The 103,942-nt window shown below is 51.7% G+C and overlaps 5 protein-coding genes and 1 long non-coding RNA gene across 22 annotated transcripts; 4 read left to right on the top strand and 2 right to left on the bottom strand.

Annotated features, from left to right (window-relative positions):
- The first annotated feature begins 3,740 nt into the window (after positions 1-3,740).
- On the top strand, positions 3,741-12,067 carry CDC42EP2 (CDC42 effector protein 2). Its single transcript, XM_041722957.1, has 2 exons — positions 3,741-3,879; positions 8,686-12,067. Exon 2 carries the CDS (start codon positions 9,045-9,047, stop codon positions 9,687-9,689), a length of 645 nt encoding a protein of 214 aa, XP_041578891.1. The 5' UTR covers positions 3,741-3,879; positions 8,686-9,044; the 3' UTR covers positions 9,690-12,067.
- A 7,709-nt stretch (positions 12,068-19,776) lies between these two features.
- Positions 19,777-34,366, top strand: DPF2 (double PHD fingers 2). Of its 2 annotated transcripts, XM_041722770.1 has the most exons (12): positions 19,777-19,904; positions 24,485-24,645; positions 25,083-25,190; positions 25,546-25,709; positions 27,119-27,211; positions 27,375-27,453; positions 27,951-27,992; positions 29,061-29,198; positions 29,312-29,440; positions 29,531-29,643; positions 31,080-31,161; positions 33,092-34,366. In XM_041722770.1, the coding sequence occupies exons 1-12, from the start codon at positions 19,873-19,875 to the stop codon at positions 33,166-33,168; spliced, it is 1,218 nt and encodes a 405-aa protein (XP_041578704.1). In that variant the 5' UTR covers positions 19,777-19,872; the 3' UTR covers positions 33,169-34,366. The 2 variants fall into 2 exon arrangements, with proteins under 2 accessions (XP_041578704.1, XP_041578705.1); XM_041722771.1 differs by lacking the exon at positions 27,951-27,992.
- Positions 34,367-36,658: 2,292 nt separating this feature from the next.
- On the top strand, positions 36,659-39,999 carry TIGD3 (tigger transposable element derived 3). Its single transcript, XM_041722974.1, has 2 exons — positions 36,659-37,306; positions 38,211-39,999. The coding sequence occupies exon 2, from the start codon at positions 38,227-38,229 to the stop codon at positions 39,643-39,645; it is 1,419 nt and encodes a 472-aa protein (XP_041578908.1). The 5' UTR covers positions 36,659-37,306; positions 38,211-38,226; the 3' UTR covers positions 39,646-39,999.
- Positions 40,000-48,318: 8,319 nt separating this feature from the next.
- On the bottom strand, positions 48,319-56,660 carry SLC25A45 (solute carrier family 25 member 45). 6 transcript variants are annotated; one of them, XM_041722976.1, is made up of 6 exons: positions 56,538-56,660; positions 55,485-55,528; positions 55,176-55,247; positions 54,686-54,871; positions 52,022-52,280; positions 48,319-51,863 (listed from the first exon to the last, which is right to left on the bottom strand). In XM_041722976.1, exons 1-6 carry the CDS (start codon positions 56,572-56,574, stop codon positions 51,595-51,597), a joined length of 867 nt encoding a protein of 288 aa, XP_041578910.1. In that variant the 5' UTR covers positions 56,575-56,660; the 3' UTR covers positions 48,319-51,594. The 6 variants fall into 6 exon arrangements, with proteins under 6 accessions (XP_041578910.1, XP_041578909.1, XP_041578911.1 ...); XM_041722975.1 differs by having other exon boundaries at positions 55,485-55,572; positions 56,538-56,614; XM_041722977.1 differs by lacking the exon at positions 56,538-56,660 and adding an exon at positions 56,049-56,195.
- Positions 56,661-60,316: 3,656 nt separating this feature from the next.
- FRMD8 (FERM domain containing 8) lies at positions 60,317-85,123 on the top strand. 4 transcript variants are annotated; one of them, XM_041722635.1, is made up of 11 exons: positions 60,317-60,478; positions 60,774-60,858; positions 62,333-62,497; positions 66,756-66,857; positions 67,252-67,310; positions 67,442-67,608; positions 69,819-70,037; positions 72,175-72,298; positions 73,185-73,328; positions 79,974-80,178; positions 83,298-85,123. In XM_041722635.1, the coding sequence occupies exons 2-11, from the start codon at positions 60,774-60,776 to the stop codon at positions 83,414-83,416; spliced, it is 1,389 nt and encodes a 462-aa protein (XP_041578569.1). In that variant the 5' UTR covers positions 60,317-60,478; the 3' UTR covers positions 83,417-85,123. The 4 variants fall into 4 exon arrangements, with proteins under 4 accessions (XP_041578569.1, XP_041578567.1, XP_041578568.1 ...); XM_041722633.1 differs by having other exon boundaries at positions 62,330-62,497; XM_041722634.1 differs by lacking the exon at positions 60,317-60,478 and adding an exon at positions 60,485-60,625 and having other exon boundaries at positions 62,330-62,497.
- Positions 85,124-88,750: 3,627 nt separating this feature from the next.
- LOC121472056 lies at positions 88,751-97,743 on the bottom strand. 8 transcript variants are annotated; one of them, XR_005982765.1, is made up of 5 exons: positions 97,384-97,743; positions 96,010-96,188; positions 94,740-94,821; positions 90,402-90,545; positions 88,751-89,277 (listed from the first exon to the last, which is right to left on the bottom strand). It is a non-coding gene; the product is annotated as an uncharacterized LOC121472056 (long non-coding RNA). The 8 variants fall into 8 exon arrangements; XR_005982763.1 differs by having other exon boundaries at positions 96,010-96,184; XR_005982766.1 differs by lacking the exon at positions 96,010-96,188.
- Between the last annotated feature and the right edge of the window lie 6,199 nt (positions 97,744-103,942).

The raw sequence follows: 103,942 nt of genomic DNA, 5'->3' as shown, positions 1-103,942 counted from the left end.
ACGGGTGCCTAGGGAACAGAGGTGAGAAGGAGATTTTGCCTTGAGGATGGGGTTTGTCACACTGGAGGCTCTGGAAAATTGAGTGATGGTCACCAAAATAAGAGGGATGGATGCTGGGCCAGGAAAACAGAGCTCACCCACTATCCTCTTGGACTCTCCCCCTCTCCTATGCCATGGTCTAACTGGATAACTCTTGTTTTGTGATCACACCTCGCATCTACCTGTACTCCTCCTGACCCTTGCCTTTGCCTCTGCCTGCTTCCCCTGGAAAAGCCTTCCCTTTCCTTCCCTGGTGAACTCCTACTTATCTGTTAATACCTGCTCATATATCACCTCCGCCTTGAAGTTTTCTTAGCACTCCCATCTGCTTCTTCACCTCTAGCAAAACAAATCCTTCTCATTTCTATTCTTTTGAGTTCTTTCAGTCCACAGACACTGACGGAGCTTCATCCATGCTGGCCTGGGATAGATAGAAGTGAATCAAAGCCAGCCTCTACTCTGGATGACCTCCTTTATGGCACAGAATGTGCAATTTTAGAATTGGTTATTTGTTTTATTTGAGGTTATCTGTTCCCTGCTGGCTGGGGACCAGCCTTGGCCACCTACGTCTTCTCTAGTCCAGCCCAACCATAGGCAAGTAGAATCAAATATGAATTTTCTTTTTTTTTCAAATATGAATTTTCAAAATCAACAGTGATAAGGTGTCTGGAGGAGGTGGGGAGTGTCGAAGACTGCCTCTGCTGACTCTGTGTTCCCCAGGCCAAAGGACAGCAATGTAGCTTGGATGCTCCCAGAAGCCTCTGGGGAAAATGCCTGGGCTGGTCCCTCCTAGGACAGAGCTGTCACCACTCTGGAAACTGCCATGGCCCTAGGCCTGGGGCCAAAATCCTGACCCAAAGGAAAGTTCCCCCACAAGGTCCTGACACCCAACTCCCCAGGAGGGGTTCAAGACAGAGGCAGAAACTGGGGGGCAGCTCCAAGGGGACTCTCATCTGGAATCCCAGCCCCTGGTAGATCAGAGTTTGCTAAAGGAGGGTGAAGAGCGACAAGGGCAGGGATGTAGTTGGCAGGAGCCCAGGGGAGGAAGGAAACAAGAAACAATCAAGGAAAAATCCAACCCAGGCCTGGGGTTGGCTGAGGCCATGGGCCAGCGGCTGAGCTCAGGCTGGGGTGGAGGAGGCTCCTGCCCAGCTCCCTGCTGCCCCGTGGCCCTGCATGGTGGGGGTGCTAAAGCCTCTTCCAGATACTTTATCTCTTTTTACTGGCCCCTGGAAGTCCCCCCAAGATTCTTACTACACTTCCTTTGTGACCCTCTGCTCCTAGACCTGCCCCTAGACTCCTGGTCACTATGGTCCCACCTGCCTCCCAGGGCCCTACATTGCCAGGTAAGTGAGGCTGCAGAGAGCTTGTGTCATCCTGGGGTCCTTCCCTGCCGGCTGTCCATCCTCCCCAGCCAACCTTGGAGGAGGGGGCTTCTGACTCTCTCCATGACTGCTGGGGATGCTGACGTGAATGATTTCCAGGAAGAAGGGGCTGGGAGGGAAGGAAGGGCTGAGTCAGTCACTGTGTGGTGATTACAGAGCTCTGTTGGTGGGGGCGGGGGGTGGGGGACGGTGTGGGAGAAGCCAGCGAGACCCATCCCAGGGCCAGGGAGAGCTCCCAGCGGAAAAGAAAGTTGAATAGCCCATTCCAGGCATTTCTCCATCCTAGCCTTCCCTGCAGCTAATCCCTCCCAAACGCCCTTCAGGGTCCTGCCCCCACAATCACCAGGGTGTCCAGGAGCCCTTCCAGTGAGAACAGTCCAGGCTGTGGCTGAGGTATCAGACCCTGAACATGGGGTGCATGCAGGAGGGGCCGGGGGCAGGACACTTGTCCAGAATATCTGTTGCATCAGAAATGCAGGACACCCTGGTTATTCCCTGGCCCAGGATCCCATCCTCCCTACCCACACTCAGGCCCTTACACACAGCCAGAGAAGTTGTGTAAAAAAGTCAATTTTAGCAAATGAAATCCTGTTTCATAAATGTGCATTAATTGCAGGGCTTCCACAGCAGCTGGGTGTGTATGCAAAAATCCTGCCTATTCAGCAAAACCTTGAGGAGAGGAGCTGTCAGCAGGCTCCTTAGGGATTCCTCCAGCCACAGCCTAGTGACATAAACTCGTCTGCGCATGGAGAGAATGAACTGCTCACCTGAGTGCTTGTAAAGCACAGAACCCACCACCAGGCCCAAATCATGCCTTGGATGTAGGCTTCGTGCGGGTGGGCCCTGAGCTCTGGCTGATGGCAGGAGTATACTGAGCACCATGGGGAGATAGCACTTAGGTGGAAGCTTGTCATGTCCAGGCAGATTTAAACAGTCCCCAGAGCACAGACGGTGATTCCTATGCTCTGAACCTTGGTTAGGAGTCCTGGCCTGGCAGCCATGCTAGAGAGGTTTCTAACTAGTCCCTGAAGGAGGTAGCAGGGGTAGGGCCAGGCTGAGGGAGCCAAATCGGCTGTTCTCTGCTAATCCCCCAGTGCTCCCCATTGCCCACCCCCTCAGCCTCTCCAAAGAGTTCTGGAACTGGTTCCCAGTTTCATGTGGCCCACCTGCTGTCCCCCAAAGAGACTGTTAGCATGTATGCATGAAAGTGCCATCTGTGGGGCCTGTGTTCCCATCCACAAAACACACACTTTCTTATCTTGTTTGGGATTCATATAACTCTCTTTTTACAGGCAGAGAGGCTCAGACAGAGACTGTCCTTTGCCTGTGGCCACAGAGTAAGAGGACAGCAGAGCCAGCCCAGAACCCACGTCCATGGCGCAGAGGCAGTCCTCAAGGCTTGGCACAGAGCTGTAGTCTCCTCCCAGGGCTGTGCAAAAGAAGGCAGGGCAGCACAGAGGGGACAGTGGCTGGGTGAGAAGCCTGAAACAGGAGGAAGGCCCAAAGACCACAGATCTTGAACTTTCAGGCCAAGCAGATCACCATCAGGGCCCTGAGCTTCAGTTGTCCATCTTTCCTAGGGCGCTGAATCCCCAGCGACAAGAATAGCACCTGTCACCTAATAGATGTGCAAGTCTCTGTTGAATCACTGAATGGAGGAAGGGCAGTTTCCTTCCACCTGTCTCCAGCGCCCTGCAAAGGGCCTGCTCTTCAATAAATATTTATAGTACTGAGTGAGTGAGTGAGTGAGTGAGTGAGTGAATGAATGAATGAAACAGTTGGAAGGAGTCTAAGTATGGATTCCACCCTCGCCCCGGAAGCCACGTAGACTGATGGCACACCGGCGTACCCAGGTCACTGCCCACACACCCTCCGTGCCCTCTCTTCAAAAGGGCAGTAAACTCCTTAAAGCTCTCACCAAGTGTGTAATATTTTAACCCGGGGGCCTCCAAGGCCTCATTCATTCCCTTAGCCCCCACTGAATACACTTGCGCCGGCCCCTCCCCGGGCCCAGCCCCCAGGAAGGGAAGCGTCCAGAGGCACTCGGTGAATCCTGAAGACCTGTAATTCGGTCTTCCGGCTGCCGCCCCCTTAGCCCTCCGAACCTCGAGAGTTTGGGCCCCCGGCAGGCGCAGCGGGAGTCCGCGGAGTCAGCCCCGGCCCCCACACCTCCCGGCCCGCAGCCGCCGAGCCCGCGCTGGAACCCGCGCTCCCGAGCGCCTGCTGCTCGCCGGCGCCGCGCCACGGGCGGGGGAGCACGGGCGGGGCCCGCAGAGGGCGGGGTGTGGGCGGGGCCCGGCTGGGGCGGCCCGGGCATTGGCTCCGCGGGCCGGGGGCGGGGCTTCGGGGGCCAGGGACCTCTCCGTGAGTTCACAGCCGGGATCGTGTCCCAGAGCCGCTCCGTCCAGCTCTCGGGCTGTCGTAGCCCGCGGGTTCACCGCCTGCGCGCCTCAAGGTAAGGTCGGCCCGGGACTCTGCAGCCCGTCTGCGACTCCCAGGGGCCCCCCGAGAGGCTACCCCCGTGGGGTCCCTGCTCCTGTGTCACTACCGCACAGGTCCTTTCCCCGGAGCCTCGGGCTACACGGTGTTTCCCGCCCGCGCCTCGGTCCAGGCGGCCACGCCCGCGCCTCCTCCGCCTGCGAGGCGCTGCTCCTCCCGCACCCGAACTCGTGGGCCCGCCCTTCACTCTGCGCCTTCGCCCCCTCCCCACACCCCGGACGCGGGAGCGCCCTCCCGCCGCCCTGCGTCCCCGCCCGGGCTGGGGTCGTATTTTTAGTCTATGATGAGGTGTCCTCCTATCTTTAGCCGGGGCCGCGAGTGTCCTGAAACGGATCCGGGCTGGGCGCTCGGGCAGAGGGCGGGGAGGGGTCGGCGCGGGAACCCGAGCTGCGGCTGGGGAACCGGACCCGCGGGAGCCAGGGGTGGGGGCCTGCACGCCCGAGCTCTGGCCCTGCGCCGAGCGGACACTCGGACATCGCCCAGGCCGGAAAGCACGGGGGAGGCTCCTCCCAGAGCTTGGAGACCCTGGCAAGGTCCCCAGCATCCCCTCTCCCCCCTACTGTCTGGTTGTGAGACCAGAACGCTCCGAGACAAGAAGATCCCTCGGACAATCAGTCTCTGGTACGTGAACGTGCGGCCCCTTGGAGGGCCCCTGTCTGGAACCCCAAGCGCGCTGGAGACCCTAATGCGCGCCGGGACTTCTCTGAGAAGCGGGGCGACAGAGCGCGCGCCACCTAGCGGCCGCGGAGCGGAGCGCCGCCCCGCGCAGGGACCCCGGGAGACTCCGCGGCCAGCAGGCGAGCCTGCGCCCTCCGCCCCCAGCGCAGGCAGGCAGAAGGCGGTCGCGTGGAGGATGGGGGCATTCGTTTTTGGTCTTGTTCAGAGCACTGTCCTTGGATAATCAAAATGCTCGAGGAAGGCCCTACGGCTATTTGCGGAATGAATTGACAGGACTGACAGTGACCCTGTCTGTTGTACATCTGCTCTCACTTGCACTGTGGCGGCAGCGTCTTCCAGTAGCCCTCTGTTGATGGCTTTGTCAGCCCATTTTATAGATGGGGAAAGTGAGGACCAGAAAGCTGAGGGTCACAGAGGGAGTCCCAGATGGACATGGATTCAAGGTCCGGCTGCTGATTTCAACATCAGAGGGCTGCTCTTTGAACATCATTAGTGGAGAGTGGCCTAGTACTCCTCAGGCGACAGAAGGGGCTGTGCCTCCCGGAAGTCATTTTCTCTGAAGGAGGCCCAGGGCTCCTGCCCAGAGCAAGCTCCCGTCTGCTCCTCCCACTGCTGGGGGAAGCTGCACCTCTGAGGCCCCCCACAGCCTTGTCCTGGTGGAGAGCTCATTCTCATATCTCTGGATCCTTGCAAGTTGGGGACCAAGTGACCCCAGCCTAGCTGGGAACCTGTCCTGCTCCTGTTTTCAGAAGTTGGGTCCGAGCCACAGGGACCTGGTGCATGCTGATACTCACTTGTCCTCTTACCAGCTGGGTGACCTCATCAACATTCAGGTCTGTGAGGTTCAGCTTCTGCCTCTGTAAAAGGCAGTGGTGACACCCACCGTGCTGTGCCTGGGAGCTTTAAAATGGGAACTATGCAAGGGCAGCTGGAGCCTGGGGTCTCACACTTGCCAAATCAGAATACTTGGGGCTTGATGATTGCAATTCCCAGCTCTCCCCTGGGTGGCTGACGCTGACCCAACCCTCCCCCCGCCAGCGCCAGTTCTCCCCACATCTGGAATTGGGCGGGTACATCTGGCTCAGAGTGAGACAGCTGTCAGGGACGCCTGATTTATTGTGGAAACACTCAGGCTGTCTTGGCGCCCTGTATGATTGGAGGGGGGACGACAAATCCCACCAGTCTGCCCCACTCCTTATGAGTGGAAAGGAAGGAAAAGCTGCCCCAGGACTGCTCGCCTACCAAGGAGACAGGTAGGATGTGTATGGGCATGCCCCCTGGTCTGGCATGGTAGGCACAGGTAAATGTCTGTTCAGTGAGTGAGGGATAGGATCCCAGGACCTCGAGGTACCCACTGCCTCCCCCACTCTCCCTCCAGATCCTTTCAAGCTTAGCTGGAATTCTGCCATTGGAGACTCATTCCTTTGTTTCCTGTTAAGCGGCAGGTGCTCAGGGAGGGGCAAGATGTCCGGTCTCTGTGGCTCAGTGTGGCTGACCTGGGGTGTCCGGTCCTGGGGTGGGGTTTCCTGAGTGAGGGCCTGGGCTGGGAGTTGGGACTCTGCCTCTCCTGCATCCTCCTTCCTGCTCCCTCCTACCAGCCCCCTCATTCTCCCTTCTCCTTGCCCAGGGTAGAGAATTGGACCGGCCAGGCCTCCCAGCTGTTTCTCCGCCCCTCTCTGGCCTATTTCCCACCTGCTCAGCTCCTGGCCGCCTGGGGAGGGGGCCGTGGAGGAGGGGTGCTCATCTGGCTACCCTCTGGATGACCTTGGACACGTTTCTTTCTTTGCTTTTTGTGCTCTGATTCTCCATCTGGGTTCTCTCAGATCCATGTACAGGGGCCAATCCCCCACCGTGGGAACGCCAACAAGGGCTTGCAACCCTTCCTTTTTCTATTAAGCCACTATGACACCTCACTAGAGTGCTCTTATTTTCTCCACAATAAAAATAGCTTTATTCTTTCTGATTACATAAATACTATGTGCACCTAAATAATACATGCTTATTATTAAGAACTGAGCTTATAAAAGTATGAAGAAGAAAGGCAAAGTCATCTGAAATCTGCCACCTGAAAGATGAAAGACCCATCACCAACATTTTGGCAACCATCTTTTCACAGTTACATATATCATTTTAGAATAACAGTACTGAATATCACAGGGAATTTTTTTTTCCAAGAGAAATGTTTTACTTTATAATGTATCCTTTGGTTACCTCAGCTTGCTTTCCCAGCAAATATCACAGATAATTTTTATCGAGGACACTTTTCCTCCCTTGGCACTGACCCCACCCCTCCTTCCCTGCCCCCCACCCCAGTCTACACAGCCCATATAACACAGTGCTGGTCTTCCAGATTCTTCTCTCTCTTCCCTAAAGATAGATTATTTATTTATTTATTTGTTTGTTTGTTTGTTTATGAGAGACACAGAGAAGCAGAGAATTAGGCAGAGGGAGAAGCAGGCTCCCTGTGGGGAGCCCAATGTGGGACTCTATTTCAGGACCCTGGGATCACAACCTGAGCCAAAGGCAGATGTTCAATCACTGAGCCACCCAGGTGCCCCCTCTTCTCTTTTTATATAGGATATTATCCTATTTGTACCTGTATCTGTAGGTACACGTGCATTCACAGAAAGGGACAGAGAGGAGGGGAGTTGGTCACTGCTATCAGAAATGGAATCTTTGGGCAATCTGGGTGGCTTAGCGGTTTAGCGCCACCTTTGGTCCAGGGCGTGATCCTGGAGACCCAGGATCAAGTCTCACGTCAGGCTCTCTGCATGGAGCCTGCTTCTCCCAATCTCTCTCTCTCTCTTTCTCTGTATCTCTATGAATAAATAAATAAAATCTTTTTTAAAAAAAGAAATGGAATCTTTTTTTAAGATTTTATTTATTTATTTATTTAAAGGATTTTATTCATTTATTCATGACACACAGAGAGAGAAAGAGACAGAGACACAGGCAGAGGGAGAAGCAGGCTCCATGCAGGGAGCCTGATGTGGGACCTGATCCCGGGACTCTAGGATTCTGCCCTGGGCTGAAGGCAGGTGCCAAACCACCGAACCACCCAGGGATCCCCTATTTATTTTATTTTAGAGAATGCGAGTGCTCAAGTAGGGTAGAGGCAGAGGGAGAGAGAGAATCTCAAGCAGACTTGCCACTGAGTGCAGAACCTGTTTTGGGGCTAAATCCATTGACCCCGAGATTGTGACCTGAGCCAAAACCAAGAGTCGGATGCTTAACCAACTGAGCCACCCAGGCACCCCAGAAATGGCATCTTCCATACTACTCTTTTGCATTTTGCTCTATCCCTCAGCAATGCCTTGTGCAAATCCCTCCAAAATGTTTTCTGGCTCCAATTTTTAAATGGGGATGAGAGGAGGGTGGTTGCAATGATGAAATGAGATGCGTTTGCAAAGAACTCAGCAAAATACCAGGCACAGAGCAGAGTCCCCCAAAATATGTGTACCCTCCACTCCATCTTCCCCTCAGGTGCAGGGCAGGGCAGAGGGATGGTAACTATGATTAGACTCAGTCCCAGAGCAAGGAACTGCAAACCTGGATGATAAAAGAGGAGCTGTGAGGTGACCTCACTTCCAGATGGGACTGAGATTGGGATCTGTCATTCAGTCCTGTTGGCTGAACACATACCATGTGTCCAGGCCTGGCACAGACAGGTAGGAGAGACAGAGGTTACGAGATCTCTCTCCTTGGTCAAGCCGGGGATTGGGATAAGTCTGTGAGAACCCCACAAACTTGGCACTTGCTATGTCTTGGGGCACAGTCAATGTGCAGTAGGTGGTGAGTACCCAGACAATGGTGATGAGCAGAGCCGGAAGCCCCAGAGCAAGAGACTCAGGCTCCCAGAACTCAGGTTCGCCACTGGTCAGGAGAGGGGCTCGGTTCTAGCAATCAGGCTGTAACGTGCAGGGAGCCTGTAAGCAAACACCTGCTTCCTCCAGCATGGCTCATCGAGGGAGAGTGACCCCACTTGGACTCCCCTGGGGCGGCTGATGCAGGGGGCCCGGAGATGACACGGATGCTTCTGCCTTTTGTCCTTCTGTCTCTGACTTTAATACCTTTGGTGTTTCAGCTCTTCAGCCCCCAGGAAGACACCTACGAGAACAAGACCTGAGAGCATCACTGTATACGAGAGCTCCACTTTTCTGCTGCTGACTTTCCAGATCCATTTCAACCCTTTTGGGAGAAAGTGATTTTTGTTGTCTCAACCTTCTGACTTCATTGACTATTAATCTTTCTTTTTCTCATTCCTTGGGCCAACTTCGATCACATTCCACACCATAGTCTTAGTCCTTTGGTAGGTTTCTGTGTCAGGAAACCACGCTCAGGGTGTCTCTGGCTGAGGTGGTAAGAGGAGGCAGCAGGAGGCTTCTGTCCCCACGGGTGCACTGTCCCCAGCCCCAGCAGCCAGGCCGGGGCACCAAGGTCACCATGTCCACCAAGGTGCCCATCTATCTGAAGCGCGGCAGCCGCAAGGGCAAGAAGGAGAAGCTGCGGGACCTGCTGTCTTCAGACATGATCAGCCCGCCGCTGGGGGACTTCCGACACACCATTCACATTGGCAGTGGCGGTGGCAGTGACATGTTCGGCGACATCTCCTTCCTGCAGGGCAAGTTCCACCTCCTGCCGGGGACGGTGGTCGAGGGACCTGAGGAGGATGGCTCCTTGGACCTCCCCTTCCAGTTCACCCGCACTGGCACGCTGTGTGGGCGTGAGCTGCCCGACGGGCCGTCCCCTCTGCTCAAGAATGCCATCTCCCTCCCTGTCATTGGAGGGCCCCAGGCCCTCACCCTGCCCACCACCCAGGCCCCACCCAAACCCCCGCGCCTGCACCTGGAGATCCCACAACCTTCCCCGCAGCCTTCCCCACAGGAGGCAGGGAGTGTGGACATCTGGAGGATTCCAGAGGCTGGCTCTGTGCACAATGGGCTGACCCCTGAGTTGGGGGCCGATGAGCCCTTCCTGTCCCATGCCAGCTCCCTGCTCTCCCTGCACGTGGATCTGGGGCCTTCTATCCTGGACGACGTCCTCCAGATCATGGACCAGGACCTGGGCCACATGCAGATCCCCACGTAGGACCAAGGCTGGCCAGGCCAGGACATCAGGATGGAGTGAATGTTAGAAGGCAGAGGGTGGCTGCAGCCCTGACCTAGATGTTGGGATCCCGAAGTCCCACTGTGTGGTCTCTGGCCAGTGATTTCTTTCTTTGAGCCTTTGTTTCCCTGCCTCCCAGCCTCTCCCCAGGGGCCGTGTGCCTTACTGCTTTCCCCTAAAACCCCCCAAGGACACCTGCGGAAGTCAGCCCAAAGTGCTCTGAGCATCTTGGGCCAGCTGGACCCCCAATGCCAACTGCTCCTCCTCCTGCCCTCACATCCCTTGGATGAAGGTGCTGTCAAGGTGGACTCCTCTTCCTACCTGACTTCTGCCTCAGCCCCATGGGAGTTTGGAGGCAGGGGAAGCAGGGCACAGCCAGCCAGACCTTTGGCTCCTTGTTCTGGACTAGGAACATGGCATCAGTGACCGAATGTCCCTCTGCCCCACCCTCTCACATGTCAGGAATTCTGGTGGCAATAAAACTTGCTGCTGCTGCTGGTAGCACACCCCACACCCTTAACCTAGGTTTCCTCCTGAAAACAGACCCATCTCTATGACCTGGGCTCACCCTGGGAAAGACCCCAACCTCAGAAGTCTTCGTGCCCTTTGAAATCTTCTACCTGATTCCAAGCCCATAGTGAAAATGGAGCAGGAACAACCCAAATGGCAACTGGGGCAATTACAACATTGCTTCTGGTTTACAAGAGGTGGCTGAGAGCTGGTGTAAGTCAGGTGCCGTCCCCAGGCTGCTGGGGTCTATTGGGGGAGACCCGAGCATGAAAGAATAACCCCAAGGCCTAGTGCAAGGGACCAGCAGCTTCTCCAGCTTCAGAGGACTAAGGGAGCACACAGGAGGGAGGACCCCAGCCCGGGGCTGAGAGGGATCCAACAGCTCTCATCAGCACTACTTAGTGAGCATTTACAGGGCACTCAAGGATGTTCCAGGTGCTGGGGATATCAGGCAGACTCAATCCCTGCTCTCCTGTAGTTTATATTCTAGTAGGAAAAGATGTTCAATTTGTAAGCAAGTAAGATGATTTCCAATTTTGTTGAACACCATAAAGATAATGAGATCAGGAGTTCCTGGGGTGGAGGTGTAGCTGGTATCAGGGCCCATTAAGATGGTCAGGTGTGACTCAGAGCCAAGCCTGAAGGCTAAGATATGCTTGTGCATAAGCAAAGACCCTGAGGCACCAGAATGAATGACAGAGGAGCCTCCATGTGGTGAAAAGAGCATAGATCTCGGAGTGATCTAATCTGTATGAAACTCCGTTTTTCCATCTCTAAAACAGAGTCAATGGTACCTACCTTGCAGGGTTGTGGGAAAAATTAGGGACAACGTTTACGAATTGCCACGTGGAAGGTATTCAAAAGTGGCTGTGGACATGAAGGGCTTGGGAAAGGCAGGAGTGTGAAGCTGGAAAAGCAGGTTGGCGTCTGGTGGGAATAGCTTTGCTTGCAAAGCTAAGGAGAAAATGGGGAGCTAGAAGGATTTTAGCAGGAGAAGCATGTGGTCAGATCCAGGTTTTAGAAGGATCACCACCCAGGCCAATGGATGATGGACCATAGGTCAGAAAGGAGGAAGCCATTGCAGGATGTGGAGGCCTGGACGGGACAGGGACAGAGGACGAGACAGTGTTAAGGTGGGGGTTGTGTCTGATTGGTACAGACCACGGAGGGGGGCCAGAGGCAAGTTCAAGTCTTGGTCTCCCCTTCTTCCATTCTCTGCTAATTCTTCTCCATCCTTCTGACCCTGCGAATCCAAGCCTCCCACCTTGCCCCCAGTCTTTCCTGCCTCCAGCCTCTGTGTCGGATGTCATAGTGGGGAATTTGAATTTGACCAGGAGGCATTTTCTTGGCCACGGAGCTATGAATGTGTGTGTTAAAATATATATAATATGAAATTTATCATTTTAACCATGTTTTAAGTGTATGATTCAGTGCCATAAAGTACATATTTTGAACCATCACCACCAACCATTCCAGAACTTTTTTTATCTTCCCAAAGTGAAACTCCATACCCATGAAACACTAATTTCACCTTTCCTTCCCCCCAGCCCCTGGCAACCACCATCTACCTCCTGTCTCTATGAACCCGACTACTCTGGAGACCTGATATAAGTGGAGTCACATAGTATTTGTCCTTTGGTGACTGGCTTATTTCATTTAGCCTGACGTCTTCAAGGTTCATCCACCCTGCAATGTGTGTTGGAATTTCCTTCTTTTAAAGGCTGAATAATATTCTATTATCTACCTTTACCACCTTCTGTTTATCTACTCATCCATCAATAGACACCTGGTTGCTTCTACCTTCAGGCTATTGTGAACAACGCTGCTATGAACATGAGTGTACAAATATCTGTCTGAGTCCTTGCTTTTAATTCTTTTGAATATATACGCAGAAGTGGAATTGCTGGATCATACTATGGTATGACATACTGTGTCATTCTATATTTAATTTCTTGAGGAACCACCATACCATTTTCCATAGAAGCTTCATCATGTTATATCCCCACCAAACTTTGTCTTTTTAATCTGAAAATTTTGCCATCACTTAGATATTAGTGGTTTCACTATCAGTAGTGGGATTTTATTTTATTTTTTTAAAGATTTTATTTATCTATGAGAGACACACAGAGAGAGGCAGAGACATAGACAGAGGGAAAAGCAGGCTCCTCACAGGGAGTCCCATGCAAGACTCGATCCCTGACTCCATCCCTGGACCCGGGATCACACCCTGAGCTGAAGGCAGACGCTCAACTGCTGAGCTACCCAGGTGTCCCAGTAGTGGGATTTTAACCCAGGCCTGTGCCTCTACCTGACTGCAACCCCCTCCTCCAACAGGGGTTCCAACCTTAGCCCCTGGGAAAGTGTGAGGGCAAAGCAAGAGGAGCCAAAGCCCAGCAGCTCCTTGCCTACAGGCTCCCTCTCTGTGCTTAAAAGGCTTGTCCCTTCTGCCTTGGAAAGGGGAGACAAGAAAAAAGGAAACCCTCCTTAGAGCTCTACCCAGCTGGAAGACCACACCTTCACCCTGGACCTGAGCTGAGGTCAGGGTAGCCATGCCTGTCTTGGTTCCCCTGGAACCGTTCCTCACCCACCCTGCATCAGGGACCCAAGGGCCCTGGGAAACCACTCAGGGCTGCTGTGTCAAGCTGGAAAAAGGGGCCTAGTCAGGGAACCTGAAGCGTCAGATGAACTAAATTAGGAATACTTGTGAGACACCTGGGTGGCTCAGTGGTTGAGCATCTGCCTTTGGCTCAGGTTGTGATCCCAGGGTCCTGGGGTGGAGTTCTGCATCAGGCGACCTGCAGGGAGCCTGCTTCTCCCTCTGCCTATGTATCTGCCTCTCTCTGTGTTTCTCATGAATAAACAAATAAAATCTTTTTTTAAATTAAAAAACTAGGAATACTTGCTTGCACCAAAGTAGCCATGGATGAACAGAAGGATCTTTCCCCTTCAGTTTGTACAGTACTACCCGGGCACCATGCCCTACAAACACCACCCACAAAAAGGAATTCCCAAAAATAGGAACAGAAGCTGTGGGGTGGCCAAAAAAATGACTGATGCCCCTATAGTTTACTGTTTTAAATGCCCAACATCCATGCAGTACTTACTATAAACATAAGATAATATAAGCCTCCCTAGTATAATGCATCTACTCTTTCTGTCAAAAATATATTCACACACATATATGTATATATTCACTCTTCTTCCAAAGGAAGACAACTCAAAATCTTGTCAACGATCATATCCACTTACAAGTCCAGGATTCCCAGGTGTTTTGTTTGTTTGGGGGTTTTTTTTGAATTTTTTTTTTTTTTTTTTACCAACCCATCACAATGTTTTGCAAACTATGAACCATGCTGTAAAGTTAGTTACCTCCAATACATCCTATATTTGAAAGTGGAAAGGAGAGAAGAATGGGAAAATTAAAATATGTAAAAATATACTTGACACAGCAAGAAGAGAAGTATCTGTAGAAGCTACAAACTTTGGGACGCCTGGGTGGCTCAGTGGTTGAACGTCTGCCTTCGGCTCAGGGTGTGATCCTAGAGTCCCGGGACAGAGTCCCCACATCGGGGTCCCTGCATGGAGCCTGCTTCTCTCTCTGCCTGTGTCTCTGCCTCTCTCTCTCTCTCTGTCTCTCATGAATAAATAAATAAAATCTTAAAAAAAAAAAAAAGCTACAGACTTTTTCTACAATGGAACTGTAGCTGGTATGAATAACTTCCCTTCCTTCACTATCCAGTTTGTATTCCCTTTGCCTTCAAAGATTTTCTTTTACTTTTTTTTTTTTTTTTTTTTTTTTTAGGGATTTTTTAAAAAAGATTTTATTTGACAGAGAGAGAGTACAAGCAGAGAGAACAACAGGCAGAAGGAGAGGGAGAAGCAGTTTCCCTGCTGAGCAGGGAGCCCAATGTGGGGCTCTATCCCAGGAAATGCAGGGCTCAATCCCAGAACCCTGGGATCATGACCTGAGCCAAAGGCAGACACTTAACCGACTGAGCCACCCAGGCATCCCTATTAAAAAAAAATTTTTAAAGTAACTCTACCCCCAACATAGGGATTGAATCCATAACCCTGAGATCAAGAGTTAGACTTCTATTTTTAAAGAACCCGAGTCCTCGGTGGATCTCTCTGTATAGAATTGACTTTTTCCCCAAAACACTTACTTTGAAACATGTCAAACCTACAGAAATACTGAAAGACTAGCACAATGTACATCCACATACCTTCATCTAGATTTGCTCATTTTTACCATTTGGCCTCGTTTGCCTTATCTCTTTGCCTAAAAAACTTTTTTCCTAACCTTTTGAAAATAAGTTGTGGACACTGTTACCCTTCATCCCAAATACTCTAGCCTTTATTCCCATGAAGTCTTTATTTAGCTTGCTTTAGTTTTATTTGGCTTCTTCAATCTATAGATTCACATCTTTCACATTTTTGGAAAATTATCATTTTCTTTTTCAACGTTGCTCCTGCTCCTTTCTCTCTCCTTACCCTCTGACATTCCAATTACAATTACCCTCTGGCATTCCAATTACAATTAATGTGTTTTAGGGGGCACCTGAGTGGCTTAGTTGGTTAAGCATCTGGCTGTTAGTTTCAACTCGGGTCTTGATCTCAGGGTCATGAATTCAAGACCTGTGTTGGGCTCCACACTGGGTATGGAGCCTACTTAATAAAATAAAAAATTTTAAATGTACAGTAGATCTCCCAATATATCTGTTTCTGCTCTACTTCTGTATTTTTTGTTCTTTTGTTTTTCTATGCAGTATTAAGGACAATTTCTGCCTACCTAGCTTCTAGTTTCTATGTTCCTTCTTCAGCTATGAGTAATCTGCTTAAAGGATTCATTCACTGTGTTCTTAATTTTGGTTATCTTATTGTTCAGTTTGAGAAGTTCCATGTTGTTCTTTTAAAATTCTTTTGTGGCACTTCTTAATAAGTACTTGTCCCCAAAAGATGTTTTTCTGCTCATTTTTAACTCCTCTAAACATAGTAAGCAATGTTATTTTATGGTCAATATAAGATAATTCCAGTATGTTCAATCTTTGGGTCAATTTCTGTCTTATATTTTTTGTATTGTTTCTTGTGCCAGGTTTATCCTCTCTGTTTGCCTGGGTATCTTTGATTACAGGCTGGATGTCATATCTGAAAAAGCTAAAAAAATAATTTGAGGACCAGGATAAACAGTGCATTCCTTCATAAAACCTATTACTCCATACCAATATGCATGTTTCTTCGAGGTGACCTGCGGCAGGATAAGGATGGGTCTATTTTAATCCAAATTCAAGGCTTAAGCTTCTCTGAACCACCCAGATATAATTCTGGGCTGCAAGTCCATACAAGTTGGGATCCCATCTTAAAGTTGTCCGTCTGTGGAGGGGTGTCCATCTTCCTCCCTTCGGCAGGCTTTGGATTTTGATTTTTAACCCTCCCCACCAAAAACCACCAACCAATACCTCAGTTTCACCTCAGTTATATCCTCCAGATTAGTAAATGTCCCCAGGACAAAAATTGCTTTGAATTCTGAGCTCACCTCTTTGGGTTTTAGTTTCCTAAATATCAGTCCAGTTATTCTTCACATCATTAGCTTTTCAATACCTTTAAAAGTTCTTTTTTTTTTTTTTTCATTTCCTGTTTTATAGTTTGTTCAGTTGATAAGATTGGAATTAAATACCTAACTAGGAGCTTGTCTCTCATTAACTACCCAAATGTAATTTTAGGGAGATGCCGAGTTTCATTTATATTTCTCCGTGCCCCCACTGGTTAGTAAAAATCCTATTTCACCTTGACAATAAGAATCAATCACCCCAGCCAATAGTAGTACTTCCTTTTTACTTCTTTGCTCAGTGGCAAGCTGAACAAAAAAATAGCCAATTGGCAGTCTTAGTTCCTAATTCAAAGGAATCATTGTTGTGCCCCCTGGTGGAAGCATTCCTCCCTTGGCTCAGGCTGAACCCAGAGGCGCAGGAATAGGAAACATTTTGCAAGTCATTAGTTGAGACTGGGAGAGACTGCATCCCACTTCCATTCCTTTGTTCCTCCCTGTAAGAGAAACACTGTATATGCAGGTCACTGGTTCAGAGCATCTGTTGTTCAGTGATGTGGCATGTCTTAAAAGAATACTAAAAGAACTGAAAGACATTGGTTCTGGGCCCTTAAACTCCCTTTCTGGTTATACGGAAATGGCCTACATATTATTTCTAATGTTTTTCATTTTAAATTTATTTTTTTTTATTTTTATTTTTTTTATTTTTTATTTTTTAAAGATTTATTTGTTTATTCATTCAGAGAGAGCGAGAGAGAGGCAGAGACACAGGCAGAGGGAGAAGCAGGCTCCATGCAGGAAGCCGGATTCCCGGTCTCCAGGATCACACCCTGGGCTGCAGGCGGCGCCAAACCACTGCGCCACCAGGGCTGCCCTCATTTTAAATTTCTTATTGAAATATACATGCTGTGAAGTGCCCAGATTTTGTGTGGTTCAATAAAATTTTACAAAGTGAACAAATCTATTGTACCCACTACCAGATGAAAAAGAGCATAACTAGCACCTTTCATTTTTTTAAATAATAAATTTATTTTTTATTGGTGTTCAATTTGCCAACATACAGAATAACACCCAGTGCTCATCCCATCAAGTGCCCCCCTCACTGCCCGTCACCCATTCACCCCCACCTCCCGCCCTCCTCCCCAACTAGCACCTTTCAGTAGCCACCTCATGGCGCTTCTTGTCACTATCCTCTGAAGAGAAGTACTCTTGAGTTTTCACCCCAGAGATTAGAGTGTCTGTGTAAGTTTTTATAAGCGGAATCATACGCCATGTTTTCTTTTGAAACTGGCTTCTTTCACTCAATATTAAGTTTTTGAGATTCGCTCATGTTGTTGTAGAAAAATAATTTGTTCTTTCCATCTTGTTTATTTCATTCTACTGTTATGGGCATTGTTGTTTTTTTTTTCTTTCAGGCTTCAAGCTACTACAATTAATACTGTGGTGTACATACTTGCACATGCTTTTTGGTGTATATATCCACAAGTGAAGTTGCTGGGTCATAGTATCTCTGTGTGTTCAGCGTTAGTGATAAAACTGTCTTAGTCAGCTTGGGCTACTATAACAAAATATTATAGACTGGGTGGCTTAAACAACAGACATTTATTTCTCACCATTCTGGAGGCTGGGAAATCCAAGATCAAGGTGCCAGCAGATTTGGTGGCCGGTGAGAACCCGATTCCTGGCTTGTAGACATCTGACTTCTTGCTGTGACGTTACGTGGCCTTTAACAGGGAGAGAGATCTCTGTCTTCCTCTTCTTATAAGGGCACTAATTGCATCATGAGGTCCCCACCTTCATGACTTCATCTAAACCTGATCACTTCCGGGGATCCCTGGGTGGCACAGCGGTTTGGCGCCTGCCTTTGGCCCAGGGCGCGATCCTGGAGACCCTGGATCGAATCCCACATCGGGCTCCCGGTGCATGGAGCCTGCTTCTCCCTCTGCCTCTGTCTCTGCCTCTCTCTCTCTCTCTCTCTCTCTCTCTCTGTGACTATCATAAATAAATAATAATTAAAAAAAAAAAAAACCTGATCACTTTCAAACAGCTCACCTCCCAAATACCATCATGTTGGGGGTTAGCACTTCAACATATGAAGAAGGGGAGCACAAACATTCAAGCCACAACATATACTGTACTTTTCACTCCTGCTTTGGAGTCACCTCTGATACTCTTTGTTCCCACAATCATTTAGTTCCTAGGGGTAAAAGAGTGGACCAGTATTGTTTCTGTTTTTTTTTTCCCAAGCTGCTGGCACCTATTCTGCAAGTTGAGTGCAGGGTAGGCAGTGACAAACACCCTGCAACTCTCATCTGCCAAAAATTATTTTAAGGCACAGTGATGGTAAGATGTCACCTGGTTCTGAAATATTAAAATAGGGGATGGGGGCAAGAAATATACGCATCTCGGAATTTATGGAATGAGGTATATGGCAAAGACGGAAGACCATGGCCTGAGGACTGTGACATTTACAAGTGGAACAAAGCACAGACTTAACAAAAGAGGTAAAGGAACTTCAGTGTGCTTAGAGCACATCTAGGAGAATGCTGGTCTCAGAGACCCTGAAAAGAGCTTGAAAAAGGAGGGAATGTGGGGGGAATGAGGGTTGAATGCTGGACTCTTGATTTTGGCTTAGGTCATGATCTCAGAGTCATGGGATCAAGCACCCCCACCCCCATCGGGCTTCTTGCTCAGCTATCCCTCTCCCTCTTCTTCTCACCCCCTCCTTGCACAGGCTCTCTTTCTTAAATAAATAAATCTTTAAAAAGGAAAAAGGAGGGAATGGTCAGTGGTGTCATGGTGTCTGTGTTTCAACGAACCAGTAGGAACAAAATCACCATTAAACTGGGCAGAAGGGGCCTTGGAAATAAGTCAGCAGAGATACGGAGTATAAACAGAAACTTTGCCTTGAAAGGATGGAAAAAAATGGGACGATAATCCAAGGTCACCATGGGCTGCAGGAAGGGCTCTGATTTTTATTTTTTAAATTTTTAGTTTTTGTTGTATTATTTATTTATTCATGAGAGACACACACAGAGAGAGGGAGGGAGAGAGAGGCAGAGACACAGGCAGGAGAAGCAGGCTCCATGCAGGGTGCATCAACCCTGGGTCTCCAGGATCAGGCCCTGGGCTGAAGGCAGCGCTAAACCACTGAGCCACCTAAACCGCTGAGCCACCGGGGCTGCCCAGGGCTCTGATTTTTAAAGATGTTAAGCCGGGATCCCTGGGTGGCGCAGCGGTTTAGCGCTTGCCTTTGGCCCAGGGCGCGATCAAGTCCCACGTCGGGCTCTCGGTGCATGGAGCCTGCTTCTCCTTCTGCCTCTCTCTCTCTCTCTCTCTCTGTGTGACTATCATAAAAAAAAAAAAAAAAAAAAAAATTAAAGATGTTAAGCCATGTTTGTACACGAATTTGCGATTCAACGGTGAAGGAGAAATGAATGGTACAGGGATAATTGCAGGAGGGAAGTTCTTGGAGCCTAATCGGAGGGACAGAAGTAGGAAGCAAGGGAGGTGGGTATCACTGAAGTTGGTGGCAGGGTTTTGTGGAAGGAAGGGGAGGTAATTTTTGCCAAGAAGAACTGCTCAGTTCGGGACGTTAATTTTCCTCTCCCTGAACGGGCACACGACTGGAGCGGATGGTGCACCACTCGTCTTCTGCTATCCACCAACACCCCCTCCCCGCGCCCGTGAGTGAGGACAAAGGGTTAACCACAAGGTTAAAGGTCGGTGAGGCAGCAGTACGCATATGCTCCATCTAGCCTAACTCTGGGCCTCCAGTTTTCACCAGCTTCATGTCATCATTTCATCAATCCTCTCCTTTCTGTACCACCCCAGACGCTCCCTCCCCGGCCCCGTCCTCACGGTGGAAGACCCCGGGCTCCGGCAAGAGCCTCAGGGCGCGCGCGCTCCCCGCCCCCGTTCCCGTCGCGCCTGCGCATTGGGCTCCCTCGGCTCCCCCGCCCCTGTGGACAGTCACGAAGCTGCTCTCGGGCGCGCGTGCTCGGGCGGCGCCTGCGCAGAGGAACGAGGAAACCGGTTCCCCGGTGCGGTCCCGGCGCCTGCGCGCTGAGGGCTCCGGGCCTCCCGGCCTGAGGGAGAGGAACAGGGAAGATGGCGGCTGTGGTAGAAAATGTAGTGAAGCTGTGAGTAGTGGTTTCTTTCTCTCCTAGGCCAGGAGGTCTTGTAATGGGCCTGGGAGTAGGGTGCGGTGCGGCAGGGGACTAGGCGGAGGGAAGGACGTGCCCGAGAAAGCCTTGTTGCGACTCCTAGTCGGGAGGGCAACAGGAGACTCACAAGAAGACGTTGCGCTTCTTTGGAAACTTGTGGAGGCCCTGAGGGGGGCACACGGGAGCCCCTTACGGGCAGCCTCCCTGCGGGGCTGTGCGGGCTGAGCGGTCCTTCGGGCTCGCGGTGTCCTGCGTATGGCGCCCACGTTGCATACGAGAAACACGGTCTGAGTGCGCTCCCGAGACCAGACGCCTCGGTACCGAGGGGCCGGGCCGAGGGCGGACCCGGGACCCACCCGCGTCCCCGCGAAGCCCGGCGCTCACCCTTCCCGGCCCGCTGCCCGCAGCAGTTCCTGGAGCAACAGGCTCAGCAGCCCTTGCGTGGTTAAGCATGGCGGGGCTGTTTTAACAGCCCTGTGACGTTCGGGGGTGGGGGGTGGGGGTCTTGGGTATCTGATACCCGAGACCAAAAACATCATTGGGAAGAATTTGTTGAGGTGCGGATGCAGCAAGGAAAGAACTTGAGGGCCTTTGCGCCGGCCAGTCCTGCCACCGAAAAACGGGAAGTGGACGGAAGCGGTCCAGGACGCCACTGCAGCCTAGAGGGGCATCTAGGTCGGCGTGCTGCGCGCTGTGCAGTCCCCTGGTGCTGGGCAGGTTTCGAGCAAAGTTAAAGTTAATGGTTGTTGGGAAAATGGAGTGTGGTCTGTTGGCCGTGAGTTAAAAATGCTTTGGGACTTGATTTAACCCAGCCTCCTCCCTGAAGAAGATTGAAATGGGTTCATACCTGGTGGACGAATAGAGCAAACTCTTTTTAATGGGTAAATTGGGCTTGGTGCAGAGGTAGGAAAATTGAGAGGTGACTAGTTGTCCAGGCAGGGCTTGTGGATTTTGACTGGATGACAAGGTAAAGATTTGGAACTATTCTGAGGGACTCACAGCTTCTCAGCTGCCTTTGTGGTGGGCTGAGCCCTCACTCTTCCCAAGAGTCTTTATAAAGAGTACCGTTGCTTTGCCCACATCCCCCCACCCCCACCCCTCCCCGCCTGGAGCCTTTTCTTTGAGAATGCATTCCCACTTCCATTAAGCTAAGTGCCTTCTTCTCTTGTGGGTTTTTTTTTTTTTTTAACTTGCTTTCAGCTCCATCCTGCGGCCTCTTTTCAGCTACCCCTCCTCCCAACACTATTATCTTTCTCTCTGATCTGCCCACTCCAGTTTCCCCCAGCTCTTTCTTCAGGCTGACATTTCCCTCAATTTAGAAATGTCGCTGTTGATCTACCATTTATATAGTTATCCTTCCTGACTCCTGTTCTTTGTTTCCCTCCGTTTCTCTTTGTTGATTACCCTCCACCCCAATCCCATTGTAAAGGGAGGTTTTACACAGGTTTCATGCTTCCCAGAAAAGAATCAGAGCTCCTACCTTGGAAATTTACTGTACTGGGGGAATGTAAGACTTGCCTAGGTTTTGAGAGTTCATGGGTAATGGGACTTTATGTTGAAAGACTTTCTTCAGGGGAATAGAGTTGTCAACCCTTTCATGTAGTACTAGAAGGGAGGAGTTGCCCATTTCAATAGAGCATGACTTATTTCTATTAAAGGAACTACAGAGATTGTGAGGGGCACCAGCCACTAGTTCCTGAGTACTAGTAACGAGAAACCAACTTTCTCCTCAGTTCTAGCTGCAGAGGACTAGGGACTGCAATTAATACATTTCCTTACAAAACTTGCCCTTTGAGAAGGGGTTTCCAGTCTTCCTGTACTATTCTCACCCAGGAGAGAGATACTTTTCTGGAGCTTCTCTTGATCGTGGTGTGCTTGTTTTTTGAACAGCTGAGGTTATACATTGAGGTCAGCACTACTAGCTCATCTTCTGTGGCCTGCATCTTGTTCTGAGAGAATTTTCTTATTTATAAATTCTCTCACTCTCTCTTAGTTTCTCCTCATCAGATTCTCTCTTCCCCCCAACTTAGGCGTTTCATTCCCAGTTCTCGTACTCACAAGACAGTTTGCACCACCTTCTGAAATCCCACTTAACTCACAAGTGCTTTGATAGAACATCTCTCATTGTTCCCCAAAAAAAACAATTCTGGCCTCTGTGCTGTGACTTTGCAGCCCTCAGCCTGTCTCTCCGTCCTTCCATTTGACTTCCAGTGTCAGTATCCATTCCCATCAGCAGAAACAAAGGAGCTGCTGCACTCGGCCTGTTTATCCAATTTTCCTCTGTGTGGTGAGGACATGGCTGCCTCCTAAAGGCCAGCTAATGTGAGCCTGTTCCCTTCTCTTCACTCTCCAACACAAAATTCATGCTTACCTCAAATTATAGGCATTACTGCTCATTGAATCAAGCCAGGCCATCTTGTGTTGTCATCGCCTTGTGTGTGATGTGTGTCTTTTTCAGTTGCTTGGGAACATATTAAGCTGTGCCTAAGTACTATATTGTGACTGCTCTGGGAAGCCCCCCTCGGATTCCAGAGCATGGTTTGTCGGTGTATCTTGAATTACGGACATAAGCAACAGAGACTCACTCTGCCCAGCTTCTCATGCTAGGGGTCTCCCTCATGTAGAATATGTTGGAGCTTATCTAGTCTAGCAGAGGAACTTGAGCTGCATGTGGGCTGACTAAATGTCCACGTTTGTGTGACTTGCGGCCATGCAAGGTCTTTTTACTCCCAAGTCAAGATGTCCCAGACACCTTCATGGGTGCTGGGGAAACTATGGGTAAGAAACCACTTCTGCCCTCAGTTTATTTAAGATTGATTGTATATGTAAATACGAATCACTGTAGTTAAAGTTCCAATATTAACATGCTTGTTAAACCCTGAGGATGAGATTGCTTCTATATACATGCTTTGTAGAACCAGGTTAACTCCTGACACTGTGTAGTTTTCCAGCTTTTTGAAGCACTTAAAGGTTTGCCCTTGATTTAGATTTCAAACTGAGTCTTTTGAGTATAAGAAGGTTCTTTCCTATATAATTTGATGGTGTGAGGGGCGCTTGGGTGGCTCAGTTGGTTAAGCATCTGCCTTTAGCCCAGATCATGATCCCAGGGTCCTGGGTTGGAGCCCTGAGTCGGGCTCCCTGCTCCCTGCCACTCGCCCTGCTTGTGTTCTCTTGTGGGTGTGTGTGGGTGTGTCAAATAAATAAATAAAAATCTTAAAAAATAATAATAATTTGATAGTGTGAGAATGGAAAAGGGCCTAGGATGGGCCTCTCTGAGCAAACAAGGTTTACATCACTCTGATAGTACTCAGTGAAAAAGTAGGCTTCAAGGAAGTTCAGGTATTTTCAGATGTTTTCCATTGACTTTAAAATTAACATATAGAAAAAATTTTTTTTAATTTAGCATATAGAATTAATTAGTTGGCTAAATACAAGTTTCCCCCCACTTCCAAACAAGTAGTGTTCATATGAAACTGTTTATAAGCCAACATGGCATAAAGCAAAGAAACAATTACCGCTTCTTAAAAGTGACAATCGGGCAGCCCCAGTGGCTCAGGTGTTTAGCACCACCTTCAGCCCAGGGCATGATCCTGGAGACCCGGGATCAAGTCCAGCATCAGGCTCCCTGCGTGGAGCCTGCTTCTCCCTCTGCCTGTGTCTCTGCCTCTCTCTCTCCCTCTGTTTCTCATGAATAAATAAATAAAAACCTTTAAAAAAAATAAAAGTGAAAATCCTCTCTGGATCTTTTTGGTTAGTGAAAACAGATACTAATGTAGGTCTTTTGTAAAAGCGAAGTGACATAAAGTAAATATGTCAGGTAAGTAAATATGTCAGATAGTGGGAGAAACCTGTACCTAGTTTAAAATTCAAAAGACATAAAATAGCATATAGGAAAAATTCCCCCCAGTCGCCCCGTTTTCCTTTCTAGAGGCCTACAGTTTCTTTTCGCCTCTTGTTACATAAATGGTAGCATCCTAATACACTTCTCAGCCTTGTACCTTCCTTTTTTTCCCCTAGTCACCTTGGAAATTGTTTTATGTCTGCACATGAAGAGCTTCCTTCTTTTTTTAATGGCTAAACAATTTCATTGTGTAAAGATGTGCTATAGTTTGTTAAGTATATTTTAGAAAGCCCCCCCATCCCCACCCCCAGAACTTGAACTCTTACTTATTATTTGTGATAAAACTAACCTCTGCTTAGAGTCATGAGGGTTAAGAGAAACAGCATCTTGACTAGCACAGGGCTGGACTCAAGAGGCACAGAATGAACATTAGTTTCTCTCTCCCTCTTTGTGGGTTAGGCTTAAGTTTGAGTAGACACATGAGAGATCATGTTCCTGAAGGTAATTTATTTATAAAGTTCCTTTTCTCATAATGACTTAGTAAAGGAGCACAGTGTCCCATGAGGCAGAAATGGAGGCAAATAAGACCAAAGCCACAGTCTCCCGGTCCCTTGAGCCTTCTAAAGAAGCAGATGGCAAGGGAAAGGGGTAGCTCAGCACCCTGTGCTCCACCCTGCCCCAACATACACACACCTGATGTTTGTCTCTCCTGCAGCCTTGGGGAGCAGTACTACAAAGATGCCATGGAGCAGTGCCACAATTATAATGCCCGCCTCTGTGCTGAGCGCAGTGTGCGCCTTCCTTTCTTGGACTCACAGACTGGAGTAGCCCAGAGCAACTGTTATATCTGGATGGAAAAGCGGCACCGGGGTCCAGGTGAGGGTTCAGGCTCAGGAGCACAAGGAAGGAAGAAGCTTCTTTATCTTAAGTGATTAGTCAGCTGAGACGGTTTTCCTTACTGCATTCCACTCATGGGTGAATACGGTCTTACCTTGATTACAATCCCAGGGAGGATGAAGCAGACAGGTTCATAACAGCATCTTTGTTTTCTGCAGGGCTGCCCTACTAAAGCTGTCATTGGGCTTCTGGGGAGCTATGTGTTAACCAAGGCCCTTGAGCTTACATCTGTTTTTCTTTTCCATAAACTGTTCCTCCTACCCTCAGGCCTTCACTGACCATATTCCTCCCTCACTCTAGAACATGGTGGGCAGGAGGGGATGGGGAGAGAGTGCTACTCCCTTAGAAAGTGTTTGATATCATTACCTAGGACTGGGTTAGAGCTTGACTTTTCTCTCTTTTCTGTTTTTCCACAGGATTGGCCTCTGGGCAGCTATACTCCTACCCTGCTCGGCGCTGGCGGAAAAAGCGGCGAGCCCACCCTCCTGAGGATCCAAGACTTTCTTTCCCGTCTATTAAACCAGGTAAAGCACGCCCCCTCCTTGAGCAGGGGTAGGACCTGCTGCATGTAAGAGGCCTGTTATTCACCTGTTCTGTACCAGGCCCAATGCTAGATGCCGAAGATGCTAAAATGAATGAGATGTCATTCCTTCCTTTAAAGAACTCAGTCTAAAAAAAAAAAAAAAAAGAACTCAGTCTAATAGAGGAGACAGGTAAACAGGTAAGTTACAATGCCAAATGTATTGGGGTGTCTTTGTTCCTGGGCAGTCAGAGACCAAAAGACAGTTACTGACCCATGGCTGGCCTAGCACTGTGTAGACCCAGAGCGGTCTACTTTCAGCCCTTCTGAGTCTCACCTCATCCTGATCTTGCCTACAGACACAGACCAGACCCTGAAGAAAGAGGGGCTGATCTCTCAAGACGGCAGTAGTTTAGAAGCTCTATTGCGCACCGACCCCCTGGAGAAGCGAGGTGCCCCAGATCCCCGAGTGGATGATGACAGCCTGGGCGAGTTTCCTGTGACCAACAGTCGAGCACGGAAGGTACAAGATGAATGCTGTGGCTAAGAGAGCTTTGATGGAAATCAGCCTCCTCTTCATCAGAGGCCACCCAGTAATCAGAATGGATGCAAAAGCTTTGGGCCAGGTGGCAGGCCCCTGGGGTTCTGTTCCTGCTCAATTTCTAATTAGCACTGGATACTGACTGGCTTCACAATTAGCATCCAGTTTTTCCTATTCCTTTCCTTTTAAGTGGAGGCCTCATTCATCTTCTTTTGTCACAGATGTTTTTTGGTGCCTGGGATTACATGGGTGAAGCAGACCGGTCCCTACCAACAGGGAAGATAAAACTATACACAGAAATAACAAGAGCTAAAAATATGATAGGCACTGCACTAAGTGCTTTTCCATCATATTCTCTAGTCTCTACAACCTTGTCCTTGTGAAGTAGGTATTATGGCCCCTGTTTCACATACAGGGAAACTAAATCAAAACAGTTAAAAAAGGGGGGGGGGGAGGACCCTGGGTGGCTCAGCGGTTTAGCGCCTGCCTTTGGCCCAGGGCATGATTCTGGAGTCCTAGGATCGAGTACCACATCGGGCTCCCTGCATGGAGCCTGCTTCTCCCTCTGCCTGTGTCTCTGCCTCTCTCTCTCTCTGTGTCTTTCATGAGTAAATAAATAAATAAAATCTAAAAAAAAAAAAAAAAAAAAGACCTCCTATAACACCACACAAAAAAGCAACAGAGCTCTAATTTATTTTATTTTATTAAATTATTTATTTATTCATGAGAAACACAGAGGCAGAGACACAGATAGAGGGAGAAGCAGGCTTCCTGCAAGGAGCCTGATGTGGGACTCGATCCTGGACCCCGGGATCACGCTCTGAGCGGAAGGCAGACGCTCAACCACTGAGCCACCCAGGCATCCTCAGAGCTCTAATTTAAATCTGAGAAGTAAGGGCACCTGGCTGGCTCAGTCAGTGGAGCACACAACTCTTGATCTCAGGGTCATGAGTTTAAGTCCCACATTGGGTATAGAGATTGCTAAAAATAAATAAACTTTAAAAATTAATCTAAGAAGTGAGATGTCAGAAGGAAACCACTGGGAGTGTGCTCCTAGGACAGCAGATCAGAGGCAGGAGAGGGCATGACTACTTGGGGTGCCAGGGAAGACTTTATGAAAACATGGCATTTGATTCGGCCTCTTGGAGATGGTGGGGAAGGCATCCCAGGGGAACAGCAGGAAGAGAGGCACAAAGGAAGGAAAGCCCAAAGCATTGAAGGGAGAAGAAATGGGAGTCTAGGGAGTTTAAGGACAGTGGTAAGGAACAAGGCCAGAGTGGAGGGGCCAGCTCACGGAAGAGGTTCTAGGTGAGCTGGCCAGGCCCCGCGGTGGGGGTGCTTTTGGATGTACTACATTGCATCTGCCCATCCTAATGCTCCTGTCTGCTCAGCGGATCCTAGAACCAGATGACTTCCTGGACGACCTGGATGACGAGGATTATGAAGAAGACACTCCCAAGCGTCGGGGCAAAGGGAAGTCCAAGGTGAGGAGTCAAGGTGCTGCCTATAAGGGAGCCTGCAGAGCCCCTGTGCTCTTGCTTATTGCCATTTTTCCTCTTGAGTGAAATTAGCAGCCACTTCTGGGAGAATTTAACTTCTTGGGCCTAGATGACTTTATAAGGGCATCTTTGTGTTTTCTTTTCACAGGGTAAAGGTGTGGGCAGTGCCCGTAAGAAGCTGGATGCTTCCATCCTGGAGGATCGAGACAAGCCTTATGCCTGTGACAGTGAGTGCCTCATGAGTGGGTGGGTAGCCCCTGCCTTGGACCCAGCCCCTGCTCAGGATATGAGAGGAGGGAGGGTTGTATTCTTGCTCAGAGTGGTTGCAAAAAGCCTGAATGCTTTCTCCTGCCTGCTGACCAGTTCCCTCTGAGACCCTTGGGAGGCCCCAGCCTCTGCTACCCAACGGGTGGGACCTGCATGCTCTGGGAGAGGTTTCTGCTTTCCCCCCTGGGGTGGGGTACTGGGGCCAGGGGCACACACAGCAGGCAGAATTGGCCCCTTGGTAGACCGCGTACAGGTCTGCTGGCCCCAGTCAAGCCAGGGCTCCCAGAGTCCAGCACCGAGTTTTTCAATGTCTGCTCTCCCCCTTTTCTCTGACTCCACCCTTGGGAGTGCCATCGCCGCTGGTTTCTCTCTCGTTTGCTCCGCTTTCCTGCTGCTGCCGCTCCTGTCTCAAGTGTATCAAGGCCTTCTTCTCATGACTTTTCTTTCTGTCTTTCAGATAGTTTCAAACAAAAGCATACCTCGAAAGCGCCCCAGAGAGGTAGCTCTCTCAACTTTTCAGACTTTTGGTTTTCCTATCCCTTTTCCCTCCTCCCTTGATTCTCCCACCTTTCTCATCTCCTGTGATGCTAGTATAAAAATCTCTGGAATGGCATGGGGATAGGAGCGATGGGCTTTCTGTTGTACTCCACTCCTCATGGTCCTGGAAGCTGCCTTTACCACTGCTTGTCTCCCACAGACTTGCTCCTAGGGCTGCTTGGCCCCGCTGCATGGGGTGGCTTCAAAAGCATTCTAAGGGCCCTGCTACAAACAGATCCCTCTGCTTCCCCTCCTAGAACAGACACTTGGTGATCAGCTCATGTTTTTCACCATCCCTTCACCTCCTCCTATCCTCTCCCCATTCCTTCCTGCTGGTCCCTTGCTCTTCTTGATACCACTGCTTAAGAGTACAAGATGCCTCGTGGGGTTCTGCTTTCCTTGCTGGTTGAAGGGGTTGCGGGTGGGTTGGGCCAGGCGCTGATGTGGGAGTGTCTTTGAATTGCCTTGAGGGCCAGATACCCTAGCCACTTATTGACACCCCCCCCCCCCCTCAGTGATCCACTCCCTACTCCTTTATCCTCAGTGGGCAGAGATGAGCTCTGTGGGATACAATGAGTAGCTTGAGCTTCCCATGTTTATTGAGAGGTAAAAAAAAAAAAAAAAAAAAAAAGTTTGGAGTCTCTTATCTTTTTTCCTTCCTGCCATATTGCAAGATTATAGAAATTCCCTTCCCTTCCTGACCCAGAGCTCCCCAGGCTATTCTTAGGGGAAATGGTATCAGGGCCAGGGTTCAGCCTCCCAGACAGCCAGTGTGGAAGAGCAGAGGGGACCATGGGCTGGGGTGTAACAGAGAAGAGCCATGGCAACTGGAGAGCCCCAGGGCCTGATGTTCCTACCCAAGGACAGGTGGCTGTCACTGAAGGCCTGTCGCAGACAGAGCCAAGGGGGGCAGGGTGGTTGCCTCTGCCTCAGGTGGAGCCCCACAGCTTGCGGCTTGGGGTGGGGGGGTGGCGGGGACATGGCACTCTTGGATCCTGACACCTTTCTCTGTCATCTTCTCCCTACTCAGTTTGTGGAAAACGTTACAAGAACCGGCCAGGCCTCAGTTACCACTATGCCCACTCCCACTTGGCTGAGGAGGAGGGTGAGGACAAGGAAGACTCGCAGCCACCCACCCCAGTTTCCCAGAGGTCGGAGGAGCAGAAATGTAAGCTGACAAGTCAAGCAGGAATCATCTGCTCCTGAAAAGCCTTTCCTGTAGGGCCACTGGGTGCCTAGAGGTCCCCGTGAGCCTCGTCAGAACTTTCTTCCTCTCTGTAGCCAAGAAGGGTCCTGATGGACTGGCCCTGCCCAACAACTACTGTGACTTCTGCCTTGGGGACTCCAAGATCAATAAGAAGACGGGGCAGCCTGAGGAGCTGGTGTCCTGCTCCGACTGCGGCCGCTCAGGTACCTCCAGCCTGGGGCCCAGGGCCTGCCCAGGAGCCCTCTGCGTGCCCCAGCTGCCTGTGTGACATCCCCTCTCCCTCCCGCCCCTAGGGCACCCTTCTTGCTTGCAGTTCACCCCAGTGATGATGGCGGCCGTGAAGACCTACCGCTGGCAGTGCATCGAGTGCAAGTGCTGCAACATCTGTGGCACCTCCGAGAACGATGTGCGTGTCCCCTCGCCATCCCCCTCCCCTTTCTCCCCTCCGTGCTGTCCCCCACACCCCAGGGAGGACTTGCTTGGCCAGTGCCTCTTGTGTGCCATCTTGGCTTCAGATGCCGTTCCAGGTGCTCATCGTGCTAAACAAGACCAACAAAGTCCCTGCCTACATGGAATTTACCTCCTTGTGGGGAACAAGCAGTGGGTGAGGAAAGGAGCGACGGTTTTGTGGCATGCAGTGAAGAGAAGGACAGCAGCAGTGGGGCAGTCATCTGGTACCTGAGGTAGATAGTCAGGACTGGCTTTTCCAAGGAGGTGGTCTTGGTGTTGAGATTTGGATGAAACAGAGGAGCCAGTCCAAGTTGATTTGTGGCCACAGCATGCCCAGCATGCCCAGGAGACAAGCAACCAGGATGGGGCCCTCAAGGCAGACGGGCCAAGTCTACGAAGGCTTTTTGGCTGTCTGGGGCTTCCTTGCAGCAGGAGCACACTAGGAGAAGGGATTGGAAGGCAGCCATCACCAGGTCTGAGGGTTTCATCGAGAGTGATGTGCTGTCTTAACTTTTTTTTTTTTTTAAAGATTTTATTCATGAGAGACACAAGAGAGGCAGAGACACAGGCAGAGGGAGAAGCAGGCTTCGTGCAGGGAGCCTGATGTGGGGCTCAATTCTAGGACTCCAGGATCACTTAGCCACCTGGGCCAAAGGCGGCGCTAAACCACTGAGTCACCCGGGCTGCCCTGTCTTAACATTATTTTTTTTTTTAAGACTTTATTTATTTATTAGAGACAGAGAGAGAGAGGCAGAGACATAGGTAGAGAGAGAAGCAGGCTCCAGTCAGGGAGCCTGATGTGGGACTCGATCCTAGGTCTCCAGGGTCACGCCCTGGGCCGAAGGCGATGCTAAACTGCCAAGCCACCAGGGCTGCCCATGTCTTAACATTTTTTTTTTAATTTTTTTAATTTATTTATGATAGTCACAGAGAGAGAGAGAGAGAGGCAGAGACACAGGCAGAGGGAGAAGCAGGCTCCACGCACCGGGAGCCCGACGTGGGATTCGATCCCGGGGTCTCCAGGATCACGCCCTGGGCCAAAGGCAGGCGCCAAACCGCTGCGCCACCCAGGGATCCCTGTCTTAACCTTTTTAAAAGATAACTTCACTCTGTGAAAAATAGAATGTAAAGGATGAGTGGAGGCCATGAGCTGAGTTCGGATGCTGGTACAGTTCAGGTGGAATGACAGCGACTCATTCTGGATGGAGAAGGACAGCAGCCTGAATTTCCTATCCAGAAATTCCTGAATCTGCTCTTCCCTGCCATCTGCCCCCCCCCCCCCCCAAAGCAGCAGTGTCTGCGGAAGCCTCCATCTCTGCCCACCCCTGGTGGGCCACCTGAAGCCCACCAGTCACTCACCTGCCTCTTCCTCTTCCATCTGGCCTTTTCTAGGACCAGCTGCTTTTCTGTGATGACTGTGACCGTGGCTACCATATGTACTGTCTCACCCCGTCCATGTCTGAGCCTCCTGAAGGTAGGTTGCCCTAATCTCTTATCAGAACAAGTATCTTATCAGTAACAGGAAAGGAGTTCTCTTACTAGTAATCTGTTCTTTCAAAATTGGGAATAGATGCTTTGCCTTCATTCAGAATGCTTTCCTAGTATTTTGACTTCCAGGGTCTAATGTTTGCACATTATCACCAGATGCATTTAGAAATGCAGAAAATCAGCAGCCCTTGAGACAACTGGTGTTGAGTGGAAAACATTTACCAGAAGGAGCGGTTTAACTTCCTTCAACCAGTCCAGGAAACTCAGTTTGTAGTTACATGAGGCTTTGGTAGCAGCTCTTTGAACGTGACAGGTTTGAGTGTCCCATTTCTTCCTATTTCCCTTGCCCACCCTGGAAAGGTGTTGAACCTAGAGCCTGAATGGATCACTCTGCCCTTCCAGCAATTTGCTTAGTACTCCAAGTTTGTGGAAGCTCTTTAGCCACACCAGTGGTGGCACCAGAAAGTGGTGGTCTCTCTGCAGGTCCCCCTCCAGCCAGATCTCTGTGCCCCAACCCCTCCTTTATAGAAATTCAGGAGCTTACTCAGGAGGATGTGAATGCCCAGTGGCTTTTACTGTGCACAAAGGATGTGGGCCAGCATTACAGACCAGAGAAAGTGGCTCACTGTGTGGTTAAGCTGACTTGTAATATAGGTCAAACTGCTGTCAACCCCCTAGGGAAGGAGGCATGAACAAAGTCTGAGAGTCCTTTGGCAGCTGCAGGGGAGCACACAGCTATTGTCATCTGTCATGCCCAGTTTATAAATCTACTTTGGGGAGAAGTAGTGTGTTCTTTTATTTTTTTTTAACCATAAAATACCAATTTACAGACAAAATTCTCCATGAACTGTAGAAGGGCTTTCCTATTGAAGTACTGTCAGAGGCCAGTGAAGAGCTACAGGCGGCTGAGGGAGAGCCCTCTAGAAGCCACGAGATTCTTAAGTCAGGGTGTCAGCAAACTATAGCCTGCAGCTAGTGTGTATAGCTATAAGCTAAGAATGGTTTTTACATTTTTAAAGGAGATTTAAAAAAAGAACATGGAAGCAAGACTATATGTGGCTCACAAAGCCTAAAATATTTAACACTCTGGCTGGCTGTTTACAGAGAAGCCTGCCAGCCCCTGTGGTATTGACCTTTGGGTTAGAAAGGACCTCCTTACATTTTGAGAGCCCTGTATCTCTGAAGAGCTTATAAAAGTGTGGATTCTTGCCCCCATATGCATCCACATAAAGATATGTATAGTTGCACTTAAAATTTTGAGGCATTAAGAGCTAGCTTTGTTTCTTTAAAAAACACGGGAGAATGCACCCATAAGCAAATTATGAAATGCTTATTTTTCTGGCCAGGGACATTTTTCCCAGTTTTCCTGGGGCAGACCGTAACACACTGGGTCGTCAGAGTTCATCCGTCCCCTTTTCCTGTCACTGGTCCTCGGCCTCTTCTCAAGCACCTGGTGATGGTGGAGGGGCCCCTCTCATCTTTCCATGATTTTCCCAGAAAACTATCTTATGTGGAGTCAAAACTGGTTTCTCTAAAACCACTATTTGTAATCTTTCTGACCTTGGGGGCCATGAGAACAAAGTTGTTCTTCTGTAATCACAAGTCCAAAGCTGAGATGCTTTTAAAAATTCCATCTGTCCAGGCCCTCATAGAGATTCTGATTCAAGAGGGCCTAGGAGTGTATTTGGAAGTAGTCCTCCAGATGATTATTTCCCTCATCCCTACTGAAAATTATTTTTCATAATCTTTGAAGCCCTAGAGGTTTCTTCTGGCTCAGGATAACCATGAAACTGTGCTGCTGCAGAACATCTCCCACCCTTCTGTAGCTGATCCTGCTGGAAGTGAGGTGGGGAGTAGAAGGGCAGCACATTAGGGTTGTGTGGGACCCATCCTGACCCCTTTGTGCTTCTCTGCAGGGAGTTGGAGCTGCCACTTGTGTCTGGACCTGTTGAAGGAGAAAGCTTCCATCTATCAGAACCAGAACTCCTCTTGATGTGCCCACCCCCACCCCCTGCTCCCCCCATACATCTAGGGCTGTTTCTCTCTTCCTCTCTTGTTTTTCATACCCACCTTTCCCCTCCCCCTCTTTCACAAGTCCAGAGAACCTCGGGTGGTCGTGCCAATCTGCCTTTGGCAGCAGTAAGCTGAGGTGGCAGCTTTGACCGCCTCTGGCCCTAGGCCCTCAGGGAGAACGGAGCAGCACACTGCCCCAAGGTATCCCGTGGCCCAGCTTCTCACTGCTCTCCATGAAGTGCATTCACTCTGCCTGCCTTGGGCCCCTGGCCTTGGTAATCACAGGGTTCAAACAGTGTCCTCCAAGAAGGAGTGGGAGAGCAGCTCACTTTCCTCTCAGCTCCGCCTCCACGCTGGTCCCCAGGGCTTTTCCTTCCCCTGGAGGTAAGCCAGACCAGGGCCTCTCTGCTAGAAGCATCTGGGAGTGAGCAACTGAGCAAGCTGAGGCAGCACTTGCAAGGAGCCTCCCAGGCCTCTGTGCTGCTTCTGCCTCCTTCCCCCAGAGTGGCTCTCTACAGTCCTTTTCCTGCTACCCAGAATCCTTTGAGCCAGGATGCTCTTGGTCACTCTCCTTGCTCTGCCCTGACCCACTGTGCCCCACCCCACAGGGAGTCACAGCTTCACCCGATTCTTGTGCTCACCTGGCTCGCTCACAGGCGGTTTCTTAATGACCGAAGCATTCCCCGCCCTTGGAATTTCTGCCTCCTCCTTATTCCCTTTGGTTTTGTGGGGAGAGGGGAAGGGTCAAGGGGCCAGGCCAGCAGCTTGGGGGCCACAGGGAAACGTTGGATAATGTGCCTGTTTTTTAACTCGATGAAAAAGCCTACCTCCGAAATCCCCTTTTTGTTCTTCCTGGACCTGGACGTTCAGCTCCTGTCCTTGATTGAATTGGGAGCCACTGGCTCCTGGGTCATAGGGAAGCCACATAGACATCCCTTTCTTCCCTTGCACGCTCGCTAGCAGCTGCTAAGGTCTTCACACTCTGATTCCTCAGTTTTTTGCCTGGTGACACTGACATGAAGTAGTGGGGGAGATAGTCCATGCCAGGACCCCCTGGAGTGGCCTTCTCCTTGGGTGTGGGCAGGCCCTAGTTCACTGTCGCTTTGGAGTTGAGGTGTCTTTCTTTCTTTAGTTCCTGTATTCTAAACATTAGTACAAATAAACATTTTTACACAGAACTCCCTACTGGATGGTTTATCTCCCGACTCCGTTTTCCTGCTTGAGAAAGTCATTTCATCCGAAAACTTTCTTCCTTAGGACAGTGGTTTTTAAGTGGTTTGAAATAGAGCTTTTAATCCCATATTGAAATTTTTGCTAAAGCCCAATATGTAAAGCAGATATAAAATTGAGTACTTTGTTGTAATTTCCTGGTTTTAAGATTTTATTTATTTGAGAGGGAGAGCGAGCACGAATGGGAGGAGGAGGAGAGGGAGAGGGTGGGGGGAAAGAATCTCAAGCAGACTCCACACCCAGCACGGAATCGGAGACAGCTCAATCCCATGACCCTGAGATCATGACCTGAGCCAAAATCAAGAGTCTGACGCTCAACCAACTAAGCCGCCAAGGTGCCCCTGTTCTAATTTCTTAATGTAAATTTATGTTCTAACAACCCTTGTTATAAAGGATAGGTTGTTTTAATGTAAACCTTGGGTTAAAATCAATTCTAGCAACCTGCGTTTTTTTTTATATATTTTGGTTGGTTTGAAGGTAATTCTGCTAGACATATGCAAGTGGTGACAGTTCTATAGTAGTTGATCTTAGGATTTCAGATACTTAAAATAGGTTCAGAAGCTTAGTTTTACATAAATAGAAAAGAATGACAAGACAACGTCACGGGGAGACTTGTAAAAGCTTTGTGCACAAGGAGCATGGAGACCCCTCCACCTTGCTTGCCTGGCATTCCTTCCTTTACATGTGTGTGTATGAACTCAGCCCACCCTGCCACCTGCCTCCAGGCATGTTTATATGTACAAAAATGAGCTTCCTCTCCTTGCAGCCAACATTTTTTTTTTTACAGCTTCCATAATGGATCTGTATCTCACTTGAAAGTGTGTTTTGTAGTTCTTAAACTTTTTTTTTTTAAATTTTTTTTTTAAATTTTTTATTTATTTATGATAGTCACAGAGAGAGAGAGAGAGGCAGAGACACAGGCGGAGGGAGAAGCAGGCTCCATGCACCGGGAGCCTGATGTGGGATTCGATCCCGGGTCTCCAGGATCGCGCCCTGGGCCAAAGGCAGGCGCCAAACCGCTGCGCCACCCAGGGATCCCTAGTTCTTAAACTTTTTAAGACTTGGATCAATTGATTGTGAAGCCCCTGAGGTGTCCTCAGGGTTATTTGAAACATTCTGAAAACCACTGCACCCATTGTGGTCTAGGCCATTGCAATAAGTAAGCAGGGTGCTCTGAGCTGAGAATTTTGTTAGTAACAGCACATCCCCTGTCCTTAGGCTTTTACATGGAAGTAGGCCAGAAGCAGAGGGAGCAAAGCAATGATCCTTGGTGGCTCAGTCAGTAGTCTAGAAGTCAGGAAAGAAATGAAGAAAACTGTAAAACAAAGATACTGTGGCAGGCATAAGAAATTTGAGAAAGGTTTGCAGGAGGCCGGATTTAGGAGGGGACATGGAAGGATGGAAGAAGGATCAAACATAGATTGGTTTGGGGAGGGAAGCCTAAGAGTAAGGCAGAGAGATGGGGACCTACCTATCTGTGGCCCTGGGCTTCTCATCAGAGCTGGGAATCAGGAAGTGGAAAGCAGGCTGAAGTTGAGAGTGGGGAGCACTTGACCGCAGGTTAAGATCCCTACATTAAATTCCTAAGAACAGGCAGGACTGAAGGTTACTAAGGAAGGGACTGGTATTAGATCTTGAGTTTAGAAACTTGAATCTTGGGATCCCTGGGTGGCGCAGCGGTTTGGCGCCTGCCTTTGGCCCAGGGCGCGATCCTGGAGACACGGGATCGAATCCCACGTCAGGCTCCCAGTGCATGGAGCCTGCTTCTCCCTCTGCCTGTGTCTCTGCCTCTCTCTCTCTCTCTTTCTGTGACTATCATAAATAAATAAAAATTTAAAAAAAAATTAAAAAAAAAAAAAGAAACTTGAATCTTGGGGCACCTGGGTGGTTCTGTCTGTTAAGCACCCGACTCTTGATTTCAATTCAGGTCATGATCTCAGGGTTGTGAGATGGAGCCCCTTGTTGATCCCCAAATGGGCTCTGCACTGGGCATGGAGTCTGCTTAAGATTCTCTCTCTGCCACTGCCCCAACTCTCTCCCTCTCAAAAACAAACTTGAATCTTGCTAACAGGTACCCAAACTAATAAATATTCGTCCTTATTCACCCTACATCAGGGGGAATCAGGGCCGTGGGGCAGGTGGCTGTCTCAGTCTCTAGAGCATGGGACTTGATCTTGAGGTTGTAAGTTGGAGTCCCACCTTGGGCATGGAGCCTACTTTTAAAAACTGGCTCCAGTTTTAACCGGATAACTACAGGCGCCAGGCAAGTAGTTATCCCTAGCTGGACAGATCAACCCTCGGCCAGCGCTGTCCATGGTAACGGCTTTCGTGTGGCTTAAAGCTTTCATCCATTTTCCTCACAAACACTCCGTGAAGGGTCTTAGCCCTGTTTGGTAGATGAGAAAGCTGCGACTGCATAGGTCAGGGCCATGAAGGCCTTGAGACGCCCCGTGTGCTCTCGGCCCGGAGCCTCGGAGCCTCGGGGACTCCCGCGGGGTCTCGGCCCCGCCTCACCGCCCCTCGCTCCGGAGGCCCCGCCCCCAGGAGGGCCCCGCCGCTTCCCCGACGTCCAATGAGGCTCGGCCGGGGGGCGGGACGGGACGTCATTGAGGGCCAATCCGGCGGGGCCGGGGCGGGGCTGCGGCGGGTGGGAGCCGGGCGGCCGCAGCGCGGTCTCCCCAGCCGGGAGAGAGCCCGGCGCGGGCGGCGCGCTCGGGGTCCTGCTGTGCGCGCGCCCGCCGCCCGCCGCCCGCCGCCCGCCGCCCGCGCAGCCCCTCGGCCCACTCCGGGCCGTGGCGCCCGTCCCTCCCCTGCTCTCCCCGCCTGGACAGGGGCTCCGAGCCAGGCCAAGCCGGGGCGGGGCGGGAGCCGCGGGACGAGCGCCTGAGGTGGGTGCGGGCCGGGAGGCCGGGAGGCGGGGAGGCCGGCGGGTCGGGCGCCCGGGTACGCCCAGCCAACGGACCCCGCGTCGAGGTGGGGAGAGGCCGTCCAGGTTGCGGAGCGCGGCCCCAGGCGCTCGTGCCCGCGTCCTAGTGTCCTTCCCAGGCCACCACCCTCCCCTCCGGGGACAGCCGTCCCTCTCGCTGCCCGCGGCCTCCTCACCCCTCTTGCTGTTTGTCGCCCGTGCACCTGCCGCCTCGGCCCTGTGCTACCACTCCCTCTCCCTCTCCAGGTCGGACCCCCGCCCAGTCTTACCTCCTCAGGACCCGGGACCAAATAAGCCTCCGTCCTTCTGCCCCATCTGTCCCTCTTTGTCGTCTGTACACTTGTCACTTCAACTCTGCTCACCCACTCGTCACCCCGCCCCCAACATCTTCATTTAAATACCCCCCAGGCTGTCATCCCCATCCCCCTCCCAGGGACTCCTCCCTCCACCCCCCATTATCCCCTATACCTGCCCCACTCAGCCTCAGTCCCCGGTCCTCCCCCATCCATACTCCTTTGTTGTCTCTGCAGCTGTCCCCATGGCTTTATTCATTCTTCTCCCGCAAACCCCAGCCCTCTCTCTGACCAGTGAGCCACCCCCTCCCCAGCTCTGTACTGGCATTCCTCCTGGCCGGAGCCCTGCCCACTGCTCCCGCAGCCTAGCCATCCCCTTCCTTCCAGCCCAGCCCTCTGAACACATACCCAATGTACCCTCTCACCCTCTCCCAGCTGGCCTGGTCTTACCTGTCTCTCGCACACACCAGCCTACTTCCCTGTCCTCAGATATTTTATTTTCCTGCCTGCGCTCCTTTCCCCTTCGCCTGGCCTCGGCCGTCTGTACCCCGCTCACCATTTCCTCCCGGACAGGTGCTGCGGAGAAGCCATGGAGCTGAGCAGCAAGAAGAAGCTTCATGCCCTGTCCTTGGCCGAGAAGATCCAGGTGCTGGAACTCCTGGATGAGTCCAAGATGTCCCAGTCGGAGGTGGCCCGGCGCTTCCAGGTCTCCCAGCCTCAGATCTCACGCATCTGCAAGAATAAGGAGAAGCTGCTGGCAGATTGGTGCAGTGGCACAGCCAACCGGGAGCGCAAGCGCAAGCGGGAGTCCAAGTACAGCGGGATTGACGAGGCTCTGCTCTGCTGGTACCACATTGCCCGGGCCAAGGCCTGGGACGTGACGGGTCCCATGCTGCTCCACAAAGCCAAGGAACTGGCTGACATCATGGGCCAGGATTTTGTACCCAGCATTGGCTGGCTGGTCCGCTGGAAACGCCGGAACAATGTAGGCTTTGGGGCCCGCCACGTACTGGCGCCTCCATTCCCCCCTGAGCCACCTCCCCCGGGCCCCACGTCCCAGGCCCAACCTCCTCTTTCTCTTAAAGACTTTTCCCCAGAGGACATTTTTGGCTGTGCCGAAGTGCCCCTGCTGTATCGGGCAGTACCTGGCAGAGGGAGCAGCACATGTGATCGGGTACAGGTGCTGCTGTGTGCCAACAGCAGAGGAACAGAGAAGCGCCGGCTGTTGGTCAGTGGGCTCCAGGCTGCGCCAAGGTGCCTCTTTGGAGTCAGCAGTGAGGCTCTGCCTGCTTTCTACCACCCTGACCTGGGCATCCCCTGGTCAGAATGGCTGGCACAGTTTGACAGGGACATGGGACAGCAGGGCCGACAGGTGACCCTGCTGCTGGCTGCCCGAGTGCTGGAGGAGTTGGCAGGCCTGCCTGGACTCAGCCACGTGAGGCTTCTGCCTCTGTCGGCCGAAGGTGGCGCACCTTCCCTGCCCAGCTCTGTGGTCCGGGCCTTTAAGACCCATTACCGGCACCGTCTCCTGAGCAAGCTGGCCGCCGTGCAGAGCAGGAGGGCGGGCATCTCACTGGCCGAGGCTGGGGCGGGCATCACGGTGCTGGATGCGCTGCACATGGCGGCGGCGGCCTGGGCCAAGGTGCCCCCCCAGCTCATTGTAAGCAGCTTCATTCAGGAAGGGCTGGCTCCCCGCAAGATGGCCCCGTCCCCGGAGAAAGCCTCTGAGATGCCGCCAGTCCCCAGTGGGCTGAGCCTCCAGGAGTTTGCCCGCTTTGTGGACCTGGAGGGTGAGGAGCCTGTGGCTGGAGTGTGCAAAGAGGAGACAGGCACTGAGGATGAGCAGGGGGCCGGAGAGGACAACTTCCAGCCCCTGCCCACCAAAGCCGACGCCCTCCAGGCCCTGGGCACGCTGAGGAGGTGGCTTGAGTGCAACAGCACCTCCCCTGAGCTATTTGAAAAATTCTACGCCTGTGAGGAGGAGGTGGAGCAGCTCTGCTGCTTGTGAAGGGCCCCTTGCTGCTCGCAGAGCCTCTCCTGTTTCCCATGGAAACGCCCTCTCTAGGAAGGCACACTGGAGGCTGGTCTCTTTCCTGTGGAAATGGAGCTCTTGTGAAAGTTGTAGAAGGGAGACAAGTGGGGAGACCAAGTCTAAGCTCTGAGAGAAAGTTGTCCAAGCCTTGAGAAAGGGGTCTAAAGGTGGGGCTCCAGGCGAGGGTGAAGCTAGCGTATAGTTTCTGGACCTCTAGGGAGGCTGGGACTTGGGAAGGTGGAATTGGGGCTTTACAGACAGGCTGATCCCCTTGAACTCTGTGTTTGAAACAGTTCTGCTTCTGGAAATAAAATTTTTAATCAGAAAAAAGGTCAGGGTGTTAATTTCCTGGGAGGAGGGTGAAAACTTTCAACTCAGATTCTTTAAATCAACCACTGAGGCTTGCCACAACGCAGCTGTCTGGGCTGTCTGCTGTGTCTGGCAGATGACCAGCAGACTACCCCTGTTCCAGAATTCCAGCAGGAAGGCTTCCCAGGGGAATGGGGACTCCTTACCCACTGACAGATCCCGAGTATGGCCCCAGCACAGTCTCAGATCCCGGCTGGGCCATGGTGTCAAGAAGAAGGGGGACAGGCTAGGGAAACCGAAAGGAGCCAGAACTTGGAATAGTCATTTATCCATCTGATCATTTCACAGCATCTCCAGCAGGCCTCCTGTGTGTGAGGTTATGAAAATGGAGTCTCTACTGGGCAGGACCTTGCACACAGTGACAATACAGCATGATTAAAGCCTGTCACGGGTGTGTGCAATGTGCTGTGGCCCTGCAGAGCCTGGGGAGACTCCTAGAAGGGTTACACTTTGAGCTGCAGCTTGAAGGACAGATGGAAGAGCAGGAAGGACAGTTCAGGCCCAGGGGTGGTAGGTGTGAGGGCCAACTAGGAGGGAAGGCCCACAGTGTGGTGGACAAAGGCTAACAGTCCCTCCAGAGCACATGGGGAGGCCTGGAGAGTGGTGGGGCTGGTTAGCTCACCAAACTTGGTTGGGGGGCACCCCAAAGTGTCCCCATCAGGGTGGGGACAGGTCATTCATAGAGGTTTTAGAATAACAGACGTGGGGGGTGGATCAAAAATGTGAAAGTTACAGGCAGAGAGAGTCCAAGTGGTCCAGGTGAGAGATGGGCAGCATGAGCCAGATCGGGGAGCAGGAATTGAAGAGGATGGATTTGCCTGGAAAGGCCATGGGCTGTAGACACAGACCCCGGCACAGTGAAGAGTCGAGCTTGGGCCAACATCCTGCTGTGGACTAAGGAGCCAGTGTGGTGCAGGTTTCTAGGGGGCATTGTGGTCCAGGACTCAGCTCCCTGACTCTTAGGCGTCTCCTCACTAAGGGCATTGAGTGGCACTTTCTCCACTTCCAGAAGTACCTTTCACCCCAGCTCTTCTCTCTCTCCCTTCTGTGGTCCTTAAAGAGGCAGGAGCCTTTTATTTGGGGTTCCCGACAGATCACCCATATGCCCTGCACATTATCCGACCCTCACCCAGCACTGTCTAGTTGGGGAAGATAGAAGACTGGGAATGGTGCCTCTTTTTGCGCTATCATCATCTTCAGTATGGCTCATTGTCCTAACTGACCACCTGAACACCTGGCAGCTCAGTGATTGACTATTTGCTTTTCTTAAAAGATTTACTTATTAATTTTAGAAAAAGCGCACAGCAGGGGATGGGGGTAGAGGGAAAGAGAGTCTTAAGCAGACACCCTGCTGAGCATGGAGCCTGACATGGTGCTTGATCGATCCCACAGATCCCAGGAATCCCAGGATCGATCCCACGACCCTGAGATCATGACCTGAGTCCAAATCAAGAGGCGGACAGGACACTTAATTGGCTGAGCCACCCAAGTGCGCCCCTGACAACTCACTTTTAAACAATTCTGAGGCCAACTGCTGATGTTCCAAATCCCAGATCATGTAGAATTTCCTCACAGATTCTAGTTTTCCTATCTGTGTTAATTTAAATTGTCCCTTTTCTTGTTTATCTCATTAAACTTTTGTGTTTTTTTTTTAATTTTACTTATTTATTCATGAGAGACACAGAGACAGGGAGAGACACAGGCAGAGGGAGAAGCAGGCTCTCTGTGGGGAGCCCGATGTGGAACTTGATCCAGGACCCCGGAATCATGAACTGAATCAAAGGCAGATGCTCAACCAGAGCCACCCAGGTGCCCCTAAACTTTTGTTTTAATGGATCTCAAAATTCTGTGACAGATTTTTGGTCAGGTTGTTTCCATTAAAAAGTACTGATTTTTAAAACTAATAAAACTGCACCCCCCCCAACTCCAAATGGTCCACAAAACATTCTCCTTTCATTCTGAAGGTTTAACAATGCATTGACTTTTTTTGTTTAAGATTTTATTTATTTATTCACGAGAGACAGAGAGAGAGAGAGAGAGGCAGAGACACAGGCAGAGGGAGAAGCAGGCTCCACGCAGGGAGCCCAATGGGGAACTCAATCCTGGGACTCCAGGATCACACCCTGGGCTGAAGGTGGCGCTAAACTGCTGAGCCACCCGGGCTGCCCTAAAATAATCTTCTAAAAAAATAAACTGGGGCACCTGGTGGCTCAGTGGTTGAGCGTCTGACTTTGGCTCAGGTCGTGATCCTGGGGTCCTGGGATTGAGTCCCACATAGGGTTCCCTACATGGGGCCTGCTTCTCCCTCTGCCTATGTCTCTGCTTCTCTCTGTGTGTCTCTCATGAATGAATGAATGAATGAATGAATGAATAAACTTAAATGGTCAATTGACACAAACAGTTCTGAGACCATTCTTCCACAACTGATTAAGACTGGGGTGGCAGGTATTGGGGATAATATTCATTTAGCCTTTTGAGCTTTCTGGGCAGACTTGGTGACTTTGGCAGCTCCAGGTGCCTTCTTGTCCACTGCTTTGATGACACCCACATAAACCGTCTGTCTCATGTCACGAACAGCAAACTGCCCAGAGGAGGATAGTCAGAGAAGCTCTTAACACACATAGGCTTCCCAGGAGCCATATCAACAATGGAAGCATCCCCAGATTCCAAGAACTTGGGACCATCTTCCAGCCCTTTTCCAGTACAATCTATCTTCTCCTTCAGCTCAGCAAACTTGCAAGCAATGTGAGCTGTGTGACAATCCAGTGCAGGTGCCTAGCCAGCACTGATTTGGCCTGGATAATCACCTGAGCTGTGAAGCCAGCTGCTGCCAGTAGTGGGTCATTTTTGCTGTCACCAGCCACATTGTCATGGCAAACAACTCTGACAGATATGTACTTGACATGGAAGCCCACATTGTCCCAGGAAGAGCCTCACTCAAAGCTTCGTGGTGCATTTCAACAGACTTTACTTCAGTTGTAACATTAACCAGAGCAAAGGTGACCACAAGCCAGGCTTAAGAACAGCAGTCTCCACTTGACTCACTGGGACAGGACCAATACCACCAATTTTGTGGACGTCCTGGAGAGGCAGGCATAAGGGCTTATCAGTTGGATGAGTTGGTGGCAGAACGCAATCCAGAGCTCGAAGCAGTGTGGTTCCACTGGTGTTCCCATCTTTACGGGTGACTTTCTGTCCCTTGAACCAAGGCATGTTAGCACTTGGCTCCAGCATGTTGTCACCATTCCAACCAGAAATTGGCACAAATGCTACTATGTCAAGGGTATAGCCAATTTAATGTAGATGCTGACTTTTTTTTTTAAGATTTTATTTATTTATTTATTCATGAGAGACATACACAGAGAGAGAGACAGAGACACAGGCAGAGGAAGAAGCAGGCCCCATGCGGGGAGCCCGACACGGGACTCAATCCTGGGTCTCCAGGATCATGCCCTGGGCCAAAGGCAGGCACTAAACCACTGAGCCACCCGGGCTGCCCCAATTTTCTTAATTGTAGATGCTGACTTTCTTAACAATTTCCTCATATCTCTCCTGGCTGTAGGGTGGCTCAGTGGAATCCATTTTGTGAACACCAACAATTAGTTGTTTTATACTCAGTGTGTAAGCCAGAAGGGCATGCTCAAGGGTCTGCCCATTCTTGGAGATACCTGCTTCAAATTCACCAACACCAGCACAATCAGGACAGCACAGTCATCCTGAGATGTACCTGGAATCATGTTTTTGATAAAGTCTCTGTGTCCTGGGCCATCAGTGAGGGTCACCTAATACTTGCTGGTCTCGAATTTCCACAGGGAGCTATCAATGGTGGAACCACGTTCACATTCACCTTTCAGTTTATCCAAGACCCAGGCATACTTGAAGGAGCCCTTTCCCATCTCAGCAGCCTCCTTCTCAAATTTTTCGATAGTTCTTTCGTCAATCCCACCACGCTTGTAGATCAGACGGCCAATAGTGGTAGGCTTGCCCGAATCTACGTGTCCAATGACGACGATGTTGATGTGAGTCTTTTCCTTTCCCATTTTGGTTTAGGTTTAACGGTAGATTTCACACCTGCATTCTGGCAGCCAACCCATTGCGGAAAAAGCTAAATTGTCCCTTTTCGAAAAGGTGGCCCTATTACCAGCTTCCTCCCAGAGCTTTTCTTTTAAAGCCACAAGGGGCCCCTTCCTTTCGTGCATCGCTGTCCTACGTCATGCTTTGCCTGTCTGCGGGAGACTTTATTGGCTCCTTCAAGCAGTATTTATTGACCTTTTTGCTTGTGGGTCAGGCAGGCCCCGTTCTGGGACCCTGCAGCTCATACAGAACAAGACGGAAGGATCCCTCCTCTCCAAGCCCTCACTTTCTGGTAGAGAGAGATCAAGAAGAGACAAGTAGGGATCCCTGGGTGGTGCAGCGGTTTAGCTCCTGCCTTTGGCCCAGGGCGCAATCCTGGAGACCCGGGATCGAATCCCACATCGGGCTCCCGGTGCATGGAGCCTGCTTCTCCCTCTGCCTGTGTCTCTGCCCCCCTCTCTCTCTCTCTGTGTGACTATCATAAATAAATAAAAATTAAAAAAAAAGAAGAGACAAGTAAACAAACTAAGATGGTCATTTTATTTATTTTTTAAAAAGAGTATTTATTTGTTCATGAGACACACACTCACAGAAGCAGAGACACAGGCAGAGGGAAAAGTAGGCTCCCTGCCAGGAGCCGATGTGGGACTCGATTCCCTGACCCGGGGATCACGCCCTGGGCCGAAGGCAGACTCTCAACTGACTGAGCCACTCAGGCACCCCACAAATGAACATTTATAAGATGTTTACTGCTGGGGCACCTGGGTGGTGCAGTCCATTAAAGCGCTGACTCCTGGTTTCGGTCGGGTGGTGATCTCTGGGGTTGTGAGATCGAGCCCCAGATCCGGCTCCATGCTCAGTGGGGAGTCTTGGAAATCTCTCTTCCTCTCTCTCGATCCCTCCCCATCTCTCAAATAAATAAATAAATATTTAAAAATTACAAAAAAAAAAGCAAAACTTTCACTGCTTAGTCATCACCCTGGGTCCTGAGAAGATGATAAACTGGGTGCAGGAAGCCCACAAGCCCACAGACAGGCTCCCTGACATGTGTCTCTGCCCTGCACGCTGAGTAACTTCTTCCCACCTAAGCTTCCAGCTCTCTTTAGCCACGATTTTTTTTTTTCAAATATAAATAATCAGGACAGCCCCGGTGGCTCAGCAGTTTGGCGCAGCCTTCCGCGTGGGGCTTTATCCTGGAGACCCGGGATCGAGTCCCTTGTCAGGCTCCCTGCATGGAGCCTGCTCATCCCTCTGCCTCTCTCTCTCCCATTAATAAATAAATAAAACCTTAGGAAAAAAATATATGTATATAAATAATCACATTTATACTCTCTTGCTTCTTCTAATGTTTTTATATATTCAAAAATTTCATGAATGATTATTCTGACATGCTGTATCTGAGAAATCTAGTATCTGAAATCCTTGGTGGGGGGCTAAATCTGTTGCTTTTTGTTTCTTTTGATGCTTTAACTCACGGTGGCTTTTTTTTTTTCATTGTGTGTTTGTTAATTTCTGGTTGTGGGAGTAATTTTTAAAAATATTTCGTCAGGAGATGCCTGGGTGGCTCAGCGGTTGAGCGTCTCCCTTCGGTTCAGGGCATGATCCTGGGGTCTCGGGATCGAGTTCCGCATCGGGCTCCCCGCATGGAGCTGGCTTCTCCCTCTGCCTGTGTCTCTGCCTTTCTCTCTGTGTGTCTCTCATGAATAAATGAATAAATAGCATCTTTTAAAAATATTTTTTATCAGTTTATTTTTTATTTTTCATCTCTGGAAAACCTAAAGGTTTGATTTAGGAAATGCTCCTTCAAAAAAATCTGTAGTTACTCCTAACAAGCACGAGAGGGAGCTACTACCATAATCAGTTAAGTTCTCGGAGAAAAATGTCCCAGACCTGAAGAACCGCAAGTAGGTGTATGGTTCCTGGTTCACAGAGACTATCTTATTCTTAATTTCTTCTTCTTTTTTTTAAGATTATTTATTTATTTATTCATGAGAGACATGGGGAGAGAGGCAGAGACAGGCAGAGGGAGAAGCAGGCTCCATGCAGGGAGCCCGACAGGGGACTCGATCCCGGGACTCCAGGATCGCGCCCTGGGCCAAAGGCAGGCGCGAAACTGCTGAGCCACCCAGGGATCCCCTCCATGAAGTTTTTTAACCTCCAAGGTCTCAGCATTCATGTGAGCCGGAAAGGTAGCTCTAATTTATCACCCTGATTTACACTTACTTCCTTGATTTGAAGGGCCCTTGGAAAGAAAAAAAAAAAAAAAAATGAAGGGCCCTTGGGAAGTTCCCTTACTTCTTGAAAAGTTAGCAATGGTTTTAAGATCATATGTAATAATGGATCTGTAATCTAGTTGCCTTGTAGTAGGAGGGCTCGGTTAAAGCCTAGAGCACCAGCCTGCCAGAGGGGAAGTTGGGAAGACCAGTTTTCTTTCTTTCATTTACTCATTCATTCATCTGTTCAAAGCTCATTACTGAGCAACTCTGTGTGCCAGCTAACATTTTGATGATGAACAAAAGCAGACAAGGTCTCTGCTTGACGGGGCTCATAGCTTAGAGGAAAGACAATTATAATAAAAGAATCACACACACAAAAGTGTGTGCTTACAGATGAAGAGGGGATTACACGAAAGTGCAAGCTACTGGTTCTCAAGCTGTGGCTCACACCGGCTGCTTCAGTAGGAACTTAGTGAAGCACAAATTCTTCTCAAACCTACTGAATCAGAAATCCCAGGATGAGACCCAGCAATCTGTATTTTAATAAGCCCCCCAGGTGATTCTAAACCACTGGCATAAGCCAAAGGAACTTGACCTAGACAGAGGGGCTGAGGAAAGTTTCTCTAAGGAAGTGGTGATGACAGCAGAAGGAGGAGTGGGAGGCACACAGGCAGTGAGAACAGTGAGAACGCAGATGTCCTGTGGTGCGGGGGAATGTGGTTGTTTAAGGAACCAAGAGAAGGTGAATGTCTGAAGGCCTTGAAGGTTGTAGAAGGAGCTTGCTCTGATTCCTCAGAGTGATGGAAAGCCATTGAGGGGGACAAGGAAAGTAGGAAAAACTTATTTGTTCAGATTCAGGGCAGGACCAGGCTGTGGTTTGAGGACAAAGAAAGAGGGAGTGATTCCTAGAAAACTTTAAGAGCAGGGTTTAGCAGGAACTGGGGACTCCTTTGATTTGGAGGAGGGGAGCTGCTCCGAGACATCTGGCCTGACGACATAGCTGTGCCACAGAGCACTGCAGCAGGAGCAGGCTGGGAGGACACCTGAGGCACTTCTGGGATGCTCAAGCATGTGTGACCAGGGACAGCCAGCAGTGTGCACCTGGAGCTCAGGACAGTGGTTGGGCTGGAAACACCAAAGCAGGCACATTTGCAAAGTGAATCCGCATGGCTCAGCTGTTTAGTGAGTCTGGAAGCAGTGATCTCAGCCAGAATCGTCCCAAGGTGTGTCCTTTCCCCCGACCCTGCACGTGGAGTCCTCGTGTCACTATCCATGTAAGTTAGTCACCTGTAATTTCTCCTACTGTGATCACTGTTATGAAAATAAGTGTCATGTTTAACAGCACGAAACCAGTGATATGTTATTTACATTTGCCCAAGTCACAGGCTCCTTACACACAAGCCTCAGACACTACCCCCACTGGCAAGCTCAAAGCAGGTACATTTGCTCTTTGGTTCTCAGGGATTTATGTTCTTTACTCCTATCCTACTAATCCTTCCATCTCAGTGAGCTCTCAAAAAGAATGATGACCTCTAACAACACGTTAATTATTTGAGGAATTTAACATGAGTATTATGAGACCCTGCTGATGCAAAAACATGTGGCTTTTAAAAATATCCTTGGCCACAGGGGCACCTGTGTGGCTCAGTCGGTTAAGCATCTGACTCTTGATCTGAACTCAGGTCTTTTTTTTTTTCTCCCTTTTTTCCTTTTTTTTTTTTTTTTTTAAAGATTTTATTTATTTATTCATGAGAGACACACACACACACACACACAGAGGCAGAGACACAGGCAGAGCGATAAGCAGGCTCCACGCAGGGAGCCCGATGTGGGACTCGATCCTGGGTCTTCAGGATCATACCCTGGGCCAAAGGCAGGTGCCAAACCTCTGAGCCACCCAGGGATTGCCCTCAGCTCAGGTCTTGATCTCAGAGTTGTGAGTTCAAATCTCGTGTTGGGCTCCATGCTTAGAGTGGAGCCTACTGAAAGAAGAAAGAAAGAAAGAAAGAAAGAAAGAAAGAAAGAAAGAAAGAAAGAAAGAAAGAAAGAAAGAAAGAAAGAAAGAAAGAAAGAAAGAAAGAAAAAAAAGAAACCCTTGGCCACTTCCTGCCTGATCTTTGTCTTTCCACCCTCTTTCCCAAGCTGTTGTGACCTTTTCCTGGGCCCCTGAAAATGAAATGAGTTGTTTTCTCACTAATCACGTCACACTTAACCCTAGCCTCACTTCAGCTCTGTGGCAGCAGCCCGTGAGCCCAGCTAGCAGCGCTGGTCAGGGGAGTGGAAGGAGTGGGCCTGGAACTGAATGGCCGGCCCCATGGGAGGCCTACATTCCCTCTGGTTGAAAGTGAGGAGCTAGAGGGGAAGAGCTCCAGCCCCCAGAGACACCCCTGGAAAGAACCCAATAGGGAAAGCTGACAGTACAAAGGCAGGCTTATGGTTGTAATTACTACCCCCAAAAGAAGATTTAACTAAAACCGGATCATGAAAGAATTTTTAGGGGCGCCTGGGTGGCTCAGTGACTGAGTGTCTGCCTTGGGCTCTGGTCATGGTCCTGAGGTCCTGGGACCTAGTCCTACATCAGGCTCCCTGCATGGAGCCTGCTTCTCCCTCTGCCTGTGTCTGCCTCTCTCTGTGTCTCTCATGAATAAATAAATAAAATCTTTTTTTTTTTTTAAAGGATTTTTCAGTTTTATTCTCTTGCTGACTGGTAATGTGACTAAGGGAAAACTGCAGAGACCACTCTGACCTCTGGCTCCCTTCTTGCCTATTTGTATGTGCCACTTCCTCTTTCACATGCACACCCCCCCCCCCCTCCAATGACTCTATGACTGTGGTACCATCACTGCTTGTATCCAGCCCCAAACCTCTGGCACTGCAGCGATGCTGGAGAGCCACTGGGCTCACAAACTGACCAGACATCAGAAGAAATTGAGGCACAGAAAGGGCAGTGAGTGGCCAAGACAGACCCTGCTTTTCCATGCCGGGAACACAGGCTTCCTGAGTCTGAGCCGGAGGAGAGGCCACCGGAGTTAGGAGTTCATAACTTCTACTGGATTCACAGCTCCCTTAGCTCAAAGGAGCAGCACATTTCTGCTAGGAAGAGCTCCTGAACACCATTTCTTAAACTTTAGCGTGTATAAAAGGCACCAAAGAGCTCTGCACAACATGGATTCCTAGGCCCTAATCTCAGAGATTCTGATTCGGTCCATCCCCCAGGGGGACTCAGGATTCTGCATTTCCAGCCAAATGCCCCTGCTCCACAGACCACACTGGATTCATCCCTGACCTGGAAACCGGCAGACCCCTACCTACTGTGTCAGTAAGGGCAAGGCGAAACTAGCAGAACAAGCAGGTGCCAGAGTGCAGGGGCCTGGGTGGTCAGATGGGCTGTGCTCCCCTCACCCAGGATCCCGGCCAGGGAAGTGTCTCCCACATCCTCACCAGAGCCAGTGAGGAATCTCCTCAAGGACAAGAGAGGGCAATCGCACACATTACACATTTCTCGAGCAAGAGTCCACATATGTGGGCACATTGAGTTGCAAGGGAGGTTAGGGAGCAGAGCCTGGCTCCCCATCCACAGCCCCTGCGGCCACACTGTGACAGTAGAAGAAGAGGGGACTGATTTGGGGGCCACCCATAGTTGGTAGCCCATGATCCAGTGAAAGAGGGCTCTGACAAGCACACGTGGGGGCCAATGCCATCAGGCCTAGGCTGGGGGAGTCTGAACTTTGATGAGAGACTGTCACAGGCCCCAAGTAGAGCAGAGGAGCAGAGTAAGGGCTCTGGAGCTGGAGGCTCAGATGTGTCCAGGTGAGATGTGTGACCCTGGACAGGTTACACACTGTCTCTGAACTGAGGCTGTGATCATAGCTATAACCTTATAAATGATGATAACAGTGTGGTTTTTTTTTTAAGATTTCATTTTAGTTTTTTTAAGTGTGCCCAATGTGGGACTTGAACTTACAACCCGAGATTCAGAGTCTCATGCTCCACCACCTAAGCCATCTAGGTACCCCTATTGTCACGGTTTTTATAGGGAGCCCCCAGCAAATGGCAGGAATTCCGGGCATTCAGGTCATCATAAAATGGGCCAAGGTTGATCTCAAACCAGATCGGGACATTGGTGGGTACAAACTCTGCTCATCTTTATTGCCAATTAAGTAAACCTTCTTGGCCAGCTTTTAATTGCCACTTAGCAGTTGAAGTGGGTAAAGCAAACAAGCACCATCAATGAGAGTGGGCCAGGCAGACACCCTGGAAAAGCGGCCCCGACTCCTGGCACCACGCCACCAGAGATGACTCCGAGAGGGGCCAGGCAGGCAAAACCTCTCAGTGGAAAGGTGGGGCGGAGACAGGACCCAGGGAACAGGTGTGGTGGTTGGAGTAGGGGATCCCATTGTAAGTCTGACGCCTGACCTCAAGGAGCTCTCGGTATAACGGGGTTAGGTTGAGAATCAAATCAACAGCCCAACAACCACGGCAAAGCACAGGGAGGGCTGTGATCTTGGCCTGTGGGAGATGTGGGAGGGATCAGGGGCCCGGTGGAGGTGGTATGAAAACCCACAGCCAGTGGGGGCAAGGGAGCCTCCTGTGCTTGCCAGGAAGGACTCCAGGAGAGGTGCTCAGCCTGGGCCCAGGAGCAGGTTCAGCCAAGGAGTGATGGAGTCACCGTGTGGGCGCTGCCCCCTGCCGGCCAGGAGGGAATAAGCCTTCCAGGCCAAGGCCAAGGATAGTCCAGTTTGCAATCCCTGTGCAGGGCTGGGCTGCCAAACCCCCCAGGGAGAAAAGGGGGAATAGGCAGGGAGGGCCCAGGGGGTGGGGGAGGTGGGGCTTGTCCCCAGAGGCCAAGGGAGCCGCTGAAGGATTCTGGACCAGAGGAGACTGAAGGCTGCTCTCCAGTGGGGGTGAGGTGGAGCAGTTAGAAAGGAGGTGAGGTGAGGGGCAGGGGAGGATGGAGTGCAGGCTCTGAGAGCTCTCTGAGGGTGAAGTCTCTGGGATGTCACCAGCACCACTGGCCAATGAGTGTGCTTCACGGGCTCTCCGGGAACGTGGGAATCCAGGCAAGTGCAGCTGGGTGGCTGAAGCCAGCCTTGCCTTCCCGGAGTCCAGGGCCCTGGGCCTCCTGCTGCTCCCCGCCACTGCCTACCCTTAAGGAAAGGCCAGGCCCCTCGAATTGGAATTGCAAGGTGGTGCTTTCACCTTGGCCTCCAATCTGGGCGGCTGGGCAGTGGTCTGGCGGGGAGCTACAGGCCTCACCTGGCCACGCTCATCCCCATGAGCTGAGGAGGTACTCGTAGGTGAGGAAGGTGACAGCGTTCACAGGAAAGGCGCGGGCACTGTTGATTGTAAGCCCCCGGAAGAAGACCCCCAGTCCTTCCTGCTGGGCACTGCTTACCATGCAGTCCAGCACCCCCCGGTACACCCTGTGCTTCAGCCCGCCCATCTGCATCCGGGACTTGATCACGTCCAAGGGGGTGGCTACGGCCCAGGAGGCAATGCCTGCAAAGCCCCCTGCCACCAGGACTGTGGCTGCGCCTGGGGTAGAGGAAGCCCAGGCAGGTGTCAGACTGAGGAGCAACAGCATCCTCCCATCCCATCCCATCCCCAGCATCCCTCTGCATCCTCCATGGCCTGGGCCAGCTCCCCGCCCCCACTCCTCTCTGTCCCCCACCCTCTCATGCCACTCCACTCACCGGGGTTCTGGCGATCTGTTGTAGACTGGCGGCAGAGCCACTCATAGGTGACAAAATAGATCCCCAGTGTGGGGGTGTCCCTCAGCGTCAGGGCCCAGGCTCCCCGGAAGAGCCCCCAGGGCCCATCCTCCTGGCAGATAGAGACTGCACAGTGCACAGGACCCCGGTACCGGGGTGGGGGGCTGCCCGGCCGAGCCCTTGGCTCCGTCTGGTTTTGTAGCCGGACTTTGATGAGGTCAAAAGGGGCCAAGCAGTAGGCCTAAGGGAGGAAGCACAAAGACCTGGGTAGGGCTCTGGGTGAGAACAGCGGCCCATTGTAACAAGAGGAAGGGAGTGGGCAGAGAGGGTTGCATCTTCCCAAGGGGCCTCGCCACCCCCGTGGCACCCAGGGTGGGCCATGGGCTAGACCGCTTCCCTTAGTATCAGACCCCTGATGGCGGGTGGCACAGCCCACCCCCTGGATGGCACCGAACCTGCCTGGCACCTACACGGTGCTTGGAGACAATCCTGGATTATTTCTCCAAGAGTAGGTAGGTTTCTAGCCTCCCAAAAGCCAGAAGTGAGAACCCCCCTGCAGTGATTGGGGATTCAGTCCTCAACCATGAGATAGCTCTGACACCTCCCCAGAGTGAAGGAGGTCACCTCAGTACTGTTGGGGACTCAACTTCATAGATTCTCACTCTCCAGCTTCCTGTAGGACACCTCTCAGAGGCACCTGAGGGGGTCAGGTGCTGGGCCAGCCTTTCCTGCATCCCGCAAATCCCCAACCACTAGTGTCCCAACAGAAGACAGGTGGGTGGGGTCTGTGGGTCCTAGGACTCATCACCTGGCTAAGGCAGATGGGACAAACATTTTGGGTAGTATCAGGACTGAGGGTGGTTCTGGGTGGATGCAGAGGGAAATGGAGCCAGGGGCTAATGTGAAGGTCAGGGATGCACTAGGTCAAGGTCAGCTGTTAAAGTTCAGATGAGAAATCAGGCTGAGGCTAACATGTCATGAGGGGTTTCTGTGGATTTTGTTTCTTTTGTGGAAAGTACACAAGCTTAGCTCTATAGTCCCGGAGATGGCTGATGGCAGAGGCAGCTGGAAGCTGGCTCTGGCTGTGATGTTCAGAGGTGGCAGGCCAACTTTGCTTACTTCCTCCCCTCCGGGAAGGGCAGTGGGCTGGGCTCTCTCTTTCTGAGGCAGGATCCAATGTCATCCTGCAGAGCCCATGGGCAGCACCAAGCTCAGGGCTTCTCCAGGGGACATGCCCTTGAGTCCAGGGCTCCTGACTGAGGAAATGGCTGAGCTAGAGGTAGGGTGGCTAGCAGGGACAGGTTAGGGCCCCTCCCCTCCCCATCCCGGGTCCATGGCAGAGTGGGGATGGCAGACGCTGCCACGGTGTTTGCCAGGGTCAGCTTTTGCTGAGCCAAAAGCAACTTTCGCACATCACAGGTTGTCGTTCCCTGCCCTGGACTGGCCAGAGTCACACCCTGCCTCTTCCTCCCCGTCTCCACACTAAAACACAATTTCTGCCCCAAGACCTTGTTAAGCTGAATCCATGGGCTTGATGGCAAACTGGGTTCCAGTTGCCTTGAACCTGGTCCCCATCAGTGACCCTACAGTCCCCAGTGGCGCTATCTGTTCTGCTTTGCAAAGAGCTGGAGGGGAGGGTGACTTAGGACCTGGGCCTGGCTGGGCCAGCCATTAGCTTAGAGTCTCAGTTCTCTTCCCTGTTTTCGTGGGATGCAGGTCTCAGGGACTGAGAAAAATGCAGGCATGTGCCCTGCACAAGAAGGGGCAGAAGAAAAGCCAGAACCTTTTGGGGTCTCATGAATCACTAATTCACTTGCGTGATCCCTCTGAGTCTGTCTTTTGCCCTTGCTCTCCACCCCAGGAAGTGTGTCAGGGGCATCAGGGCAGGTGCCAAACATAGTGTGACACGCCCCCCCCGCCCCCCCCCGCCCCCCCCCCCTTGCACCTGACTGGGGTGCGGGGTGGAGCCAAGCACCAGTCCCTCGGCCTCTATGCTCACTCTTCCCCCATCAGCTAGGGTTCCCCCTGCTGCCTGAGGCCCCTCTTTCCTCCACCCCACCAATCAAAAGCTGGATACTTAAGTGCTCAGAACAAAGACCAAAACAAATGATGGGATCTATTTAATGATTAATACCCTGAGCCCCTCCCAGTGAGATCTGTGGACTGGGGCCTGATGAGGCTCGGGGATCTCAGCCAGCTGCATGCTGTGGGCCAGGAGAGGCTGGGCTCAGGGGTCTGGGAGGGCAAAAGGTCACCTTAGAGGCAGCACTGAGGCTGGCAGACCCCTCCGGAGGTGGGCGAGCCCTGTCAGCCTCAGCATGGGGCATCAACTCTGCTCCATGGTGTCCTCTTGGCACCATCTCCCCCCATCTGACCCCCAGCTCTCTCAGCCTCCTGCCCCCTCTGCTCTCTGTGACACTCCCCTCCAGACCTGCAGCCCAGAAGGCCACAGCTCAGCCAGGCCAGGTCACTGGGAGCAGCCAGGAGCTGGCCATTTCCCCACAGCTCCTCATGTACTCTTAGGAAGGCCTGGAGTCTACAGGGTGCCCCTGTGTGCATGTGTGTGCATGTGTATGTGTGCATACTCACAGCTGTTTGTGTGCTTGACAGCACCTGTGTACACATGCCTCTGTGCCTGCCTCTCACCTGCACGAACCCTCCAGTGCAGCCAGCTATGAAGACATGCGTGTAGCTGAGTGGCTGGGCCCACCGCTCCTGGTGGGAGGTTGTTGTGAGAGCCAGCAGCGTGTTGCTGTAGACTCCAAACAGGACAGAGTTGACCACAGCTATGCTCGCAATGGGGAAGCTCATTCCCTTGAAAAAACCCAGAAGCTGTAGGAAGACATGGTGGCTATAAGGCAAAGGAGCCTCCTCTTTGCCCTTTCCAGCTCTGGCAGGGTCTCCTCTGTCTGGAAACCACTCCTGAGCCCTGACACAGGGAGATTGAGGCAGGCTTAGGCTGGGGACAGCCTCAGCTCCATCATCGGGGTTACTAAGCTATACCACCCAGCCCCGGGTAGCCCCAGACTCTGGGCTTCTCTCTTCCAGGGGCAGCACCCTGCCAGGGGAGAAGAAAGCTGCTTCTGACTACCCAGATGCCTCCCATACCAAAGCCCCAAAGAAGCAAGACACCCACCGACTCATGGCGGTAAGTCTTAACCATGCAGTCGATGATGCCCTGGTATGTGGTCTGGGTCTGTAGCCGCACCTGGATGAGGAGGACAGGGCAGGCAGCCCAGCAGGGAAGAGCAGGGATGGGCAGGGATGAACAGGGTGGCTCCATCCCAGCTCCTCCCCCAGCCCAGCAGGATGCCATCAGGGCAGGATTGATGAGATAGATCCCCCATCAAAGCTGGGCCCTGCTCTCAAGGCATCCTGCCCTACACATCCTGACATCTAGCTCAGGTAACATCCTTCATGCTTTGGGAGCCTCCCCTTGACTCACCTTTACAGTGTCAAAAGGGTGTCCCAGAACCAAGCCCAGAGCTCCTGTGTGATAAGAAGATGCTATGAGCAAGGCCCCTTGCATCTGGCTGAGGAAAGAGGGATTTGGGCAGGAGAAAATGGGCCAAGGCATTACAACCAGACTCCAAAGAAACTCCAGCTGGCCCCTATGCATCCTCCTCCACACCAAGCACTGGGCTGGGAAGGTGTGGGGACAAGGGGAGAGCCCTGGCCCTGTCAGGAGGACATGTAGGCAGAAGGGAGGAGCCAGCCACAGACACAGTGTCCTCACAGTGTCCAACCCTGACTGTCCTGCTTGCTTATCTAACTCTGGGGCTATGGAACAGATTCTCTGGTGCTCCTGCCTCCCTGCCAGCCTGGCCTCTTCCTTCCTTCACCTCACCACTGCTGTTGAGTACGGAGCCTTGATCCAGACCAGGTCCTGCTCTCCCAGCACTCTATCCCATCAGCCAGCAGTATGGGGCTGGAGGCCCCGAGGGGAGTCTTGCTGGCCACAGTGGAAAAGAGTCAGCCCCCAGGCCACCTCCCCACCTCTGGATCTTGCCTTCCATAGCAGACGCTGGTCCTGGAGCCTGGAGTGGAGGTCATAGCCCCAGGAGGCAGGTTCAGAATGTCCCCCTCTTTCTTCTGAGAGAAATATCACCCAGGAGCTGGGGTGGATCTATGACGCACCAGGCCTCAGTGCCAGAGCATGCAGGCCACCACCAGGTAGGGCAGAGGCCCAAAGGGGAACACAGTCCAGCTGCTGGGGTCAAAGGGGAAATTCCCTCATGAGCCCCACAGGGCAGGCCTAGAGAGTGGGGTTCTCAGTGGAGGTCTACAGGTGTGTCTGGGAGAGTGCTCACCTCAGCTCCAGAGGTGAGGGCAGATGGCTCAGGGACCTGCTCCCTACTTAGGCAACTGCCAGGAGGCTCTGGAAAGCTGGCTCTGAGTGCTCCAGGGCCACCAGGACTTTGGTCTCTGCTCCTTCTATGTCCCCAGGAAGTGACCTACCACTAGGGGTGATATGATGGAAGGAAGAAAAATGTCTCACCAGAGATCCAGCCGGCCACAAACTCCTCCACAGGCATTGTCTGGCAGGGGCGGGAGCTGGTGGCTCCAGCAGAGGAGACGCTGGAGAGGGAAGGTCCCTGATCTCCCTCCCCCAGCCTGCCTGATAACCTTCCACTAATGTTTAACTCTGCCTGCAGGGTGAGCAGTGGCCTGGTGCCCAGACCTCAGCACCAGGAGAGGGGAGGGAGACAACTTGGGTGGCCCTGACCTTGGAGGAGGTGTGCAGCGTGTGAAATCTCAGGACAGGGATGACGCACCCTCCCTCTCAGGAGGCCTACCCGCCCCTGCCAGCCAACGATGGCCTTGCAACCTTGCTTCCTGACCAAGCATCATGGCAGCCAGGCCCCAGCCTGTAGGGCTGCCTTACCCAGCATGACTTTAAGGGGGACCAGGCCCTGCCCACCCAGCCTGGCCAGCCCAAACCCCCTGCATCCCCACAGCACCACAAACCAGGCTGTCACCCACCCCGGACGGGCCAGCAGAGATGGAGTGTGGCTGCCAGGGGACAGGGCCAGTGAGGTCCCCATATCCCTGGAACCCCAGAGCCTATAGGGTGGGAACAACTCAGAGAGGAATGATTCCCAGGGCCTAAAGCCCTGCCTTCCCCCAGGGTAGTTTGCAGCTCCCCCAGCTCCCTCGCGTGAGTCATAAACAGCCTCTCTCGCTCAGCCTTCTCTTCCCTGGGCCTCCTTCCCAGGGGGAAAAGCTGCGGATATGAGTGTATAAAGGGCTGCGTGTGTCCCAGCTCTGGGGTGACAACTGCTCATTTTTCTGGACAACAACCCAAATGGACAAGGCAGGCACCTGCATCCCTTTCTTTTCCTCTCTGCTTCCTACAACCCACCTTCTCTGTTGCCAATAGTTTTTTTTTTAATAATTTTATTTATTTATTCATGAGAGAGGCAGAGACATAGGTAGAGGGAGAAGCAGACTCCCTGAGGGGAGCCTGATGTGGGACTCTGATCCAGGACCACGGGATCACAACCTGAGCCAAAGGTAGACGCTCAACCGCTGAGCCACCCAGGCATCCCTGTCGCCAGTAGGTTAAATGAGTTACAGCCTGAATCATTAACTCCACTCACCCATTGGCTCCTTACGAGCCCAATATAGTTAAATACCCTCACTCTTCAATGTTGACTTGAGGGTGATATTTTACATCATTTTAAAATTTGTGGCATCTTTTAACAAACCAGATGACTGCTCACGCCCTGTGTTTCTCACAACTGTCTGGTACTTTTATTTTTCCTGCTTCCATCTTCTCTGTCACCTGAGAGGGGGCCGTGTACATCACAGAGGCAGTGGGGACTTTGGTGTTGTCCACACTGGGGTTCCAATGTCAGCTCTGCCCCCACCAGCCGAGGGATCTGTGGCAAGGCATGTGCTTCCTGAGGCTCTTTTCTCCTGTGTCTTTTGGGAGGCTCTGGAGTTCATCTGAGGGGGTTCCTTGAAGGGGGGACTGGTATCCCATTCAGGATCACATATCCATTATACTTCATGATTCTGACGCAGTAGGGCACAGGAGCACAGTGGCGGTCCCGTATACTTTGAGCAGGACTCGGATGCACATGTGCAGCCAGGACGCCGGGCAGGGCATCAGAGCAGACCTGTGGATGCGGGCAGGCCAAGAGCTGAGTTTGCTGCAGATGACAAGCATCCAACGTTAAAAGAGTGTCTGGGGTGGGACGCATATGTGGCTCGGTGGTTGAGCCTTTGGTTCAGGGTGTGATCCTGGAGTCCCAGGATTGAGTCCCGCATCGGGCTTCCTGCAGGGAGCCTGCTTCTCCCTCTGCCTGTTGTGTGTGTCTTTCATGAATAAATAAACAAAATCTTAAAAAAGAGAGAGAGAGTGTGTGTCTGGGGTGCTGATGTAACGTCTTGTTTGCATCAACGGCCACAAGATCTGTCAGATTCTATTCTTAGGTATGCTGGGAAGTGGGACAGGGGTGGGGTCCTCTTTCCAGGGCACAGAGACTGGAAGAGGGCAGGGGCGGAGACAGGGAGGCCAGGCAGGAATCTGAATGGAGGCGATGGTGGCATTAGGCCAGGGCGGTAGCAGTGGAGGAGTGTAGTGTTAAAAAAACATTTTATTTATTTGACAGAGAGAGAAAGGGCACAAGCACTGGGGAGGGGCAGAGGCAGAGGGAGAAACACACACCCCACTGAGCAGGGAGCTCGATGCAGGGCTCGATCACAAGACCCCGGGATCATAACCTGAGCCAAAGGCAGATGCTTAACCGACTGAGCCACTCAGATGTCCCCATCTTATGTAGTTTTAAATATGCATTTCTTTCTCCCGGGCTTCTTTCTTCCTCTTCTCTACCTCCACTCCCTTATTGAACCATAAGATAAGCTACCTCAGGGTAGGGCAGTGTCTCACGTGGGTCTCCATCCCCTGCCCCAGCCCAGATCCTGCACCGAGTAAGCACTCAACCACACTGGACTATGTTCCTGCTTTGATCCAGCTAGTTAAGGGAGGCCACCAAGCCATTGTGTCCTGGTCTGAGGGTCCCAGAACTTAGAACCTGGAAGAAGAGGCATCTGCGTGGCTCAGTAGTTGAGCATCTGCCTTTGGCGTAGGTCATGATCCCGGGGTCCTGGGATCAAGTCCCACATAAGGCTCCCCATAGGGAACCTGCTTCTCCCTCTGCCTGTGTCTCTGCCTCTCTCTATGTGTCTCTCATGAATAAATAAAATCTTAAAAAAAAAAAGAACCTGGAGATGCTTGTTTTATAGCACACTTTTGTCTCCAGCTCCCATCTGAGCTTCCTTGAGTCTTTAGTTCACACGAAGAAGACATGTTGTAATGGGCTCAAGTGTGGGGTAGCGTAGATCCTGGAGGGCTGGTAAAGAGCTGTTCCTACTGAGGAAACTTGGCCTGGGTTAGGAGATGGGCCTGCCGTCCAAAGCCAGGAATGAGGGCAGGGTGAGCCCACTCCTTCTCTTGCACCCCCTACCCCCATCCTTGATCACCTAGACCATTGTCGTGGCTAGAACAACTTCTGGTTCTTCTGGCTCAGGAAGGTGCCCCATGGACCTGTTTTTCTCCCTGAGATCTACACCTCAGGCATACACAGGCTGGCGTTGCCAGGACATGTTGGTGACGTGACCCTGGGAGAGGTGGTTTCACACCTGTCTCTTCCAGGCCCCAATGCCTCTTTCCAGGCTGTGTGTCTAAGATAGAGAGGGCTCATGTGACTGCTCCTTGGAAAAATCAAGTGTGCCTAGCTTGGGTTTCCAGCATATAATTGGGGAGACGCTGGAGATCATTGAGTTCAACCTCTTCACTTTACAGATGGGAAACTGGGGCCCGCTGGAACAGGGGCTTGTCCAGGCTAAGTCTCGACAGGGACCCAGTCTTCTGACCGCAGCGAAGAGTCCGCATCACCCATCATGGCCCAGGGGCGCTACATTACATGCTGCTGCCTGAGTCACCTGTACCCAGCACCCAGAACGGTGTGCATCCCTGATGTGTCCCAGGAAGCATCTCCCTTTTACGGGTGACGGGACCAGCCGCAAACCACACGCGAGTGCCCAGAGCTAGGCCACCACTCCCGACTTCTTGAACCTTCGCTACAGCTTGTCACAGGCCGGCGGGCAGTCCTGCGGGGGGCGGCGGGGGCCACCCGCTGACCACGAGCGAGAGCAAACGCGCAGAACCACCGTACGGGGCGTCCCAGGCGTGCGCGGGCCCCGGGCAGGGCGCGTGCGCAGCAGCCCCGAGCTCCCATTGGCTCCCGCGGACCGGGAGGCGGGGCCGTGCGCGTCGCGCTTCCTCCGCCCCAGCTTCCGCGTCGCGGCTGGGGCAGCTGGACCCCCGGTCGGTGGCGGAGTCCTGGCTCACTTTGGGGCGGGAGGCGGAGCTGGAGGTCGGAGTCAGACCGGGAGCCTGGGCTCAAGCGGCGGGCGCTGACTCCCTCCGAAGTGAGAGCGCGGCGACGCCCTGCGCGGGTTCCCGCCCCGGACGGGAGGGCGGCGCGCCCTCCCGGGGCATCCCGGCCAGCCCCAGCCTCGACCCCCTCCCGACTGTCGGCGCCCTGACCCCTCCCACCGGCCTCGACCTCGAGTTGGGTGAAGACCCGCTAGCCTGCCTCCAGCTAACGCTGTTCACCTTTGCAGATGAGCGGGGACTCCGCCTTTCCCTGAGAACTTGAGGGCTCCCCAACCCCGCCATCCCTGGATCCCCCCAGTAACCAGTTCTTTCTCTTTCCCTCTGCAGATGGACGGGACAGAAGGCAGTGCTGGGCAACCGGGCCCCGCTGAGCGGTCCCATCGAAGCAGCGTGTCCTCCGTGGGAGCCCGAGGTGGGTCCCTGTCCCCGCCACCTACTTCTCTATACCCAGCTGGGGCCCTAGCCCTGGGGAAGTGGCCGTGGCTTGTCATCTCTTTCATTAGAGAGAATGTTATATGTTAACAGGCAAGGTCTGTGAAGGTGTAGAAAAAAAGACAGCACCTGGCCTCTGTCACTAGGCTGTCAGCCAAGGTGGGTACTGTTCTTTAATTTCCCTTTTCTCATTTGTAAAAGGAGTATGCCTTGCAGAGCTGTGAAATTCAAATGAAATCTTATGAATGAAGAGTGACACATTCACGTTCTCTGATTTCTTTCTCACAAACAATGGTTTGGAAGCAGGGATCATTATCTTCATTTTATAAGGAGGGAAATTGGGCCCTAGAGAGGTTAAGTCACTGGGTACTGGAGCCTGCAGTGCCTCTCAGTTGCCCCTACCTGAAAAGTGAGTGTGAATCACAGGCTCCTGGAGATGATTTTATGGTCCGTCAAGAAAATAGCAGTTACAGAACAGACTGGAAATCCAAAATGCCCTTTCACTTGTGTTAGTGATAAACTATGCCTTTGCCTTTCATTGGCTTCACTCCATTTGATCCACAGCCACACTTTGAGAGAGGTGTGTTCTCCCTGCTTTAAGATGAGGCAACTGACATTCACACTTGCTGAAGAAATCAGCGTGTTAGCGGGGGCCCATGCTAGGATTGGAACCCAAGTATATTGGCCTCCAGGCTCGGTGCTCCCCTATGGTTCCTGCAGCTCCAGGGATGGGGATTTGAATCTGGCTACTCTTCCAAGGGTCTTCCTTCAGCACCAGACTCCAGATAAGATCATACGGGCTATCACAAGTAACCACTCAACGTTTTAGGTTGTATTTCTCCTGGCCTGTTTAGACAGTCCTGAAAGCCCATAGAATTGGGTCCTGAGGCTTGAAGAATCCCGTGGGAGCTGAACCCTGGAAATTGCTTTACCTTGGGGCTGCTTTGGGAATCCTCTATTCCATCTTAGCCCGGGCCAGAGAGAGACAGCTACTTGCCTAAGGATAACAGTGAGTTTGGCAGCTTTCCTGCCTCACAGGCTGATATACTCCTATAATCTCAGGACAGATTCAGCCTGTTTCTGCCTCAGTACCCACCTGTGGAATGTTCTCTGTCAAGGAAGAAGCTGAGCAGAGTTGTTGGGGCTGCCAGGAGAGTGTGTGGGGGTGCAGCGACCAGTCTTAATTTGAACCTTTGGGAGTTAGGGTGGGGCTGGTCCCTGGGCCAGAATTGCTGGATTTCTGGGTAGTTTGAAGGTCTCAAGTAAGTCTTAACAGCACCCTACACAGGATCCTTTGGGGATGCTGGGGCTCTGTATCTGCAGGGTAACCTTGGTCACCCCAGGGGGTGTAGAGTGGGAACTCCAGCCCCAGTGGAAGGTAGTGAGTTCCTTGTCAGCATATGTATGCTTAGGTAGCAGGCTCAGCTGACCCTGCCCTGCCTCCATTGCAGCAGCTGACGTCCTGGTGTACCTGGCGGATGACACAGTGGTGCCCCTGGCTGTGGAGAACCTGCCCTCACTTAGCGCCCACGAGCTGCACCGAGCTGTCCGTGAGGTCCTGCAGCTCCCGGACATCGCCCTAGATGCCTTCGCACTCTGGCTTGTGTCCCCTCTGCTGGGTAAGCCTTGGCAGTGAGAAGCCCATGCTGGAGGGTCGGGAGGGCAATGAACCAGTGGGAAGGGAAGGGGCAGCTTCCAGAACTTATGCCCGTTCTCCATAAGAAGAAGGTGGGACCTCTGTATGTCCTGGAGCTATCCCCCACTTTGAGGCCCTAGAGCCCTAAGAGAACACCTGGCTCTTCTGCCCCCACCTTCTTTCTCTCCTAGTGGCAGAGGAAGGGTCAAGTCTGACCCTCAACCTGGATGCTGGAGTCTGGGGCACAAGGTGTAGCAGGGAGGAAAGGGATCCACATTCAGTGAGCATGTAGTCGGTGCCACAACCTGAGCTGGCATTTCTTTCTTTCTTTTTTATTTTTTTTTTAAAGATTTTCTTCATTTATTCATGAGAGACACAGAGAGAGAGAGACGCAGGGACACAGGAAGAGGGAGAAGCAGGCTCCATGCAAGGAGCCCAGCCTGGGACTCGATCCCAGGACTCCAGGATCACACCCTGGGCCAAAGGCAGGTGCCAAACCGCTGAGCCACCCAAGGATCCCCTTGAGCTGGCATTTCTTGAGCATGATTTCTCCTTACCCTCACGGCCTAGCCCGGTGTTGCAGATAAGGCCATTGAGGTTTGGAGTGGCAGGTTCACTGAGTAGTAGGACTGAGGCCAGAGTGGAACCTGGGGGTACCCTCAGCCAGCCTCTTTGAACTGCATTCTGCTCCTTGGGGGAGGGAGAAGGTGGACCTGGCCTAGGGGAGTGGCTACTCCTGAAGGCAGGGAGGGTGGAACAAGTGGGAGCCCCACTTTTCTGCAGCCCTGCAGGAAGGGAGTCAAAGGAGAGGATGCCTTGCGAGGTGCCAGGGCCAGGCATATCTGCCAAGCTTAAATATTCTCCTTTCTTGTAGAAGAACAGAGGCTAGAAGAGGGGTGACTGGTTCCTCGGAGGCCCCTAGCAATTACCTCTTTCTTGAGACCAGTAGAATTTATGCCTCTACCATAGAGGGAGGATCTCTGCCAGCCTGGTGGGAAAGGGAGTGCCCTTCCCATATGTCCCTGTCCTGTCCTTGTCTGTCCTCCCATGTCCCTTCCCATATGTCCCTGTCCTCCCTCCCATTGGAGCTTCCTGTCCAGCTGCTACTCTCGCCTACCCTCTTCCTGCTGACATGTCTCCTCCGCCTGCTTCCCACCCAGGTCAGCTGCCCTGTCGTCCCCCCCACACCTTGGGTGTTGGTCAAAACTGTCGGTACCTTGGTTTGTGTCTTTGGGAAGCTGGGGGTGGCTGGCCTCTGCCCTGCCTCAGGCTCCCTGTTCCTGCAGCTGGGCGGCTGTTTCTTCCTCCTCCTTCCTCCGCCCCCACTTCCTCCTCATCACATTCCTCTTCCCCTGTGGCAAGAACATGAATGGGCCGCCTGTGTGGCCAGCAGGGTCATCCTGGGGCACCACCCTATCCAGGACGAGGGTGGCTAGAGGCCCCAGCACAAAGTCAGCGCCCACTTGGTTCCCAGGCTGGGTTCAGGAAGGCTGAAAGGCTGTTTCAGCTTTGACTCGGTCCCTCAGAACTCTTGGCTGCTCTCCATCCCCCAGAGTGGGTTAAGCGGGGAGCAGGTGGCCCAGGGCTAGGCGGCCGGGGCAGGGTGCTGTCTGCTAGAGCCACCCTTCAAGCTGGATGTGTGGGGAGTTTTGTCCTTCACAGTGCCCTTGTCACTGCACGGAATAAGCTCCGGGGCACACGAGTCTCACTTGGGTGAAAGCCTCCAGACAGGAAGGGCCCATCTGATAGTGTGTGGGACCACAGGATCAGTGCTCTGCTCTGATCGTGGGAGTCCTCGGAGCTGCTGGGGCACAGGGTTGGGATGGGCTGTAGGCAGAGGGAAGGGCACCGTTGCCCAGGGTCCCCTCTCCTCCTCTGTGTCCAGGGACCAGCTCATCAGGTACCTTGTTCATCTCACGAGTATATGTAGAGCCACCTCCTCCACCCCGTTTTGGCTGGTAATCTCGATGCTTGGGGACGCAGTATCCTCGCTCTCAGGGACCTCACTGTCTAAAGTGTGCTACGGGAGCTCTGGTCCTGGTTTAGCCACTAACACTTGGTGGCCTTAGGCAGGCACTGTCCCTCTTTGGGCTTCAGTTTTCCACCTGGCCAGTGGGTGGCCTCATGCACTCCAGCGCTGACATCCTGTGAATGTCCAGGCAGAGAGCAGGTGGAGGCCCTGCTGAGTGGCCTGGCCAGTGGGGTTGCAGAGGGAGCCTTTCCTGGAGAGGAGAGGACACTGTCACTGGGAGCTTGTGGCCAGTCCCCCTCCTGGGGAGTGGTGAGGCAGGGCTGGCAACAGATGGGTGCGGCAAGCACCTAGGTAGGAAATGAGGGCTGAGGAGAGGTCAGAAATCTGATTCTGAAAAACGTTGGCAGAGAAAGGGATGTGAAGAAGCTGGATGCAGGATTGGATGGGAGAGGCTGCAGGCAGGAGGGAGGCCAGTTTGGGGGCTGTGACTACTGTTTTGGGTTAAGATCAGGAACCAGGGGATCCCTGGGTGGTTCAGCACCTGCCTTTGGCCCAGGGCATGATCCTGAAGACCCGGGATCAAGTCCCGCATCGGGCTCCATGCATGGAGCCTGCTTCTCCCTCTGCCTGTGTCTCTGCCTCTCTCTCTCTCTCTCTCTTTCTTTCTCTTTTTCTCTATCATGAATAAATAAATAAATCTTAAAAAAAAAAAAAAAAAGATCAGGGACCAAATGGAAGCCTGAAGAACAGAGATGAGGACCCTTGACTTCAAGCTGGGAGGATAAGGCTCTGGGGCTCACAGTGGGAGATTAAGCAGGGAGAGAGGGGTCCAGAGAGGGGTCAGACAGCAGGGGAGGTTAGTTGATGGGATAGATGTTGTCATTCCCATTCCTCTACTTCCGCCAGCCACCCTTGTTTATCACCTGTGGCTTAGAAATGGCGTCTGACTTCTCAGAGGCTGTGGTTGCTGGCACATGAGATGAGAGCACTTTCTCATTACTGGCCCAGGTTGTCGAGTCCGGGGTCCCGCTGGCTGCCCAGAATCAAGAGACGGGCATGAGTGGTGCACTTAGCCATTCTGCCGACCTTTGTGAGGACCTATGGCCGGCCAGGGGTACAGCAGTGAATGGGACAGAGCCACTCATGCTGGAGTAACCTGAGGGCTCACCAGCTCGTGGGGCATAGACCAGGAGATGACATCAGATAGTGGTAGACAGTGTCAAGACAACCAAATGAGGGTGTAGTTGGTGTGGTGGAGGGTGACGGAGTGGGGGTGCTGCCTCAGTGGATGGTCTGGGGAAAGAGACACTTGAACCAAGACCCAAGCCAGTCAGCCATGTGAAGATCTAGTGGAGAGAGAGCCCGAGGCAGGAGGAACAGCAAGTGCAAAGGCCCTAAGGCACTGACAAGCTGGGAAGGTTCAAGGGATTGAAGAAGGCCAGTATGGCAGGAGCAGAGTGGGAAGGGAATGAGGTGGGAGAGCTGGATGGCATGGAATGAAGGTCAGCTGGAGCCCCTGGGGGAGATGCTGGAGGTGGGGCCTGGCGAGGGAGAGGTCCAGCCTCTGCCGGGGGCAGGGGAGGGCAGCCCCTTGGGCCTCTAGGCTTCAGTTACCAACTTTGAGCTCTGCTTCCTAATGGCCGTGCTGCAGGGTTCATCTGTACCACCATCCCTGGCACCTTCCATCAGCCACAGCCTCTCCACTCCGGGCCACCCCCATGCTTCAGGGAGTCTGAGGCTGGCACTGTCTAGAGCCTCATCCTCTCTCACTGTGTGACTTCGGACAAGAAACTTAACCTCTCTGAGCCTCATTTCTCCCAATGAGTGAAATGAGGATAGTGTTTTCATGGGGCAGATGTACATAATCCACTTGAAGTGCTTCTGACCGCTGATACCTGCTCAGTTAACACTGGCTGTAACTGGGGTGCCTAGTGGCTCAGTTGGTTGAGTGACACTCTTAGTTTCTGTTCAGGTTGTGATCTCAAGGTCACGAGATTGAGCCCCACATCGGGCTCCACACTTAGCAGGGGTTCTGCTTGAGTTTCACTCTCTCTCCCTCCCCCTCTGCACCTCCCCTCCCACCCTGCCCCAGGCATATGTGTACGCTCTCTCTGTCTGTCTGTCTGTCTCTCTCAAATAATAGATAAATAAATCTTAGAAAAAAAAAATTCCTGGCCATGACTTGCCATCGTCGTTGCTGTGTTAGTGGGCGGCAGTCATATCACTCAGAGGCCGCGTACACAGGCCGCTTCCTCTCTTCGTCCTGCAGAGGTGCAGCTGAAGCCCAAGCACCAGCCCTACAAGCTGGGCCGCCAGTGGCCAGAACTGCTCCTGCGCTTCACTGATGCTCCTGACGATGACGTGGCCATGGGTTAGTGCTGCTGCCAGTGTGCCCCTGTCTCAGGCCCACCTAGGCCTCCCCTGGCAGGTGGGGCTGCCCTTGCTGAGGGGTGGGACCAGCATCTCCCCCTGGGCACCATCAGCTCAGGATGCTGGAGGTGGGGCCTGGTGACAGGGAGGCCCAGCTCTGCCAGGGCCAGGGGAGGGCAGCCCCACAGGCCTCTGGGCCTATTACCAGCCTTTACAGGTTCCTCGAGGGGAACCCAGGAGAGGGTGGCCTGGGGGACAGCTATGCATCCCCCTCTCTGGACAGTCCTGAGGTTTTGTCAGTTATGGTGGGTGAGGGAGCACTGGGCCTGTCAGGGGAGATGGTGAGGCTGGGCCAAGCCAGGGGGCCAGGCAGTGACCCCAGCCTCTCTCCTCAGATGAGCCTTCCCTGCAGTTCCGAAGGAACGTGTTTTTCCCAAAGCGGCGGGAGCTCCAGGTGAGGCCGTGAACCCCAAGTGGGACCACCCATCTCTGGTGCCCTGTGTCCCTCCTCCCCTTGTCCCTAGACCCCTGAACACTGGTCGTCGAACCAGCTGAGCAGCCCCTCCCTACCACACCGGCCCGTAGATCCATGATGAGGAGGTCCTGCGGCTGCTCTATGAGGAGGCCAAAGGCAACGTGCTGGCCGCACGGTACCCATGCGACGTGGAGGACTGTGAGACCCTGGGCGCCCTGGTGTGCCGCGTGCAACTCGGGCCCTACCAGCCTGGCCAGCCCACTGCCTGTGCCCTGAGGTGAGGGCCAGTGGGACCTGAGGCAGGGGCATGGGGTGGGGAGGGTTGCCCTGGAATCCTACTTCCAGGAGGAAGTCAGGAGGCCTAGGCCCTAGGGCTGGCCCTGACACTGTGTGACCTTTGACAAGTCACCCTACCTTTCTCAACCCCTTTCCCTCATCTGCACTGGACCTGAGAATTAGGAGATTTGAGTGAAGTGACATCTGTGAGAAGAGCCCCAGGTGTGCATGAGGGTGGAACCCAGCCTCCACCTAAGGTCAGAAGGGAGTTGAGCTTGTTCTTCTGGGGTCACAGCCCAGGACTGACCAGATACTGACCCCCACTTACCAGGAACAGTCCAGCTTTGTCCCAAACTCCAGGGACGAGGCCCTATTCCTCAGACACCACAGGATGCTGGCTCTGTGTCTTCCATCTCAGGAAGCCATGCTCCTTGCTCCGTGAATTGAATCTGCCGTGGAAGTAGACCAGGCTATTCTCTGACCTCCTTGAACAATGATCCTGAGGCTCAGAGATAATCCCAATGAGGATGAAATTTCAGCACAGCCTGCTCCTAGACCCTGGGCCCATCCCCACCCCAACACTGCAGTGGACAGTGTGTTGGAGGAGAGGATGTGCAGAGACAGGGCCCTGTGCCAGGTGACTTAACAGCTGGGACTCCGCAGGGACCACCCAGCTTAGCTGAGCCTAAGGGCTCCCACCGAGCCGGCTAAGGCTGGTGGCCATAGGAATCCTGGCTCTGGGGCGTTTCTATTCTTTTTTTTTTTTTTTTTTAAGGAAATTTCTTTTTTTTTTTTTTTTTAAACATTTTTTTAAATCTTTATTTATTTATGATAGTCACAGAGAGAGAGAGAGAGGCAGAGACACAGGGAGAGGGAGAAGCAGGTCCATGCACCGGGAGCCCGACGTGGGATTCGATCCCGGGTCTCCAGGATCGCGCCCTGGGCCAAAGGCAGGCTCCAAACCGCTGCGCCACCCAGGGATCCCTGGGGCGTTTCTATTCTTGCTGTGGCTGATGGCAAACGCAACCCAGACTGTTTATACTTGAGGGAATTTGTCAGCCAGAATCATGGACAGGTCCAGAGGTGGTCGAGATGCAGAGGTTCTCAGATCTGCAGACACTTGTCCTCTCTCTCCTGGGCCAACCCTGTGTCCTCTGGGCCGGCTTACACTCAGACAGGCCAAATGGCCCAACAGTTGTGTGTTGGCAGGGAGAGGCCTCTCCCCTTACACACCAGTCCTCAGACTCACTCTGACACCTCCTTCCCCTGGCTGAGCCTCAGATCCACCCAAAGGAGACCCAGTGGCCAGGGCATGGATCGGCTTGCCTTGAACCTACACAGACCCCGTGCATAGGAGAGTGGGGAAGGCCAGATTTCCAGATGACAAGCGAGAGTTGTTGCTGGAAAAAGGGATGTGGGGGCACAAGCAGTGGAAATGCCCACAGCAGCCCCGAGAAGGATGGTTGGGCCTCCAGGTCAGCATGGGTTCTTTCCTCCCCTCAGCCCTCCGGAAGCTCCAGCAAAGCCCCCTTCCCTCTGGTGAGAATGGCATCCTCAGCACTAAGTGTTTGGTGCCAGGCCCATGCTGGTGCCCTTCCATGCAAGTAGCTGTCTGTGCCCTTGTTTCCTCTGTGGAGAAACTGGGCCTCTGAGAAGGTGCTCCCCACTCCCAGACAGAGCTCTGGCTGCAGGCCCCCCAGTGGCCCCGGAAGCAGCGCTGTTACCTCGAGATACTTACTGTAGGGTTGCCTGTTACTGGAAATCTTTCCTTCTTGAACCTGTGCTGGTGGATTGTGGGTTGCTGTTTTGTTTTTGTTTTTGTTTTTCATATCCTTGTTTGGCAGAAAATTCATGAAGAGCTGTAGGTCACTTGCCACACCATTTTTGCATTGTAAAAGTTCCACTAGCTCAGAAATCCAGACCTTCCTGACTCAATGACAGGTGCTATGCTGGAAGCCTCCAGCCACAGGCTGGCTGTGAGGCAGGTCTGCTTTCAGCCTGCCTGCTGGTCCCCTGGCCTGCCCTTCGGGCCTCTCACCAGCCAGGCTTGCTATTGGGCTCACAGCCGTGGGCTCTCTGGTGGTTCCCATTCAGGACCTTACCTGCCTTTGCTGTGATCGAGCTGCACCCTGAGGACCTCAGCACCTCCAGCCCGGCCCCCAGCCCCAGAGCCCCTCCTCATGCTGGGCACCCACCTTCCTTCCTTTGCAGGGAGAAGCTGGATTCCTTCCTCCCTGCCCACCTCTGCAAGCGGGGCCATGGGCTCTTTGCGGCACTCCGGGGCCGAGGGGCCAAGGCGGGGACAGGTGAACAGGGCCTGCTGAATGCTTACTGCAAAGTGAAGGAAGCTGGCGACGGTGAGCACAGGGCCTCCCTGAGCACCCACTACCGTGCCTACCTCCTCAAGAGCCACGAGCTGCCCTTTTACGGGTGAGTGATTCCCTGGTGTTGTCGCCATGGGCGGCCACAGCCCTGGGGTCTCTGCTGTCCCTTTCCCCTGACATCCCAGCCATCGGTCTTGGCCTTTGCTAGCACGGCCTGCCAGGGCATCAGTCTCTGCTCCAGCCAGGCTCTGTCTTCACATGAGCCAGCACTGCAGGCCCCACGGGTACTGAGCTAGACGCCTGTTCTTGCCTCATTCCTGTCACAGGCCAGACCACCAGACAGCTCTTCCTCTTCCACCTGCCAGTCACTTGGTCGGTAGGCCTGCTGACCTCCCATTGAGCCCACTCTCCCTCTCATGCCTGTTCACGTCTGCTTGGTAGCTCTTGGGCACCTGCTGCATGCCAGCGTTCTAGGCGCCAGTAGGACCTCAGTGAGCAAAGGGACCTGGTCTGTGCCTGATGGGGCTAACGATCCAGAGGGAAGAGAGACAGCAGCAGAGGTTGAGAACAGACTGCAGGTGGGCAGAGGCACCAGCCAGGTGACCAGTGAGGACAGTCACCAAAGGGGACAATACTCTGAAGGGGAGCAACGGCTCAGGCCAGGCGGTGATGATGCCAGAGGTGAGACATGGTCAAGTGTCGGAGATGTTGAGGTGTAGAGTCAACAGAATTTGCTAGACAGGTAGTGGAACAGATGAAGGAGAGGAGACGGAGCTCCCAAGGTCTGGTCAGAGGCAACTGGAGGATGACGTTGTCATCAAATGAAGTGGGACCGTGCCATGGAGCAGATTGGGGAAGGTTGGGGGTTTGGTTTTGGATGTGTTGATCTTAGATGCTTGCTGGATATCCAGGTGGCATTTCTGAGTGAGCATTAAAGTTTCTGAGTCTAGAGGCAGGTAATAATTGGTGGGCATCAGCATTTGGGTGGTTTGAAACCTGGAGCTCCAAGACATGGCCAAGGAGGTGAGTGTGGACTAGACGCAAGGAGACCCTGGGCCAGCAAGGCAGGTAGGTGGGTCTCTACAGGCCAGGTAAAGGGGCCTTCCAGGGCAGGAGAGAGTGATTGAGCCTCCCATGCTGCTACTTCCAGGTCAAGTTCAACCTGTCCTGTGCGGCTGGTGGTTGACCTCCAGCATCAGGGTGGCAGCGGGTGAAGGAGAGTGAGAAAAGACTGGAGACAGCGAGTGTGACCAGCTCCTTCAGGGGTCAGTGCTGTGAAGTGGAGTCGAAAGATGCAGCATTTGTGGGTGGGGTCGGGGCAGAAGATCATTAATTTTCCTGATGGAGGAAATGTGTGGGTACAGACAGGGATGATCCTCTAGAGGAGGGGGTAGATGAGGCTAGGCAAGTGGCTGCTCCCGGTTGCTTCAGTGACTCAGTGAAGTAGGAGTCCCAGCCATTCGCTGGGCTCATAGAAGTTCTTCCAGGAGTAGGGACAAGAGTGAGGCTGCTTGCGGGAATCAGAGGGAGCACATGCTGGCCTCCAGGCCAGGTCTGGGGTGAGGGTACAGCAGCGCGGAATTCGGCAAGGGCTCTGGCTTCGCCTGCTGCCAGGGGGCAACAGGCCAGACTGCCAGAGGAGGAGGAAGGACACAACAGGTAGGGGAGAGGGCGGCAATTCAGTGGGTCGGCGTGCCAGGGCCACATCCTTCCCCGGTATCAAGCCCCAAAGCCTCCTTCATGGACCTTGAGCAAGTGTAGCTTGACCCCACTGCTGCTGAGGGGCCTTGGCCTGACAGACAGCAGGCCGAGGGGCTCTCCCAACCCTGACGTGGCCTGGCCACCTCCACCTCTGCCCCAGCCCCTGCAGCCCGAGTCCTTGGGCTCCTGGTAGTTCCCTGAGCACCGCTTGCTCCATCCCACACCCACATTCACGCTCTTCCTCTGTCTTCAGTGGCCGCCCTCCTCTGTGCCACTCACTTCCTCCTCCCGCCTGTTCAGACCTTCCTGTCTGGTGAGACCAGCACAGATGCCGCCACCTCCAGGAAGTCTCCCTCCTCTTCCCTCACGATTTCTCCCTCCCCAGGGTCAGGTTTCATTGAAACTTCAGGTCATCAAAATGGCTTAAACTTCTCATGTGCCTGGGGCAGGCCGGGCCAGAGCATTGTGGTGGTGGAACCCAGACCCTGGACTATCGGTTCTTAGTGCCAGAGGCGACAAATTAATAGCAGTTCTCTCCCCAGGTGTGCCTTCTTCCATGGCGAGGTGGACAAACCGGCCCAGGGCTTTTTACACCGGGGTGGGCGAAAGCCAGTGGCCGTGGCCATCAGCTTGGAGGGCGTGCATGTCATTGACAGCAGGGAGAAGGTACCTCCAGCTCCTCCAGGGCGGGACCTGGGTTGGGGGTGGAGGGCCTCACTGGAGAGGGAGTGGGGCCCTTACCCACGCCTTCTGGTTCTCTTGGGCCAGTGGTTGGCCTGGAGGCAGACTGGATGGCTTGCTGACCTCCCTCCCTCAGATGTCCCCACGGCCTCCAGTGCCACCCCGGGGGCTTCCTTGGGGTCTGTTCTACATCAGCTTTTCTGCCTAGCGTGTGAGGTAGGAGCGTGGCTAGGGCAGGGGGAGGTGCAGCTGGGGTGAAAGCCTCTGAGTGGAGGGAATCTGGCATGGCCTGGCTCCTCTGTTGGACCAATGGCTGAAGACTAGTTATTGGTTTTCCAGAAAAGCCTCATGACTAGAAGCCTTCCTTGGCTGCCTGAGTCCTGCTTCTCCCACTCCTGCCCTGTGGGGCGATTTCTCGACACTTGGGCAGGAGTCTCTCCTAAGCTAGCAGGAAAGTTTTAGATGACTGCTGCTTGTCCCCAGAGTGGCACCCCAGCCCTTCCTTGTGCCCAAATATGCCGGGCCCAGAGCCCAGCTCAGCTTCTTGCTGAGTTGCTACCTAGTTGATTTCCAGGAAAAGGTTGTCCTTCCCACCTGCCTCTTGCCTCAGGTGACTGTCTCAGCTGTCAGGGGCCTGGCTGGCTAGTGAGAAGTGCTGTGGGTTAGGAGTTGTCAGCCTCCCCAGACCACAGCCTCCTCTGAGGGTCTGATGAAAGCTGCCACTCCTCAGAGAAATTCACACAGGAATTTAGCCTCAGCCTTACAGGTATATAGCCTGGTAAGGTGTCCCCTCCTGGTGGCACCTGAGCAGGATGGGGTAGGGGAGTGGACTGCTCAACCGAATCCAAACTCTGCATCTCCCTCTGGCCAGCATGTCCTGCTGGGCCTGCGCTTCCAGGAACTGTCGTGGGACCACACCTCCCCCGAGGAGGAGGAGTCTGTCCTGTGGCTAGAGTTTGATGGGGACAACGAGGGCACACCGGTCAACAAGCTCCTTAAGATCTACTCCAAGCAGGTAGTGGGCGTTGCCTACACTGGGGGTGGGGATGGGGTGAAGTGTGGTAACCCTGAGCTTACGGTGCCCCAGGCTATGGGAGGCTCCAGGCTGGCTGACAAGGAGGTGAGAGGGCTGCTGAGGGCCTGGGGACCAGGGAAGCTGACATCAGCTTATCTTTGGCCACCCTTGTGAGTCAGAAGGCCTAGTTTGATGCCACCCTGGGCTTCCTAGTTCTGTGTGACTCTAGGAGTTGGGTGCTTTCAGAGCAGGAGCAGGCGTGGCAGGGTGAAGGCCCCACGTGCCTTGGTTTCGCTCTGTTCAGCCAGCCCCCACTCCTGCCCCTCCTGCTCCTGCCCTGGTCATGGCACAGGCCTTCCTCCCACACTTCCTCCTTTCTTCTCAGCAGACACTGGTCAGAACCCCTGTCCTTGAAAGCACACCTCCACCCCTGCTGCCATCTGGGGTCCCTGGACCCTCCATAGGTGCTCTCCTTACTCTGGCCTCCCCTCCCACTTGGCCACACGTCTGGCCACAGCCAGCCTCTGCTTTGCCACACATCTGTCCTCCATCCCCACTCAGCTTGACCTGGGGCTCCTGGACACTCCACCCCTGTCCCCTGTGGTGGCTGCCCTGACCTCCTGCCCTGAGCATCCACAAGCTCTTCCCTCTCACAGCTTTGAATACTCAGCTGGCCCCGCCTTTTTGCTGATGATTCCATAATTTTTGCATTACCAGGCTAGACCCCTTTTTAAAGTAAATGTTTTATTGAATTATAGAGAAAAGCGCCCAAATCCCAAGTGTAGAGCTCAACGGGTTTTCCCAGAATAACCCACGTAATACCTTTCAGGTTGCAAAATAGAACCAGGACCCCAGGAGACCCCTCGAGCCCCCTCCCCCACCTCCCCCCGACCACCACCAAAGAGACCCCCATTGTGACTTGTTTCAGCCATGAGTCGTTCTGCCTGTTTTTGAACCTTCTGGTGGCAGGTCTGCACCGTGTGTTCTGTCCCGTCTGATTTGTTCTGCTCTGCGGTGTGTTTGTGAACTTCATCCTCACTGTAGGTAGCAGTGACTGGATGTTTTGGGGTGCTCTCTGATGTTCCAGCATCAAATTCACCGGTCTTGACTTTCCATTCCATTGCTGAGGGACGCTTGGGTTTCCGGTTTATTATGACTATCGCCAGTGACACTCGTGATCGCTGCCATGCGTGTCCTTTGTGCACATATGTGGGTGTACACCCGGGAGTGGAACAGCTGGGCCAGCAGGTCAGTGCATGCACCCTCGAACAGACACTGCCCATTGTCCACGAGAGCTTGCTGCTTTGCATCCTCTCCCTCGGCCCGTTGTAGCCGCTCTGGAGGGACAATCGTGCTATCTCCTTATGGTTTTTTCCTATGTTTTTTAGTCTATTTTATTGAGGTATAATTTACAGTAAGCACCTATTTTAAGAGTAAGTTTTGATGCATTAACGTGCCTGTGTAACCACCACAGTCAGGCAGCAGAGCAGCTTATTTGCTGAGTTTTTGTCTTTCTAGATGTTAAATGTCTGTTCACACCTTTTGTCCATTTTTTATTGGAGTACTTGTATCACCCCCAAATCTCCACCTGGCTATTGTTGGCCTCTCCCCGCTGCCTAATGAGATTGGCAACTTTTTTTTTTTTTTTTAAGATTTTATTTATTTATTCATGAGAGACACACACACAGAGAGAGGCAGAGATACAGGCAGAGGGAGAAGCAGGCTCCATGCAGGAAGCCCGATGTGAGTCTCAATCCCAGGACTCCAGGATCAGGCCTTGGGCTGAAGGCAGCGCTAAACCACTGAGCCACCCGGGCTGCCCCAGGTTGGCAGCTTTTATGTATTTATTTGCCATCTGGGTGTCCTCTGTTTGTTGAAATTTTTGCCAATTTTTCTTTGGGGTTGCCTTTTTTTTTAATTCATCCTTTAGTACCTTTCTTGTCTGCTTTTAGAGTCATCTCCCACCTGCTACTTGATGCTTCCCACAAGCTCTCCCTAGAGTTTCGCTTTCTCCAGAGCTCGCTATAAATGCACTCCGCTACACGTGTACATGCACATAACCCTACATATTTACCCAAGCAAAATAAAGACATATGTCTACAATGATACTTGTACTCAGGTGTTCATGGCAGTTCCATTTATAATAATTGAAGCATCAGAAACAGCACACATGTCCATCAGCTGGTGAATAGGGAAACAAATTGTGGTATACACACACTATACGTAACATGTGCAGCCTTTGCAACTGGCATCTTTCCCTAACTTTATGTTTTTGAGACCCATCCATTGTATGATGTGTCAGTTGGTCTTTACGTTGTCAAATTGTACTCCACATTGTGCGTGAACCTCAGGTCAGCTCTTCATCCACTGAAAGATACTTGAGTTGTTTCCAGTTTAGGGGCTTTTGTGAATAAAGCTGCTGTAAACATTTGTGTGGGCATATGCCTTCATTTCTCTCGTGTAAGTCCCCAGGAGTGGGATTGCCAGATTGTGTGATAAACCTCATATCGTCCCTATCAGAAACCAAACTGCTAAAAAAAGAAAAAGAAAAAGAAAAAAGAAAGAAAGAAAGAAAGAAAGAAGAAAGAAAGAAAGAAGAAAGAAAGAAAGAAAGAAAGAAAGAAAGAAAGAAAGAAAGAAAGAAACCAAACTGCTTTCCAAAGTGACCGCACTATTTTGCATTCCCACCAGCACCATCTGAGAGTTCCAGGTGCTCCAGTCTGCCCAGCACTTGGTCTCTGCCAGTCTTGTCTGCCATTCTCATAAATGCAGTGGCTTCCATTTGCCTTTTCCTAAATTTCATGATGTTGATCATCTTTCCAAGTGCTTATTCTCCATGCACATATTGTCTCTGACAGAGGGTCTGTTCAGATCATTGGTCCATGTTTTCATTAGTTTCTTTTTCTTTTTCTTTTTTTAAGATTTTATTTATTTATTTATTCATGAGAGACACAGAGAGAGAGGCAGAGACAAAGGCAGAGGGAGAAGCAGGCTCCCTGTAGGGAGCCCGATGTAGGACTCAATCCGGAACTCCAGGATCACACCCTGGCGGAAGGCAGGCGCTCAACCCCTGAGCCACTCTGGTGTCCCAGTTTCTTTTTCTTTTAAAGATTTTTATTTATTTATTTGAGAAAGAGAGAGCACAAGGGGGTGGGCAGAGGGAGAGGTAAAAGCAGACTCCCCACTCCCCAGGAGCTGGGATCATGACCTGAGCCAAAGGCAGAAGCCACCTAGATGCTCCCTCATTGGGTTATTTTCCTATTGAGTTGTGAGTGTTCATTCTATAGTCTGTATCCTTTATCAGATATGTTTTGCAAATCTTGCAATCTGTGATTTGACTTTTTACTTTCTTAATTTTTTGAAGAGATGTTTTTAATTTTGATAGAGTCCATTTCATCAGGTTTTTTCTCCTTATGGTTCCTAAGAAATTATTGCCTTAAAAAAAAAAAAAAGAGGGGATCCCTGGGTGGCTCAGCAATGTGGCGCCTGCCTTTGGCCCAGGGTGTGATCCTGGGGTCCCTGGATCAAGTCCCACATCGGGCTCCCTGAGGTGAGTCTGCTTCTCCCTCTGCCTGTGTCTCTGCCTCTCTCTCTCTCTCTCTCTCTCTGTCTGTCATGAATAAATAAATAAAACCTTTTTTAAAAATTAAAAAAAAGAAAAGTAATTATTGCCTAACCCCAGGTCACAAAGATATTCTGTATTTTTTCCTAGAAGTTTTATAATTCTTAGTAAAATTTCAGAAACTAGACGTTTTATAATTTTGGGTCTGTGATCCATTTCAAGTTGCTTTTATACATGAGGTGTGATATATAGATCAAGATTCTCTCTCTCTTTTGGTTTGGTTTGGTTTGGTTTGGTTTCAGTGTTATTTGTTGAAAAGACTGTGCTTCCATCATTGAATTGCCCTGTGTCTCTGTCGCAATTCAATTGGCCAAGTGTGTGTGGGTTTATTTCTTGATTATCTGTTCTATGCCCTTGATCTATGTGTTTGTCTTTCACTAATAATCATACTCTATTGGTTACTGAAACTTTATAGTAAGTCTTGAAATCAGATAGGATGATTTCCAGAACTTTGTATTTTCCAAAATTGTTTTTGACTATTCCAGTTCCTGTGCATTTCCATATAAATTTTAAGATAAGCTTGTCGAAAAAAAAAAAAAAAAGCTTGTCGATTTCTACCCTTTCTTCCCCAGAAAAGCTTCTGGGGTTTAGACCAAGATTGTGTTGAATCTGTAGATTAATTTGGAGAGAATTGACATCCTAAGTCTTCCAGGCCATTTATTTTTATGTCTCCATTTATTTGTCTTTGATTTTTTTCACTAACATTTTATTGTTGTCAGCATACAGATGCTTTTATCATATTTTTCTCTAAGTATTGCTTTGCTTTGCTTTCTCTTCTTGGTACTAGCCTAGGTGGTACTTTTTAATTTATTTTTATTTACTAGTTTTATAGTGACATAAAAGTTTATTGCTCTCTGAATAACATTATAGGTAGGCAGTCTAGTCTAGATCTGTTATTGTGGACTCACCTTATTGCTCCAGCATGTATATTCCCTACTCTTATTTTTTTTTTTAGGATTTTAATTATTTTTTAAATTAAAACTTTTATTTATTTATTAATGAGAGACAGAGAGAGAAAGCAGCAGAGGGAAAAGCAGACTCCATGCAAGGAGCCCGACGTGGGACTCCATCCTGGGTCTCCAAGATCAGGCTCTGGGCTGAAGGCGGCGCTAAACTGCCGAGCCACCCAGGCTGCCCAAGGTTTTAATTATTTATTCACGAGAGACACACAGAGAAGCAGAGACCTTGGGAGAGGGAGGAGAAGCAGGCTTCCTGCAGGGAGCCCAATATGGGTGGGACTCAATACTGGGACTCTGGGATCACACCCTGTGCTGAAGGCGGACGCTCAACCACTGAGCCATCCAGGCATCCCTATTCTCTACTCTTAAATTCACCTCATGGTCCAGGATAGCTGCTTCAACTCCAGCCATCACATCTACATGCTAGACAACAGGAAGAAGAAAAAGGAAAGGACAGGCAATCCCCCCTTTTAATTTCAATTTTTAGTTGTTCATTGTGGTATGTAAAAATACAGTTGATTTTGTTATCTACATATTCATATGTCCTGCAACTCTGTTAAACTCACTCACTGGTTCTCATAGTTCTGTTGCAGAGTCTTTGGGGTTTTCTCTGTAGACAGTTGTGTCATCTGTGAACAGGGATAGTCATGTTCTGGCTTTCCAGTCTGCATGCCTCTATTTACTTGGCCTGATTGCAATCCCTTGGACCTCCAGTACAGTGTTGAGTGCGTGTGAGCAGACATCGCAACTTGCTGCTAACCTTAAGGGGGACATATATCCAGTCTTGCTCTCAATAAGTATGGTATCAGCTACAGGTCTTTGAAAGACACCCTCACTGCATTGAGGAAGTTCCCTTCTATTCCTGGTTTGCCAAGCTTTATTTTGAATGGATATTAATTTTGTCAAATGTGGTATAGTTTTAATGGCAGGCAGCATCACACCATGATTGGGGTTTTGTTCCAAGGAACTTAGAGGGCTCCCCTGTTGTGCTTTCAGCCCAGGGGCCTCTGTTCCCACTGGCCCTCCTGTTTACCAGCCTAGTGCCTGCCAGCTCTGCTTGGTGGAGTCACTCAGTGAGAAAAGGAGGCAGGGGTGGAGAGTAGATGCTGGCTTCTACTCCTGGGCCTGGGCTGGGTCTCCTGCCCTGCCCGCCCCCCCCACCCCCTAGGATGGGTTGTGTTACTTCAGAGAGGCCTTGGAATGCACTGGATGGGGGCAGGTACCAGGCCACTTGCCACTTGTCTGTCACTTGGGGGTCATTCCCTTGGCCTCTAACCCTGCTCTTCCTATGAGTGCTTTTTGAAGCACAGGTGGACATTGATCCACCTCCGTCCCTGCTGCATCCCACTGCCTATAGCAGCACCTGCCACAGGGTAGGTACTCAGTAAATGTGTAACCTGACTAAAGGATGCCACGTGCTGACGGCATCCACCAGACTCCCGGCGTCCCTGTCATACGGTGTCCAGACCATGCTCACTGACATCCGGTCACTTCTCCTTTTTTGTCAACATGTGTTATATTTAAAATTTGTTGAGAAGGTAGCACTTTGGAAGAATGTGCTCAGAGGGAACCCGTCAGCCTGTGGTCTGACCACCATCTTCTTCATAGGCCTGCAAACTCTTCTCTCAGACAACTCCCCTCCATTCTTACAACCCAGAAAGCTCTGTCCTGGGTCCTCTTCTTCATCAGCCTCCTGTGACTGCTGAGATTCCTCCCCTATCTGGCTTGACTGCTGCAGCCCCTGGCACTCAGCCTTCCTGGCCTGGGCCTTCTGCCAGAATGTTCTTTCTTACCCATCCCACCTCCCAGACCTGAGACAGGAACTCATCCATCAGGCCTGACCTCCAAATTCAACCCAGACGGACACCTCCCCTGTCCCCTGGCCCACAGAGCACCTGACCCCCTCTTCCTTTTTTTGTGTTTGTTTCATCATCTGCCTCCCTCAGCAGAAAGCAGGGGCTAGTCCAGCTCACCCATCTCACTCCACAGAGCATGAAAAGGCTGGGCCTGGGCCATACGTAGCTCACCACCCAGGCCTCAGGGTGGTCCCTCTGTCCTCCCCAGGCCGAGCTGATGAGCAGTCTCATTGAGTACTGCATTGAGCTGAACCAGACTTCAGAGCCTGCTGCCTCCCAGGAAAATGTGTCTGGCATCCCCTCAGCCGCTGGTGCCCCACCACCTCCCATTCAGCGCCCACAGCTGCGGAGACAGGGCAGCGTGGTATGCAGCCGCCTCCAGCATCTCTCCACCATTGACTACGTGGAGGAAGGTGAGCACATGTTCACGTGTACACACATACACACACACATATGCACACCTAGGGAGCCCTAGGGACAGGGAGCTGCTAAGTGATTCCAGAGGCATCGAGTTAGGGTCCAGCTGGAAGGGACCTAATTGGAGGATGGGGGTGAGGTCAGGGGAGGTTCGCATCTGTGAGTTCTGTGATTGGGAACGGGCCTTTGGGACCCTGGCAGGAAGGATCCCTCCCTGTCCCTGTCCACAGATATGTTCCCTGTGGCTGTGTCCAGTTGTGAAAAACTAGAAACTCCTGAAGTCTGTTCTTTCAAGTGTGGATATAGAAACAATGGGCCACATCCAGTGGACTCAGGGCAGGTGGTAAAAGGGCAGGACCCTTAATGCAGTGTGGTGTCTCACATCAGGCCCCGGAGCAGACAGACATTTCTGAAAGAGCTGGTGAAGTACTGAAGTCTGTAGTTTAGTTAATCATGTTGCATCGATGTTTATTTTTTAGTTTTGGCAAATATACGATGGTAATGGAAGATGCCAGCATCAAGAGAAGCTAGACGAGAGTACATAAGAACTCTTTGTATTATCCTTTCTTGATAAATCTAGAATTATTCCAAAATAAGAAGGTTTAAATGTAGTAAGGATGACCTGCATTTAGATAGCAAAATGTAGGGGATTCCTGGGTTGCTCAGCGGGTTAGCACCTGCCTTCAGCCCAGGGCATGATCCTGGTGTCCCAGGATCGAATTCCACATCGGGTTCCCTGCATGGAGCCTGCTTCTCCCTCTGCCTGTGTCTCTGTCTCTCTGTGTCTCTTATGAATAAATAAAATCTAAAAAAAAAAAAAATAGATAGCAAGATGTAGAGGCACCTGGCTGGTTTAGTCAGTGGAACATGTGACTCTTGATCTTGGGGTTAGGAGTTCAAACCCCATGTTGGGTATAGAGATTACTTAAATACAAAATTTTTAAAATAAATAAATAGCAAGATGTTCACAATAAGGTCAAGTAATAAAAATCAGGTAATAGGACCACCCACGCAAGACTGCATCTGTGTATAGGAGGGACATGTGCCAACTGTGGTGGTGAATTGCTGTAACTTCTACTTTTTTCCTTGTGTTTCTTTGTAGTATTTACATTTTTGATGACAAACAAGCATATCTTTTTTTTTTTTTTTTAAGATTTTATTTATTAGAGAGAGGGGAGAGGCACAAGTAGAGGGAGAAGTGGGGAGCCTGATGCGGCGCTCAATTGCGCAACCCTGAGATCATGACCTGGGCTGAAACCAAGTGGGCCACTTAACTGACAGACACCCAAGCGCCTACAAGCATGTCATTTTTATCATCAGGAAAAGCAAAACAATATTTTTTTTTAAAGGTTTTATTTATTTGACAGAGCATGAGCACAAGCAGGGGGGAGCTGCAGAAGGAGAGGGAGAGAGGGAGAAGGAGAAGCAGGGAGCCTGACACGGGGCTGGATCCCAGGACCTTGGGATCATGATCCGAGCCAAAGGCAGATGCTTAACCAACTGAGCCACCCAGGTGCCGCGTGAAACAATTTTTCTGTAACGTGACCATTTCTCCGTTTCTACACCTTGGTGTGGCTAGCAGGCGTGTCATCCAGCTCCCTATTGTGGGACATGACAGTTATTTCCAGTTTTCAGCCACTATAGACAACACAGGTATTGCTAAATCCTTGCTTGGAATCTGAACCATTTCCTCAGGATCATTCCCTAGAAACAGGGTTGCAGTGTCAGACGGCATGCCTGCCGGCCCCCCTCCTGGGAGGGCATACACTCCAGTCATCTAGCCACTCTCCAGCACACTAAAAGAGAACTTGTTTGGGTTTGGTTTGGTGTTCGATTATTAGTGAGGTTGGACCGATTTTGTGTGCTTGGTCATTTTTCTTCATGGATCATTGTTTATTTGTGTTGTCTATTTTTCTTTTGTTGCTAGATTTTTTTTTTAAGATTTTATTTATTGGGCAGCCCCAGTGGCTTAGCTGTTTTGCGCCGCCACCTTTGGCCCGGGGCGTGATCCCAAGGACCTGGGATCGAGTCCCACATCAGGCTCCCTGCAGGGAGCCTGCTTCTCCCTCTGCCTGTGTCTCTGCCTCTCTCTTCTTCTGTGTCTCTCGTGAATAAATAAATAAAAACTTAAAAAAAAAAAAAAGATTTTATTTATTTATTTGTGAGAGACACAGAGAGAGAGAGGCAGAGACATATGGAGAGAGAGAAGCAGGCTCCCTGCAGGGAGCCTGATGTGGGATCATGTTCTGAGCCAGAGGCAGACACTCAACCACTGAGCCACCCAGGTGCCCGTTGCTTGATTTTGTTAATTAACATCTTACGTTAATGTGGTGTATTTGTTACAGTTATTGAACAAATAAGGATACAGTATCATTAAACTCCTTTATTTTAGCCTAATGTTCTTTCTAGTGGTAGGCTCCCATCCAGAACGCCACACTACATTTAGTTGTCATATCTCCGTAGGCACCCCTGGGCTGCGACAGTTTCTTAGATTTCCCTTGTTTTTGATGACCTTGGCAGTTTGGAGAGGGACTACTTGGGGATATTGTAGGATGCCATGTAACTGGCATTTGCCTGGTGTGCTCAGGCACACCATGCTCAGGCAGGAGTTGTGGGCTGGGGAGGAAGGTCCCAGAGGTAAAGTGCCATTTTCATCACACCTGTCAAAGGTGCATTATCAACATGACTTAGGACAGTTGATGTTGACCTTGGTCACCTGGCTTGAAATTTAACTTATATGAATTCCTTTTTTTTCTTATGGAGGCTCACCTTCAGCCAGCCTCCTGTGCTGTAGGTGTTTTATTTCTTTGGTCTGTTCTTGAACTGGGTTGAGCAAAAGCTCCTGGGACAGCAGAGCTGACCCAGCATCAAATGCAAAACCCAGATTTGCCTCTGATGCAGAAGGCTAACCACATGTCTTGCCCTTAGCAGCACTGGCAGACGAGCTTCGGTGGGGTCTGAGGCTCAGACAGTTCGTGGATGCAACGAGGGGGACCCAGTGTGAGCAGGTTCTGGAAGAAGCCAGCCCCTGGTGCCAGAACCCAGGCTCCCAGGGGCCTGGACCATCACACCCCAGGAAGCCCTCCCTCAACACGTTCCTCTTATTCCTTCATAGGTCAGCAGATCAAGCGAGTGAAACCAAAGCGCACCACATCCTTCTTCAGCCGGCAGCTCTCCATGGGCCAGGGGAGCTACACCGTGGTGCAGCCCACCGACAGCCTGGAGCAGGGCTGAGGGTGGCAGTGCCGGGCAGGGGGAGGGCACAGGGAGGTCCTCCCTGGACCTAGCCCAGCGCTCTTCTCCCAAGGGGCAGGACCAGGCTGTGGCTCTGGTGTTGGGTAGGAGGATTACCTCAGAGAAGAAAGAAGCGGCTTCTGTGCCCGTGGTGGTACATGGGCCACGCAGAGCTGGCTGGGGACTCCCGCAGGGTCTTCCTTGCAGCCTGCCTGCCTTTCCCCTGGACTCAGCCCCACTGCTATCTCAGGACCATCTGAGGAGGTTCTGGCCACCTCCTCCCAGCCAGGGATGTGCCCTTCTCAAGATGGACAGTGTCCCCGGCTCTGAAGTCCTCAGTGGCAGACCTGATGGCAGGTGGCCGACAAATAGGGTTCAGGACTATAGGTCCAATGTGTGTCTTTGGTCTTTTCCCTGGACTTTGGTGACCACATCCCTGCATTTCTTCTGCCACATTCCACCCACGCTGCCAGTCTGGGCATGGCCCTGAGGGGTGGGAAGGAGGCCTCCCTGGATTGAACCACAGCAGGAACAGAGAGAGTGAAGCCTCCCACCCATACTCTCTGGCTGGATGGAACTGGAGGGAACCAGGCAAGGCCTGGCTCAGGGAGCATTCTGTGCCCCTCACTCAGGCCTCTTGTGGTCAGGACACATTCTGACTGGAGCGAAAGTGCCTTTTTGCCAGCTTTTGATGACAGCACTGTTCCAGGAGGTGGCTGCCCTGTGGACCAATGTGCCCACCAGATCCACACTCTACACTTACAGAGGCTCCCAAACCACCCTGGGCTTCAGGTTCTAGTTTTGCTCTTTTTTCATCTGCTTCAGTTCCACAAAGCCTGTGAACTCTGGGGTAACGAGAAGATGCCCCCACCAACCTCAGAGCTGCTGGCTCTCCTTCAAGATGGCGCCATGGTGTCCACCCTCCTGACCCTGGGGGTGGCCCATGCAGGGAAACGTCCTATGCGACTTGGTCTCATCTTTCCAGGGACATTGTAGGGAGGCTGGATGTGGCACTGGGCATGGTTTTTAACCTGCTTCCCCCTCCTGGCATCTCCCAGAGGAGCCGTCCCAGCCCCTCTGCTCCTCCATGGTGGGTCCATGGCCCTCAAAGCGCTTCCTGGGACTTTCCACAGGAAGAAGCAGGCGCAGCTCAGCACTGGATTCTGCTTTGTCCTCCGTCTTCCCTCCCTGCTGAGAGCCTTGGCAGAGGAAATGCAAACTGGTCTCCAGGGTCAGAGCCCATTCCCTCCTCTTCCTTATGGTGGCTTTTGAGCACTCCAGATGTTCTGGGGCGGGCTTGCCTCCAGCAGTAGGGACTTTGTTAATTGTTATAATAAGTAGGTGTCCCCAGCCTTGTGGAATGTCCCAGCCAGAGGACATCTTGTCTCCCCTCCTGGAGTCACTGGACCTGAGTGGCTGACAGCCCACCTGGCACCCAGCCCTCTGGTTATCTCCTCCTCTCGCTCTTTTGACCCAAGTGAATGTTTATCTGCTGGGCTTGAGGGTGTCGGGCGTGGACACACATTACTTGTTTTTATCCTTCAGTCTGTTTTTATCCTTCAGTCTTCTGTTCTCTGAGCATCCTTTGTGCCATGACCTTTTCTGCCTGCCCTTTGGGACAAAGCAGTATTTTACCAAGTGCCCTTTGAATATTCTCATTCTTTTGTATCATGTGACTTCTTAATAATAAAATAAATTTCTAGCGAACTTTGGGCGGTTTATGTTACTGAATAATGAGGGTGTGTTGGTTGCACCCCGGGAGTTGACTACAGGCTGCTTTGTTTGCTTTTTTTTTTTTTTTTTTTTTTCTTAAGATTTTATTTATTTATTCACAAGAGGGAGACACAGGCAGAGGGAGAAGCAGGCTCCATGCAGGAAGCCCGACATAAGACTCCATCCCCGGTCCCCAGGATTATGCCCTGGGCTGAAGGTAGCGCTAAACCGCTGAGCCACCCAGGCTGCCCTTGGTTGCTTTTTTATTAAACACACAGCAAAAGGGCAGCCCGGGTGGCTCAGCGGTTTAGCACCGCATTTGGGCCAGGGCCTGATCCTGCAGACCTGGGATTGAGTCCCATGTCAGGCTCCCTGCATGGGTCCTGCTTCTCCCTCTGCCTGTGTCTCTGCCTCTTTCTCGCTCTCATGAATAAATAAATAAAACATTGAAAAAAAAAAACACACACACACACAGCAAGGTAATGCAGCTTTCTGGGCTGCTGAGCTGAGTTCAACGGAGAGCCCAGAGTGTGGTTTTCCAATGTCAGTGATTGGTCAGGGATGCCTTTGGTAAGAAGGTCCAGGAGGGGGTTGGGGATTCATGGTGGGACCAAGGTGGGGGGTTGTGCAGGGAGGCCGGGGGAGGAGGAGTCCGTAGTGGGCAGGCTAGAGCCTTTGTCCCTGTCCCCTGAGCCTAAGCCATACAACAGTGGCCTATAGATCCCCCACTGCCCTGTTCTTCCTCACACTGAGGGCTTGGGGCTCTGGGCAGAGTCTGGATGCCAGCACATCAGCCAAGAGGCCAGAGAACCCAGAACCCTTAGGCGATTCTTATGTCCACCCTGGGGGCTCTTCGTGGCCTAGGCCCGGCCAGGAGGCAGTTTGTTCCCCACAGATCCTGTTGTGGGTAGCCACGGGCTTTAGCCCTGTAGGGTAAGCACCATATGGGGTCTGGAGTTCCCATTGTGAACGATTTGGGAGCGTCTCTGTGGCAGCGAGGTACTGGGACTAGGGCCCCCTCCCCTAGTCATGCCTTCTGTGGGGTCCTCTGACAGGGCAGCATGATACCTCGATTGTGGGCCCTTCGTGACCCTCCACACCTTGACCTTTAAGATGAGAGTGATAATAATACCCACCTCATAGGGTTGTTGGAGTGCTTTGGGGTCTGGTGGTGACGAGGCCCTTGGTGGCTCTTAACTATTTTCACCATCATCTAGAAGTCCTGTGTCTGGAAGCTGGCAGAGATGCCAGGATCCCCTGAGAGGCCGGGGCCTGCTGACTGCACACACACCCCCACTCTGGTGGATTAAGGGAGTACCAGCAGCCTGGAGCCTGGCCCACCTGGAGCCCCTTCCTCTTACCCATGCTGCATCCACCCTCGCCACCTGTGACAGCCCTGAGAGGCAGGCACAACCTTAATGGCTGAAAACCACACACACTCATTATCTCACAGTTGTGTAGAAGTCTGAAATGAGTCTCCTCTACAAAGGTCAAGGTGTCGGCAGGGTCTCATTCCTTCTGGAGGCCCCAGGAGAGAGTCCCTTTCCTTTCCCTCTGCAGCTTCTAGAGGCCACCTGCATCCTTAGCAGGTGGCCCCTTCCTCCATCTTTGCCTCCAGCCAGTGAAGGCGAGTGAGGTCCTCACCTCTCTCTCCTGCTCTGCCCTTCCAGGCTCGGGGTCCCTGTGATTACCTTGAGCCACTGTGGATAATTGGGGACCCTCTCCCTATGAAAGCTGGCTCACAAGCACCTTTAGTTCCTCTTTGCCACATAACCCAACAGCTGCAGGCTCCAGGGGTCAGGATGCAGACATGTTGGAGGGACCCTGTTCTGCCTGCCTCGCCACCCTCCCGCCACCACGGCCCTGCTCCACTTTGTGCCCTGTCGGCCACGTTGGCCTCCTCTGCCATCTCTGACCCAGCCTCGTCCCACTGCCTGCCCTGGGAGCCAGGTGAGCAGGCGCGGCTGCCTGTCCTGTGGGCAGGCCCGAGCTCCCCGGGGGCCTCCCTCCAGGACCACCACCCAGTCCCCTCTGCTAGTTCTCCAGTTGACTCGTAGGCATAAGTTCAGAATGTGTCCCCCCAGCCACACACACACATACACACGACACACACCCCATTTCAGTCATCAATGGGCTGTCGCTCCCAGAAGGGATTTTGTGCTCTCTCTGGCCACCCAGCATGGAGAGGGAGAGGACACTTGCCCACCCCTCACCGTGTGTCCTCCCCCACCCCCCACACTAGCTGACTCATACAAACCACCCCTTGTGATCTGTACAGACACCTGGCCGTGGTCAGGGTCTCTTAGTCGTCTGAGGGCTTGGAGCCTGTGCTCCCAACTCTTGAGATGACCAAAGAGGGTTCAGGGGAGGGAACCCAACTAGAACCAAATCCCCTTGGGGAGAGCACCTCTACATGGCAAGGTGGCTGCTGAAGCTCCCTGGGAGTCAGCTTCCTGGTCTGTGAGGTACTCTGCCCCCTTTTTCTGTGCAAGCCTGCTGCCCACACTGGGGGGGGGGGGGTCCCACTGCCTCTCCCATGATCACCCTGGGGTCAGGTCCTGGGTTACACATGCCCCTGAGAGGCCATCAGCCCAAATCCCTGCTCCGAGTGGGTGGTCAGCAACATCTGATTGGATGGTGAGGGCAGCTATATACACTCCAGGCCCTCGGCCATGTCCACCCCCCCACCCCACCCCACCCTTCTATCAGCACACAGAAGGCAGCCTGGGCGGCCTGAATGAAGGTCAAGCTTCACAGCCCTCCCCTTTGCAAGAGCTCCCCACTTGCCTCCAAGGCTCTGCTAGCGTCATGTTCAATGGTTTTGTGAAATAGGCAAAAGAAGGATTTAAAAGATTATTTTTTTGGAAAAAGAAACCCTAAAACTAAGCTTCAGTCCACACAAACCCTAGACGTCCTTGTCTTCCAGAGGGATTAGATCTTTCTCCTCCAGGAGGCCAAGACCTATTCACTGACTCCTCCCTGCTGTGCAGCCTTAGGCAAATGTTATCACCTCTCTGGGCCCTCCATTGGCTCATCTCTAAAATGGGACAGTAGCAACATCTACTCTTCTCGTGACTGGGGGAGATACTAGGCCTAATGATTTCTTCCCCATGCTCAAGAGCAGAGCACAGTGTTTTGCACACATCCACAACTGAGAGGCAGGCACCTGTTTGCAGAGGCAGGAGAGGTGGTCAGAAAGGTCGGGATCCCCCACCCTTGTCAGGCTAGACGTCATCTCTGCGGGGCCCCAGTCTCTTCACGTGTTAAGTGGAGATAATCAGCCCTGCTTTATGAGGTTGTGGGTGATGCTGGGGAACGGATATGGAACCATCCGCAGCCTGTGTGACTGTATCTGTGATTGTGTCAGGCTCCCTCATTCACTCATCTTGGAAGAGCATGTTCCGGAAGTCATTTTCACGCATCTCTGTTCGACCTTTATTAGGTGCCTGGAGCTGCTTTGTAACAAAGCGCCTTGGGCTGGGGGGCCTAAGGCAATGGAAATTTATCGTCTCACAGTTCTGGAGGCCAGAAGTCCCAAACCAAGGTGTCCGCAGAGCCACGTTCCCTCTGAAAGCTAAAGAGGAACCCCTCCTCGCTCCTTCCTGGCTTCCGGTGTTTTTCTGCAATCGTTGGCATTCCTGGGCTCAAAGCTGCATAAATTCAGTCTGCCTTTGTCATCACATGGCTTCTCCCTGTGTGCATGTATCTTCATAGGGGTGTCTTCTTCAAAGGACACCAGTCACATTGGATTAGGGGCCCACGCACCCTAGGCTTCTTCATCATAACTAATTATATCTGCAGCGACCCTATTTCCAACTAAGGTCACATGCTGAGGTCCCAAGGGTTGGCACTTGAACATATCTTTTTGCAAGGGACACAATTCAACCCCTAATACCATCCTAATGGTTTAGTCTCGGTCTTCGTTGGGGCTGTTTAGTGCATCAAAGGTGGTTATTTTAAAATACCAGCTGCCCTTGGGTTGCATAGTGGCTTACCTCCCCCAGGCTGGCACACACAGACTGCCTCAGCCAGCACCTGCTCCAGAGGCCCTAGGCCAGAAGAGGTTCATGAGGGTCAGTGCAGCAATACAAGGATCTTCAGAGTCCCTCAGGACCCCTAGCTCTTCCGAACTCCAACGGCAGAGATCACTGGAATAATCAGCACAAGCAATCCCTTCAGAGGTTAGGGCATTTCTGGGCCATTCTCCACCACTTAACAGCATCCGGGACCTTTCCACAAGCCTTCCTAATCCCAGCTTCTCAGTGAGTCAGGCATGGATGGCTCTGTCACAGCTGCAGCCAGTAGGCTGCCTCAGATCCAGCCACAAGAGGAGGGCTTCGTGCTGCTAGTGGGACAAGATACCCAAAGGAAGCCGGAAGCCCCACTGGACTCAGAATATAGCAGGGCAGCCGGGAAAGCTTCCATGCTCAGTGTAAGAAGCCAAAGGTCGGGCAGCCCCAGTGGCACAGCGGTTTAGCGCCGCCTGCAGCCCAGGACGTGATCCTGGAGACCCTGAATCGAGTCCCACGTCAGGCTCTCTGTATGATGCCTGCTTCTCCCTCTGCCTGTGTCTCTGCCTCTCTCTCTCTCTGTGTGTGTCTCTATGAATAAATAAATAAAATCTTAAAAAAAAAAAAAAAGAAGCCAAAGGCTCAAGGTACACAGATAAAGCTGGAAAAGTTCAGAGTGACCATCCCAGGGTGGCCATGGGAACACACATGACCAGGAACACAAGCCACTTTATGGCTTCTTTTTTTATTTTATTTTATTCATATAGAGAAAGACAGAGGGAGAAGCAGGCTCCACGCAGGGAGCCCGACGTGGGACTCGATCCAGGGTCTCCAGGATCACACCCCAGGCTGCAGGCGGCGCCAAACCGCTGCACCACTGGGGCTGCCCCACAAGCAACTTTGTATACATATGGTTGCCCAGGCAGATGAGCTGGCCATACCCAAACTCAAGAAGACAAAGGAACAGACAACAGATGGCGAGGAGAGTCAGTGATCAAAGAAGGCTTCCTAGGGGAGAGATCCTGACAGGTTCCATAATAATAGAGACAGTGAGAGGGTATGGGGGTGAGGGGCCTCACAGGGAGCCACACCCGCCTGGCTGTGACCTTAAGCCTGACAGGCTGTGACAGCCCAGAGCCAAGGGAAGTGGGAGACTTCAGGGCAGATTCTCATGGCTCCTCCTTCTCCCAGGCAAGGAGGACATTTTACAGCCACCTGACACTCTCTCCCTGTGCCCAAATCAGAGAAGGCAGGCAACTTACCCCAGGGTCAGCCAAAAGGCGGTGGTAGGGTTGGGCCTGGGTCAGGACTTCAGTTTTAAGCAGCAAAGTCAGGTGCTCCAGGGTTGGCCGCCTCTTTTGGCCTCCACCAGGCTGACAATTTGGCAGGGGCAGAGGTCTGTGAAACTGGGGGAGAGTGGACAAAGGTCACTGCCTGCAGGTCCAGCTATGGCCAGAAGGGGGCAGTTGAGCCCGCCCTTTCCTCCTGCAGCTGCACCGCTGAGGCGGTATCCCGGCATTTACCGTCCAGATCCCTGTAATCTGGAACCTGAGGCAGAATCTGGGGGGCCTTTCACCTGGCGCTGCATACGTCCCTCGTCTCCAGGCAGGGGCCGTGCCTCCTGACTGCCACCACCTTCCTACAGTCCATGATAGAGGGTCCTGGACCTCCAAGGGCACCAATGGGTGAGGCAACCCACATTTTCCAAACACCAGGATCCATGTCCTGCAAAGAGATTCTGCTTTGGAATTTCTGTGAAATGATAATCGCGTCAAAATATTTAAAACTAGCTTTTTGGGGAAATCCAGGAGGTGGGGTGGGCACACCCTGGGCTAGTCATCTCCCTCCTGCTCCACCCTGTGCTCACAGGAGCTGACTGCCCAGGTCCCAGCCCCGTGGGCCCCACCCCCATCCCAGCTATCTCTCTGGCACCTGCCTCCCCGACCCATACTGAGCCCGCTGGTTATTTTAAAACTACTTGTCATAAATACAGTTTGCAAGAAGGAGAATAATAGTAGTCCTGGCTCTTCCTCAGGACTACAGTGTCCCCTGCCTATTTAACCTTGGCATTTGGTGAGGAGGGTGGTGGTAACTGCTGATACTCTAGGCCAGTGAGAGCATGGCCTCCCTCATAGTGTCAAGGTCAGCAGCCTCCAGGGCCAGTGGCACCACTCAGAGGTACCTGCAGAAGCCCTGGTGCCATGCACGCCTTGTTCAAGATGCCACTGTGGGGGGGAGCGGAGGCGGTGCACAGCAGAGGTTAGAGCAAAACATGCTCCTTCAGAGGTTCAAGGACAATTTAAATTACCAGTTCTGGGGATCCCTGGGTGGCGCAGCGGTTTAGCGCCTGCCTTTGGCCCAGGGCAAGATCCTGGAGACCCGGGATCAAATCCCACGTCGGGCTCCCGGTGCATGGAGCCTGCTTCTCCCTCTGCCTGTGTCTCTGCCTCTCTCTCTCTCTCTCTGTGTGACTATCATAAATAAATAAAAAATTTAATAAATAAATAAATAAATAAATTACCAGTTCTGGGGATCCCTGGGTGGCTTAGCGGTTTTGCGCCTGCCTTTGGCCCAGGGTGCGATCCTGGGTCCCGGAATCAAGTCCCGCGTCGGGCTCCCGGTGCATGGAGCCTGCTTCTCCCTCTCCCTGTGTCTCTGCCTCTCTCTCTCTATCATGAATAAATAAATAAATCTTTAAAAAAATAAAAATAAGTTACCAGTGCTCTGGTGGAGTCACTGTAGGGACAAGACTCAGGCCTGAGAACAAGGACTCTAGCAGCAGGCACCCTAGTAGAAGTGGGAGCCTTGGCAGTAGGGGCTGCATGCAGCCCGGAGAAGGAAGAGGGTTTCTCGGGGGTTATGCAAACCTAGTAGGATGTCAGCGTCCCCCAGCTCCCTGCCCAGAGGAACTGTCACCAGACAGTTCCTCGTGGATTCCTGGTGGATGGGGACCAGGAACAGGCTGGCAAGGTGAGTACAAGCCAAAGAGTGGTGCCTAGGAAAGCGGGACCTGCTCAGCCAGCAATAGGGAGGTTGAGGAAGTTTGGGGGCTACTGGTAGGACACAGCCAGGGTCAAAAGAAACAAGGCTTGTGGGATCAGGTCTCTAGATCCATAGGATTTCCCTCTGCTGGGGGCTGAGGAGTGATGACACAGGTGCTCAGATTTGGGGGGGTAAGGGGGATGGGGAACCCTTGGGGGCAGTGGCTGCAGAACACAAGGAGGTGACAGTGAGCCAGAGAGAGTTGGCAGGAGAAGGGCAGGGCAAGTTCTAGGCAGCAAGTCAGCTTGGGCAAGACTCAGGGAAAGCAGGAAGTGGTCAGCAGGACTGGGCCACCAGGGCCCTGATGCCAGGAGTCTCGGGTGTATGTGGCAGAGTATCCAGGAGCTCCAGAGGCAGGAGACTAAGTCTCATCCTCCAAGTTGTTTCCCCGGAGGCACAGCCAAGGCATAAGTAAAGTCTGGCTCGAGCAGCAGGGAAGCCTCAGGAAAGAGCATCAGGGACTGAGAGCCCACAGGCCCCATGCCCCAACCAGACACAAGGGTCAAGTATGTAAGGACTTGTCCCCTAACCCCTCCCCTAACCTCCCTGCTCCCCCCCACTGGCTGCCTGCCTTTTAGTCCATGTGGGCTTAGAAAGTTCAAGCATGGGGATGCCTGGGTGGCTCAGTGGTTGAGCATCTGTCTTTGGCTCAGGTCATGATCCTAGGGTCCAGGGCTCCCCAAAGGAAGCCTGCCTCTCCCTATACCTATGTTTCTGCCTCTCTCTCTGTCTCTCATGAATAAATAAGTAAAATCTTAGAAAGAAAAACAAAAGAAAAAAAGGGGAAGGGAAGGGAAGGGAAGGGAAGGGAAGGGAAGGGAAGGGAAGGGAAGGGAAGGGAAGGGAAGGGAAGGGAAGGGAGAAAGTTAGTTCGAGCATGAGATGTAGGTAGGCATGTCCAACTCCTCTCCCTCGTGAGCCAGGGTCTGGGGAGTCCGAACCCTGACACTCTCACCCTCAAGTGCCTTCTGCCAGCGCCAGCAGACAGGGACCCTCTCAGTTGGGCCCAGGCGTTCAGGGTGAGAAGCTGGGCCCCGCCCACAGAGAGCAGCCCCTGATGCTTTCTCCTCATCTCCTGACCTGGGCATCCAGGCTGGACAGGCCCCTAAATGTGGGCCTATCATTGAGTTTGTGGGACTGCTGCTGACCTGGGCACTTGTTTCCTTCCTTCTATCCACCAATATCACAAATATTTGTTGAGAACCTCACAGTGAACAGTGACCTTTATAAAAACATAGACTGCTTTTTTTCAACACACTGAGGTCTGCTGTGTGCCAGGGACCGGGGAGCCAGCGGAGGGCAGAACAAACAGAAACCACCACCCCCTTAATGAGCCGAAGCCCCAGTGCGGTCCACGACCCACTGTGAAGGTGACCTCCAGGCAGAGGCCTGAGCCCTCAGCGGCTGGCCCAGATGGGCAATGGGCGAAGAGCCTTCCAGGCAGAACCGTAATAGGTCAGAATTACCTAAGTGAAAATGAGAAAAGAATGTCTGGGAGAGGTTAAGAGCCGGCCCAGGACCACACTGTGAGATGGGGGCTGTCGTCCTGAGCCCGGGCTGCTGGGGGTGGGGGTGGCATGTGTGTAGGTTGTTGATTCTGCAAGGGCTGCAGGGCAGTTAGGGCTCCCGGCCAGCACATGGTGACTGTGCAGCTTCCTCCTGGGCTGAGACAAGAGGCCTCATGGCTCAGAGGGTAAAGGGCCCAACTGATAGGTTCTTGTGAGCAGAGGGCCAAGGTGACCCAGGAGGCCACAGCCCTGGAACTGGACCTGTGGAGAGTGGGAGCAGAGTCTGGCACATTCTCTGGTCGCCTGCTCTTGGTGTGAACCTGAAGTACAACCCCTTTTTCTCCCCTCTTCTGTTTTCCAGTGGCTCATGCAGGAAATCTGGGTGCTTTCCTAGGCTGGTGTGTGTTTGGAAGCAGAGCTGAGCTGGCTTCAGAACAAGGTGGAGAGACAGCCATGGCTGTATGAAAGGACTTGGAACCCCAGCCCTGACCCTTAAAAATCCAGATGTTGCCCAATGGGTCCTTTCCTGTTCTCCTTTCCCCGCCAACCCTAAACTCTCAAGTGGGCTCCCCAGGGAGGAGAGGGCTTCACTCCGGTTGGGTGGATCCCTCACCCGCCCCACCGAGTTCCTGTTTACAGCTGTTTCCTGGAACAGCTTGTTTTGATCCAAAGAAATCTGCTGACGCACTGCCTGCTCTCTTCCTCCCTCAGGGTGGAGGTATTTTTAGCCTTATTTGCAGAAAGAGAGGCAGAACCCAAGCACCACATTTGTCCACCTCATTTTAAGACTATCTTGGCCTTCCCTAAGGCAGGACAGAGATGCCCCTGTGTGGTTTTCTACTGTTAAAACACACACACACACACACACACAAAATTCAACTGAGTAAATGTAAAGACCTAACTGGCTGTATTCAATGATTCATGAATTGGGTGTAACATCCGATAAATGGAAAGGAGCTGCAGAAAATAGAAGGGTTTTATAGACCGAAATAGAGTATGACAAGGAGGATCTTAGCAAAAGAAAAATAGTTCAAGCCAAGGTCACCTTACTTTAGGTGGAAGAGCAGGGGCCTTCTAATGCAGGCTGCCTCACTAGAGTGAATCAGGAAATTCCAGACTGATTGGTCCGACACTGCAATTAAAGTTAGGCATTAAGTTTTGGTGGGGTTTAGCAGACGTGACTCCCATTTTAGATATGCCATTTCTTTTTAACACTATCCTCCACTCCTCTCAATAAGTACATTCCTTTCCCAAAAAACACCAGCTGTATAGAACTGGAGGGCAGGAGAGCTTCTAAACAAGACCCCCTGAAACTGCCACTTTGTCCTTGCAAATGGAGTCAGTGGCCAGAGCAGCTCCAGACACCAGGGCACACAGGGCTTTAGGGCCTTTTGTGATAGAGAATCCTAAGCTTAGTAGAATCCTAATGTTTTATGTTGCTAATTGCACCTACTACTACTTTTTTGGGAGAAAAAAAAAATCTAAGGAAGTTTGTTTCTGGAACTTGGGAATGATAACGTTGAAGGACGATTTTTAAACTACAGGTAGAGAAAAGCAAGGTAAGACTTCAAGTGGGACCAGGAAGCAGCCACAGAGCCATGGAGACTACCGCCTCTCTGGCGCCTTGTAGATAAATATAGGGCTGACTCCACAGCCTGGCACTGTGACGCAGCAGGAAAGGAACTTGCTTAGTATTATACACACCTCAGAGCTTCTAGAACATTCTGATAAATCCCTCTTCTCACATTGTTCTTTCACGCCAAGTCTCACCAACCGACCCCTGGAAACACTGTCAGAACAAGACTGAGGGGGCAGATCTAGATGAAGGTGTGCTGCAGGAAATCTTTCCTTGGCAGAAGAGCAGCTGCTAGAGGACAAGCCTGGACTTGCCACAAATTCTGTTTTCAGTGCTGAGGGTCACATGAGAGTCATCGGTTTTATAAGAACCACAAGGAGGGGCCCAGCCCCACCTGCCCACGCCTTGTTGCAGAGGCTGGGGAATAGTTCTCTCCCAGTTTCCTCTCAGTTGCTAAGGGAACCTATTGTCAGGGAATGTTTTGTTTTGGGGCATGGGTGGTTACTTTTGGAGGAGACTTTCTGGCAGAGAGTTGGTCAAGTCCTCCTCACTTCGGTTAATCTGACCACAGTCCCTCCACCCTATACTTAAGAGGGCCAGGGCTGAACGGAGGCCACATGGTCTCAAGCTGTGGTTCTCCCCTCACCCTGACAAGGAGATGCCAACTGCCCTTTGCAAAAGCCTCACCAAGTACTCAGGCCTGGCCTTGGTGGAGGGGCTGAGAGTCTGAGGGTTTGCTTTTACCTCTGCTTTAGAAGATCCACACAGCGGGCACCTGAGTTGCTGAGTCAGTTAAGTCCCACTCTTGGTTTCTGCTTAGGTGGTGCTCTCAGGGTCATGGGATGGAGACCCCAGTCAAGCTCCACGTTCAAGGAGGACCCAGCTTGAGATTCTCTCTCCCTCTCCCTTGACTTGTGCTCTTTCTCAAATGAAAAAAAAATTTTTTTAATAAAGATTTTATTTATTTATTCATAGAAACACAGTGAGTGAGAGGGGCAGAGGCACAGGCAGAGTGAGAAGCAGGCTCCATGCAGGGAGCCCGACGTGGGACTCGATCCAGGGTCTCCAGGATCACACTCCAGGCTGCAGGCAGCGCTAAACTGCTGCGCCACAAAGGGCTGCCCTCAAAAAAAAATCTTAAAGAATAAAAGACCCAGTTTGGAGGCCTGCTTTATGTGAGCAGCCAGCGGGCAGTGCCCCCAAGTCCTGTTTGATGACTCAGAGTCCTGAGGCCCAACCACAGGCTGTAAACTGCCCTGGACAAATTCAGTAGTTTATTTTTTTGTCTCCCTTTTCCCCCACCTCCCAATGCAAACGTAAAACGAGTTGGTTATCTACACCCTTTTGATCTTACCGCCATGCAGTTCTGCAGTTTTCCCCCATAAACAAGACTATGATTTCATTATTTTGCCAACTACTTATTTCCACTTAATACATCACGAAAAATCATTAAGTAGCCTATTCCAGGAGCGAGTTTTGCTATGAAAGACTTCAAACCTTCAGGCACCTGGCCACAGAGCACAACAAAACCAAAAACACATTCCCCAGGAGCCACCAGGCAGCAAAGTCACGGGGCTCAACGTTCGGATCAACTTGCCCCCAGACACCTCTAACAGCACAAAATGACAGAGTTTCTGAAGCAGAGGCGCTACGCCCCCAGCTCCGCGCGCGCTTCACAGAGGACACCGTGCGGACAGTCCCCTCCTTCCTGGGGACGGTCGTGACTCGCGCCGCGCGGGCCCCCCGCCCTCCCCCACGCGCGCCCGGGCGCCGACGTCACCGGCGCTCACGAGGCCGAGCCGCCGCCCGAGGAGTCACACGGAGCGCCCCGCCCCCACCCGCCGCCGCGGGGAGTGATGCGCCCTCTGCAGAGATCCCTCCGCCGCCGCCTGGAATTTTCCAGACGCCGCGCCGGCCCTTCTTTCGGACTCGCGCGGGGCGGGGTGACCTGAGGCGACCCCGGCGTCTCCTCCCGGCCCCTCGAGAGTGTGAGCCCCAGCCGGCCTCCCCCACGCTGCCCCGCTCCGATTCGGGGAGCGCTGTTTCCACCCCCTCACCCTCCCCCCGCCAGGAACGAAACAGGTTTCTCCCTCACGGAAATCGCATCCCAAATATAACCTTGAAATATTTTCCCCGGGTCACGAAGCCCTGCTGAAGGGGAGGCGTGGGTAACCCGGAATCCGCGGGACGGCCGCCCGGGAGACCCGCCCGAGTCGCTTCTAGGGGAGGGTGGGGGAGGGACTTTTTTCCCCGGTGGCGGTGGAGGAATCGTCCCGTTGAGCAATGCCCCAGTGATGCGGCCGTGGGCTATAAAAGCAAAAGTTGTGGCCTGTCCATCAGGAGTTAGCGACAAGGAGGGCCGCGGGCTTGGTTTTAGTGGCGGGGCGGAAGCGGCCAGTTCAGGGCCTCAGGGGACAGTGGGGGAAATGGCAGAGGAGACTGCAGGGGGTGGGGATGCCAATGCCAGGACGAGGAAGGTTAAAGAGGAGACTAGGTCTGGGGGGAACTGTGGTGGGGAGAGTTGCCCTGAGGGTTCCCGCGGTGACCCCGGGGAGGACAGCCCTTCAGCCGCTGCCTTCTGGGGAAGGGGAACTTGACCTCTGGGAGGGCGCTGCTCCTGCGTGGCCTCCGGGGCCCCAGCGCCTTGGTGGCAGGAGGAAGGCAGGTAGAAGCTAGGTGAGACAGGATCTCACCACTCTTCCTGTAGAGGAAGCAGAATTGGGCAGTTGATGCCCGGGGAATGAGGAGGAGGAAGGAAGGCAGTGGGGTGCAGGGCTGCAGGTGGGCTGCTGGCATGGCAGACCTTGAACTTGCCAATGCCAGCAGCCCCCCCCCCCTTTTTTTTTTTCAGAGGGTTGCGAACCCGCAAGGGGATGAGGCCTGGTCTTGTGGAAACTGAACTTAGCTTCGCGGGCCGACAGCTCTGGCCCAGGGTAGTATGTAATGTTGGTTCGGCTTGGGACAGAGTCCAGGCCATGCCCAGCCTGGTGGAACCCAGGTCTGGGTGTGAGGCCAGACCCCTCATTGGAGGTGAGGGTGGTCTCAAGAGTGATTGAGGAGGTACGGTGCCACCTAAGCGTTATTGATGTGGTGCCGCATGTGACAGGCTGGGGATTGCCGAGGCAGGATGTTGGTGTGTCTGTGGACAAAATTGACCCACGCTTTATTTTCCAGGTGCCAGTGTTCCCATTTGGACTTTTCTCTCTAGCTTCCGTGCTAACTTCTGTGAGCTCACTCTGCCCCTCCTCCTCCCTTTAGCTTTCTCAAGGTTATCCGTTCACTTAGAGCATTGCTTCTGGTAACCTGGTAAGCCTGGGAAAGTTGCAGAAGGCCCTGAACAATTTGATTGGTAATGGTAAAGGAGGGAAGGTCCTCCTTGCTGAGACCCAGGGTGGGGTGGGGTGGTGTTGCTTGCCTGCGGAGAGGGTGGGGATCGAATGTATACCTTGGGCGGGCCTGCAGCAATGGCCCCCGCTGACGGTTACCAAATGCCTCATGGACCATGGTTTGTTACTGTAGTGTTCATCGTGGTGATCAGATGGCACCAGGAGAATTGGAGCCCCTGGCCAGTGTGAGTCGTAGCAGTGCAGGAGGGGAGACCCTGAAGGAGAGATCCCGCCTAAGTGGATGTCTGCAGATTGAATTTCCAGAGCCTTAAGAGGTGGAAGTTCTCCTGTGTCCCGTTTCCAGGCCTTGCTCAGGAAGCCCTATATTCAGGAGGCCATTTAAGGTTTTCAGATGAGCTTATGAGGGGGCAGTCCTTCAAGGTCCAAAGCAGATGTGTCCGGCCATCCGCAGATGTGTTTGATTGATCCAGGAGCATCAACTTCCAGGCTCATGAATGCCAGCAGACACCCCTTCTTTTTTCTGAGGTGGAGGTTTTCAGATGCTGCATCTTCTAAATTGAGCCCCCAGTCATAACTAGTTCTGGGCTACGAAATTTGAGCTTCAAGAAGAATCTTAAAAGCTGTAGGACATTCTAACATGCCTCAACGCAGAGTGATGCCTTGTAGGTGAATCTTGCAGATGGAGCCCAGTGACCCTCTCACCTACCCTGCTTCTCGCCTGCCTACCTGCCCGCCTGTGCATTGTTTGGAGGAATTAGTGTTCTAGTCTAACTTGTATTTTGGGAAAGTGTTCACATTTGAAATGCTTTAGGCAATACTTATGCATACTGGCAAATTGGGGGAGGGGAATCGTGTTTTGCTGCTACACTCTTGGGTATAAGTTGGTTGTGGCCAAATTGTTAGAAATGACAGGTCTATTTTGGGCATTCCAATTGCATTGCAGATAACTAAGCAAAGGGAATGGTTGGGGTACGACCAGTGATCTTTAGTTCTATGTATTTTATAATGTGAATTTAATTTCAAGGTAATCTTAATGGGACAACTCCGAGGTGAGGGTTGGGCTGCCATGGTGCTGGGAGGGGTGGGGGTGAGGAAAGGGAGAGGGTTGGTTTGGTTAGCTGTGTGCTGCAGAGGGTGGGGGTGGTAGGACATGTGGATTGAAGGGAATTCTTGCAAAAAGGTCAAGTAGAGCTCTGGGCATTTGAATGTAATAGACAACTAGGCAAAGAAAAGTAGTTAATGCTAGTTGTCTCTTGGAAGCCTAAAAATTGCTTAGAAACTTAAAAAGTCCTTTGGAAATATGCTAAATGCAGGTAAAGAAGCAAAATTGTTTTGTTTTGCTGTAAAGTAGGGAAGACTGAAAAAAAATGTAACTGAACAGGAATGCCAGTCATTAAAGGCGGGGTGCAGAAATTCCCATCAGCTGAGTAATAGCCTTCACTGCTTCGCTAGGTTCTTCAGTGGTTTATGTGAAGGTGTGCAGTACTGGGAAGCTAGAGGTCTTAGGAAAGACTTCAAAATTGGGTATTTAAAGTATTTAAAACAAAAAAGTATTTAAAATGTTCAAAATTCTGGTGTGCACTTGAGATTAGAGGTACTTGTGGGTCTGTAACATTTCTATTTACTCAAGATTTTGTGATTGAAAATTCTGAACAAAGTGAAAATGCAATGACTTGTAAAGGAATCTTATACATCTCATCTTTGTGGTCTGTATTGGCAGCAGTGAAAAAGTCTTGCTATTAGTTCTTGTAATGGTTTCTGTAAAATTACTGTAATATTTGGTAGCAAACCATGTGCCCTTGTGATGGTTAGAGTTAATTATATATTTAATTTGAATGTGCTTTTTAAATTGATTCAGTGTTTGAGGGGCAACTCAATTTGGGGAATTAGCAAAGTGGAGGGGGACCTGTACTCTGATGTGGTCTGTTAAAAATTCAGAGAAAAATCTGAAGGCCATTTATGATGACTTTTATTTCCGAGATGCGTCTATTGAATTGGTAAAGTAATACTGGTAGCTTTTTTTTTTTTAATGTTTATCATTGCAGTGCTGCATTTTTTTAAAGTTTTTATTTATTTATTTATGAGAGACAGAGGGGGATGGGCAGAGGCACAGGCAGAGGGAGAAGCAGGCTCCATGCAGGGAGCCCAACCTGGGACTCTGTCCAGGGTCCCCAGGATCAAACGCGGGGCTGCAGGCGGCGCCAAACCGCTGCGCCACTGGGGCTGCCCAATATTGTTAGCTTTTAATTCTGTGCCTCTTCCCTTAAATTTCATTTTAAAATCTCCAATACTTGTTGCCTCTGGGATTTGTCTTCTGGGTTATTTTTAATGTTTAAAAACATGTTGGTATTGTCCAGTTTTTAATCAGTGACTTAGTATGATGTAATTGCTGTTACATGAATTTAAAGAGTAGGAGTCCTGCATGTATGGGGCAATGTGTTTGGGTGTGCTGTTGTGAAATTGAAGCTGTGGTTAAAGTATTTGTGTTGCTCTGTGGTAAGAACTAGCCCTGTTGCATCATGTACATTACTAATCATTTTTCCTCCCTCTTTACAGCACAAATAAAGGTTTGAGTTCTAAACTCATAATTGTTGTATTGCTATGTTATGATTTCCGACTTTTATTTTTTGTGTAAATGCGGTGTTCTTGATAATGCAATTGGTTACATTACTGTAGATTTAGACTGAGATTTGTTCTTCAGTAGTTTTAAATATAATGGAGCGTGGTGATCTTAAATAGAACTGGTAGGGCCTGAATGGCCTGCAGCCTGGTGGATGGGAATGGGGGCTCTCCTCCCTGTAGTGTCTAATGGTTGTACAAAATATGATACTGAACCATCCAGCCGAGGAAGGTCAGTGTCAAGGTACTGGGGGAGTACTTTGTAATATCCTTGAACTTTAACTGGTTAGGTTTCCAAACCGTACTGTCTAAAAGGGGGCATATCATTCTCTTAGAGGAAACAGTCTAAAGCATACAGCACATGTAATCTGTTTTCCGCATTTGTGGTTTTGAGGAGGCTGGAGTGTATCCAGGATTTGGGTCTAACCACATAATTCTTCTCTCCAGTACTAAGGAGTTTGGCTTTATTGGGTGACCAAGAGTTTGGGCTCAGGTGTCTCTGCCGTGAAAACCAGGTCGAGGTTATGCAAAGGGCATGAATCCCGAGTTTGCTTCATGGCTCTTAAGTTGATCATGTATCCTGGGTGGGGATGTGGCAGTGGCTTCATCCTGGGAGAGAAGCTCTGCTGCTGCTGATAGGCGTTTACTCTTTGGCCCTACAGGAGACAAACTGGGCTCAGAAACTGCTGCCAAAAGAAAAGAAACTGCTGCCAGCCTCTTAAGGCTTTTGTTTTCAAGGGAGCTGAAAGGGAAGCTTGCCTCTGAAAGAAAGGTTAAGATGTGGAATGGGGATGGGTGAGTGCCTTGACCTGAGCAAGGGGGTGGGAGAGCCTGGGCTAAGGAATTCCTTCAAGAGCATAGCTGTGGGGCCTCAGGAGCCTTTAATGTCTGCTACTGAAAAACTGGTGCCAGGCAGGGGGAGGTGGCCGGTTGGGGGGGGGGGTGGAGGTCATGGATCTGCTGTGAGTGGGTGCCACTGCTTGCCCCCCCAGAACAATACAGACTTTCCTACATAGTCCTTCTCTACTTTTTTTACCCAAGCCTTCCATCCGCCCTGCCCTTTCCAAACTTATTTTTTATATGGTGATTACAAAACTTACTTCCAGTCTTAAGGGTAACTGCTATAAATGCCTCTCTAAATGTCACTGTTTCCTAACAACTATGTTGGACTGATAAAGAATTTCCATGAGGGTGTAATGTTTGGTGTGGGCTGAGAGCAGGCAGCTGGGGCTGAGCCCATGCCTCCTAGCCTCCACCCAATCCAGGGGCTCCTGAGATGGTTGGTGAAAGAGATTCCTACCTGTTCTGCACCTGCGCCAAGTGGGGTGGGTTGCAGGTGTTGATGGCAGTGTTGGTGATTTTTGCTAATCAGCTTGCAGTCACCCTTCTCTGAACTCCCACAGGTAGTGGATGATACAATGAAATCCATTAAGTAGAAAATGGTGATGTGCAAATTAAAGGATTGGGGCATAAGGACAGCAAAATGCGCATTTGGAAGTCCCCTTCAAAAGGAAAAATAGGGCAGCCCAGGTGGCTCACTGGTTTAGTGCCACCTTTGGCCTGGGGCGTGATCCTGGAGACCTGGGATGGGGGTCCCACGTCAGGCTCCCTGCATGGAACCTGCTTCTCCCTCTGCCTCTGTCTCTCTGTGTCTCATGAATAAGTAAAATCTTTAAAAAAAAAAGAAAGAAAGAAAGAAAGAGAGAGAGAGAGAGAAAGAAAGAAAGAAAGAAAGAAAGAAAGAAAAGAAAGAAAAGAAAGAAAGAAAGAAAAGAAAGAAAAAATAGTCCTGAGAGTATGAGTGGAGGCTCCTCTGGGAGCCCAGGTTGGACCTAGAACTGCAGAAGTGGCTGGCCCTACAAAAGGCATCGGACAGTAACGCCCTCCCTCACCGTCAGCTGCTCTTGGTTTGTCTCATTGACCCTGAACAATCACCTTTTATGCTGAACCCAGCCTCTCTGTGGCTGTCTCTGGAAAAAATGTTAACTTCTGGTCTTGTACAATGCTTTTATTGTGTGGTGCTGATATTAAATGAAATGCGAAACAGGCTTACAGATTCTTGCATGTATTAAGCATTCGTATGTAACAAAAATACACTGATGCAGCCTGGAAGTGGCAAGAGGAAGGTAGCAAAACAATTAGAAATAAAGCCGTGAAGGTGTATTTACCCAGGAGTATGGCCTTGACCTTGCTCTAGTGGGTGTTCCCTGTGGACCACTCAGCTCTGTACCACCTTCCTTCTCTTTAATTCTTAACTGAGTTCTGCTGTATAAAGGTTTATTGTGGGGTTTACAAGTAAAATTGGGAAAAACCAAAATCCTCTGTTAATAATTGTTATTGACATTTGCGTCTAGGGTTTTTCTTCCTCCTATACATTGAATATGCTTTTTTTTTTTAATACACTTAATGTATAATGAAACTCTTCCTGTTTGAAGAGCGTTTGGTGGTGACTGTAATCTATTGTATGGCTGTGTCGATTGAAACAATCTCATTTACATGGCATATTTTTCAGGGTTTTTTTTTTTTTTTTTTTTCCTCTTGGGAAGTTGTGATGACCTGCCCCAAAGCGCACACTTTATCACATCTGATATGTTTTCTTTGGGATATATTAATATATGAAATGCCTATGTCAAACTTAAGAGTTTAGGTTCATTCATATGTTAAATAGCCCTCCCTGGGTGGTATTTTCTAAATTAGTTTTCTCACAATTG

This window comes from Vulpes lagopus, chromosome 11 (genome assembly GCF_018345385.1).
Source record: "Vulpes lagopus strain Blue_001 chromosome 11, ASM1834538v1, whole genome shotgun sequence".
NCBI lineage: Eukaryota > Metazoa > Chordata > Mammalia > Carnivora > Canidae > Vulpes > Vulpes lagopus.
Note: the sequence above shows the minus strand (reverse complement) of the source record. Positions and strands in the feature narration are given on the sequence as shown.

Coding starts and splice junctions, on each gene's coding strand:
- SLC25A45 (XM_041722975.1), bottom strand. CDS start 55,568: ATGCAAGGGGCCTTGCTCATAGCATCTTCTTATCACACAGGAGCTCTG. Junction 54,872..55,175: donor AGACTTACCGCCATGAGTCG/GTGGGTGTCTTG, acceptor GTCTTCCTACAG/CTTCTGGGTTTTTTCAAGGG. Junction 51,864..52,021: donor AACAGATCGCCAGAACCCCG/GTGAGTGGAGTG, acceptor CCTCTACCCCAG/GCGCAGCCACAGTCCTGGTG.
- TIGD3 (XM_041722974.1), top strand. CDS start 38,227: ATGGAGCTGAGCAGCAAGAAGAAGCTTCATGCCCTGTCCTTGGCCGAG.
- CDC42EP2 (XM_041722957.1), top strand. CDS start 9,045: ATGTCCACCAAGGTGCCCATCTATCTGAAGCGCGGCAGCCGCAAGGGC.
- FRMD8 (XM_041722633.1), top strand. CDS start 60,774: ATGGACGGGACAGAAGGCAGTGCTGGGCAACCGGGCCCCGCTGAGCGG. Junction 67,609..69,818: donor CCCACTGCCTGTGCCCTGAG/GTGAGGGCCAGT, acceptor CTTCCTTTGCAG/GGAGAAGCTGGATTCCTTCC. Junction 70,038..72,174: donor CACGAGCTGCCCTTTTACGG/GTGAGTGATTCC, acceptor TTCTCTCCCCAG/GTGTGCCTTCTTCCATGGCG.
- DPF2 (XM_041722770.1), top strand. CDS start 19,873: ATGGCGGCTGTGGTAGAAAATGTAGTGAAGCT. Junction 19,905..24,484: donor GTAGAAAATGTAGTGAAGCT/GTGAGTAGTGGT, acceptor TCTCTCCTGCAG/CCTTGGGGAGCAGTACTACA. Junction 27,212..27,374: donor GGGGCAAAGGGAAGTCCAAG/GTGAGGAGTCAA, acceptor TTCTTTTCACAG/GGTAAAGGTGTGGGCAGTGC.